The sequence below is a fragment of the Cololabis saira genome, chromosome 18 (genome assembly GCF_033807715.1).
Source record: "Cololabis saira isolate AMF1-May2022 chromosome 18, fColSai1.1, whole genome shotgun sequence".
In the NCBI taxonomy this organism is placed as follows: Eukaryota; Metazoa; Chordata; class Actinopteri; order Beloniformes; family Belonidae; genus Cololabis; species Cololabis saira.
The window spans coordinates 21,522,910-21,667,088 of NC_084604.1; the positions used below are offsets into that span (position 1 = coordinate 21,522,910).

Genomic DNA, 144,179 nt, shown 5'->3' on the forward strand with positions numbered 1-144,179 from the left:
GCATGTCCTGCTGCTGTTGTGCCCGTCATCATCAAAGTGCACAGCTGTGCGTGATACACGCAAATACAGTATAGAATAAAATGTATTTCTTTAATTACAGCATGCCGATCTTGTCTGTGACTGCACATGTTACTAACACATGATCACATGCTCCTTTTTTTCACCTCCTCCCTGCAGTGCCTTTCATAAAACGGTGATATGTTGACAGCATCTATTGGAAAAACCCCATAATATCTGTCGTGCAGCCTTATAAACACTTTCCACAACGTTGCAGGCTGAATGACTTAAAAGAAACGTACCAACAAAGTAAAAGTAAGGAGGATTATTGAAATTCATCCTTGTAGACCTTCCCAATTAATTGATTAATTGATTTCCTTGACAGAAAAAAGTATAAAATATCAACCTTAAATAATGTCTTTAAACTGGACAAAATCCTAAGGCTTTAATCCGAATATTTTTAAATATGCTTCTTTTTTTTTTTTTTTTTTCTTTCAGGCAAAGTCAATCCACGTGTTGCAGCTCTCTGCCTCACGAATGACTTATTTTTCCCAGGATTGAATAGACATTTGCGCTGCTTATGCATAGTTATATTGATTATTATATATATATATATATATATATATATTGAAATATCAGGTACACAGGTACAAATTAGTTTATGATTATCCTTTTGACTTAAACGACATCCATTCACCTCAGTTTGATTCATACACATTCAAGTCCAGTGTGAAGCAATCCAGTTTCCTCCAATTTTGCACCTTTAAGTGTAAGAATATTTCTTGAATGACAATTAAAACGATAAATTACATTATATCTGAACAAATGAAGATTTTTTTTTTTGTTTTTCAAAAATATTTTTTCATTTGTCTTTTGCTACAAATTTGATATCCATACATTCTGTTGATTCATATTCAAATTCAAAATGGTGATAATTAATAGTTAATGCACTTCTATCATGAGTTGGCTACGTTGTGCATGCAAAACAAAACCACTGCCAAAGTAAAGCCTCAGAGGCACAAACAATTTATACAATTTATGCAGAAATCCACACCAGGTGTACCAAATAAAATGTCCTATTAGTATGAGTGCAGTGCCTGCGTGCAGCCTTACTTTCTCTAACTTTATTGTTTCCATAACATAGTTCACACATACAAAAGGATAGAAAAAAAAGAACCCCGTCTTGCAGAAATTTGATTATTAGTCTACTTTTGCTTTCTACATCCAGCTATGAAACTTCAATTATCTTTCAACATCATTAATTGCTTCTTGAGGAAGCACATATTGATAGTCCATCATGTGCGGAACTGTTTAAGGCCGACTAAGCTGACAAGTCATTTCCATTGTAGTACCCTGACCTAATCACCATATCTTATTATCATTCACATGAAAACACTAATTACAAAGGCAGAGTAAACCTGATTTATGCTAATGGAAACGTGAATATGCCACGGATGCATTAATCTAGAGTATAGGACCCTGCTCTGGTGTTAAGTGTGATTAGCATGTGATTACCATAGCATGGGTTATATCTACTGGAAGCCCTGCCTCTAATGGGCTGGGGAAAATCTCTCCCCCTCGCTGGCAGGGAATGAGACTGTGACTCTTCACGGCATGAGGAAATAACATTAATAATACAAAATTGACAATTTTGATCGTGTCATTCTAAACAAAAATAAGTAATTATTACCGGGGTAGGTTTGAAACTTGTTTCCTTTTTAAAATGAGTGTAACAGCTGAAATTCTCTTTGTCAAGCCGACTTGTAGTGTTTGGACAATAAAATGAGTCTGAATAGCAAAGAAACATTTTAAAGTGGTAGTTTCTGTAGATTACAACTTTTAAAACAATCAAAAACTAAAATCATATGCAATCTGGCATAGTCACTTTGATTCTAACTATTAGTTTGTTGTTTGGTTGAAGATGTTTGGGCCATCAGTATTCTGATTGTGACATCAGATGTCATGAGCAGTGTTGGGAATAATGGTGTCATCTAACTAATTACTATTTCAAACGTGACTCACCAGAGTCACCTCAACCTGACTCATCTGACCTGACTCACTCAGAATGAGTCAGATCGGATAACAGCAATTAGATATCATGTCAGTGTGTAGTAAAGTGCCACATTTCACTGTCAGTAACGGTAACGCCGTTGTAATGTTTGAAATAGTAATTCATTAGATTACCCGTTACTGGGAAAAAATAACGGCATTAAAAACGCCGCTATTTTTTACGCAGTTATTCCCAACACGGGTCATGAGTCAACAGTGGATCTGAATGACACAGGTTGAATAAATCCAGTTTTATTGGATTCTGCCTGGTCAGTCCCAATATAACCCTTACCTGGAGCATAATCTAGTTTATTCCCTATTTTACTGTGAATGAGACCAAAATTCACAATTTGAGCCTGAAGAAGGTAATATCATTAGGACTAAGCACTCTCATTAGCACTCTCACTAAAACCAAAGAAGTCCACATTAGTCCAGCTCTGAAGTCTTTATGCTGGTTGCCTGTCCATCCAGACTTTAAAGTTCTGATGCTGGTCTATAAAGCTGTGAATGGTCTTGGACCAAAATACATCAGTGACCTCCTGACCCTGTATGAACCTTCCAGACCCCTCCAGTCATCTGGATCCTTTTTTCTTCATCAGTTCCCAGAGTCAGAACCAGGCATAGGGAAGCTGCGTTCAGCTTCTACGCTCCACATGTCTGGAACAAACTCCCAGAAAGCCTGAGATCAGCTGAAACACTCGGTGTATTTAAATCCAGGTTGAAGACACACCTGTCTCAGCCGCATTGGAATAAAGCTCCAAATCTGCACTGGTTCTTTTAAACTTTAGTTTCAAAACTGGATTATATTTCAACCACTGTTTTTTGTTCTTTTTTCTTTCTTTCTTTTTTGTTTACATTTTAAATCATGCTTTTTACTTTCTGCTATGTGATGATGTTTTAATGTCGCCGTAAAGCACTTTGAATCACCTTGTTGTTGAATTGTGTATAAATAAACTTGCCTTGCCAAAATATCTAGGGATCATGTGGGAAAACTTCCATGCAGTTTAACTTCTTTATGCAAATACAAGATGTTCCCCCTGCTGGCCAATCAGTAGAATGCATGTTGAAGGCACTTTTGTGTTGACTTTATTATTTAAAAGGTTACGTCTGTCCATTATGAAAAAGATTTTGCATAAATCTCAAACTTTCAGTATGGTAAGATAGTATAATGTGTTTTTTGTATATTTTGTGAACCAAACCTTTAAACAAAAAGGCTGAGGGACAACTGACAAGCCAAAGAATAAAACAAAACAAGAAATCTGGGCTATGTTTTTATTATTATTTGTCTCAGACAAGACTGTAGTTCATTTATCAAGGACTATTTTCACCTAACAATCCTGTTGGATTAAAAAGCATGCAGGATTAGCTGAGGCATATCACAGTTTGTGTTTACTCTTAATGCAGAAAAAAGAGACATTTGTTGGGGACAATTTGAAGCAATGGATTTCTGAACTGCTTATGACAACAGTCCCGGGTGTGATACGGAATAAATGTTCATTGTATTGCTTTAGAAAAATGAACATTTCTGGAGAGCGAGATACAGCAAAATCAGACAATCAATGAATTGATTGTCTGATTTTCTTTGAAGATCACTGAAATGAATAATCGGTCCCAACACCAGATACTGTATAAAACGCCAGCGAACAGCACTGCCAGCACATCACTGTATCACATGTGATCTACAAAGTCGTTTCCTTCAATCCTGCACTAAAACTAATTTCTTGTCATCCGTTAATCAGATACATAGATGTGTTTAACCCAGCACTTTGTTTTTTAGAGTAAAGGTGTCTCCCAGTAGTCTCAGCACCATCTGTTCCTGTGGCCAGCCTGCTCTGTGTGGCTTCCAACAGACAGGAAGATGGGTTTGTTTTGGGAGTCACGCAAGCACAAAGAAAGGGGGCCCATCCCTCTATCCCTGCTTTGATCCTTCTATTGAGGGGACCCACCCATAGCCTTCTCTCTGCACCCCCCCGACTTGTGCCTGCCTGGAGGTTTGGTTAGGCGGCTGAGGATGGGGGCTCCCTGAACCGGGTGCCCTGCACATGGCACTCCAGCAGAAGGAGCTTATTGACAGAGCAACAGATTGGCTTTGAGTGTACCTGATGGCTATCCCCCTCTTCTCTCTGCTGGTGCCTCCCTCCTTCTCTCTCTTTCAACCAACCAAAGACAATCCCCACGTCTCCATCTTTCTAATACAAATTGCCACTGTGTAGTGGATTTAAGAGAGTGGCAGAAGCCATTGTTGGATAATCTTTCCTTCAAAAAGGAAAGGTGATGTTGAGTGTGGCCCTTTTCTTAGAGAGGATTAGGCTTGGTTTTTCTCCGTTAGCCCCCTTTGGATGATGTGCTTGAGTTTAGCAGCTCTGCGGAGGCAGCATAACTCGGCATTAAACTAACTTGCTGGTTGAGTAAAATGCATGAGTTAGTGTGTGTGTGTGTGTGTGTGTGTGTGTGTGTGTGTGTGTGTGTGTGTGTGTGTGTGTGTGTGTGTGTGTGTGTGTGTGTGTGTGTGTGTGTGTGTGTGTGTGTGTGTGTGTGTGTGTGTGTGTGTGTGTGTGTGTGTGTGTGTGTGTGTGTGTGTGTGTGTGTGTGTGTGTGTGTGTGTATTAGAAGAGTTTGTCTGAGGGTGGATTCATCATTAGCCAAGCACAGGGTCATCTGGCTTTAATAGGTGTTCTCAGGTGTTGGTTCTGATTTCTACAGCACATCGTTGTTTGCTGTTGGGAATCAGATCCCGGACACCCTCCACTCCCCCTCCATCCTGCTTCAGTCCCTCTGCACCGCAGCTAATACCACGCTCATTACACGGCTATCGATCGGCCCTTTCTGCACACCAAAGGGCAAAGGAGTCCTCTCCCCTCTTTTGTCATCCTTTCCCCCCTCTGATACCTTTTAAATAATCTGCCCTCTTTCCTTGTGCTCTTTCCCCCACCAAACTGCTATTTCCTTTGTAGTAATTACAGTATGTGTCCGTCCAAGTAGATGGAAAAACCAGAAAGAGACACTTTCAGCATGAGATTCAGTTTGCGTCATATATGGTGCTAAAGAGCTTAGTGCAGCCATGTAAGGAACATGATCTAAGGAGACGACTCAAACACCGACTATACACCTCGTCCCTTCACCCTTTTCCTTTGCTGCCTAACTCCCCTTCTCCATCCATCTCCATGACTTCATGCTTCTTATTCTAATCTTTTTCTTTGTCTTGCAAGAGATTTTGTGTCTTGTAAAATAACACCCAATTTATTACACAGATCCCTGTAAAAGTCTGCAGCCTTGTGTGGGCTGAAGTATAAACAATGTGAGGTGCCTTTGAAGAAGGTCTTGAATTACCAGACTACACAACCTTCTCACTACAACAATCTAGTGTAATGTGCAGGGCAATGCACACGGCAACAACATATGCAAAGATGTCCAGCATTTGTCTTGACGTCTATTCCAACTTTCCAACTCTGTTCTTTTCCGTCTGTGATGGAGGGTGAATTCTGTTGAAAAACCATCATCACTGAAGCCAGGGATGCTGTAGTTATTAGTTTCAACTGCTTTTACAGGAACCTACGCCTCATTTACAAATTTCCTCAGAAAAATTGAGCCAAAATATGATCTTTATGCGTCTAGTTATATAGCATTGCATGTTACATGTTTTAGACATGTAACATGCAATGAATTGGTTGGACATTATGATGTCAAACTACATGAAAGAAAGAAAAAAAAAAAACTAACCCAATAAAAAAAAATGGATTTAAACTATTGTAATCTGTCAGATCTTTTAATATGTCTATACATAATATATATATACATATTCATGATTACAAAGCCTACATTTCTTATATAGATTTAAATAATTATCTTCCACTTATAAGTTGTCCCTCTTTATAGTTTTAGAGTTGCTGTGATGGAACAAATGGAGGTAAAATATTAAGAGTCCTCTGAGAACAGAACGGAGGAAAACTATCACGACAAATGTTATAAGTGTTTATAAACTTCTAATTGTAAATACAATAACTGCAGTCTTATAATATCTATATAACCTTTTTTATTTCTTTTGCTCGTCTTCTCAAATTTTATTGCAAGAACTAATTTGAAGCTTGGTGCAGCAGAGATGTGGTCTGATAACTCTTGGTAGATGACGCTGGATAACGCCTCCCCCAATGAACACGAGCCGTGTACATTACCCTACTCTGCTAAACTTAAGAAATCAACACTGGAAAACATGACTGATTCCAACAGGAACTCAACTTCTCAAGCTGGCGCACTGTTAACCCAATGAAATCCACCCTGACATCCAAGCATTACATTCTTCACATAAAACAGTCAAAACACTGCCAAATTAATGAAAACTCTTCACAGTTCAAATGACTGTCTCCTGATAGTGAAAAATGAAGTACTAGGATGCAAACCGGCATGCTGAAATAGCCCCAAATTCTTTGAATCACTGAGCTTAGATTTACCAGCGTCCATCCATCCAAGTTAAAGCTATCACCGACAGTGCTGATTCAGGTAATTTGAGAGAGACTAAGCTTGGCACTGCTCAGTGGAAACATAAAACTTGTCAACTTCTATCTAATTGATGGTGTTGTTCCAATTATCTGATGGTGTTACATACTGCAGAGACTGTAGCTCGTAGTGTGTCTTTGCTGAAGCCTGGCATGCATCCTGGCTGCTAATGTGTTATTTACTATTGGGATCAGCTGGAGTGTGGAAGACATACTGAGTGATAACTTTCCATCAGTCAGGTCTCTATTTCCACTTCCGACACACCGAACACAGTGAAAATCATTTAGATAACATTTATTAAATGTGAAGTCATCTCTATAGAAGCCTGGTTGCGAGCCATCTGAGGATTTCCCAGCAGCAGATCAGCTCTGGCATCTCACTTCTCAAAAGGAAACAAATAAAAAGACAGTATTACACAAAAAAAAAGAAGCCTGGCTGAAAGGGGTCAAAATAAATTTGTGTTAAACATATTTGCATCGGGACAATACTGTTGCTGCTAGCGTGGGCTTGCTCCAGGTACTTCTTCGCACAGTACAAAAATATATATATATAATAGTGGATTCTGAATAGTGTGAGTGTGGTTGTTTGACTGCATTTGGACGGCGACCCGTCCAGGGTGTATCCCCTGCCTTTGTGTGAAAAGACCCATGGAAAACACCCAGGTATGGATAATGGATGGATGAAAACATTACAATACAAAATACATTTGTTCATATTCAGTCGCAATCAAGTGTATCTAATAAATATATAATATACATATATACATACATATACACACAACACACAGTATACTGCATATATGACACTGACATTCTTTTCTGCTTCATCTGGTGCGAAATATGTTAAGCATATCAAAGAGTTCCTTGAAGACCAAGTACTTCCTTTTCTTTTGACAGAATGTATTTGCATATCTTCTGTTATTGTAACTCAGCAAGGGGTTGTCTTTGCCCTGACCTCACAACTCCCAAGCTGCATTGCTTGTTTAACCATAATTGCTTGCATACCATATTACAGTGTGCCTCTCGCCTTTGCATTTTAATCCTTTAGCCATCTTTTTGCATTTTTTCCTTTTCTTTTTTTCTTTTTTCAACCGCACCCACTTTTACAGTATGGCTTCATAATAAAAGAACTTCTCAGTGTGGCTACACAAAGGTGCTGCTATAGGTCTCTGGTTGTTACCCAGGTTAGATACCTATGACCTCTGCTACCTCTACGTCTTTGTTTCACGGCTGACAGAGGGGGTGCCAGAGCTCCTCCAGCTCGGGTGATTTATGACCAGCAGCTGCTCTTGAGGCCCATGACCCGCACAGCTGGGTGTCAGATGTGCTCTCCCTGTAAGCAGAAACTTATCTGGCAACCCAGCATCAGTCGCAGGCTTGACAGAGAGAGAGAGAGAGAGAGAGAGAGGGAGAGAGAGAGAGAGGGAGAGAGAGAGAGAGGGAGAGAGAGAGCGAGAGGAGGAGTAAAGTGGAGCTGGGACTGAGTGGGGCAGAAATAAACCAGCGAGACAGATTTTTTACATTTTATTTTAATCTAAGAATGAGAGTGAAAGCAATGAACATTTGTAAAATGGAAAAATAATGCTTGGGAAATAGAACTGAACTTCACACAATCGACTGTGGTAAAGCCTGGAAGCTGACCAAGTCCTGATGGGAGAAAAAAACCCCGATTTGAATGCACCGGCTAGGCTCTGCATTGATTTCTGCTGGTGTAGGGAAAGCAAAATGTTTGTATTATTTCATAAGCCAATTAGCTGCAAGGAGACTTCTCTCCCTGTGTGCCTATTGACCCACAGTCTGTGACTGCAGCTTTATTGTCTGGGGGGTGCTCTATAAAAGATCAATAAGAGGCGAGTGATTGGATTATGGGGTAATCAATGCATTGTGCTAATATATGACCAGAGTGATTATGGAGCTCTGGCTAATAGGAGGCCTTAGAGAGCTGTTATGGCATCACACTCCCGCTGGTGGTCAGATGAAGAGCGTTTGTCTAAAATGTATGTGTGGCTGAATTTCTGCATACAGTATCTGTGTACGTGTGCAGGTTTGTGTTTGTGTGCACATGTGTGGGGGGCGTGTGTGGGGGTAGATGATGGTTTGATTTTCTTGATTCTTCAAACAGCTGAAGAATAGTACTACCAGATGGCGCGTGATGGTTTCAGAAGAGAGGCGATCGTCAGATTCCCGCTGTAAACTAGTGACATGCTTCCTGGGTTCAATGTAGCAGCACACAGGGAGAAAAAAACCCTCAGTCCACAACCGCCGCTGCCCTGACTCTGCACTAACTATGTATCTTGTCAAATGGGCAGTTAAACTGATTTAGAAATGGATAACGAGTGCAGCATTTATGAGTAATGTTGATCAAACATGTCACGGCGTAATCATCCACTCATGGGCTTCTGAGAAAGAGCTGAACATACGTTACACTATATCAGCATTGAATGCTTCACCACACCTCTTTTTTTTTAACCCATATTCGGTTACATTGCATAAAATAATAATAAAAACAGTGTTATATACCAGAAGCTTTTGTCTGTTAAGCATCATCGTATACTGTAAGTTCAACAAGACCACAAACTGCTGCCAAACAAATGACAATCAGCTCCTTTATAGTCTGCTTTTAATCTTATAGTTTGTAAAACCAGCGTTTTTTACTCACGCTATAAAGAAATGATCAATTCTGAGGAAAGGGTTATTCCTCTTATTCTGCTCCACCCAGCTGCAACTGAAAACGGTAATGATTGTTTCAAGTTGAGCATTGACTTCAGGAGTCCACATTTCTCATGAGAGCTGGCAAATGGACAATCCCTTTAACTACTTCTAAAATGTGTGTCCCAGAGAGAAATATTAAGTTACAAGATATGAAGACTTTTAAGATATTTTTCCAATTCAATATTACAGAAGCACAAGACTACCCTGAGTAAATGTCTCATTTCATTCTAATTTACCTCAGTTCAAGGGGTCCTAAATATTAAATTAGATACTGAATGTCAGGGTTTTTTTTGTCTGCTTCCAGGCAACCAATGCTTGTCTCACCTCAAGGGGGCACGACTTTGCAAGACTATTTTTTATTTTCTTCCAATAATGGTCATTTGCTGCATACTTGGCAAATCAGGAAAGGATACTAGTGGCCCAGATGAGCAGATCAGGTGCTAGTGTTTTTTTTTTGGCATTCATTACTGATGAAGGAACTTCAGTGAGAGACACTTCAGCTTCAGCCGGTGAAGCCGGTCTCTGCTTCTCTGACCCCTGAGGTTGAAAACCCAGTTGTATTTTTATTCGCTGCGTTCCCAGCTTGCTTATCACTTTTCAGTTTATCTTGTTTATCATTGAAATTCTGACAGCGGACCTGAACTACTGCCAGAAGGCCTCCCTCTCCCCAAGATGGAGCGGTTTGTTCCTCTGCAAGCAGTTTCTAGCCATCCTCTTGCTCCAGTTGCTTTTCTGCATTCTCAATTCACTCAGCACTCTTTTCGGTACTGTTACTCCTTTGTTACTACTTCCGAAGGTGGACAATTCACACAGCACCGAGGGGCGAAATAAAGACGTCACAGTGGTTGAACAAACTGGCAGAGTGAAAGGGGCCATTTAACCGTTGTACCACAACCACAAGTGTCCTAAGTTGGTCTCCTCCAAACCTGCTCATATACTTTTTACATTTTTTTTTACATACCCCTCATTTAACACTTGAATCTAGTAGTGTCTTGTTACATCAACTGACATGGGGGGAGGGCGTGTCGAGTTGGCCCCGTGATAGCTGGCTCTGGTAATAATTGGCTTCTGAGGGTACACTTAATCATGGGTCAGGACTAATTTAAACAGAACTGATGCAGGGTGGAGGGGCTTTGGGTGGGATTTTTTGACGACAAGAGGATCCTCAGAGTCGTGCACGTCATAAATCAGCTTATTACAGAACCGTAGTCTGCAACTGGCTACAAAAATCACAGTTGGCGACTTTGCAAGAAAATGTGGCTCATTAACTGAAGAGCCTCAGAGAGAAGTTCTTTGTGGTCAACGACCGCAACAGCGAGAGTGGCGGGCGGAGACTGCTGGTCATATTTGTGCAACATGATTTGGGGATGTTGCTACCCCAGCATGGATCCAGCATGGATCTACTGGTGAAGCCAGGGAGACCAACCAATACGAGACCATACGGGCCTCGTATTCCACTGGATAACCCTCCCGACTCATGTTCCCTCCCCTCAACTCACCTCCAGGCACCGGGGAGGCAATAACAGCCTGGCGTTGACACTGCCCAACGCGCGTTAAACATGTGTTCATCACCCAGGGATAATAGCGGTGTCTAACCTGAAAACGCCTAATGAATAACTCCCACATGTTGACAATTTATTTATTTATTGGTTTGTTCTTTGTGTAAATACACCAAAAGACATACAAGATGATGTAACCCTTCCAGAGGTCGCAGCCCATAACCCAAACTATTATTACCCATCATTTAAGATAAGATATGCAAGTTGGGAGGTTAGGAATGACAACATTTAATTATTGTAATTATTTTTGTATGTCCATATCAACTAAAAAAATCTAAATACAAATATCACATACATCCACTGGTAAATATTCCAGTTTTGTTTAACATTCAATATTACATTTACGATTTATGACGTCCCGTTTTTTTGCATATCTCTTCTTCTTTTCACCAGGTTCATGTGCAAATCCCAGTCAGTTTGGAGAATAAAACACCAGACGGCTTAGTGTTAAATATTATCAAAGTCACCAGGAAATAAACGATGTAAATACTGTGTACCTAAATAAAAAGTCAAACAATCCTGTATGGAGCTTACACTTTTCTTCTCTTAATTACAGTACACGTTATTTTGCTTGGTTTCGCTACATGATGCTGCTGGGGCCCTTGGTCTTAGCCAGCTAATCATGTGGGATTATTGCTGTGAGGAGCAACTAACCTGTCTTGACCACAGTTCTCCCGGAGAGATAAACGGTCACTTTTGATATCTAAATGTGTTTAGCTTTGTTTTAACACAGAGATACTGTAGGTTCAGTCTTGAACATTTGTTGATTTGTTCAAATAACAACTGTATTTTGAAAAAGAATCTCAGACGTTACAGAGCAGTCTCTCCCCTTTTGTGATGACAGGATAGAGTCCGACCCCCGGTGATCCTGAAGATGAAGTGGGTATAGAAGATGGATGGATGTAATTGTTCTGCATATTTAAATCTTTTGTGTCCATGACTCTCAGTTGACTTCATCTCTTCAATGACTCCCAGAATATGCTGCCAAATGTGAAAGTTCAAAGGACAAAGGTAAAGATCAGCCAGCCGGTAAAGTTATGCTCTGTCTGCCCTTGTTGAAAGAAGCAATGTGACTGGCTGGCAAATCTTGTTATCTCCACACTGCTGGAAAGTAATGATGTAATGATAATGACAAAGCTTTTCAGAAGTGATTATCTGTGTTTATCAACACGTGCCAGACCATTTAATGTAATTAAGTGAGTGATGGTGACCAGTCTCCCGACTGCCATTCATAATTTCTCCGATTTGCTAAGCATTTAAAAGCTCAAGCCACAATGATATTAACATCTTCAGAGAATCACTTCCTCACACTGGCAGCGTGTAAGGCCTTTGTCATCCCGCTCCATCCACCATTTCTTGCACCTCGGGACAGAATAAAAAGTGGCAGAATGAGTGAGATGTGGTTAAACACCTTAAATCCTATTTAAGGTGTCTTTGTTTGATTTCTTCTTAGCTGCTTTTTCTCGTGTCCCTTGCTCAAATACGAGGCAGAGATCAGTTCCTGCAGATTGGGGAGCTTTAGTAAAGTTCCTGTTTGCTCAAGAGTTTAGGTGGCTTTTATGTGACAAATTGTGAAAGAGCTTTTAGAGGACATAATGAGAAGCAAAAAGGGGGGAAAAAGAGGAGGAATGAAAAGCGTTGAATATAAACTGTGAGGGAACGGCCAGATTTAAGGAAATTGAAGAAAACTACAAAACATTTACACATTTAGTGTATTTTCTATATTATATTTATTTAATTTTTAAATTAATTCTAACAATCGCATTAAATTAAACCCCAAGAAACACTTACGTTTATGTCTTTCGAGTGACATGCAGATCACAGCTTTTCAAACAGGAGATTTGATGCCTGTTCCTAGCTTGCTGTCAGGTTCCTGGCTGTTTAAGTGTCCGTTTAAAAGCTGCGCTGTCCCAGAGGGCTTGTCTTTTACCTGTCATCCCTGCCGAAAGCACTAATCACCTCACAGAGCTGAGGGAGCACACCATGCGCTTGTTAGCCCTCGTCCCAATCTTCCACCGCATCCCCTTTGACATCCATACAGGCACTTAATTCCCCCCTATTATGTTCTTATGTTTCTATAGCCTCCTAATGAGGCAAGAAAGAGGAGTATCAGGTTGTGTCCATTGATGCAACAGGCTTGGCGTGTGTTGAATGCGTGCAAATGCATGTGCCAGTGCTCTGAGCCATCTGCCCATCACAGGAACATGCCGTGTAATAACAGAATCATGACCGTGGAGATCAGGGCCCCGGCAGGGAGCCTTGTATTCATGGAGCTTTAAAGGCAGCCATCCAACACCGATCAGACACGCCCAACTCATGCCCCCCTCGCCGTCTCTTTATATGCACCCCAAATGCTCGTGTCCCCCGACTACATCTTCCTCGCCACGCAGGCCTCAGCCTCCATGTTGCCAGGGGTGACGTGGTCACCAGGGTCAGAGGTTCTTGTTGGAGGTGAGGTTCAGACAGTGGGCCCATCTGATAGGACCATCTGGACGAGTGACCTGACATAATTAGTTATTAATTCTTTTTAGGATGGTGGTTACACACAGCTAATGCTCTTACACTAATGCTCTCAGCAGCGGGATTATGGATGTTACCGGTGTTCCTCTGCGAGAGACAAATGATAAAGAATGAAAAGCAGTTTAGAAATGATTCACGTGACTCTTCCTGGATTTGCTTTAATCAGAAAAATCAGATAATCAGTGGGCTTCTTTTGAATTTTCAGGTTAAGGGTATTTGCTGTTTTGGAGTGACTCCTCCTGAAAAAAATGAAAAAATGGCAAGATTGAATTAGTTACATCAGCGAGTGATGTATCAAGTCAGGCTAGACTGAGATTTTTTAAACTGGTCCCTTAGCCCAGATAATTGTGTGCCAGTTGATTATAGATGATGGAAAGAAGCATTAAAAAAACTAACTTCAGCACTTGTTTCGAACAAGTGAAATGTTAGACATTTAAGGTCCTCTAACTGTTGTTGAAAAATGTTGAAACTATCCAAGTGAAGTGGAAACAGATGAGAAATTAAATTACATGGCCAATAAAATACTATCAACACAACACTGAAATAATCTCTTTTAATATGAAAGGAGAAGTTGGTGACATATGCAGATGATTCAAAGCATATATTCATAATGAGCATGTTTTTTGCAATCTAGTTGACTTGAAATGTGATCATTTCTCAATTATTTTACCTCCAAAACTAATCTGGTGTTCAGCCCTTTTGTGTAGAGTGTGTACCGAGGACTATACGGCAGTACAGTGTCAGCATCGGCCCCTCCTGCTGCTCTGCTCCACCGCTGCTGCTGCCTCTGCAGGGGAATCTCCTCATTGGCATGCAGGCTGTGACTTGGAGCTGTGGAGCACCAGCACCTTCTCTCTAGAGACTCACTCCTCGCTCCTTCCTCTCCTTATTTCTCCTTGTCCGTCTCCTGTGCTCTCCCTCTTGCCCTCCTCAAGCAGCTGTCACGATATCTACTCAATGCGAGTGCTAAAGGGATCACAGGAGTAGAGAAGGGACAGCTGATGTGACGCTTCAAGGACAGGAGATTTCAAAACAGACTGGCTAAAAGACCTCTTGTGAGATGTGTTTAATCAATTTTAAGATTTATAAATGATTTGCATTGTACATGTCGTGTAGTTGTCGATCCACCAGGGGAACAGCCTTGGCAGCTGTGCAGGGACTCATGTAATGAAGGTGTACTATCACAGAAAAAAAAATAAACAACAGTATCAGAATTTACTCTGGTGTCATCTTGGCAGACAGATGGGATGTTTACAGAAAGATGGACTTGGATCCAAACAAACATACAAACAAACAAGCCCAACTTATTGGCATGTGTTGAGCATTTCGCTAAAACGCTGGAACGGACAATGGCAGAACAGAGCAGAGAGAGCTGGAGAGAGGAGACATGGATCTTGTGTGGCTCTGTGGATTTGGCAGGAGTGAAAGCAGTGACAAGAGCGCTGATACCAGCCAGACTCAAGCTGTGGGCAAATCAAGCGTGAAATCGGGAACAAAGGGATTCACAGGATTGGAGGGCATTAGATTCACACTGTCTGAGCCATGGAGGTGTGTGTGTGTGTGTGTGTGTGTGTATGTGTGTTTATGTGTGTGTGTGTGTGTATGTTTGTGTGAAAGAGGCTCAGGATATTGTACTTGTAGTCTTTTTAATAGTGGTATAACTGAAGGATTAGTGAGTTTTGAATTAATGCAGCTTTGTGTAAGTGATTTAGCCTTTTTTAGAATTTTCATTAAAAATACCATTTTGAATGAAAGTCTTTTCATTCATTAATTTACACTACGTAATGTAAATTCTTCTGGAATTTTAACTTGAATGCATTAAAACCATTGTGAATGCTCCAAATGTATACAGTTCTATATCATGAAGGAGACTTAGATAAAATGAGTATATTCATCCTTTAATGAGGTCTTGTCATCATTATGTAACACCAAACACTACACTGAGAGATTCTTGTTTCCTCTTCTTGGACACATTTAGACGAGTTAACATTCAGTAAAGCTCTTTATGCACGTTGGCATCTCCTCACCCCACAACCACTCGAGGCAGATGGCTGAGCCTGGTTCATGAGCCTGCTTCTGCTGGAGGTTTCCTTCTTTTCCACCATCACCTCGTGCATGCTCTAGACGGGGGGTTTAATTGAAGAAAACATTCAGTGCAGTCTGTTGAGTTCCCCAGCAAGATCGTTTTTTTTGTGTATGTGTATGTAAATTGGACTCATCTGAATTTGAACAAGACGGAAGTGGAACGAATTGGATTTAACTGGAATAAACTGCGTTAACGTTGAATTGGGTTGCTGAACTGGACTAAATATTATTGGACTGCATTGAACTTGTTTACCTTCCATCTTAAGTACCTTGAGAGTATTTTAATTTATTTTATATATTTACTACAGAAAAGGGTGGTACACCTGAGTTCAAAATTAAAGAAGATAGATTTTTTGTAATTTATTCAACAAAATCAGCTATAGATTAGGATGCACACCCATTTCCCTGGAAGATATTTTATTTATTTAACAGAAAATAACTACTTTTCAGTGTTTTAGATCATTTCCAATCAGTCCCCCCCGTTTTTTCTTTTAATTAGCTCATTAAAAACTTTACCTCTCAGACAAATGTTCGCACCTTCTCAACCACTTTTAGGTCTCATAAAATATTTATCATTAAATCAAACTATGAGATTTCCCGCACCATGCTTCATTAAAGTGTGGTGACATATGTTTCCTCTTAAACGTATCTACTGTTTGTGTGGGCAATGAAATCTGTCTCTGATCTGTCTGTTCAAAGCATCCTATTCCAAAAGCTCTGATATTTGCCTGTGTGATCTTTTTTGTGGTGTTCCCTGTTTAAATATATTAAATCATTCTCTCAGTGAGTTATTTACATACCCCTTGTTGAAACATTTATTTGATGCTGAAATTGATAGGGGATCAATTTTATAAAAACAAACCCATACTGTAAAAGTATTGTTGCTTTACCCAAGTTGAAATAATTATTCATGTTACTTTTCCTTTTTTTTAATCTTTTTTTAAAGATTCAATTGGAAAATATGTAAAAAGCATTGATAATATTAGCGGCGGATCAATTAATTGTCCAGTGGAGGTTAAAACATTTACCTTTTTTATTGCTGGTCAGTGTAGTTGCTACCATAAAGAGACGCCTCATTTCCTCTCTGCTAAGCAGGGTAACTTCAGACTCCCAACTCAGCCGATCAGATCGACCAGATGACCTCAATATCCTGGTCCAGCCGATCAGAACATCTAAATGTCCTCTGGTGCGGTAAAAGTCTGTTGCAGAGGTGTCACTAAGACTCTTGCTTGAATGATTTTCCCAGGTCCTGTGGTATAATGCCCTCGGCTGACTCATTTGCTAGTGACTCGCCACCTGAATTGCCTTTTTTTTTTCCATGAAAGAAGTTTTGATGCAGAAACTTGCAACTGTGTTTCTCATATGTAAAAACTGCAAATCCCAGTCAGATTTATGGGGACAGGAATTAAACAATTAAGATGTCAGCTTAAACTCAAAGGGGTCGTAATGTACACACGAACAGAAAACATGTTGAAACATTTTCCTTTGTGCTGCTCTGAAGCTGCTTTATAAGCACGACTCTTCACGGAGTGCTGACTTGAATTATGGAAGCTCTTGTGGAGTAACACTTTAATTGTCGTATGAATATGCAATTGTGCCTCAAAACTGCGCCTGAAATCAATCAAGCAGACATTCAGTGGCTATTCTGAGTCTCACCACCTGCAACCTCATGTTCTGTGGTTATTTCTGAAGTTAAGATCCAGTTCTCCTTCACTGCACTTGTAAAACCCCAGGACTTCTGCTCATGCATGTCTGTTCTTTACTTCCACACAGAGTCAACCACACGACACAGCCAGCATCTTCACCTCCTCTAACCACTAATACCTCACGTAAACCAAGCTTTTTTTAATTAATTCTTTTAATGTCCAGAAGTTAAATTAACTGCTAATGCATTATTTTTACTACCCTGAGGTTCATTATGCACGGCTCTATAGAGTAACAGCGTGGTTAAAAGACCACATCTGTTCTTTCAGCAACAAGAAATGAGCATGTACTTGGTTGTGACTAACTTTATAGTGGTTCTGTCCCCAGATCCTTTGCATCCTTGTACAAATGAATCTGTTATTTCCCAGGCACATTGTTTCTCTGATTTTGTGAGGGTGAAGAATTAGGAAATACTCATAAGCACTGTTTGGATTATTTCATTTATTGCTCACCTCTCCACCGTTTAACAGAAATGATCCTGTTTTTCAGTGTAACTTCCATAGAGATTAGTCGTATACTGGCAAATTAAAACCCCTTGCTCATTAATAAATTACTTATTATCAATTACTAAATCTATTCAGTGTTACAACACAGAAGAGCTTTAATGTCACTGGAAGGAAGCCAAGTTAATTTACATCAGAAACTGTATTCTTAACTTGTAAAACGTGTTGATTTGTTATGTTTGTTGGATTGAAAGTTGAAGATTGTACAAAGAGGTTAAATCTAACTAACTCAATTTTCTACTTTTCTACTTCTAATTCACTGCAATAATGGAGCATACAACATTTTTCAATGGTAGGATCTCTGCATAATATATTCCTGTGTAATATATCATTAAACATGCTGGTGTGATACAGTTTTGCTTTACTTTATTTCTTCAAGTTCTAAATGCTGCATGGAGCAAATACTATTACTTCCGTAGATGATGTGATTCTTTTTTCCACGTTGACTTTTTACTGCTCAGTGCTCTGTGTTTCTTAGTTCTTGTGAGAAAAATGTAAATCTGGCACACAGGCCTTCTCTAACTCTTTGACACAATAATTGTCTGTTTCTTTTTTAGACTGAGGCAGAGAGGATTTTGGGCGCAGCGAGATGAGGTAGATTGGAAGGTGTAATCTGGACTGCAACGTCTGGGCACAAAGCCCAGTGTTTGGCCTAATTTGTAACCGACTCTACATGTGAAAGCCTTCAGGGCACATCAGGCAAAAGCCTCTGTGTTAGGAAAAAAAAAGAAAGAAAAAAAAAAGAAAAGGGTTTCTGATTATTGAAGTGTCTTAGCAATGAAAACACATTCACACCCACACACACACTGTTCAAAAACCTGGATGATGTCAACAGCAGACCATTATAGTAGTTTGGCCTCCTGGAATGACAGCAGCAGGAATATCTGGCACACCATCACAAAGTCACGTCAGCAGTGACTGATGGGAGCTCTGCATCCCGGCCAAGATGGTGTCCAGGTCCGTCTCAGCTCAGACAGACAGGCAGGCTCTCCAGCTACATGTGAATAACATGCATATATTAAAATACACCACGGGGAAAGTGCCACTGGGCAGAGGTCAGAGTGGCTTCATGTGCAAGATCAACTGCTGCAAACACAGAAAACGTGTTGCTGCAAGCACCTTGAAAACTCATTGTGGAGCTTTTTCTGCGGCCATGATTCGTTCTGGAGTTTTGAACGACCTTGTTGCAATAATTTCACCTTTTAATTCCCAGCCTTAATCTTCTAATATTCTACAATTTTCCTTTAGTGCCAGTGAAGCCCAGGAAAAAAGAAGAAAATAGATCCAAAACCAGATCAAACCTGCTCTAATGTGAAACAACGCTCCATCCTTGTCCTGAACTCTTAAACAGACCTCATTGGGTCGCATTTCTGCTGGTTTTCGCCGATGATCTTGATGGATATTGACCCTGTTGATCCATTTCCTCAATACATGGTCTTGATAAATACTTACTGCTCAGCTGATAATTACAGTTGGAAGTTAAAACTATTTCTTTGTGACCGCATTCACATCCTCACAAATTCTGTTTCAGCTTTATCGTGGGATAAGACTGGCAGGAGAACTATCCTTTTTAACCTTGCTTCGTTTTTCTTTTCCAGCTGAATTTTAGAAAACCTCAAGAGAAAATCACAGATGAAAGACAAAATACACAGCCATTAAACTTAAACGATACTATGCATCTGTATTTTTATGTACATTCTTTTCTAGATATCAGTTTTCTGAGGAAACAGCATTGTGTGAGTGTATTCATTTAAAGCAGCTTTAACAGTCAAATCAACACAGACAAAAGTTATTTGTTTGCAACTGTATTCAGATTTAGGAGACTTTTAGAACAAATTAATAAATAATAGTTTCACTTTCTTCTTCAAAAGTCCATTACGTAATGATATTTACATCATAAATTAAGCAGGAACCCAAAGGCATTCAATTTTTTTTTGTTTTTTGTTTTAGATATGCATTAATCAGTTAACCTTTAGGCCGGCACGCCGTGAGAACATTTGCATGTGGAAGAGAATTTAAAGTTTTTACAGCATGACCTATCTAAAAAGCCAGGTTAAGACTAAGTGAGCTACAAAACAGGAAAATTATACTATGATAGGTTACAAATATAATTTTAGCTGAGGGTTGATGCAAACATATGTGTATGTAGAGGCCAAATGAGTTAGTTTGGACTCTACTGAGGACCTTTTCAGTCTCGAGCATACGTTACTTTTTTACACATCAGAGGCAGTTTTTCAGTTTTTCCACTTTATTTTTTTTCCCAATCAAATATTGTAATAATGGTGCAATCCAAACACCAACAAAATAATTTAATGTCACCAGTAAGATTTTCTACTTTGACAGAAAAATGACATACAGAAAACATCCCACTGACAAATAAATACTAGGAAACATTGACATCTTACAATAGTGAAACACTTTTTCTCTCCAGCTTTCCAATGTTGCACTTTATGTTCTAAACATAATGTTCTGTGCAATGACGTTTGCAAGTAAAAGCGCAATGGAAAAACCCATTCCCTTACTGTATTTGGAAATCGCATCCAAGACAGATTAACTCACATGGCCAGTGGTGCATGAGAGGAGTGGGACAGAAACACTTGTTTAATGTTTAACCAGCATTCGGTGGGAAGGTAATCCAGTTCACAACCTTTAAAATAACACAATGTTTCCTATGTAATAGACCTACCCTCCTCCCAGTGTTCGGTGGGATTTCAAATGTTAGTTCCTAAACATTAGTTGCTCTGAATCACGGAAAAATCTTCCTCAGATGTCAAAGAAAAGAGAATGGGACAATGCAAAGACCAGAAATATACAAGTAGTGTTGAACGAATGACAAAGGGAACATCAGTCCGATGCAAGTGCCATGTATCCTTTTCTCAATGTCTTGCCTTTTGCATCAAGCACCTGGTCAACGATGCTCACACAGACCTCAAAACCAACTCCAACATCCACATTTAGACAGCCGGACCTATCTGTACCAGATATCGTCAGCTGCCGTTGGTTATGATCACTGACGTGGCCTTGTGTCCCTGTATCTGCTCAGCTTGCATTCTCATGTGAGATGCCATGTCATACTGCACTCCTCCACATGCCAGGCCAGAGTAAGTCCGCAAGTTCTCCGGGTCATACAAATGTTCCATGGAGTATCCTGCCAAGGCATACGCAGCCTGCCTATCTAGTGGCTGCCGCTCCTGGGCTTGATAGATTAGGGGGCTTCCCTGGGCCTGTGGAGGGTGGGGGGATAGATCTGTCTGCATGTAGTCTTTGGTGAGTGGGCGCCCTGACCTAGAGAGCCCGTCAGAGCTTGGGCTACTTAGACGAGATAAAGAAGCAGGGCTGGTTGTGTTTTCGTCATTGTCATGGGGGCCGAGAACTTTGACATCCTGGTGATGGAGGCGTTCAGAGGAGAGGTCAAGGCTTGAGGCCCCTGGGCCGCGGCACACCACGCTGGGCATGGTGAGTTGAGAGTGATGGGGTAGGGAGGAGGTGAAACACGGACTGTGAGTTTTGGTGAGGCCAGAGACATCCAGGATGGCCTTGTGTTGCTGTAGGCGACTCTCTTCCTCTTTGATCATTTGTTGCGTTGCACGGATTAGGGTCTCCATCTTGCTGGGCTCTCGAGGACTTGCTTGGAATTGATCACCATGGTAGCGCTCACCTGAATCGCTAGGGGAGCCACCTCCGTCAGGCGAACTCACCACACTGTCTTCATCCCAGTGTCCCCTTCCTGTGAAGATAAATGAATGGTGATGTGTCATAACAATGTAATAAATGAATTTCAGCCTGTTGAAAGATGCACATGTGGTTAATGTGTATAATTCTGTCGTCTGTGCATATGGAATCACAGTCTGATGTTTTGGCAGAAGCACAGTCAGGGTTGTTTTGCTGTTTGAAGATGTGAAATGGGAAATAACTTGGCCTTCAATTGCAGGCAATTTTTGAACAGATGGTAGTAATTGGCACACTGGCAAGGGATGGCGTAAACAACTTAGCATGTCCCATAATAACATTAGGAAAACAGCTACCAGAAGAAGCTAGGCCAGAGCTATTTTCAAAGACAGATGGTTGTGGTCTCAACCCTAACACTTTACCGTGTATGGCGCCATGGTAGGGTGTGATTTCATAGCCATCGCTGTTCTCCACTGAGAATTTTGGAAGTGACAGCACAGAGCGTGTTGTGTCCCACCACATCTCTCTTCCCGACTGAGGGGCTCCCAGGAAGTAGCGGCCACTCTGGCACCGAACACGGTCACAGGTGGTGGCGTGAGGATGAGTTTGGGCATGGGCAAGATCGTCTTCTAATAAACCCAGCCCATAGCATAGGGAGCCTGAGTCTGGATACAATCTATATGCACAAGATGCCTCTGCAGCCTCACTGGTATCCAACAGCTGAGGAGAGGCAGAGTCTGTCAGTGGGCTCCCTCCCCATTGGCTGTCTTGGTCCGATTCTGAACGCTCTGGATTGAAAGCCGAAAATTGCTGGAAAGACATAAAATAACGTTTTTTTTTAACAATTAAATCTGCAGGCAGAAAGCCCTATTCATGTCCTTAAATGTACAAAACATTGTCATACCTGTGGATACGGTGACACTCTAGCTTTGACCTTAGACTGAGTCAGACGTGACTTGGTGCTCTTCTTGTCTTCACTGTGACTGTCAGCATAGGGAAAGGCGGGCTTTGTGGGGCTCATTTGGTCCAAGGACAGCTGCATTCCCTTATATTCAGTCTCCCTTTTGATACAGATAACATACATGTCAGAGATCAAGAGGAGCATTTTGCTCTAAACATTTCTGCTTTAAGATCTTGGAGTAGGCTGAAATATAGTTTATAATTTACTTGCAATTAATTCTTCATAGCTTCCAAACAGCATGTTTCGGTAATCTGGTTTATAAACCAACATTTTAATTTCATAAGATCAAAATGTCATTATATGAAATGCTATTGGGGATATGCAAAAGTATGGACATCCCTTCTTAAAGTTCTGCAAATCATTAAATTAACATAAGGTGAACAAGGTTAAAACATAACATCATGCAAAAAAAAATGTGGCTTCATGAAATTGAACTCTCAAATAAAATTGTTCTGACACCTTAATTAGCTAATTAGGGCTGTGATTCTCAACACTGACTTATAGGATATTGAAGGTGATGTAAATTTCAGAGCCCAGAGTCTCAACAGTGGGGAGCTGAGCTCTCCTGAAAATATAGGTAATTCAGGCCTAAAAAGCACGAAAAATCGAAGAACATTCTGTTTGTAATGTAATGATACATAAACAACTTTTAATATGAACTGTTCTAAGAAAACTGCTTGCAGCAAACCAGCAAATGCCCTCATTTACTTGCTTAACTATTCAACTAAAATAAAGTGTGAAGGCCATTGTATTTATGACCCAAACACAAAACCAACGATATTGCCATTGGTCTTAAAATTACTTTTTTTTTGTGTGTGTAAATCATACAATTGGTGAACTTGAATCCGTGGAGCAGCTAAACCTTAAATGGCAGGTTAGCATTTTCGTTGGGCTGCACATGTCTTCAGCTCTGACACATAGGCTAAGCAGCATTTTCCTCACAAACCGGCCCTGTGTGATGTGGTGGCACAGACACCAGGCTTCTTTCTGGCTGAGGAACCAGGATGCATATTATACATTACTGTGGTGTCTAGAAAAGTAAAAATACATAATTCACAGCAGACTGGGTGTGTGTACACGTTAGCATGCCAATGTTAGCATAAAGACAAGCTCAATGAGCAGCTAGTGTCAAAGAAGACTTTTCTGTTTGAGAATTTATGCATTTTTAAGTTTCACTTTGGTTGAAACTATGTAAACTGTTGAATGCCCCTAGTCATGAACGTCCTCCTGCACTGGTGTTGTTGAGTTTGTAATCTTCCAACATTTAAGCCTGTACTTTCTCAAATAACAATCTCATGTCCTGTTTGACATAATCAGTTTATTCTACAGCAGATGGTTCAGCAAATATTGAATATAGAAAACTGCCCCAGCGGCTGTTTATGAATAATATAAAGATGATAAGCAGTAAGAACATGTAAGACAAATTCAAGAGATTGAGCCCTTAGCTTCTGAGAAAAATACACCCAGAGAAGAGTTCATATTTTCTTGTGCCATTCAGCCATACCACAATGTTGCTAGAAAGCAATGTGAATAAATATGCATTTAAAGACACAAACTATCTCTGCTGTAAATTTCCTCCTCAAGCATCTCATAAAAATGCAAATTTGCATATTGCAGATTTCTTCATACTTGTGTATGTGCATGTAGCTCATTCACCATTTAACCTTCTGTCCTGCTGTTGAACTTAAGCCAAGAGTTGCTGTCGAAGGAGTGAAAAGTCTCCTGTGTCAAGTGATCAGCAAACATGAGCCTATTCTTAACTTATCACATCAACAGTATGTAATAGCAGCCGGCTGGCATTTTAAACCTAGCGCCCCATCCCTGACCCTGTACGGCCAGATTGTTCAATATAACTCCTATTCTTTATGTACAACATAAGAGCTAAGGCTATGTTTAGATAGCCAGTGCACAATGTGAGTGTTATTTGCTCTTGCAGGTACAGTTGCGTTGGCTTGTTCCACATCCTATCTGAGTCTGGACTGATGTCTGAGCCAATAACATCGCGCCTTTGTGCAAACTCAGCTGTGTTCGCCAAATTCCATTTCAGGGTCAATGTCTGAGCACCTCATGTGTGAATTACGCTACCAGCTAACCTCCAAATATGATTCAATAATGGATGCATCTTCCCTTTAGAACATTGTCATGGAATGATGGAATTGCTATTTATTTACCTTCTTTTTTTTTGCACTTTAGCTGAGTGTGAAACCTTCAATACCTCTGCGTTGCACCTAATTATGCGGTGGGAAATTCACTGTCATTTTAATGTAGTTACTTTGCTTTCCCCTTACTGCATTGAGGGAATCAATACTTAGAGTGCAGCCATATGCATGCATGTGCACACAGACTCGCACAAACTCTGCGATCACACATATGTGCTCGCACGTCAGTGGATCAACCAAACCCAAAGAGGAAAATCCAACATGTGCTGCAGCTATGAGATGGCTATTGATTGCTAGTTCACCGTTTGATCGATTTTGCTTTCCTTGGACTGCAGGTCGATGGTGACAGTAGAGGTTTTTTTGATGGGGCTGAACCCTGATGTTTGTCTTGCTGTCTCAAAGGGCTTCAGTGTGTTTGTGCTCTCATAACACACAACTGTCTGAACCCTGCAGCTTCAGTACTTGATGGATTTATACAGATGGGCTACAGAAAGAAATGGATGATTCCTCTAAGAGACAAAGGCCAGACATTTTGCAGAGTGAGCTTCAAGACAGAATCACAACAGTTTATGATAAAATTACTTTACCATAATGCTGTTTCCTTACTAAACAGAATGTGTTTTCTTTTGGTTCTGTCTGGCCCCACCTTACCTCTTATTGTCATAACTTTAATCAGCTGATATCTGAACTCTGTTTCACAATCAAAACCGAGGACTGTAACATGTCATGAAATGTCCATGAACAAACATCTCCAAGAGCAGCTTATCTGCGATTTTTAGGAGAGAAATCTTGACAGAAACTCACGTGAGGACATAGTTGACACTGACGATACAGTGAGGTCTTGAAGATCGGCTGTTGTGGACAATGGTGGCATAACTCTGGACCCAGACCCAGCCACCATGCTTGGCTAGAAAACGGTAATACTTAGTAGTGACTTGGCCTTTTACCAGCACTGAACGAGATAAAAGAAACACATCACAGGAAAAGATATTTAACGACTGTTCTGGTCCGAGTGTGTGCGTGTGTGTGTGTGTGACATGTGTGGCTGTCAGCACATGGCTGTTATTGTCTAATGAGAGCGAAATCAGACTGCCTGTCGTAAACAAGCGGGCTTTTAACTTACAGAGGTGGTGCGCACAGCGGAGGTGGAAGATATCACAGCCGTGGACATGATGGTACAATGTTTTCTCTATGAGGTCCTGGGGCTCATAACCTGTCAGCTCAGCTACCCTGGAGAGAAATTAAGGAGTTAAAGATATGCTGAGAAATGTAGACGTATACCGTAGTGTGTCTGAGTCTGATTTTATTTTAGCACCAGCTGATTGTTAGACTTTTTATCTAAACCCTCCACACCATGCAAACAAATAGAAAACGAAATGCGAGTCTCAGATGCACAACAGTCCGCGCTAAATACCTAGAGTCCAGGAAGATGAGCTTCATGTCCAGACTGGCTCTGAACATGAACATGTTGCTGTGCAGTTTGATCTCGGTCACAGCGCTCGGGGGAAGAGAGTGACCCACAGCCACCAGTCCCACGTTCTGGAAACATCCCTCAAAAGGTGACATGTCCAGACTGTACTGACGGATCTTCAGGTAGCCACTACAGTGAATCACCTGTTGCAAATACAGATATGAGGGGAAAAAAATCAACATAGAATAGAATAGAATAGAATACTTTATTGTCAATATACCTGGGTACAGTGAGATTGAAAAATGAAAGTGAAAGTTGATTTCAAAATGGAAAATTTTTGAAACAGTGCTATGATGCAGGTCATCACATTTACGTGCTGCATATTAGAAGCATTTTTAATATAGGTGTAGATAACAATAATGTAAATAAGAGGTAGTCACTATGCATTACTGGAACATTGAAAAAAAGGCATGCTGTCATAATTAAAATAGATATTTAATAAAGTTTAATACATCATTTTTTTTGAAGAAAATCCTTGTTCATTATTTGACACAAGTCCCTACCTTGTATCCGCCACTGGTGAGTCCTGCATTTCTTTTCGCCAGCACGCATTTCATTCTCAAAAAGAAAGAACGCTCCATTTCGTACTCTGTAAGAATACAAAACAGTTCAATGTCGACCGTAAAAAGAATAATTTTCATAAGAAGCTGAAAAATACACAAGATCGTCTGCCACTCGATGGCGTCACTTCGAAAGCATTTCTTATTTCATAACGCAGTTTCACACATGCTTATTTAGAGAAATGCATTCGATGAAATTATAATAGTTCTCAGAAACAGTGACATCAAAACGCTGATTTTAAAAATGCCGGAGAGCAGAAATAAAACAGAATACTGCCTGCTGACACACATGCGCAGCTTTTAGGCCTATGCGACACTGACGTGTCATTCAATGTACGCGTTTACAAGATGATATGATGCTGTACCTTGAACAAAATGTGAGTGAAAAGGCTGATGTGGCGTCAGCACAGCTGTCATCTCATCGTGATCGGCGGGATGGATATATTCATAAATACTGTTCCCGGTCAACTCTACCTGTTGAGAATAGCTCAGGTAATCAACAGCATTACAGGAGCGGCTGCAGCGCTGCTGCAAACACGCTGCAGGCAGGGCCTCATCTGCGATGCCGTCTGAATAACAAACATGCAGAAAACAAAAGAAGACAAACGGACCTGAGACAGTCCCAAGTGGACCGACGCCGTCTCTGAAATGTACATTATCTTCCCATCTGGCGCCACGACAAAGATGAATCCGTCCAGCGTCTGCAAACAAACAGACGGCCGTCGGCTCTGCTGGTTATTTTTCACGCATATATATTACTTGAAAAATACGTATTGAGTTGTACATCAGTCACGTACCTGCAGGAGATGAGATCCCAGCTCCCGGCCAATATTGTCCAAAGATCTGGTTCGACTTGTGTGACCCCAAGCCTCACCAAGACCTGCGAACAGTTATTATGAATTATTATTATTATTATTATTATTATTATTATTATTATTATTATTATTATTATTATTATTATTATTATTATTATTATTATTATTATTATTATTATTATTATTATTTCACAGCCGAAACTAATGCATTGTGGCGGAAGTATCATACCTGTTTAAAGGAACAATTTACAATATATTTAGTCTCTGCGTTGCAGTCTCAGAGGCCACAATGTTCATGTTAAAATTAGTATATTAATATTGTCATCGAAATTGGTCTATTGTTCGATCCCTGTTGAATAAAATGTTAGTGCTGAGTGCCAATGGCGCAAAGCCAGTAAAGCCTGTGCTGCTCTGCTCATTAAAATTCATTCAGTTTGGTGAGAAATCTCATGGAGGTCGGGTAACATGGGTAGATTAAACGCCCGTATCCCCCGCTGGAAATGAAAATCGGTCTCCTCTGTCACAGCGGTGGCGTTACTCACAGGCTATGATAAAAGTCATCTATGGTCCACTTTCTCTCCAGCGACTGTTTAAAATTCAAATTAAAAATTGAATTTTGCGTTTACTTGCTCTAATTGCTCAGTTAACATTTTGTATATGTAAAAAAAATAGACATAGACATAATAATAATAATAATAATAATAATAATAATAATAATAATAATAATAATAATAATAATAATAATAATAATAATAATAATAATAATAATAATAATAATAATATATGAACAAAACACATGGGATACAAAAAAATCGTGTTCCTTTTGTAACATTTAATGAAGGGTTCTTTTGTCAGTATTTTTTCTGAAGAAGGGAGACTGTGAGATTGTGTGTGTGCGCTGCTAACACGGCTTCAGGTGACTGCACGCCTTGCAGGATCTTTCTCTAATTGCTGACTGGTGTTCTCAGTCACGCATTAGAATAAGCCTGCAGAGACCTGGATAAAAAAACGATGGCACATCACCTCATTTGGACACACTGAATTAAAAACAGCCACAATTCATTTGTAAAGACTTTTTGTAGATCACTGAGGAATCACTGGAATAAAATTGTTATGCGATGTTTCTTCATACCTTAAAAAGAAAGCTGTTTGAATGTATTATTTTAAATATTGGTTTAAAAAATGATTACGAATATTACATTCTATAAAATAATATATAACCCTTTTTTGGTAACAATGCAGATTTTGTAGCCTATATGGTTTAATTTTTTCTCCCATTCCTCCTAATGTTTGTTTACTAGTTTACAATGGTTTTTAATGTGATGTCTTTTCTACACTTTCCACTGCATTTTCTCAATGTACTGCAAGGTATTTAAGTAAATTAGATCCTTTAAAAAAGGAAAAATAAAAATAAACACGCTCTGGCGTTTGCAGCGGCTTGCTTTCGTTTCTCACCCTGAGGAAAAACAATCCTCATCTTCAGGTAACTTGTTGTCAGTCTTATAATGGACGCTTTGTCCAGCTGGGAGGTGATGGCCGACGGTAAAGGCAGCATTTTGGCCAGTTCGTAAAATTCGCTGTTCTCCTTTTCCCGTCTAGTCCTTGCGGCCGTTTTGGATTTCTCCTTCATTTCAGCTCTTTTTCACGGTGCGTTCACTTGCGTGTAAAGGTGGTCATTCAGACTAGTTGTTGGACCTGTTCCTCGTGGCTTTCCTCCGTATTCATTGCCATTTTGATCAAAGTAACAGACTTGGTGTTTACTCAAACGCGCCGAATCCAAAAAAAAAAGCGCAAATATTCCTGGAAGTCCTGATGGGTGACAACAACTCAGCTGGTTGTGCAATAAACTCCTCGGTTCAAGCGCTGGCCTTCATCCATGACCTGCAGACAAAGAAAAGTGACAGTTCTGTCACTTTTATTATTCTAGTTCATCATTACATCATTATTATTATTTTACAGATACAGCAGAGACTAGTAGCCTGAACACGTTGTCCTATTTGATATGAAGCAGGCCAACAGGTCTGGTGAAACTCCAAACAACTGTGATGAATTTCCACATCAGTCATTTCAAAATTAAAATGTCAAAACAAAATAGAAACTGTGAATAATAATAGTCGGCGTATCCCCGGCTCAAAATACAGCATTCATAAACGCAATGAAAAAAACAATCAAAACAAGTAAATTGCAACAGCAATGTCACAACATGTCCCTTCTTACATACGTTTTCATTAAAAACAAAAAAACGGAACAGGAAAGGCGTGTATTGAAAGAGAGAGATGGAAAAAATAATGGTTTTGGATGACGATTTTATAGCTTGAGCAGCTCGAAAAATTAAATAAGGCCCACACCATGCTCCTCCATCTTCAGCCATTTGTCTTCCTAACCTCCCTTTATGTTTCTTGCAGTGAGACCAAGCGACATTTCTATTATTTCAGCCAGCAGAGATAAAACACACCGTCACGTTGCTGATCACTGCAGAACCGTCGAGTAGCTATGACTTTTGACCCAACACTATTCACGAATCCCTGCAGTAGCTGCACGTTGAAATCAAAATAACAATACATAGCCTACATATAATAACCCGACATAAGACACATGCATGAAGATATCTGACATATTTCAACAAGGATGCAGTTGCAGAATTCCTACCCGAACGGACACGGTGTTTTTTTTTTTCCTATTTGGATCGATTCTGTGGCCTTAAACGTTGCCTACTGGGAATTTCACCTGTCCTGAACTGGGTTCAGCAGTCGTCCCAGTTAAAAATCGCTCTCAGCTCCTCCTGGATTTCCACCTGGAAAGGCGAACGGGCCGTGCGCTGCATACACCTCTCCAAATTATAAGGACGCGCAACGAGTGGCAATCGTGCCCAACAAACTGGCTCTCCTCAGCTATCTCAGCGTCCCTCGCTGAGCGGCTCAAGACCCGCCCACCACGCACCGCTCCCCCGCTCTGATTGGTTGGAAGAGTTTAAACTCGCGACGTGATTGGACGCCGGCCCTGGGCGTCAGTTCGGTCCAGCGAGGTATGCAGGGCACTTCGCTCTGAGCGAAATGAGCTTAAATGTGATCTTGTTGTGTTTTTGTCATTAGCGTGTAGATGATGGATCGAGCTGAAATAGATAAATAAATCCCTATGAAATAGCTCGTATAGCAGGGGAAGATTCGGCAGGGGGAGAGGCTAAATAAAACATTGAAACACCTCCGCTGGACATTCCTACATAGACACCACAAATAAACCAAAAAATGAGCATGTTTTTTTTTCACACATAAATGGAGCAATCACTTACACAAAAATGTTAATTCATTTGAAATACTGACAAACTGGAATTTTTCTCAGTTTAAGTTATTTGAAAAAAATAAATAAAAAACAACAAAAACAAAAACGACAACAAAAACAAGAAAAAAAAACGTTTTGGTTATCTTTAAAGGATAAGGCCTATTCCAGGGACTGGAGATCCGGACAAAAGGTATTTGTTTTAATTGTACAAATAAGCCTCAGCTTCAGGGGACTACAGAGCCCGAGGAAAATGTTATAGCAGATTAAAAGGAAAACACAACAAAGATGGAAAAAAAATATCTTTGTTTTGGAACATCAGCTGATTTTGTTGCTCCTGCGATTGTCATCTAACAGTCTTTTAATCTTTCGCTCTTGGCCTTTCCATGTCATTTAAATCATAGTTACATCGCTACTTAAGGGTTTACTTAATTATCTTGAGATGTTCACGTTGGAGTGAAACATGGATTCCCTGCATTAATTATTCCAAAATGATTTAACGACTGTGGTGGATTTATCATGTCTAAAAAAAATAAAATTTAAAATAAAAAAAAAACCTGCAGGTTCACATCTCCTTCAAGCTATAGTGTAGTAGGTTTTGTCCTTGTGCTTTATTTAAATTTGAATTGAAAATCAAGAGGCGGAATTATTTTCCACCTGAACACAAATGGACCACGAGAATTTTGATTCACCCTTTCATCAAATTCACAACTTTGTCAAGTTAACCCGTTTTGTCTCAAGTTATTTTAGAGTTATTTTTTTTTTCCTTCTTCTTTCTTTTCAGACAAGTGCCTCAGTTTGCCCTTGGCCCGGGGAGCAACGCCACGCTTCCAGAGCTGGAGCAGTGGTCTTCCGTCTGTCAGGACGCGTTTACACGAGGCTTCATTTCCATGGCGAGAATCAGATGAAACCGCCGTGGCGCATGTAGTTTTTTAATTAGCTGCCGGCGCTCAGATGGACGAAAGGGGTGAAGGGGGAGATGGGGGAGCTGGAGGAGAGAGGCGTGTGGAGGTGGAGGTAGGAGGTGGTTAGAGTAGCGGGCTCCATGTCGGGGGCGCGGACGCATGACGGTGAGCTCATTACGCAAATAATTAGCGCTTAAATTGATGCTGCATCCTGCCTTAATTGGAAACTCTTCAGCTGCCTGGGAATAAATATATCTATCTTCTTCCTTTTGTCCGTGGGCATGGGTGGGGCTTCACCACAGAGGGACTTGTGTCTACCTAGGCTTTTGTCAGAGTCAAAATCAGCCCTTAAAGGCTACACTTTTCTATCATTTCCTAATTTATGGCAGATAAAAAAACATTGAATTAGCCATCAGACACAGGCGGGAATGGTGCTGCTCTCAGGTTTTCCCTTCAAACTAAGCAACGTGTTTCTGTATTCCTCAGTTTTGACCCAAAATGCATCAAATCCTTACATTGGAACCATATACCTGCTCTATTTTTTTCACTTCCTCTTTTGCAGGGAAAAAAAATGAATTTAATTTTTTTTTTAATACTCTTGTCACATTTTGAGATCAAAATCTGCAAAACATTCTTGCAGACAATGTTTGAAAAGGATGCAGTCCCTTTAGATCAAGCTTGAAGCAGCATCCTTTCATTAATGGCCTCTGCAGTGACTAACAGCCTGTCCAGGATTCGGAAGTTCTCTCAGAGCATGAGATCTGAGCGGCTGGTGGAAGATTTACTCTGCCTGGACATCCTGCTAATGCGCCACCACAGGCCATCACGACGGGGGAGCTCGCTTTGCTGTCCCTTCAACCCCTGCTACACCACCACCCTCTCCCTCATTTTTCCATTTTTATTGTGTTTTTACAAATCATGCTTCTCCCTGGGAGGCCAGGTCTGAAAATGTCCCCCAGCATGAAAAAGAAAAAAAAAATCAAAAGAAGGTTCGGTGAAGGTTATTTAGATAAAAGTTTCAAGTAAAAGGCATCAATGAGAAGAAAGGAAGGAGTCAGAGTGTCAGTTGTGCTGATTGAAGAAGATGGTGCTTCAGCTCTTTTAATCAGCTGTTATAAGGACGTTGGTGATGTACAGTAGTAAGCCATGGAAATCTATCCTTTGGTGCTTCTGTTAACCTGAAACGGTTCCAGGGCCGGTCAATAGTCCAAGAAAATGCGCTCATGTGAAGCAACGACTCGTAGCTGAGACACAACTAGATTGGCCTCAGTTTTTATTCACTAAGATAGAATATCATTCAATAACCGTTGAATGTTCAGATCACCCAGAATGTATTTTTCTTTCCCTGATGGAAAAAGAATTTGCATAAACATAAAAGTTAAAGGGAAATACAAGTACGCCCAAATTAAGTCAGTGGTTGTAAGCTGAACACTCTTCTAAATATGGTCAGTTCTGGCTCAGAAAAAAATGAATCCAAACTCAAATACATAGCCTTTTAAAGTTCTCTTCAACTGTTATGAGGAGAGCTCGGGACTGCTTTCAGATCAGTTCTCGATGCACTTTGTGATAGGACAGCTCTGACTGAGGAGGTAAAGCAGTCATCTGCCCACCAGAACGTTGGTGGTTTGATTTCTGGTCCTGCAGTCCACATTTCAAAATGTCCTTGAAAAAGACTGGATTGCTTCTGATAGATTCATCTGTCTGTGATTGTGTGTCGGACAGAAAAAACGCACTCCAAAGCGTTTATGCAGTGCATTTGTGGCGTGCAGATTTCTTCAGAGCCAGAGAGTGCTGTGCGGATGGTTAAATGTGACCTGTAGTGTCAAAGTGATACTATAGTTGTCACAGGGTTAGAAATGCAGTCCCATTTCTTTTCTGCATGAATGTTGCCACGACGCAAGAGTAAACCTTTTTAACAATGAGACTCTTACAACCCCACAGACCCTGAATTTAGACGTGTTGATAGCAATATGGATATTTTTTTTGTTTTTGATCTTCAGCACATGATGTCTATTTCTTCCAAGTTAGATTTGGTACATTACTTGTTTTGACCATACAACACCTGTGCGACGGTCCATCCCAGATGCTTCGGAGGCCAGAGACGTCAACAACTCCACCTTTGGATAAGGTTAACGTCAGGCCTCCATTTTTGCACAGGTTGAAGTGGCATTTATGAAGGAAACGCCAAATTTTAGAGCTTGACAAAGAGGTTTCAGTAATCTGTTGTGCATGTGGTTATGTCAGCTATTGATGAAAGAGGGTTTCTGATGCAGCACCATATGAGAGATCAAAGATCACAGGTGTCCAGCTCTGGGATCGCACACTTCACTGTTTTACACACTAAATTCCTCCAGATTCTTTGAATTGTGTGATGATGTTAGGCACTGTAAAAGAGGAAATATGCAAATCCTTTTTTAGTTTTTCTTTGCGGAAACACTGATTATTACATTTCAAATATTATTCTATCATATTTGTTCATAAATGGGAGATATTTCCTCATCATATATGTATTCCACTTTTCATGGATACTGCTTTCATGATAAATCATTACAGATCAGCTTAAAATACATTTAATTAATTAAATTTAATTACCGTACATAAATTGCCCTTGTCCCAACTCGTTTTCATCATGTGCTTCAGGCCTAAAACGTACAAATGGATGCATAGGGACAATAACACTAAGTTCACGAGACAAAACATGAAATATCTTTATTTACGGAGTCTGCGATGGATTTTGTAAGACCTTGAGAAGAACATGGAGAGGAACAATGCTTGTGTTTCAACCTTATCCACAGTCTTTCTCCATCCCTGTCAATATAGTTATCACACCTAACAAAGCAGTCAGTTAGCAAAGTAAACACAACATGAATGAATATGAAGTCAAAAACTGAAAGTTTCCAAGAAAACATTAGTTTTGCACAGTCTAGTCTTGGTTCTCCTGACACAGGTTCACTGATATGTGTCTGAACCGCTCCATCTACCACCAAATGTGGATGTTTGCTGGTTCATACGATGGTCGAGGCCTTTACTTCAACCAACGTTACAAAAAAGAAACAAAAAAGACGATGAAATCACCAAAGTTGGAAAGTTGGTTCACAAATGAACCAATGTTGAAATGTTCAACCATCTTTAAATAAGTCTGAATTTAACTCATCTAAGTAATTGTTTTGTTGCCTAGGCATTGATAAGTGTGTTGGTCTCTCTGGTTGTGTATGTATATTAGTTCCACACAATTTAATATAAAACATGTTATGTCAATTTTGATTAAACACATTTCTAACGCTTCATCCACTGAATAAAATCAATTATTTGTTTTAATCAGAAACCAGAATTGGAATTGGAAGTCATATATTAACTCTGTACTGAAATACTGAAAAAGCAGGGGCTCTTAAGAGGAATTATGTTCTGTGGTCAGACGAGTCCATGTTTTTGGGCAAAAATGAAAGAATCAAAGTTTTAATCAGTGACCGGTGCAAAAGTTGGCATCCGTGGTGGTTCATGACATATATTTGAAGGTATGCAAGAGGACATATGTTGGAATTTTGAATGCATTTGCCGTCAGAAGGAAGGCAACAATTTTAATGAAGGTTAGTGGTTATTTCAGAAAGACAATCCCAGATATCATGCAACATGTTTTGGATCAGCAAAGCTTCACAGACCCAGTACGTGCTTGACGGGTCTGCCTGCAGTCCAGGTTTGTCTCCTGCAGCTGAAATCCTATATTCAACAGCTGCAATAAAATGTTGCTCTTGCAGATGTCATTTCACAAATAATTAAAGAGGAGAAACTTAATTATTTTCCAACTCATGCAAGTATATTTACATACCTAGTTTATTTTCCTATTATTACAAAAATTATTTTTTTTCTTATGTCTATGCTCCCTTTGCTCATGCTTCCCTCTTATAGCCATTAAGACATCATGGTGATCTTATATTTCCCATTACAGATACAGACAACTTGATTAATGTTATCAAATGAGACAACTGGATGAGACATAAAAGAGTAAACAATGCAATAATAAGATGTTTGAATGAAAAGAAAGAAAGGAAAAAAAAACATTTGTAATTTTGTTAGTAAAAGATTTCCCAGAGTAAGTGAAAGGCAATGAGACTCGGGCACCATGTTGAGTTACACTCTGTGCTCAGAGATTGAAACGGTTGGGCATATGTAAACAGGCTTCATGTTTGACCAAGGTGTGCCAGTTGTGTCGTTTGTAAGCTATTACTGACTCTTTGTGCTCTTTCCTACAAACACCGAAATGCTGTATAGTGCTCCTTGTTTCTGAATTTAAAGACAGTTGGTTGCAAATTTTATTCTTTTTTCCTTTTTCCCATCAACAGTGGCTTTTTTTGTTGTTGTTGAACAGAAACTCTTTCTCTCTGTGTTTCTTCTGCCAGGCCCTTCACTGAGCCCATCTGCTGTGTGTGAGTGTTAATTAACCACACTGCCATTTCCTCTGTACGAGCTGCGTTTTGAAGGTGCTTAGAGTACAAGAGTCAACCCTGCAAGTTCATCAAAATGCTAATTCAGCCCAAATTAAAGTTGTGATTAACATTGCACAGTTTCCTGTGCAGACACATTGATCTTTGCGTGAACTCTTGGTCTTCTCTGGGTGATGAGTGTCTGGGGAAAGTGGGAAGAAAAGTGGGAGGAAAACAGAAACAGCCCACTGATGTGCGTCTAAAGGTTGACAGCTTTCTTTGTGACATAAATTAGGAAAACAGCCCAATTTGTCCAAGAAGAGAAATGGTTTCCCACTATATTTCTCTCGACTGTTTGCATCCATCCTTATCTGCTTCAACGTCTGACAATATTAGAGTGACGCTGCTACAGAATTCTGTTTGGATTTATCCTGAACTTTTGTACTTCCCCAACACCGATGTCACCGGGGAACGAGGCTGTGCTAAGTTGTTTTTTTAAAGCATCTTCTTAAATAGTGGTATTTCTTTTTTTCTGTCTTTTTAAATCAGTGACTTTTTTATCTTTCCAAATGGACCCCAGAATCCAGGCTAGAACAAGTTCCGATGGAGTAATAAAATTATGACAGAAATAGAAAAAAAAAAATGATGAAAAGAAGCTTTAACATGAATTAGGCTTATTTGATAATTCTCTGTTGTTAAGGATTACTTCATTTGAATTTGATTATATTTGTCATTAAACAGAGCTGTCATCTCAACAAAAAGAGGCAAAAGTTGCATCTGTAAATAATGGTGCCAGCATATCATTTTATAATTTAATTTAGCCCATTTTACAATTAAACAATAATAGAAAATATCCTTGATGTTATGAAATACGTTACACAAACATGTATTTTGTGCTAGAGCTGTGCTTTTGTAAGGTTAATTAAATTTCATTTGCACAAAAATTCATATTTTATGTGTTTAAAGAGAAAGAAAAATAACATCTGTGCTGCTGAAGATGTTGTGCCTTTGTTACCTTTTAATCAGTAATAATATTTTAAATGTTTTTGTTTTTTAATTTGTCCAAAACTATTTAGATCCAACTGCTTCTGTTGTTATCCAGGTGATTGCAGTAATAATTCCAAAAATGTCTTTTGAAATGGTTAATTACAGTTTAATGTGATCCTGAACATGTTTCTGTCATTCAGTGTGCAAGCTGTAAAATGCTAAGCATAAAATAAATTTGCAGTGCTGAAAGACTGATTATAAGTGGGCTGGTTGTGTTAAATCAGTAAGCCACATGCTTGAAGAGGAAGTGCTATTTACATAAAATAAAATAATTTAAAAAAATACAGACAGAATGAAAGAAAGGCAGGTGGGAAAAAAGGCTTATGTTCCTCAGTTATTTAGTTACATCTTTTTTTAGGTACATATTTAGGATTCTCGGTCTCTGTGACACACAGACACACACACAGAGATGCAGAGAAAAAACTTCCCATGGTAATGAAAGCCCCTGGCGTTCATCACTCTGTCTTGAGCAGTGGTTATTGAGGCATTAAATATGTCTACACAGGACTCAGTGAAAGGCTGCCAGATCAGTGTTCTCCTCCGAGGGGGCTCTGTTTGCATACAGACAGGTTGGGGGATTGAGGAACGTGCATCGAATAGATCCTGGGAGTCGTAACTGGGTGCCCACCACTTTGCCGTTAGTGCCATTATGGGATGTCACTGTGGGAGAACTGCAGCTCTTCAGTGGGATTACTGAGATTCTTGCTGAAATTGAGCGGAATAGGAAATAGGGCCAACGGATTCTCTCCTGAGTGATGCGTGCACAGCGCTGCTGCACATGCAGACACACATTCTAACATTTGTGTTCAAACAAATGCAAATGTGCATTTACGCAAACATTTAACCACAAGTGGAAATCTAATGTTAATCCTTGCATAAAAGAAAAGAATGCAGTCAACTTATATCAACCTTGAAATTTCTCATGTTTCTTTTTTTTTGCTCTTAGTTTTCTATCCCAGCATGACAGAAAATGCAAAATAGCACTCTTGCATACCTCAGCATTCCCCACTGTTTATGTTGCATGTTTGCATATTATAAAATGCAGCGGCTTGTTGTTGTTTTTAAGCCTTGCTTGCTAACCAAATTTCCCATCTGACAAAAAAATAGGGATTTAAATTGTATTGAAATCAACTAAGCCACATTTACAAGCTAAAAGTACATGCTGGTTTTAATTCTGCACTATTGTTATGCTGAAATCTAGAGAGGAAATGAGAAAATCAGTTTTAAGAAAAGTTTTTAAGCAATCTTAAAAGTACTATAAATTCTGGTAAGAATATTTTTTTTAAAACTTTAAAGCCTCATTGGTGCATTCATAATGGTGTTCAATTTCGGTGTTGTTAAACTACACGCCTAAAGATGAGACAAGAAAAAGGCATTTACAGTTCAGTAGCCTCGTTTCTTATGTGTTTGGGGGCTAATGAGTTGAGGCCGCCCTCTCTTCTGAGATCCCTTCAACTGTGTCATAAAATAAAGATGCTGTTGGACCCTGGCGAGAGCGAACATTAACACCCATGGAGCTGGCCCACAGGTCAGCTAGGGGTCAGGAGCCTGTGCGGGAGGGAAGGGTGGAAAATGATTCTTCCACGCTGGCAAAGATCCACCATGGCATGGTACAGTGTAAAGCACTCGCACCTCTGGTTTGGTGTAGACTATCACTAAAGACGGATGGCCAAAATGTTGTTCTGATCTGCAAGAATGAATTCAGGGAAGAACAATCGCTTTGTGAATGACTGGAAATAGAACTTCATTTCAATAGATGTACATCCTTAAAAGTGTAATATATTTTTGTCCACTCATAATTCAAGTTAATCTATACAAATGTATTATTATTCAAATTCTGCTTATTCTAATACTCTCTTCTGGCTGAACATAAGACATGGATTGAGCTTTGATAAACGGCCAATGGCTGATTCTCAAAGGCTTCACTCCTCTTAATTCCAGTCAACAGGGGAAAGAAACCAAAAGCCTGCACCTACTGATTATTCAAAAATCAAAGATATGGTGAAATATTATTATATTCATTTGAGGTCCTTTATTTGACCAGCTGTTAAAAGTGAGTGATTCTGTTTCTTCTCCAGCTCCTTAAAAACATTTGGCTTCACGTTCAATCACAGGATTAGCTTTGGGTAAGATTGAAGCTAAAAAGCGAATCTGCAGCTGTGCTGCAAATATAATTAAGCATTGCTCGTACAACCGAGAAGAGTTCAACCCACTGACCACAGCTTAAGTTTCCTGTAACGCTTCTAGAAACCATTTGTTGACCTCAACGTCACTTGTCTCGCTCACACAGCCAGCTTGTTCTGCCTCTGTAGTGCTCTTATTCGGCCTTTTTGAGCTGTGTGGGGTGGGTAAAGGATGAGCAGCATAACATTTGATTCGGTCTCTGAGAGATAGTAACAGATAGAAAGGTGAAATGAGTGATGTGTGAATGGGAACAGAGTTTGTCAACCAGGAGCACGTCTCGCGATGAACCGTGTTGCTTTGTTTTCTATAGTTGAGAAGCACCATCTGCTTAAACTTGTCTCTCGTCTGCAGCAGCAGAAATGCTGCCAATGCCAGCAGAGACAGCCAGCAAATGTTGTGTGTGCTCCTGAAGAATCAAAAATGTAATTTATCCCAGCATTTATTTTCTGCTTTATGCAACACAGGTAGTGCCTGTCAGCATGCTTCATGTAGAGGCTGTGAATCAGAGACGAGAAAGATTTGGGACTTGCTGCTAGCCGTGGGCTTGAAGATGGTTAAGAGACCATTTTTGTGAAAGAAATGGGAGGCAATATTCTGCCTGTATGTGACCAGTGTGGAAAAGCAGCTGGAGAATGCAGGTGGAAAAAAGGATAGATCTCCTGCCCGTCTTTTTAATGCAAACTCTATGTTGAAGTGACTACTGATACACGTCATGTCAACGTTTCTCAGCAAAAAGAGAATGATAATTTCAAGAGCTAGTTTTGATTCTTGAATCAAACTAGACTTTTTCCTTGGGCCTACTGTGATTTCAAGTAAAAACAAAGTTGATGATCTCATAGACGGCTCGCCAGGGATGGGAACTTTGATCTCCAGAGTAAAATGTAATAGACAATACCAAAATAATACTACTACTACTACTACTACTACTACTACTACTACTAATAATAATAATAATAATAATAATAATAATAATAATAATAATAATAATAATAATAATAATAATACTACAATGGATTTAAACTTATGCAATCCTGAAGAATGTCTGTTCACCTAATTCTGCAGCTTCCCCAAGTGTGAACCTGCATCCTTCTTGAGACGGAGATTTGAATTGTTTTATTCTGGCTTCAAAGATAAAACAATCACAAGTCTGGGTGATAATGCAAAGCTTTTCTTTAATATTGCAAAGCATTTATTGTTCCTTTAAGTGACAACAGTCAGCGTTATTAAAATTTCGCTTCAGAGCAGCGTTTTCAAGTGTATTCAGGAAATGTTTGCAACACAATAGAGGCCCAGAAATGAGAAGAGGCAGAGCAGAGCAGCATATATCTTTGGTAACAGAGTCACCCTGGTATATTATTCAGCCTGGCATGCACTCTGACAGCAGGGAGCCACAGATGTCAGACATGGCTAACCAGCTACTGTGGAGACAAGACACGGACACCAGACCTGCCAAGACTGGCCAAACTTGATCTTGAGTTATATTCTATACCCACATGGCAGCATAAAGAAGGAGAGTAAATGACAACCATTCAGACTGAGGTCAGATCACACTTGGAAGTTTGTAAGGGAATAATTTTCGATGCATCCCATTTGATGATCGCTGTGCATCCTTTTAATACAAAATAAATCTAGGTTATGTTGACTTGTAATGAGGCTTATTTTCAAAGGGTAGTTATCCAGATCCTGCATCCAGAAGACGCCACAGTTGCAATCAAAGAAATAAGACAAAATGTGAGGATTTATTGTGGGATTTATTTGTTCTTTTAATGTTTGCACAATGTGCTTATAAAACCTCCCACTACAACAATTAGGGATCATAGATCACATTCTTGCCTTTGAGGGGGCCAGATAACAGCACAAGGCTTTGGGACATCTCATTCACATTGGGAACAGTCTGGAAGATGCTTTACAAGATGGATTTATATGTGTCCTGCGCCGTTTTCCAGTGATTGAATGTCTGTGTGCATGTGCTGAGCTGACTTTGTGTGGATCTGTCAGGGGACTCATAAGGCAGGTTTGAATTAGGCATGAGATAGAAGGAGGATGTGTGTGTGTTTGTCTTGGGGTACATGTGTGACTCGGAGTACTTTATGGTGAAAGAGCGTGTAAATAGTGACCAGAGACAGATGTGGTCTCATCCCTGAAAGGCCGAAGAAAAAAAATGATCGGGGCAGGACCCCTGGATCGGGGCAGAGTCAGACATTTCTCAAGGAAACACAAGAGAAAAAAGGGGGATAGAGCATGCAAATGGAAAAGATATCAAAACACAAACATCGAGACTCTTCTTCCTCTGTGATGTCTCTGCTGGTCGATCGTATCCAGGTGCACAAAGTGAAATAAAATCTGTGAAAAGTTCCAGCAATCTTTTTCATCTGTGCAGCTTACAGCTTTAGAAAAGAGGTTAGCTAGAGCTTCTAAACACCACTGAGACCGTAAAACCTGAGCTGGAGAGTTTTGAGAGACATAAAAGCAGTCCCTTTTAATGTAGTATTGATTTACAAACCACAATAGAAAACACCTTGTGGTCATGGCTCATTACTTCCTACCCCTAACGAATTGAGCTGGGTGCAGAACAGGAGGTGGAGCACATGAGACACTGGAAAGTTTTGGAGCCACATCCACAGGTTTTAGATGTCTTTGTGTCTAGACAGTTACATCACAAGGACTACAGAAAGAGATTGTGAAAATATTTAAATCCCACTTACGTGATTTTTAATTTTTGCTTAAATCACAGGTTGTATGATGTGATTAGCTGCCAATTTAAATATCTTTTAGCTCCTGATGAGTGTATTCACCAATGCCATCCAAGCATTTTACAAGTTCATATTGATTAACATAATTAGACAACAATTAGTCAGAATTATTCCCTCTGTTTTGACCTCACAACACAGTGTTGTGACAACTGGGACTGCAGCATTGAGGAATTATAATAATTAGCTTATTACAGACAGATAATGTTTTGGTGAATTTGCAGCAGCATTTTGGAGAGGCAGCACTGCTGGGATTTCTTTCCTTTATGGCTTGATTATGTGTGCAGACAACACTGCATTCGTAAAAACAGAAAACATCAGATTTTGTGAGGTATAGATCATGGTTGGGGTCAGCATTCAGACAATTACAAAGAAAGAACCAGAAAACTGATTTACAAAAACAAAAAATTACAGCCCTATTAAAGAGATCCAAAAGAGATTTGTGAATTATGCTAAAGGAAAAGCGTATTAGTTAAACAAAACAAGTGTTTTTGTCTCTCTGTACAAGTGAACACTTTTATTTCTTTTAAGTGACAACACTATAATTGAGCTGCAAAGCTATGAGTATAATTTAAATTGCCATCTGTGTAAGCAGTTAAAAAGCAGTGTAAGCAGTTAAAACATTATTTTTATATGATAACATCTGGGTATTGCCTTTTAATACTCCTAGTCATGCTCGCCCACACGATAGTTATGGTTCTTTAAGAGCTTGCCAATAAACACTTGTCTAGTTAATAGTGTGTAATAGAAAGTATTTACATATGAGGGCATAAAGTAACACATCACTGTACCGTATTTTTTGCATACAAGGCACCCTTAAAATTCTTAAATTTCCCCCCAAACTGGCAGTGCGCCCTATAATCACTTATGTATGAATTCTTGTTCTGCTTACTGACCTCGAACCAATTTTATGTGGTTCACTGCGCTCAAAAATCTGTCAAAATGTTTTAGTGCGACTTTGGTAGCGACGAAGCCGGTCTGCTTGATTGATTGTCGGACCATTTTCCAGCTGACACATTAAAGTCGGTCCTTGGTTGGATAGGGTTGCAACGTCAGACAACGTTAGATAACTAAATATGTAGTGCTAGGAAGCATCCATCATCCAACATATAGTCAGTGTTACCTTACTATAATTAGATGTCAAGCCAACTTTAGGTTTTTAGAATAAACCTAATTTTAAAATCTATAACTTTAGGTGTCCACTATCACTGGCAATGATGAACCAATCAGTGAACAGTACTACGCTTACCTCCTCCACTCTTTATTGGGAGATTTGTGGAAGATGAATTATTTAAAATGTAATGATGTGTATTTGAGTGAGAAAAATTAGTCTTTTTCTGTATTAGTTACAACTGAACAATATTCTGTCTTATTTTGAACGAGTTGAATAAAGTTCAACTTACCAGACTGTTTTGTTTCGCTTTATATATGTTTTATCATAACATAATAATAAAACCCGGTGCTCCTTATGTGTGAAAATAGACCCGTTCATTGATATTGCGCATAATGGTCTGAAAAATACGGTAAATCCTGTATTAGCTGTTGTTTGTGTTAACATAAACATTTAACACAAAACAAGCACTTATGCAAGTCCACCCCCTGTTTTCTTTTTGTTTTTTTTTTCATCTTTTGGACTAAGCATCTGTTTCATTTTATGCAAGGGGAAGCCTCTTCTCCTCCTCTTTGAAGGTAGTTTAAAAGTACAACAATATGCAGTTCCTCAAACGACCACTATAGTGCCTGGTTCCAAAAGTGGGTCAATTTTCAGTGCCCTTCACGTTTCACCTGTAGATTGAAAAAAAAAACAATGGACGAAGCATTTAGTCACGTGACCCATTGTTTTTTGTTTTTTTTTAAAGAGCGGTTCTGAAGCCGAAGGGATTCTCCTTCCCTCCATATGTCAATCAAAGTTAGCTTTGGCCATCAGCTCCTGTTCAGCAGATCCCTGCCAAAATATCTCCAGAGCTGCCGGCAGATGTTTACTGTGGAATATATGGTTTGACACGCTGACTGCAAAATAAAAAGTTTAATCACGCGTGTAGTTGACACTGGGTTAATACGGCTGGTTGCTCTGCTAAGCGCGGTAGCATGACAGTTACGGATGAGGAAGTGATAACAGCTAGCCATTAGCTGAACTACATTAGAAATAAATGTAATGCTTTATATAAATTCCCTTTGCGTGGTACAAAAAGAAACACCCCCCACAAACAATTGAGACAAAAGTGATTTTTTTGGTTTGTGTTTTTTTCACTTCTAAAGTTGGACATTTTAACATGAGAGTCAATGGAGATTGACTTAGTTTTGCAGCCAGCGTATTGTCTAGTCGAGGACCTGCATGAGACTCGACCTGGAGGTTAGATGGTTGGCGCTTGGCTTAACCATCCAGAAGTAAGGATACTTTGGTTTTGACGCTTTGATTTTGTAAAACCAAAATAATTTCTTGATCCACGGCTGCTGTACCTATGGATCCAGGAACGCAATCAGTTTAAATGACATAAAACCACAAATTTATACAAATTATCTATGCATTTATTCGTTCATTTTCTAAAGCTGGAGTTCCAGTGGGTCTTGACCAGAGCTCTGGTTGGAACTGCAGCCAAAAGCGAATACTGGAGTTGACGATCATCTACTAAGCTTCAGCCGGTCGTCATTTCAGGTGCTGTTCTGGTAGTGAAATGTGAACGAGGATGGACCTATAGATTTAATTAGAATAATTATGGTACGATAAGATAATCCTTTAATTGTCTAGGGCAGCATAGCAAGAGTAATTATAGGTCATTTTAATATAAAGTACTAAAATAAGATAACATTAGTTAACATCATAGGTTAGCATGAGCTAAGATGAACCTAATTAGCTAGCTTGTGGTAACTGAGGTCGGTGAGCTCTTTCCTTCTGCCCACTGATTAACTGTGGGGAGATGGGGAAGACCAAAGTTCTCAAACCTGGGCTTCAAACGCACTCCTTAGACACCGTCAGTTTTCCGAGAACACACTGAATCAATCAATAGTGAAAAAACAAAACTATAAAATTTAAATTGTGTGTAATTTGTGTAGTTTTTTTATAACAGTAAAAAAAAAATAAAAATACTCACTTGTTGCACCTGATACTGGCAACTGTAAAGTTACTTGTTACTTTTGAAGCTGCTACAATGAATAAATACATGATAAGTTATATCTCCACCCAGATTTGAAAAAGCGCAGATGTCTTTGTGTTGGGAGTTTAAAAAGACATAAGAAAAAAAGTAAAACAAAACAAAAAACATTGAGTAAATACTGACAAATACTGGGGCCTAGAATTAGTAATTACATTACAGTTAATTGTACTTAATTTGTTTCTTACCTTTAAGAGAACACTTTCAGATCCAAATAGCAAACTTCTTAAAAACAAAAAAAAAAAATCCTTGTATTCTGCCCCTTTCACCAGGCAGACTGAACATATGGCGGCACTACAGCAAATATGGCTCCAATTTACATTTTAATTCACCTTTTTGGGTAAACGCTTCCACATGAGAATTTAATCTCAGTGGAAAGTAATGATCCTAATTATCAGCAATGACTTTTGTTTGAGCACATGTACAATGTGGGCACATGTAAATATGCTATTTTCCTTGTCTTTATATATAGGCAACTAACATAACAATAGACGCAACAACAACAGCAGTCATAGCTATTTCCATATCCAATGCAAATCTGTGGGGTAACACCCCTTTCGTGTCTTGTTTTTCTCTGGTAAGACAGCATTTACATTTCATAAGCTGACTAACCTTTTGTTGATGCCTTTGCACGGACTTGTCACCCGGTTGATTAACCGGACCAGCCACTTCCATGCAGGTCAGTGGCTGAAATGCTCCCCCCAACTGCAAATGAATATTTACATGGCGGTTAACAGGTGGTGAGTAGTTTAATGTCGACAATTTCCCCATGGCACGTGTAGAAAAAGATGAGGTGTAAGAATTGTGTTTTTTGGAGCTCTTTGATTAATTTAATGGGACTTCCCATGTGATTGGAGTTAAGAGGAACACATGCAGTGCGTATGAAGACATAATGGTGTATTCTATGTAAGAGATTTGTTAAGAGAACACATTTGTTCCACTCCAGACGAATCCCCCTCTGTTCACTGGTAGGGGAAAAGAAATGGGGTTTCGTTGTCTGTCTGACAGCCATGCAAATGTTAAAGCGGTGGAATGTTCCAGAGCAGATGGACATGGCAGGCCCCTCCCTCTCACCCCTCAAAGAAGATGACATCACCACATATGGTTGTGGTGATTGATCTGTCGTTGGAGAGTGATAGCTGGCTGAGTGGAGGGAGAAGGGAACAGGAAATACATAGAGCCGTAGCAAAGTGCCGGTGAAATGTTTTCCATGGCAACACTCATACGGTCAAAAAGATGAATGTATTGTGTGTGTTGTCTGGACAAAGAAAAAGAAATCAACACCGACAGCCTTTAAATCTTGTTTTTTTTTTTCATCCATCAGTATATCCTCTTTATATTCCCACATATGTATTTTTTTCCTCAAAAGATGAATGATAGTAACATCAAGACATAGAGCCCAAGTATTTATGGGTGAAAGTGTTCGATCAAACATTAGAAACAGATAAACATATGGTTTCTACTCTGTTACACATTGTTTAAGAAAAAAGCTGAAAAACAGCTGAGTTATCTCCAAATACGTCCTGAAAATACAAAATGTTAATCAAGTCATGCATCTTTGATTCATTATGTTTAATATTTATGAAAACTGCCATGTACTTTGTAGTTTTTGACTGGTTTCAACATTTAGAACTCCTACCCGACTATCTTGTTGCTAAAAATAGTGCGACACTGCAACTCTGCAATGTTCATTTAAAAAAGATGAAGGTTCTTCATCATTGGGAGAGACAGAGAAAGATGATAATGTTGGGGAGGAAAAATGTAATAGGCTGATGTGCAGGTCCAGAGACAGAACAGAAGCTGGGAGCTTGTCTTGTCCTGCTGTGTGTCTGGCAGATTGCTATGGAGCCTGTCATTGCAAGCAGCAGGGTGTTGAGCCACTACATGGCGTTCGGCAGGGGAGCTGAATAAATCACTGGAACACACACATACACACACACCGCCCAGCTTACAGCTGACAAAGCTGATGCTGGCCTCAATCACACCTATGCTTGTGGTGCAGTGGTGTCAGCATTATTCTGTTAGCTGAAGAAGCACTGTTTATTCAACTGAAAGTCAATCAAATATGGCAATAAGCCACCTTAGATTAGACAGAGCTTTCAGTGAAACCTTTTTTTTTTTTTAAATGAAAATGTGAAATCAGAATATTAGACGGTTTCATTTAATGTACACACACACACACACCGGATTTTCTTTTGGGTCTGCAACGTGTTGTCGAGGTAGATTAAATCAGCTATGAGGATTAAAATTCCCTTCATGGTCACAAGCGTTTGTAAACTTAAAAAGAAATCATCTCTTTGCATGATAGTAAAAGTGGTGGCAAACATAATTTTTATGTCTTTGACAAGAGGCATGAGGAGCATTTTACAAGTGCATTAAAATTACTAACCTGTGAAACAGCTTTTTTCCACCTCATAAAAATAAACTGTCCACCAGATCAGGTGTTGCATACAGTATGTCCTTCAGGGAGAATGCGTTGCTGACATCAACACTATGTGATTCTTTCTCTTTAGTCACCACTGCCAAACAGTATTGATGCTAAAAATGTATGACGAACCAATAAGCATGCACAATGACAGACGTGTTATGATGGATTGGGCCGATTGCAGTGGGAATAAAAAGACCTTTGGCTGCTTCTTACAGTGGCCAACGACTTGCCAAACAAGTGACCAGAATCTTCTAAATGAGGTATGTCTGTACCCAAATTAAAGACAAAGAACATATTTTTAAAAGGACGTTTGAACCCTTCAACGAGCTCCATAATTAGGTTACAGATCTTAAATCATGCCTTCCCTGTGTCAAAGTAGCTGTAAGTTGATTTTGCTTCAGCTCCCAGCAGAAATTAAATACACCATTTGAAAAAGTAGTAAACATATTTTTGAGAATGTATACACTGACATTTGCAAAGAGCTATAGAAGTCATGGGAAAAAAGAACCACATTTAGATGAGATGCTCATTTTTTTTCTTCTTCTCAGCTGTGTGGTCCTCGAGCTCATGTGCCTCAGACATACTCAGAAGCCATTGGGACGTCGATGTCACCTAATTTTACCCCAGAATGCAATACGAAAATGCATGGAAATACTGCTTTTGGGTCAGAAAATAATACCCTGCGATCCAAGAAAGAGTGGTTTATTGGTTTGGATACAGAAATGGCTATAATGAGGAAGAAGACGGGCATGTATTTACATGAGACACCCACACGAGCCTGCCTCTACAATCAATCTTGCAATCTCTCAGGGTGCAAACTCAGCCAAGAATCGGTGCGTGTGGGATGGAAGTCATGGTAAACAGCATGAATCCTTGCCAGCTGTCTATTTAAAATCTTTGTTTATCCACAGAACTGTGAATCTTTCCTGCAGCGTCATACTAAACACAAATGTAATTCACGTGCTGGCATCATGGGAAATATGTTTGCCATCTTACTTAAAGTCCATATGGCCAGATTTCCATTTCATTTCAGTATCCACAGAGGTAAAAATGGATTGGTTATGTACATGTTTAGCCCTAAGTGGAAGCAGGAGAATACAAATACCATTAAAAAAATAAATAAATAAATAAAAAAAAAGAAAATGAGCAACTTAGAATAGCTACTTGCAATGTAAAAACTTTCCTGGCTCGTATGCCTTAGTAAGTACAGAGATTGTATCTTCCATGCTACAAAATTGATACACTTCCCTCCTCTCTGCATGATGACAGTGAGGTTTAAACTCTTACTATCTCTCCATGATTTCTGTATGACTGTGTATGTTTGACACCGTCTATTTGAAAGTTAATGAGCAGTAGGGGTCCAGGATGTTCATCGTCCACTCGCTGACATACCAGAGAGTATGAGACCCAACAAACTTTCAACTTTCTACTTTGCTCCGATACTCGGATGCTACTGTATGTTTAAAAGACATGATTGGGGTTTGAATAAATACACTTGCTTAGACGTATTGCAACAATAAGCTCAGGGTTACAGAGCCATGTCGACAAGTTGTGATCGCTACCATAGATTGTTACACCGCTAGGTTTTTAGGCATATGAACAAAGATTACTCATAATCTTGAGGGATTAGGGTGTCTATAGTTACTGGTCTAGTGGCTGGGATCCATATCTCCTGGACATTTCTACACTTATCACCTTCATAATGAAGCTGATAAGGATCTCATCTCATTTCTGGCTTCAATTTATAATCTGTATGAGTCCATATAGCGCTTTGCAGACATACAGTATGTTTTCAGCCTGAGAGTTGCGGCTGTGCACACTGTTCATACTTCATCGACGCAACAGAAAAAATAATTACCATACACAATGGAGGAAAAGAGACCAAAGATTCACAGTTTCTTCCCTGTCATTCAATGTCTGCCCATTATGCTTAGGATGGGAATTTTACCAAGGGCTTATTCATAGCACTCGGGACAGTAGAGAAATTAAACTAGAGGTACAAACAAGTTCTAACCAGTGATGTAATTCTTTGCAAATATTCTCTTGCAAGAAAAGAGAAAAAAGAGTGAGAGCAAAAAAAAGAATTACACAACTCATATATATCCACGGGATTTATTTGTATCATTCTTTCTTCCTGGGTTTTGCGTATGTTTCAATGATAAACTGTCAATATATCCAACAGATCCTAAATGTACAGTAGAGATGGAATTGTGTCTGCTTCTGTTTTTCAGTCTTTTCATTGGTTCATGCAGGGCAAAGCCATAATTGGAGCTTTAGCCTACAAAACTCTGCCTCCCAAAAGGCAGCTGATGGGGTGCTTTAATGATTTTTGTAAGGATTTTTCATTTTTTTCTATGCTGTCAGGTTTATATTTAAAAAAAATAATACAAACTTTTTTTATTTTCCATGCAGTATTTGAGGAGTCCTGTTGTGGAATTCTAGTTTTTTTTTTAATTATTATTATTTATTTATGTATATCATTATTTATATTATTTATTATTATTGTTATTTATTTAGGCAAAATACCAGAGACATGTTACAGCATCTCCTTTTTCAACCACGTCTTTGCAGCTCTGTTCTTAGCAGTGAGTTTAAAAGGCTGGAGCCGTCCATTTGACTTAACTTCACACTATCGTTCAAATAAAGGCAGTGCACGTTTTGAGCTGGTGGGCACCACAGATAGTCTACTCAAATTAACACTTTAATGTAAAGGAATGTTTTTTTTTATACCAATATTCACCAGAAATTCCTCATTATTTAGATTTCAACTATGTTCAAAGAAGTTTTCAACATTTCTCACGAGAAAGCTTTAAATTCATCCAAATGATGCATATTTATTCACCAAGAAATAGCCAGGGAGAAAACAACGAAAGCGAAGAATTATAGTATTTTCTGGTCACTTCAAATGACCTGTCTCAAATGCTGGATCTTAAATTGATTTTTTCAGATCAATTCCTAAACATCTGTGACATCCTGGTGCATTCATGTGCAACAACATGAGTGTCAAAGTGTCAGTTTGGGTGAGTTGTTTGTTGCCGTACTGTAAAAGAAGAATGTAAAAGAGTGGACTACAGTGGAATAGCAAAGCTGCTTTGCTTTGCTTTCCTGGGGTTTGATCTGATACTCTTTAGCTCAGTTTTCTAAATCTGCATTGATGTAATTCCTTGCTTTTTCCTCTGTTTTTCCCCTTTCTCCCCATGCTTCCTTCCTTCTGACCCAAAAGTCGGATGGTGGCAGCTCAGCCCAACAGAGTGAATGCATGTTTTTACATAATCTCAAAGCCTAAGTAACAGATCTGCTAGTTGATACGGAAAGCTGCATGCCAAACAGTTCCACCCAGATATATGACTTGGCAGCATCCACAGAGCTGGCAATCTCTTGCCTGTTGCCCGATACATCCAAATGCTCCCTTTCCCTTTCAAGGTTGGCCAAATAGCGTTGGCAAACTCATCTCCAGTTTGTTTTGGCCTGTAGGTGGCAAATGGTTTTCAAATGAACTTCACTCAAACATCCATTTAAAGGTATGAGTAATACCAGGATCAATGATGAAACGAAAGCAAAAGCTGAAATATAATCTTGGTTAGACACTGAGAGACAGCATATGTTGAGTTGCGTCCACGTGACCTGACAGGAATCATAAACTTTCAGGCATTAATATGTCTAACAACAATGATGTATATTTTGATAATACTTAGACCGTAACTATGTTATTTAATTAACTTGTAACTCTAATCACACAAGAGAGAAAGAAAAGTAGAAAAGCCAGTAACTAATACCTCTCACCAATCTTTATGACCAAATCAACAATGTGTCCACATTATCATCTAGTCGAAGTAAACTTAGTGACAGATGCAGTGAGACATCTAACACATACATTACTGAGTCGGGAAACAATGTCAAGCTTTGACATCATTATGTAGTGAGCTGTAGCGAAATGTTAAACATCCATGTTATCAGATGGTGAGATGGAAGATGTGGTGCTTTAGGGAAATGCATGCAATTATACAATCTTAGAAGGTTTATTGTGTAGCTGTAACATTTTGTGCCGTGGATGAACATATCTTACACAGCAATTACGCAATCTGATTGGAGATCTTGCTTACATTTCTTTTACAGCCGAGCTTTTGCCAGACAGACTCGAACAATGTCAACCTGAAAAGATAGTTTTTTTTAACTTTAAGAGACACGAAAGAGCTTACAGCAGTTAAAAATGCAACATATCCTGTGGTGTAAAAACAGTAGGCATCCAGAAGAAGTTTCAGACTTTTGAAAAATAACATTCAGTGAAAGCGAAGAGCATTCAGATGAAGCATCTTTTGCCAAGACCAGTGCTCTATAACTTAAATTTTATATCCACAAAGGAAGTTATGAGGTTAATTTGGTTTGTTAGAAGCAATTTGCTTTAAGTAATGGATTTGTGGAACATTTTAAGCAGGCATTGCTCAGTTTAGGCTGATTAACATTTAAATACCAATCAAGGATTTTTTTATTTTTTTATTTATATTTTTTAATTTGTTAAAAGAATGCAGTTTCAGAGTGGGGAAAGAGATCTGCATTCACAACAAAATTTTACTAGATCTTCCCCTTTGCATGCATGCCCTCTCCATGAAGTTTAACAAAATTCCACCAAATAGTTTTGTGTAGTCTTTGACAAGGAAACATAAAACATTGATACCAATGCTACAGGGTGGTTTTAATGAGTGAGTAAACTTAAAAACCAACCAACCAAGTGTTGATGAACTTGATATTCATCAGATTTAGCTTTGTGAAATTTAACATCCTTGCTAAATTTTTCCAACAACCAGAAACATGAAAAATATTTATATCTTTGGAAGACTTTAGTTTTTTATCGGGTGGGGGTTTTACCATTTATTTTCTCTCTAAGGCCTTTATGATCCATTTTTTGGAATTGTTAACCCCGCCCGTTTTCGTAATGAGCATAAGGTGTCATGTTAACATGATTGTTTTACTGTAAATTACTGCAAAACAGAAAACGTAGTTACTAAATTTTGTCATTCAATGACATTCATTAAAATTTTGTAAAAAGAAAAATTGAAATACGCAATTTAGAGCATGACTCATCTGTTCATGTGTGCTTCATTTTTTTTTTTATTTGAATTTTTTTTAACCTCAACAAATGTTAACCTTCGTGTCCTTATTCCAGATGGCACAATGCCAGACAAGAAAGGTGTTCGCTACAAACGCAGCTGTGTAAATTGTTAATTTTCAATCAGTAAACAAAAACCTGAGTTGTCGGCTGAAGCAAATATGATAATTGTTTGTGGATTATAGAGATCTGGCAGGCAACTCGACAGAGGCTGTGAGTAAACGCGAAGAAAGCTCAATTCAAACAAATGCAGTTACTCAGCCAGTCAAGCAGGATCCTCAGGAGAATATTCAGTCTGTAGGCACACCAGGGTCTCTGCTGGGAAGGTTGCTTCAATCATTAGAACACACGGACATCTAAAATTAACTGCATTTAGTTTAGATTCTCTCTGTCTATGTATATAAGAAATCTGAAAAAATAAAAATATAATTTATATATTATTAATTCATCTGCCCACTTACAAGATACTTAGAAAATAAAAGTGTCTACTAAATGTAATGTAATTTAGAGACGAGAGAAATTAGTCCATCAATATATGGAAGAAGTGACAGTTTTGAAAATGGTGTTGATTAGTTAATCTTCAGAATTTTGACTGATAAGTATAATATTGCACTTAAGGTATAAGGCAATTTACAAGAGAGACCTGTCTTATTGGATAGCATTTGGTAGAACTGCCTGTTTAACTTGCCTCAGATGTTTTGGGCAGTCCTCCAATTGCTTCTTACGATATCTTAGAGTTCTGGCCCAGTGCTCCTGACAAAACTGGTGGAACTGAGTCAGGCTTGAGTCAGGATCTTTTCATTGTTGCCCACACATTTTCCATAGAATTGACACCAGGGCTTTGTGATGACCACTCCAATATCCTCATGTTGTCATCCATAAGACACTTTGACTTGCAGATAAGACACTTACATGCAAACGCTTTAAGATGTCGCTTCAATGCATCCTTATAATCGCCTCTCCTCATGAGTCTGCCTACTTTGTGAAGTGAACTAGTCCCTCCTGCAGCAAAGCAGCCTTCAAAGTGATAATGCCTGCCGCACAGGGGGAGTGGTGTTCTGAGGCCTGCAGACCTTTTCCTCCAAAAACAGTAATGATCATTATGTCCAAACAGCTCATTTGTAGTCTCATCAGACCACAGGGCTCCAGTAGTTTAGATCTTTGTTGCCATGTGCAGTTGCAAACTGTAATCTGGCTCTGTTATGGAAATTTTGGAGCAGTGTCTTCCTCTCACTGCCTTACCTTTCAGCTCACGTTAGTAAAGAATTTGTTTTGCAGAGGATAATGATACTGTTCTCCCACATTCAGTCAGCATCTTTACAGGGTATTTTGTTTTTGTTCTAGGGTTCATTTTTCTCATTTCACACCAAAGTACATCCTTCTCCTGATGCCTCAGTTGAGGTCCTTGTGTTTGAAGATGCACCTTGAAATACATCCATAGATGCATCTTCGATTTATTCAAATATCAGCTTGCGTCAAAGCATCTTCATGTGGAAATCTCTGAGATGTTAAAGGCCACCTTGGTTGGTGTATTTTCTTTTGAATTTTCTTGTACTATGATACATTTTTGTTATGATACTAAACAGGTATTCTGTGCTTTAAAAAGTAACACCAAGAAAACCTGGCTGATTTTCAAGCAAAACAAATTGTATTTTTGTAAATATAGATTTACAAAAAATACCTTTCTTTTACCGTATGTCAGACAGAAGAAACAGTGAAGAGAAATGACCGTTGATAGGCCTATATTAGGTTTATAGCTGGGGGTGATGTTGCAATGGTGCTCCCACTCTGTTTTTTTAGCTACAGAATGTGGGCAAAGAAGTTGGTGGTGAATACATTTGTGAGACACTGGAAGAATTGTGCTCTAGTAATGTTTTCCTAAACATTTCAGTTAAGTATAAGCACCCAACAGTACTTTTTGGCTTACTTTGTGAACAAATCAGACTAACAGAGACTGGAAAATAGGTTGTAACTTCCCAATTACGTCAACCTTCTCAAAAATACTTTAAAATACACATTCATTCAAGAATACAATAGGAAATGTTTATTTTTTTAATATGTTGCTTATATCAAATTTATCTACTTCAAGAAAAATTGAAATATTTAGTGTCAGTTGCGAGACAACGTAATCTTTCCACCACTGAGATCACATATCCCTGCAAACCTTAAGATCAAAGCCTGCAAGTGAGTCCTCATGGTGTCCCTTTTCTACCACAAAAATAAAGTTTCAACAAAGAGTGTGTGAACTACCCTACTTGGGCAAAAATGGAAAGGAGATTTTAATGCCCGGAACGAGGTGAGTAGAGTTGCTCAACACTCTTGGCATTAATCGCTGCTGCAGTGTCTCTCTGTGTGAGGCAATGGTCTTCAAGAATGGGTGGTCCGTCTGGGGCTGAAATCGGACGTATGTGTAGGGGTGTGTGAGCTCCCTTTGTGTCAGGGGAGAGGGCTCTTTGTTCCCTTAACCAGGGAGGTGGGACTAACAGATTAAGCCTTTACAAGTGCAACCGACCACCATGAGGGCACGCCACAAGGGAGAATGTGTTTCTTAGCGTGTGTGTGTGTGTTTATGTGTGTCTGCATGTATGTACTGTATGCTTGTGCACATGCACTGCTTGCACTGCAGAGTTTGAGTGTAAACAGTAAAAAGACAGAAAAGCGTGAAGGAATTGATGCAGAGGCTGAGCAAAAAAAGTCAGAGTAGGCATTTGTAGCCATTTGCATGTGAATTAGCATGAGTTAGTGAGAATCTGATGCAGGTCAGCAGGTCAATAGTTCTCATCCATCTGTCCTTCTGATGGCATGCCTCCCAGGTCAGTTTGATTCCTCTGTGAGAGAGCTAATCTCACCCCATTGCTCAGTGAGCCTCTACAGCATCGTCTGATCTGCTCCTTCAAACCCCTCCGCTTGTAACACACAACAAAATGGGCTTGAGCTGAGGGGAGGAGGGAAGTCTCACGCACACAGCCACGCACACAGCCACGCACACGCCGTCTCACACACACACAAATGTTTTTAGATGCAAACACACACACAGAAACAGATGGACTATTGCCAGTCCAGCATTAACTTAAAACTATGAAATCTGTTGGTCAATGAAGATCGCTGAAAATATCGAATATATTGCACATCATTTAATAGAAGCTGTTTATTTCGAAATAATATATCTTATTTAAGCCTTTTTTTTAAGCATAATGACTGCCAACAGTCTTTGTAAGTTAAATTACTGTTATAAAGTTTTCATTGACAGTAAAATATGACTCATTCCGTCTGGCCTTGTGTCATTGGAGTCTATAAAGACGAGTCAGGTTATAACATATGCTAAAATTATTTATAAAACCTGTTGGATCCATATCTAGAGAAAGCAAAGCTTTGGGGAATAGGAGAAGCACACCATCTGTGAGGGAAACCTCCATAAATCCTGACCTCCTCCTCCCACTTCTTCTTTCATATTTTTTGCGTCTCTTCTTCAGTTTTCTTCCTTTCCAGTGTTCCTCCATCTGTCATGGCGGCTGTCTGAGCAAACAAACATGCGAGGGTCCATGGCGAGCCAGACGAAGCAATTGGAATTGTTTGCTTTGATTGCTCCCATGCGGACGAAAGTTTTCTTAAGAGGCACACAGAGGTCTGGAGATGAACGGAGAGACCACAAAATAAATATTTACCCTCCCGCCTCCAGCGCCGGGGCCCTTTTCTTTCTTCCTCACATGACAAACAAGAGGATAGACCCACTTTTGGTTCTGAAGAGAAAAAAAAAAGAGATAAAGAGAAGCTTGACTCTTAATTTCGGCGCTGTCATTGCTTTCCTGGATTAATAATTGACAGTTAATGCTAAACAGAATTGCACAAGCCTCCAGCCAGTCTGACATTCCAGATGTTGCTCACATAACTTCTTAAATCTGGGATCTATCATTAGGATCTGAAAGCTGGAACAACAGGGCTATCTAACCCTTCTCGCTCAGTGATTCCTCCTTGCTAGTCCTCCCATGTTCTTATAACCTCTACGCTCTCTGTCCAAACACAAATCAACAGATATTACGCTCCCTCCAATGTAGCCATTAAGCTCAGCCTCCACCTGAATTTAAAGTGTCTCCTCCATCACTCCACTGCCTGTAAATATGTACATGTTTGACTGGGGGGTCAGAGAAGAAGAGAAGAACCAAACAGAAATGTCTACATCCTGAAGGAAACAGCCCAGCAGGGAGGCTCTAGCAATCATGTGTCAGCACAGACGCATTCTTGATTGCACTCTGTCACACATCAGAGATGAACAATAAAGCGGAGAAGGTGAGTTTGGGTGCTCACAGGAAGAGCCTGATTTGAAAAGAGAGGCCTGTGATGGACAGATATGCAGGTGCTAATATCCTGTGGAAAGGAAATAGCTGCAAGCTTTACTGACCTCCACTGTGCACGGGGTTGTACTCGTGTTGGGTACAGAATGCTTAGTGCCTGCTTCTCCTGCAGCCCGACTGCTTGTATAGACTGGGAAATAAATGAACGGGTAAATACATAAAAAAAATAGACTTCCAGCAGGGTACTGGAAAAAAAAAAAGTTCTGCCGAGCGCATTTACAGAGTCCCCTCTAACAATAAATGTGCTGCAACACTCCTTTGTTTTTGTGCAGCAACGTGGAACACTTGAGTGTCAGCAAAGAACAAAATCACAGATGGAACTAGAGTGCCATCTGGTGGTAGAGACGTTTCTTTTTCACATCAGGAATGATCTGGAAGAAGATAGAAAAAGTCCATCCATCCATCCGTGTTCTATACCCGCTTTATCCTTCGCAGGGTCACGAAGGTCTGCAGGAGCCTGTCCCTGCTCAAAGGCAGGGGGACATCCTGGACCGGTCGCAGGCCAAAGATAGAAAACAGTATTTCGTAAAGCTTATACAATTTTCAACTTTCTGTCATTTGTGCCAAATAATACTTTAAAAATAAAAAAACAGACAACTGATCAAGCTTACCAGTAAACTTTCTTCCTAAACTGAATTGTAAGTTAATAATCACCTCTGAATTCTTTTCTAAGGTTCTACAATATGCTTTACAATGTATTTCTCATTCATTCTTTATTAGAGCAAATATATGCATTCTTTATACTGTATAAAGCATTTTAATGTACATAATCATACAGCAAAAAAGAACCAGGAACCTTCTTGCTGTGAGACAACAGAGCTAATCACAAAGCATCTGATAACTTCACAGAGTTAACTTTACTTTAAGTTGTTACTGCGTACTGGTGTAATTTGATTTCACACAAAGCTTCCGGATTTTGGCTTAATTTCTGATAAATAGTTTCATCCATCCATCCAGCCTTGCATTATCTATATCCCCTTATTACAAAGGGTCACTGGGGGTTTGCTGGAGCCTATCCCAGCTGTTGATGAGAGAAAAGCAGGGCTACACCCTGCAGGTCATCAGAGCAGCACAGGGCTAAGTAGTTCAAGTATTTATGGAATTCATTTGGGTAAAGCTAATCTATCAGAGCTAATTATACATTAGCATATTTGGTACCACTCCACTCCTCCACCCGCTAGGGGGGAGAGTCTCGGATAAGGCTTCACCTGTTCATATATATTTATTCCAGTATTCCATGCCCTATATCATTTTGTATGAATGATGACATAGCAGATGTGTTTCTTAAACTTAATTAAAAAGACGTGGAAATAAATGCCAAACACAGTAAAATTACGTATTTTTCTTTGAAATCCTGTTCTTACTTCAAAAAACATTAATAAAAGAAACAACTTGAATCACAGTCTTGAAGTTATCCCTCTTTTTTAGCACCATGGAGAAGAGAATGTTGTATGTTGATTGGCTGTCTGAGTTTTATTGTTCATAAGATTGATCTCATCAGTACTGTCATTGTTAGGTTGTGGTGCGGACTCCACCATCTACAGCAATATTGACAGCCTTGCAGAACTAATTATTACAGCTATTTTTGTGTTGTGCAAGGCCCTTGAGGGGTAAGGTATTTGGCTATGATAATATGATATGAAGAACAATGTGGAGTGGAGGTGGGATTTTAAGAGCGGTTTCCTAAAACAGGATGCTGTTTCCCATTAAAAGTCTTTTCTAAGAAATCTAGACTCCCAATTCAAGATTCTGAATTAGAATCTAGATTCTAATTAATCTATAATCTCTTGGGAATTACATTCAGAAAAGATAATAATAGAAGTTAGTGGCATTGACTGTAATTTAGAGTTGTGTTCTCTAATTTGCGTGACTGAAAAATCTAGATTATTCTTTACCAGGTTATTTTACTTAGTTTTCTGCAAGACAATTTTCAAAATATCATATGTATCTATTTTTATGTGAAAACATGTTAAGTATTGCATCTAAAGGGGATGTCAAGGTTGATATGGAATCCTTGAGTGCTCTTGGGCAGATGAGGGGATTGGTATTTCAAACACAAGAAGGGTCTCTTTCTCTCAGTCTTTGCATCATCCACCCCTGCTGTTTTGTCCCATGCTGACTCTTGTTAGCTGCAGAGAGGCTGCTGTAATTAATCCTGACCACTGATCAGCTTGGGGGATTTAAAAGAAAAAAACAAGAGAACTACCCTACTAGCATCATCAAAGGTCCTCAATGTGAAGGGGAAAAAAAGCACTAAAAAGCAGCTGGAAACTATTTCCACCACTAGGTGTCAGCTCAGATTTACTGTAAATTGCATATAGGCAAAGACAAGAATCAGAAATTCAGCGCTCTAGTGAATACAGGCATGATAAATATGCATAGAAAATGTGTGGTAATGTACTGGCAAGGATTATTCTTTTACCTATAATCATATTTGAAAGTATACACCTTTTCCCAATTGTATTTCATCTCTCTTGCCATCTGTGTCTAGTCATTTCAAATTACAAGTTAGGTCACTTTACAACATTGTCTTTTGTGAAACATTACCTCGTATTATTTTTCCTTTAGTTTGTTGAATCTAAACAGAAGACAGAAGTCATACAATATTTCAGTTGTTTTTTCCTTTGACGGATAGGCGAAAATAAAACCATTATCGAAGCTTCGCTATATATCAAAGCCGCACAGTTACATTAACTCGAACATGAAAATGACAAGAGGTAGTTTGTACCTAAAAGGGGTCATATAGCAATGAGTATTCATGCTGTTACCAGTGACCATTTTTCATTCACTAAAACATGTTAATACATGCAAACAACATCCGATAACAGCAAAGTCCATCAAGCTGCTGTTTTAAATTTTCTTAGATTAATGAAAGTAAAGAGGACTGTGTTATTTTTCACAATCAATATGTTATAGAACTGTTTCCAATGTATATGTTTTTAGTTGTTTTATTTTTTGTCATGCGGCATGTTATAAATGACCAGCTTCACTTTCATGAGTAATTGGGGGGAAAAAAGCCCCAATCCGTGCCATTTTTGCCGTGGTCAAGTACAGGATGTTCTGTAGTGGACATCCATCGTCTCCCTGGGAGTCAGTGCTCCAGTCTGACTGTTTTTAGGCAAAGTGGCCGCAAAGGAAAGGTTGTCAGCGGATATGGATGCTTCCAGAGCTCATTATGGAGCTGTCTGCAGCATGCCAGGCTCTAGGAGACAGAGCCGGAGACAGAAAGCAACATCATAAAGGAATTCCATCCATCATGTTCTTCCATGACATTAATATCTGTCACACACCTCTAAAAATGCAATACTGCACTCCTGGAATAAGACGTCTTTCTGTCACAGAGTTGCAACGCAAGCCAAGAGGAATACTAAAATATGTGTGTGTGTGTCTTCATAAGCATGTGTCCCTGTGCAATTTTATTTGAAGGAGAGAAGTGGGTGGAGAGTTACAGATGGAGTACCCCTTGTACCACGTCGCGATTATAAAACATTGACCGTGATACTGCTGGAAGTGTGCACGCTTTGTCCCCACCAGAATAATTTCAGTGGTACTTATTCACAAAGGCGACACTTTCAATGCAAGACACTTTCATCTGTTGGATCATATCTGACGTTTGGTGCACTACTCCACGATGTTTACTATGATATAATTTATCACGTGCAGTATCAGGCTGGGGGAGCAGCTTTAGAGTGAAAGCACTGCACTCAGCACATTGTCGATTTAAATGTCAGTCCTTGCTGCAGGACGTCCCAACCTCTCCATCCTCTCTCTTTCTCTATCTCAAAAAGATGAAGGAAAAATATCGCTTAAACCGTTTTGTGCATTTCTTTATCGCAGACGGACTCTGCTGAGGGTAGAAACTCGAATCGCATGAAAAAATGCTTTATGGAGTGACCTGTCCCATTAATTAGCAGAGCATTAATTACCCAGACATGACAAAGTTTGTGAGTTCTGCACTTTAGTCTGATGAAAGAGGCATCCAAATCAAATGCAAAAAGACATTTTAATTGATATTATTATGTAAGAGTAACCTTAAGGGTAAATAGATATCGCAGACATCACAAGAAAAGTTTATTTTCCCATTTCCTGCTGTATTGTAATAACGCTAAACTGTCCCAGGGGACCCAGTTCATATATTTAGAGCACTTTAGTTGCTTATTCAAACATCCAGCAGTTACGGAGCACAAGTATTATTCATTCGGAGCTGTGTTTCCACTCACTGGCTGAAGTCCATTATTCATCCACATTTATCTTTGTTTTCGGTCTCTACCAAAAGAAAAATATCCAAGTTTGTACATTAAACTTTTCCAGACTATATCTGTTTTCTTTTTATCTGAAAAAGGCAGTTTTATTTTGGGTATAAAATGTACAAAAACATCAGTTGAGTGACATCACTTGACGACCACATTCTCAATATTCCCCGTTTTAAACGTGGGCAAAGACCGAATGTGGTGATTCGCAGTTTTATTTGTATATTCAAAATGTGTTTCATTCCAGTTGAGACGGAGGCATGTTCATCACGGTTTGGCATTTCTTTTGGTTCAGGAACTAGGGAGACCAATTGTTGTAGTTTTAAAAGCAAAATATTTTCCTTTCTTGTTTCATATAAGTCTGCAGGAGTTCAGCAGTTCAGGGACTCTGTTCTTATTCACTTCATTTCATGATGGACGAAATACAAACACGAAGGTCAGTTTAACACCCAAAACATTTTGCTTCTGAAGTTGTTTTAAAACACGGACATGGTATTGCATTGTCTTGCTGAAATTATCAAGACCTTCCGTTAAAGAAATCATGTGAATGGCAGCATGCGCTCAGAAACCTGTGTACGTATTTCCGAATGTACACATTAATGATGGTCTCACACTTGAAAGCTTCATGCCAATAATACACTAATTCACCTGCAAGCATGTCCTGATTGCAAGCTTGACGACTCTTTCTTCTTCAACCCATCCCAGGTTTATTAACAGAAAATTCATTTTCTGATCCGTCAGTCTGCAGCATTAGTGTTGGGCACCACGAGAGCCTGAACAACACAGCTTTTCAACACTGGCAAGATTCAGTATTTAGATGAAGAAATCCCAAAACTCTTAATGAAACCATCCTTGGGAGTTAATTCAGTCAGACAATCTCTGCCATTCATTGTTAGACCTAAGAGTAGGCCTAAGCTGTAATTTTAGAAGCGGTTGGATGTCTCACTTCCCAAGCCCACTGTTACTCTTGAAGGAACATCCCACTTCCTCCCTGCCCTAAGTAAAGTTCTTCACCCTCTATATGTCTATGGAAGATTGACAAATTACACTAGAACAGAAAAAAAAAATCACATACTGTATGTTTTCTTCAACTTTGCACCAGGATAAAGGAGAGCTAGTAAAGCTTCCGTAGGCTCTGGGGCTACACAGGGAACATCAAAATAGTCAAGACTAAACTGATGGGTGTCTTTGCTAATATGTTCTCACCAGAAATACTGTAGATGATACAACCTTGCACACCTGTTTTAAAAACAAACTTGGCTGCAAAGTGACATATCAAAGGATTGCTACCTTGAACAACAGACACGGTTCCTATAAAGTGTCCACTGAGTGTAATGACATTGGTGACATGCACAATCTGGAGATCTGGCCCGAGGTAGCGTTTGTGAGGGGTTGTTATGAAGCACGCAAGTTTGTAGTTGCGGGTGTAAATGCTTCTCTTCCTACTGTGGCAATCAGGGTGTCAAAAAACAGACAAGAGCAAGAAGAAGTGGAAATACGTGGATATCAGAGTCCTCTTGTACAACTGTCATGGCCTGGCTTGGGCCAGAGCACAGTGGATAAAGCTCGCCGCTGTGTTGTCAGCCAGTTGTTGGAGTATTGTGATATTTGTTTACAAGAAACTTTCTTTACTTAGCAGGATCTCGAAGGACTCAATTCCATTAGTGACAACATCCATGTTGCTGGAGAGTCTACCACTGACCTCCATGTGAGTATTAAATGAGGTACAACACCGGGAAGTGTGGTGATCCTATGGAACAAGAGCCTGGACTCGATGGTAAATTTAATCAGACTTGGCGTGGACTGGTGTATCGCCATACACTTAACACAAAATGGTAAAGAACTCATTATTTTAAATGTGTATACCCCTTATGAATGCCACGATAATGAAAATGACTTTTTAATAGGCTTGCTTTTATCAATTTTTATGCAAAATACATTTTTTCTTGTATCGGTGTCCTTGATGTGCAAATACAACAGATACCAGTTCAGTCTGCCAATCACATGAATACTTTCTGTCAAGATAATAATTTAAGATTATCTAACAGAGATCTTCTGCCAAAAGATAGTTATACAGTACGTACAGTTGTGTTCAAAATAATAGCAGTCTGTCTAAAAAATTGAGAAAAGCCCAAAATCCTTATAATGGTTTTTATTTCCATGCATTGGGAACACTGCACATTATATTCTAAATCAAAACATGAAGAAAAAAGAAGAAATTCTTTACTCACTTTACAGAAAATGAAGAAAAATGAACATTGGGCTGTTCAAAAAAATAGCAGTGTCTGCATTTTACTTTACAAACTCAAATATTTACTGTATAAACTGGAAAATATCCCGGATTCAGCATTCCTATGAATCACTAAACTAATATTTAGTTGTATAGCCACTGTTTCTGAGAACCGCTTCACATCTGTGTTGCATGGAGTCAACCAACTTCTGGCATCTGTGAACAGGTATTCCAGCCCAGGATGATTTGACAACGTTCCATAATTCCTCTCAATTTCTTGGTTTTGCCTCAGAAACAGCATTTTTAATATCACCCCACAAGTTTTCTATCGGATTAAGGTCCGGGGATTGGGCTGGCCACTCCATGACTTTAATTTTGTTGGTCTGGAACCAAGAAGCTGCTCGCTGACTGGTGTGTTTGGGGTCGTTGTCTTGTTGAAACACCCATTTCAAGGGCATTTCCTCTTCAGCATAAGGCAACATGACCTCTTCAAGTATTTTGATGTATCCAAACTGATCCATGATCCCTGGTATGCGATAAATAGGCCCGACACCATAGTAAGAGAAACATCCCCATATCATGATGCTTGCACCACCATGCTTCACTGTCTTCAGAGTGTACTGTGGCTTGAATTCAGTGTTTGGGGGTCGTCTGACAAACTGTCGGCAGCCCTTAGACCCAAAGAGAACAATCTTACTCTCATCCGTCCACAAAATGTTTCTCCATTTCTCTTTCGGCCAGCCAATGTGTTCTTTGGCAAATTGTATCCTCTTCAGCACATGTCTTTTTTTTAACAGTGGGACTTTGCGGGGGCTTCTTGCTGATAGATTAGCTTCACACAGGCGTCTTCTAATTGTCACAGTACTCACAGGTAACTTCAGACTGTCTTTGATCATCCTGGAGCTGATCATTGGCTGAGTTTTCACCATTCTGGCTATTCTTCGATCCATTCGAATGGTAGTCTTCCGTTTTCTTCCACGTCTCTCTGGTTTTGCTTTCCATTTTAAAGCATTGGAGATCATTTTAGCCGAGCAGCCTATCATTTTCTGCACTTCTTTATACGTTTTCCCTTCATTAATCAACATTTTAATCAAAGTACGTTTTTCTTCTGAACAATGTCTGGAATTACCCATTTCTCTCAGGTTTTCAGAGAGAAATGCATGAGCAACATGTGCTGGCTTCATCCTTAAATAAGGGCCACCTGATTGACACCTGTTTTTTCACAGATTGAATGACTTCACTAATTGAACTCCACACTGCTATTTTTTTGAACACGCACCTTCAATTCATTATTCAATTACACAGACCGAGGACCCTACATATCATGAATGTTGGCTCTGTTGGTTTTCTATGACCCTACTACAGCAACTGGTAAATTATTTGCCATGCAGTAATATCATTTCTACCAAAAACAGGTTATTCATGTTGGACTGCTATTATTTTGAACACAACTGTACATAAGTGGTGCCCGGCATACTGCAGTACATCATGTTAGATCGCTACATGACGACCGTGGATGCTCACTCTTCTATTGAACACATGGAAGTTCTTTATGAATTTTCATCTACTGACCACATTCCCTTCGAGATGATTATTAAAAGTTAGATTGTATGCCTGTGGCTACAAAGTATATAAGTAACTCAAATAATGAGCACTTGGACTGGTCCACTCTCTCTGGGGATGATATTGCTTTTTGTTGTACTCAATGTGATCAATTGTTGGGAGATACTAATCTACCCAAGGATGCTGTTACCCGTAGGGATGTTAACTGCACTTATAATTTGCACAGCATATTTTATCCTCCCTCTATAATAATGTCATTGAAGCATTACTAGTAACAAGTAAACCTTAGAGTAGCGATAATAAGAAAAGAAAGAATTAGGCCTGGCTTCATGCTGAAGCTTGTGAAGCTACAAAATGCTGGACTAGAGTGAGAAAACCAAGGCAGGGGCCCATTTTTGAATAAAAGAAACTTGCAAATGCAAGATACAACTATGCTGCAGTACGCTTCGTTACTGAGAATGAAAAAAACCATGAGAGCTGTTTCTATGGCCAAACGCTTCTCAGTAATAAAACAAAAGAGTTTTGGAAAGAGGCGTAACATGAACAATTACAAGGCAGAGCTTTGGCAACTCTATTATAGTGAAATCTTTAACAGTGACCATAGTGAATCTTATTTAACCTTTATTTAACCTGGCAAGCAATTTAAGAACACATTTTTATTTGCAATTGCAGCCTGTACAATGTTCTGAATAATGTTGATTGTATTGATACAATTAAATCTAATAATAAAATAACTGGTAAGGATTGTATCTCCTCTGAACATCTCAAATTTTCCGGTATCAGGTTATTACCTCTTTTGGCTATTTGTTTCACCGCCTTTTTAATACATTATTTTTTCCCAGAGTCAAGCCTATGTTGTTTGGTTTAGCTCCTGTGATTAAGGAAAAAGTAAGAAAAATTGGTAGTTCAGATAATTATCTAGATAACTTTCTAGTACAATATTAACGGTCATAGAAAACAATGATCCTAGATAGGATTAATCATTGTATTTTTTCCTCCGATAACCAGTGTGGATTTAAACATAAACTTGGCACTGATATGTGCAAATACTGTATGCTTTAAAGGAAATCATAAATAATTAGAAAAGAAAAGGAAATAATATTTTCTTATGAGCTTTTTAGATGCTTTTAAGGCCTTTTATTGAGTAAACCATAAAGAATTACCTCAAAACCTGAATCAAGCATCGTGCCTCAGTTCATAGTTAGAATTCTGTCTTTTTGGTATTTACAGCAGACCATGGAGGTTGAAGAGGAAAATTGCATATCTGCACACTTTCCTTTGTGTAATGACATCATATGGGGGAATATTTGATCCACAGCACTCCCTAACTTTTATATGAATTATCTGTCAAAACAATCAAATGTGTGTTGATCTGGTTACATGGCAGTGCAGTGTTGAACCATCTCATGTACGCTAATGATCTGGTGGCTTTCAGTCCAAGCTCAGTAGGTCTCCAACAGCTCCTTCATGTGTGCTCTGCTCATGGTCATGTATGGTAAGTGTTGTTATGATCTATAGAACTAAGGAAGACCAATGCATACGTTTTCCTGGTTTTAACTTGACGAGTGAGGTTTTACATTTTTTCCAATAATGTTAAATGTCATAGACACTGGAGTACAGATAGCTCACGGACGATGAAGATACTTAAAGCGCCATTTGTTCTATGTGCAAGCAAACGTTTTATTACGTACATTTTGCTCATGAAGGGATCCTGTAAAGCTGACTTTGTTCAAAGCTTATTGTACTCCTTTGTATATTGCACATCTTTGGTCTTGTTACAAAAAAATCAAGCCTTCAGAGCCTGAAAGTGGCGTATAATGATGCCCTAAGGACACTTTTAAAAAGACCCCGATGGACGAGTGCGAGTGAAATGTTTGTGGGGGCGCGAGTCAGCTCTTTACAGTCTGTCCTGAGGGGTTTTATGTTTGAATTCATTGGCAGACTAAATGGCTCTAAAAATGAAATAATCTTGCTGTTGTCAAATGTTAAGTTTAGTGCTATATGCAATCAGTCTGAGCTGTGGAGACGCTGGTAAAACTGCCTTTGAAAATAATAAAAAAATAAAGTATGAGTGTTTGTTTTTATTTGTTGTGGCTTTTTATTTTTAATTTCATTTTTTTCTGGACCATGAGTCCGTAATGAGGTCCGTCTGCCTGTCTGTCATAATAAAGTGTTGAAAGTATTCACTGCGTGATTTTCCTAGCTGTATTGTTATTCTGTTGAACTCTATGTCCATGCAGTATTTAACAGAGTGGTGAGTTGCTGCCTACTTTTACCTCTGATCAGCTAAACCTCTCTGAAATGCTCGTTTTATATTCAGTCATGCTACTGATTTTTCTCAATAAAACTAATGACTTGTGATTTGTTCCAAAAAAAGAAATAAGAACGGACAGATTGTTACATTTTAATCTCTACAGTCACCAGTCCCACTGGCAGTAAAATGTGGCTCTTAAAGGCTATGCAAACCATGTCATTCTCTTTTTTGAAGTCCAGTCTTCCAAGAAAACTTGTAAATGTATAAGTGCCCACATGTACAAAGTGTGGTAACTTCAGAAAAACTGCTAGATGATAACATTTTACTTTGCAGTTCATGGAAAGCTGTAAACACATTGCAGTTGTGCCCTTTTGTGACAGTTTGTTTGAGATGTGGCAACACAGTGGCTTAGTGGTTAGCACTGTTGCCTAGCAGGAAGGTTTCTGATTCCCGGGCCTGGCGGTAGTGTGAGCATGCATTGTTGTCTGTCTATATATGTGGCCCTGTGTTAGACTGGCGACCTGTCCAGGGTGAACACCTGCCTCTCACTTGTAGTGAGCTGGGATAGTCTCCAGCAGACCCCGTGACCCTGTACAGGTATAGAAAATGGGTGTTTGTGATGGCCAACCCAGCAGCCACACAAGGGTGCTATGGTTTTTGTATTTTCATCCAGTCATCACTACTAATCTTGAAGTGAATTAATCTTAATGGGTCCACACATTTAGTTAGTCCATTGTCAACTTTGCTTTGTTGGGATTTTTGGGGGTTAATTTTCATTTCTTTGAGTTTACTAGTACATGATGTGGTGATCGGTGTAACCTGGCTGGCCATCAGCGAAACCCACCTGCTTCCCATCGAGGACTGAAAACCTTTGGACTGCACCATTTTCCTATCTGAAGACGGGGAGAATGGAAGTTCTACTTAAATGGCAAAGTCTAAGGGTTTCATTGCTTTTGTAGTTTTGCCTTTTTGTTCTCATAAAGAAGACTTATTATCTTAGAACATTGAATTGATCGGCTGATTGTTAACACCCCCGCCCCATGTCTTTTGTCAGTGGGCTTATCACCGACTAGGGGGAAGGTGGCTCAGTTGGTAGAGCGTTCACCCATGAACCTGAAGGTCAGTTGTTCAAGCCCTAGTTCCTTCTGTGTCCACCAAAGTGTCCTTGGACAACCGGTGTGTGAATGTCTACAATGTAAAGCGCTTTGGGGCTGTAGGAGTACAGCTGGAAAGCACTATATAAGTGTAAGCCATTTACCCACTATAAATGTGGGCCTTATTTATCATGTTATGTTGTTTCAATTTGGCATTTCGCTATTACCTTTTGTATGGGCCCAATTTATGATTTTGAGAATTCTTTTGGAGGTCTGTTCTTCATTTTTTCCAAAAATAAAGATGTTTATGATTAAACACATCCAGTGTCTCTAGTCTCTCCGCTTGGTACCTCACATTGTCATTTATTTAACAAAACCCATGGTGAGGCAGGAGGATATCTGAAAAAAAAATAGTAAAAGACTCAAAAAGCAGAAGGCTGGGAAGCAGACAAGGAACAACAAAGCGAGCAGTGCAAGACAGGACATGAAGAGTATGGTCAAAAGGCATCCCAAATGACAATGAGCCAGCAGGAGGAGAAGGAAAGGCCAGACAGTATTGGTCCTTTTTTGACCTGACATCATATTCTGATATGATCACAAGTGGACAGCTGTGAGCACATCTGTGTAAATCTGGCCTTATCACATCTCCACATGTATTTAAGCCAGGGATGGACAACTCCAGGCCTTGAGGGCCATTGTCCTGCATGTTTGAGATGTTTTCCTGTTTAATCACACTCATACAAGTGGCTGCCATTAATAGAGTAGAGCAGACTTTGATGACAAGTTGGTGACGACCTTTCATTTGAATCAGGAGGGTTAAAGCAGCAAAACAACTAACGGCAAGGCAAGTTTATTTGTATAGCACAATTCAACACAAGGTAATTCAAAGTGCTTACATCAACATTAAAAGCGGCAAGACACAATTAAACAGTAAATAATAAATAAAATGAAATAAAATGATAGGAAAAGAGGTAAAATAAAAAAAGCACAAGTTGTTAAAAATAAGGGCAGCAGAGTACAGCAGGTAAGTATTTAAGAGTACGCTTCAGTAAACAGTAATGATTTTAGGCCTGATATAAAGGAGCTGACAGTTGGAGCAGACCTCAGGTCTACAGGAAGTTTGTTCCACCGGTGAGGAGCAGAATAACTGAACGCTGCCTCACCTTGCTTGGTTCTGGTTCTTGGGAACCACAACAAACCAGATCCAGATGAACCTCAGGGGTCTGGGAGCTTCATAGGAACTAACAGATCAAGCATGTATTTTGGTCCAAGACCATTCAGGTCTTTGTAGACCAGCAGTAAGATTTTAAACTCTATCCTTTGACTCACTGGAAGCCAGTGTAGTGATTTCATGACCGGTGTAATATGGTCCAGTTTCCTGGTGTTTGTAAGGACTCTGGCGGCAGCGTTCTGGATCAGCTGCAGCTGCCTGATAGATTTCTTGTTAAGGCCTGTAAAGATGCCATTGCAATAATCCAACCTACTGAAAATGAATGCATGAATAAGTTTTTCCATGTCTTGTTTAGACAGAATCCCCTTAATTCTAGCAATGTTTTTTAGGTGGTAATAGGCAGATTTAGTGATAAACTTTAGATGGCTGTTGAAGTTCAGGTCTGAGTCAATAAATAATAAATTTCTGGCTTGATTTGTAGCTGTCAATGACATGGAGCCATAAAATATGCAGTAGAGTGGCCATCGAGGACAGAAGTTGGCCATCCCTGATATAAGGGGACACCTTGTGATCTGATCTTACTCCCCTATGCAATAAGCAAATAAGTAACTAAATGACTTCTGCTTGAAAAGAAAAAAATATTTGTTTTTACCTGTGGGAGGCAGCAATGCACTAAATCACACCTAGTCTTCAGGAAAAAGAAAGAATTATGCTGTAAATAATAAACAAAGTAAAGAAAAACAAGAACAAGAAGAAGAACTTATGGGGCATATGAAAACAAGACAGACGGTAACTGACAACATCACACGGTTGTTATGTTGTTTTGTTGTTATAGCTGCTGCTTTTTTCACACTTTTAATATGATACCATGCAAATTACTATATCCTTCTGTCTACACTGACAACACAAACTATGCAGGCAGTCGTGCAATGCGGCCCAGGATGCATTATGAATACACCATAAAAGAATGTGGCCATATGTGGCCCAGACCGGCTCCAAATGTGAATTTCCAGTTTTTGATCATTCAGGACAGTGTCACATAATGCAAAATATATGCATGTTAACATTTCAAAGGGCAGATTTAACCTCAACACAGTTATGGATGCCAGAAAATGTAGTCATTGAACAATGTTTGACACTTTTATTGTGAAAGAGCTTGAGTTTGTGCATTGGAAAAAAGTGGCTGGTTGTTGATGCAGGTAGTTTTTGGATATGGAGTTGTACAAAGAGCAACAAAATATACTTGATGAAATATGCAACACGCACTTGAAATATGCACTTGAATACAATTTATATATTTTTGCTCTTATTGTAATACTCCCCAGACTGAAATCACCAAATGAATAATGCAGCTGATGTTATGGGATTATTACAGACTTCAGATGACTTGTGTCAGGCATCAATTCTCCATTTTAGTGTTTCCTCTCTTCCCCACTCCTGGTGGATCATAACCACAATCAGCAGTCTTGACCTGAATAATCTTCCAGTAATGCTGTAAATGAAGTGGATGTGTGGAGAGATTTTCAATTGCTCACTGTTTAACACCAAAACCGATCTATTTTCCTTGCAGACAGATGACAAAGAAAGTGTAAAAGCAAATTATTAGTGGACTTGGTTCCAGCACATATGGTGCATACTGCAGAGTGCTGCATCCTTTCATTCAAATTTGTATCAATTAATGCCTCTGACTGTTATTTACAAATCCTTCTGAGACACTCCTGGAGAGTTAGAAGACTGTTCCCCGCAGCCCCTTTATGCAGTGCAGATGCACTGAAGACAACATGACATATGTACTTTGTTGTGACGGGGCTAGCTAATATTATGCCCAGTCTTCCTCAGACTGATACCGCAGCACAGTTGCTGACTGGCCCTGACAGGACTCTCCTTGGACCTTTCCTCTAGGCCATTTATCAGCAGGCAAGCGCCGCACAACAGAATACAAAATTTGCAGTTGACCGTAACAGTGTTGAACATGAACAAGCATTGTCACCGTAGGGGCTTTGAGTGAGAAATAATACAGAGGCAAGCTGAGTAAACATGATCCCTCACCGCAGTGAATCAGTTCATAGCAGTGCTTTGCCAACTGGAGCCTGTCGGGTATAAATAAAAAGACGGGCATAAATATTCTGCCTGGTTAATATTTTATCAGTTTTACCCGCCCTGCATTTACATGAATCACCACAATGTGATGAACCAGCATCCGTCTGAGCAGTGACCATATGGTCTTCACAGTTTGTGGGTTCAGCGTGTGCAACTTGTGTTCTTCGTGTCTCTTCCTTCAAGGCGATTAATCATAATTTCCGACACTTAAGTGAGGAGAAAAAAAAGTGGAAAAAAAGCTTTATCCTCCTGAGTGTTGAGTTGTTTGATGCTCTGCACAGGTGAAGATAAAAATGCGCAGTAAAAACATTGGATGCTCAAATCACAGCTGGTGTAAATGCATAGGTGATTGGTGATTTTTCTGCATGTGTATGGAGATACTATATGTGGTTCTAATTAGACCACTGACTCTCTCAGCGGGCCTCCTGTCACTGCGTGTGCCCAAACCTTCTCTTTAATTACTCACGGAGAAAAGAGAACGTCAAGTGAAAGAAGCAGTCTCCATGTGAGAGCTGTGCCGGGGGACAGCAGACTGCAGTACTAGTAGGAATCTTTCAGATATACAATCAAAATGTGTGCGTTTTAAATTACAGACTTTGAAAGTGTTTTTAGTTAACTATGTATTTTCATTTTGGGGGATTGTAGTTCTGGTTGGTCAGTCCAGACTGAAATATCAGTTGGACAGGCTGACATTCAAGCCCTTTAAAGTATTTTCTTTTTTGTGAAATACTAAATTAAATGCTCACATTAAATGCATATTATAATTGATGTTCAAAAATGAATACATTACAGAAAACATGTTTATCTAGGAGGAAAGCACAATAACAAGGCACCTAAACACAAAAGTATTATTTCCAACTCACAAGATAGTAATACAAAAATGACAGTAACAATATTGGCCTTTAAAAATATTCAGTGACTCTTCTTTCATTTTTGCGATGAGCCCCTATTTCAATCGCGTCTGTCAGTTTCTTGATCTATTCACGGTCAACATCCATTGAAGCTGCTAACACAGCATCTCAAAGGTTCTTCAAAAGAGATGCACTGCTTCCTTCACTTTAAATCCAGCAACTGAAGAGATGTGTCCCTGCACTATTTGAAGAAAATACATCCCAGAATCAGACAGCAGACTTGAGGGTCAATTTTGGTCAATTTTTAGCCTAAAACTGTCTTCGCCTAGGCACAGTCTTAAACGAGCCTGCCTGTGATGAGTGATTTTTTATTAGTTTATTCTCTTGAATTGTCTTATCTTTTGCAGTTTGCTTGTACCTTTCCATACCCACAGCTGTGTGTGTATTTTGCAGGCTGTTTGACTATTTAGAAGACACCTTACAGTATACCTTTCAGTATTATACAGACAATTTCATTAGGTTAAAAAAAGAAGCCCTCAACAAATTAATTAAAACAAATAGAAAGTATAACAATTCTGAAACAGCATCCAGTTGGATATAATGCGCTTGAGAAAGATTAACTGTTTTGCCAAGAGTACTGAGCCATAAACTCTTTCTTCTGTCAAAAAGGCTATAAAATTCAGACGAAAAGAAAAAAAAAAAAATCTAATCACACTTCTGTAAAACACATATATAAAAACTTTTTCTCCTCAGTGTTGACGTGATTCACTGTTGGTTGCGCTGACTAGAAAACGGTTGAGAACCGACGGGAGAGAGAAAATGAATTTTGATGCAGCTGTGGCACCTTGCAATTACCCGTAAACAACCTGGTTTGGTGGTATAGGTAACTCACTTCCGTCAAAGAAAAAAATAACAGACAAAGAAAGAGAATAAAAACAAACCTACCACAAAGTTGGTATGTTTTTCTTTTGTTTTTTTTAGAAATAAAAATCCCTGCATTCTCGTGCTTGCTGGTGGGTCGCATAACTCCACAGTTACCATGGTAACAGCCGTCCCTGTGGAGAAGGGTTCAGGCTCAATCCCGGCGGCCAGTGCTTGATTGAATGGTTGTCAGGGTGTTAGACGTATGATGACGTATGAGAGACCTTCTGTCACACACATACACACTACAGCACTGTTTAAAGCAATAAAAGCTTTGAGTTAATGGGTGATGTGCGCATGCTGAAACAAGTCCAGGCATCTGTGAGCACAGCTTGCATTAAGAGTGGGTCACCAGGGGGTCTACAAGGATTTTTTTTCTGGTCTGAGAAAAATATCAATGAGCTCTTGCAAGCCTTTCTCACTGCTCCTCCTGAAAACACACGCATGCATATTTCATATGGCAGGTATTGTCATGGATTAATGCGCCTATCAATAAAATAAAGCCCCGTAGTTTGAACATGTTTTATATGTTTACAGCAGTGTTGTGCACACTACACTACACAGGCACACTATTCCCCAAATTTGAGATGAATTTAATGTCATTTTTTTGCAACACTCTTAATTATATCCTTGTTTACTGCCAGCCGTATACTAAATAATACCAACAAATAGCAAAAACATTAGATCAACATTTTCAGTGACCTGAAAATGTGACTAGATATGGGTAGAAGCATTTAAAATGATCATTATCGGAATGCGCGTCTCATAAGTGCTGTGTCTTCTTTCCCTTTATGCAGAGTGAAGTTCATTTCTAGTGATAATTAAATCCTTAGCACATTTTCTTTTCCTTACCTCTAGTTTGCATAATTATCCTCAGGCCAGTTTCTCTTGCAAGAGATTTTAGCAGCCAGAAACAGAATAAAAAGATGGTCTCAAAGGATATAATGCGTATAGACTTCTCAGTTTCTGGCTATCATCAGAGCCATATCTGACCAGATAGGGGCTCATGGACATTCATTATGTTGCTTGAAATTTAATTAGGTGATTATGAGCAGTGGAGAAGATGCACGTAAATTGTCTCATTAAGTAAAAGAAGCAAAAGGTGACTTTAAAAGTAAGTTTTGTTGTCAGATGCAGACACGGAAATGATTCTGTTTTGTGCTAATGTTGGAAAATTGCAAAGAAAATGTGAATCCACAAGTTAGAGACCAATGGCAACAGAAAGTAAAATAAAACTAAACTAAACTAGTGAAACTAAAAGAAAACAGTTCACATCAAAAGCTATTAGTGTGCCTCTCTAAAATATATCAGCAGTGAGTGACTGGCAGCCGGAATAGAGCCTGCCAATAGCATGAGTAGTTTGGTTAATGTTTATGTCTCCCTTAACAGCCTTTTTCATTAGAGGTAAGTGTGGCGCATTGGAAGGTCATCGAAGTGTTTAAGACATACAGCAGTTAAACAATCCTTTATGCACTGAGAATGTGTAAACAACATCCCAGCTACAAATGACCTTACGACTGCTTTTAGCACTGAAGGAGCCGGGATTCTCAGTAATAAATATGTAAATACAAATGTTTGATGACTAAATTTGCGTGTGCTTTTAACTTCATACTAAAGGGAACTCGCTGGAGATTCAGACCTCTGCAGAGAATGAAATTGTGCAGCTATTTTTATACGCTACAATATATTAACTTACTTAAATGTGTCATACTGTCTCATATGGAAACCTCCCATAATAAGACTTTATATTGAAATATAAAAGGTGTCTGTCAGGATTACTGCATGTGCGGTGCAGGTGAAGGGAATATTGCATGTGGGACACAGAGTAAATGCTGTTATAATGAAACAGTAGAAGATATGATCAGATTTTTGTTAAATACAAACCTGCACCTCTTCTCAATTCATTGGTTTGTTTCTCTCTTTCTGCTTTCACATTAAAATATTCATACACAGCAGTGATGGTGAACACAGATGAGAATTTAGCAGCAAAAAGATGTATGAAGTTTCTTCAGTTCACCGTCGGCTCGTGTTGTTTTGTCACCGTTTATTCATCTTTATACATCTTCTTCAGGGATTATGCAAAGTCCATAACGTGCATAAAAAGGCCAGAAAACCTTTCAGTCAACTGACAGTTTGAATAATAAAGACTGGATTTTCCACTGCTCTCTGTTAGACACCAACTGTTTTATTGTTTTAGAGACACTAAAGTTTGCAATTGGAGAATTTCAGTCATTTCTGGGCAGTTATATTAAGGCAAGTGTCAAAATGTGACTGATGTTTAATAATAGGAATGCATAGACACACTGGATGGGAATTTATTACAAAAAAGAGCAAAATGGAGTAGATGTAAACTGAGAGTCCCCTTTGTCTAAAGTCATCAGACTGAAGATCTCAAGATGAATTTTTGTTGTTTAAATTATCTTTAACTTCCATCCTCTTTCCATTACTCATTATCACCATGTCACACTACCTCCAGTGTGACATTGTCCAGAGTTTAGTCAGCCGTGAGGCCTCACATTTACAAAATAGTTCAGACACTAACAAGATTTTAATCTGTATTATTGACAGCTTTTAATTTCAAGTGTATCATTCAGTACATCATTCAGAAACCTTCAGAAACATGTGCAAAGAAAGTGATTATGTGTATTTGGTACGCTGTCATGAACATCCAAGGTTGCCTACCAAAGAAAACATCAAAACAAACCAAATAAACAAAAAAGGACAAGTGCACATTTGAGCCCAAACCTGTACCCTGCTGTAATGTGCTGCAAAACCTTTACCAGCGAAGGCAGCCTTTTAATATTTCTGACGTACTTTCTGACAGCTTTTACTTTCTGCCAGTTCAAGCTCATTAAACTATGCACATAAGCTTTTACCAGTGAGATGTTTTTCATCCTGCAGAAATCTTTCCGTGGACTTTTACATCAAGTTTTGCAACCTGTCACTGAAATAGTCGATCCATATCCTTTCCTTTTTTTTAAGTTTTGATGCATATCAATGTGGTTTTGGTCCCCATTTGTTCATTGTCAAGTTGAAAGATTCAAAATAGTCACCTCAGTCCCAGCTAGATAACACATTTCACTATAAATTTCACTCCAAATTTCTTTTATAACCTTTAAATTTTATTATAGCCTTAAAATATGTATATAGTCCCGCCAGTGTTGCAGAGCCAGGAACTATCCATCCAGGCACAGAAGGCTAGATAAAGGAAAGCTTACATTACGTGTGTGTGTGAGCCCCTTGAACTCTATAATACAAGTTTGCGATGATCCCTGTTCCCACAGGAGCAATTTGATTGGAACTGCTCTGCTGTGCATCCCAATGCAGACTGGCACATCGCGATCTCTCTTCTTCTCCTCACTGGCTAAACTAGGACCAATGCACGCTCTCTTTTTTTTTCTTTTTTCTAAAAAGATGTATCTTTCTTGGTGGCAACATCACTACCAACAACAAAATGACAAGCTGGATGTCTTGACATCCGACATGTTTTGCTCTGTCCTCTGCCAGCATTGGCAGAGCATGTTGCACTCAGTGTGACAGGAGCATAACTCTAACCAACCTGGCACCGAGTGCTAAATCTGTGGGAAGAGGATGTGAAATAGCAAGTGGATGGCTGACATTGTAGACAGAAGACGCTGCTTTTTCTCAACTGAACAGTTCATGATGTCATTTGCTGTTGGCATCTACTGTAATGCATTGGAAACACCTCAGTTTATTCCAGAGAACAGACGGATGACTTAGATGGCTATTTTGTCTGACCTGTAAGGACTTTCTGCTAAAGCCAGGCTCTACTATGCACTCTTCACTAGATCAGCAGTTCACCTTTGTGGTACGATGCTTCAGACTTGACTCAACATGTACTCCAGGTCCAACATTTCAGTGTGTGCTCTCTCTCCTGGAAGGCTTGCTTAGATCCTTCTACTCCTCTGTTTTTCTCTCATGTCTGCTGATCCTTGCTAACACTTCATTGGTCTATTTTGTAGTGGAGGGCATTATCAATCTCTCTGCAGTCACATTTAAGCCACGTAAAAAAATTCCAATTCATAATAGTCCCGTCTTATGTCGAAAACATCTTCACGTCACCAAAAAAACGAAAAAATTGCCCAGTCAGTTGAGGAACTTTTGAATAATTGAGACTGTGGGTGGAGTTTTCAGTATCTGATGGTGCTGGGAAACTTGCCTTGTGTGTAGCCTGAAGGTCTCCAGTGATGTTTTTGGATAGACCTAGATATACCCATTCGGGAAGTGGCTGTGAAGCTTGTCCTTCCTGCTCGATCACTTTGCAGTCAGCCATCTACATACTCCACATGCTCTTTATCTTTTCTTTATATAAGCCTTTATGCAAGCTTGGCCGAGCCCCTGCCTGGCAGATCAGAGCTGTTTAACCACAACTCTTCCCGAACAACCTCCATCTGTCAGCTCACTCTTCAAACAACTCACAAACTCTACATTACAAAGCCACAATAAGGGCTTGTTAACTCTCACATAAGGGTAGCAAAGATGGAGACTCAAAAATGAGAATATCTCTGTGTACAAAGCTAAGTTACCAAGTAAAATATTTACGTTTGCATTAGTAACTAGAAAATCTCAGGAAATTTTGATATGGCCATGCCCTACTGCCCATTCGTCCCCTATCGCTGCTTTGTTTTGGGGCTGTAGTGGTTGTGTTCGGGGTGGTTCTATGTCAGTTTGAGGCGTTTACGGTTGTATTGTGTGGCCCCCTAGACACTTTTTAAGGGCACACGTGAAATTTCGTTTGACTAATACACCAGAGACCAAATGTTATGAAAATATAATGTTATTTTATTTCAGTGTAAATAAAAATCACTATCTCTTTTAAAATACGTTACCAGGAGGTCAATAAAAATGCAGTCACACTTCAATATTTTGGGGCAGGGATGAAGGGATTTTCGCGATTGATAGGGCTGAGGCCCACCAACAGGGGGGGCAAGCTATGGAGCCAGAACCCGAAGGATACCATGCGAACACACGTGTCACACTCACTGCAAACATAAGATAATATAAATAAAAAACACAACTAAAGAAAACTGAGCATACGTGGAATGCACACACACAGAAGTAGAACACCACCACCAAAAGGGTTGGCTGCCGTGGACGCTCAGCACCTGAAAAGCAAAGAAACAAAAAGGGGTTTAAGGAGGCGAACAAAACAAGGACACAAACATACAAAACCAATATAAACAGCTCAAAAGTAATGGGAGGGGACAAAAACAAAGATTGGCCAATGTGGTTGCTAACCACGCACAAAATACAAATAAGACAACAAGAGCAACCAATCCCAAGTTAACCCAAATTAACCCAAGAGAGGAATATCCCCCACACCACACTCCAAACACACACACACACACACACACACACACACACACACACACACACACACACACACACACACACACACACACACACACACACACACACACACACACACACACACACACACACACACACACATACTAGTCTTGCAACCAAGTCTATTAAAATGCTTTGATGCTTGGTGGTCTTTGCGCGCTCTTCACACGGGCGACAGCGTCAGTCCAACCAGGACACTGCTCGGTAATTTCAGGTTGACAAGAACAGCAGCGGGACCAAACCGGCAACCCCTAAAATACATACAACACACTTAATTAATGCTACAAATAATAACTGCCGAAAGTAAGATTCGTTAGAAAATCAGAATCAGAATCAGAATCAGAATACTTTATTGTCAGTGTGCCTGGGTACAGTGAGATTTGAAGCAGCATCACCTCTCCAGTGCAAGACAAATAGCAGTAGTGCAAACAATAAGAAATATAAAGCAATAAGAAATATAAGTAATATAAAAAATATAAAAAAAAGGTTATGGTGCATTTGAATCGTTTTTTTTTTACAGATGACAGTATATACATATGTAGGAATATTGCACAGAGTCCGGGAGAAGTATTGCACAGTTAAAAAAGACAGTAACGAGGATAATTCACAAGTTGTTCAGGGTGATTATGGCTTTGGGGAAAAAACTGTTTTGAGTCTGTTTGTTTTTGACCTGATGACTCTGTAGCGTCTTCCTGAAGGCAGCAGGTCAAACAGGTCGGAGCCGGGGTGGGAGCTGTCTTTGATGATGTTAGTGGCTCTGCTGAGGCAGCGGGAGGTGTAAATGTCCGTGAGGGGGGGGAGGGGGCAGCCGATGATCCTCTGCGCTGCTTTCACCACCCTCTGCAGCCTTCCTCTGTCCGCAGCAGTGCAGTTGCCGTACCAGACTGTAATGCAGTACGTCAGCAGGCTCTGGATGGATGAGAGGTAGAAGGTCAGCAGCAGGTTGGAGTCCAGCTTGTATCTCCTGAGGACTCTCAGGAAGTGCAGCCCCTGCTGAGCCTTTTTTGTGATGGCAGTGATGTTCTCAGACCAGGAGATGCTGTCAGAGATGAGGAGGCCAAGAAACCGGAAGGAGTGGACCCTTTCCACTCTCTGGCCGTTGATGTAGAGGGGGGCTGGGTCGGTGTTCTGTTTCCTGAAGTTGACGATGATCTCCTTGGTTTTCCCGGTGTTCAGAGTGAGGTTGTTCTCTGAGCACCAGGCTGTCAACTTCAGGACCTCCTCTCTGTAGGCTGCCTCGTCCCCCTTTGAGATGAGTCTGACCACCGTAGTGTCGTCAGCAAACTTCACTATCAGGTTGTTGTTGTGGGTCGGACTGCAGTCATTGGTGTAGAGCAGTGCTTCTCAATCCTGGTCCTCGTGGGCCCCTGTCCTGCATGTTTTAGATGTTTCCCTGCACCAACACACCTGATTCTAATTAAAGGTCCTCATTAGCTTGTCACCAAGGTCTGCACAGCTCTGTTGATGACACAGGTACTTTTATCACGGTGTGCTGAAGCAGGGAAACATGTAAAACATGCAGGACAGCGGCCCACGAGGACCAGGATTGAGAAACACTGGTGTAGAGGCTGTACAGGAGGGGGCTCAGCACACAGCCCTGTGGAGAGCCGGTGCTCAGCAGGCGGGTGGAGGACAGGTGGGGGCCGAGTCTCACATTCTGGGGACGGTTGGTGAGAAAGTTTTTTATCCAGGTCCACGTGAGAGGGGGCAAGCCGATGGTGGTCAGTTTTGAGATGAGAATGTCCGGGATTATAGTGTTGAATGCAGAGCTATAGTCCACGAAAAGCATCCGGACGTAGCTCTGCTGCTGCTCCAGAGCAGAGTGTAGAGCTACGGTGATGGCGTCCTCAGTGGATCTATTAGCTCGATAGGCGAACTGGAATGGGTCAAAGTCCGGGGGGAGGTGGTTCTTAATGTGGTGAAGAACTAGTCTCTCGAAGCACATACCAGATGATGCCAGGCGTCTTAATTAATCCAAGTGAGGCTCGCTGAATTCCCCAATTCGTCTGATTAACAGGCGCTCAGAGCGAGCCCCAAAAACTCACAGAATGTGCATCTGCGCCAGACTGGAAGGAAGCTGAACGCCGGACGTGCTGGAAAAAGCGATCAGGTGCAGGTCGGCAGTGAATTAAAAGTAGCAAACAAGGTGCCATCACAGCATGCTGAAACAAGCATAGACTACGTACCAGTTGCAATTAAGCATGGAATCTTGCCGCAAGATACGCTGCTGACACGAGCCGGCCAAAGCCCAGCGGCGGAAGCATGGCCACAGGTAAACGAGAGGAACGAGACAGGAAACCGACCAGAAACCGCAGTGTGCGGGGGCGAAGAGTCGCGCTTTTTTCCGGGTTCACAGTCACCTTCCCTTAAATAGGCCAGCAACGCACGCCATTGGTCGAGACTGCTCACTCACCAATGAGCACTTAATTCAGTGCGTCTCACCACAATCGCATTCATTCCTGTGCTCCCAATAGTTATTAATGGGGCGCGCTTTTTGGCGTCTAGCGTCCCCACGGTAACACTTTTGACTGAGAAAAGTAAAGCCCATCGAGGCACGATGGAGACGCATCTAACAATGTATGCCATGCCTAGGTGCGCATTGCGGTTCAGGCTACGTTAACGGATAGGTTTTTTTTTCACCATGGTAAAAAACCCCATCCGAATGAATGGGGCCATTTGGCATGGATTTTGACATAAAATTTCCTTAAATCACAGCTTCATGAAATTTTAATATGTTGAAGTCCACAGCGTGCCGAGTCTGGGAACATTTGTACGATGTCTCTCTAGGATAACCTGTTGCCTAGCAACAAGTGTCCAAAGTCAAACGGAAATAAAAAAAAAAAATGAAAGGTCAATATCGCAAAAACTGTAATAATTGGCATAAGGAGGTTGTATGGTCTATTAGTGCCAATCGGGCCGAATGTTTGAAAGTTTGAACGATGTCTCTACGATAAAGTTCGTCCGAGCAATAAGCGTCCGAATTTTCGCCTTTTTTTTTTGCTTTTTGGCATCTATCGTTGCCACGGTAACACTTTTGACTGAGAAAAGTAATGCTCATCGAGGCACGATGGAGATGCATCCAACGATGTATACCATGCATGGGTGCACGTTGCGGTTCGGGCCGCATTAATGGACGAAAAAAGAGTGCGGAATAAGAATAATAAAAGGGAAACCTTTTCTAGATACTATTCTATCGCCTTCATTTATCAGGTTTTCTCGGGCGTGTTTTATTTTTTGAGGATTTTTTTTCCCATATCAGAGCGGGTCATGCTGTACACCCACTGGTGCGCAGTGGGACTTTTGCGACTTTAGCTTGTTAGCAAAATGCTAGCAACATTGCCGTTTGGGCCATTCTGGACGATTGCAATATGGTCATGCCATTACTTGGCATGCCCATAATGAACTGATCTCTTTAATACAGTTCAGTCTAACCATTGCACTTTGTTAGGTTTTTGGTATATTATACCCTAGATATTTTCGTGACCTGGTTTCTGAGTGCTTGAGGTTTGTAGTATCTACTGCACAGTCCATACTAACCTATTAAAGGTCCATTATGTCAAGCGATTATTGAGTGGGGCAATACTTTTGTTTGGTCTGTAGCAAACTTGTCCAAACAGTTAATAGTAATGCTACACTTTAAAAGACAGTTTGCAAATAAACAAAATGTTCAACCATCCAGATTGCAACATTAATGTAGCCAATTCTGTATTACATTTTTACTCTGGAGGTAGAAGTGTGGCTGCATTTCTGGGTGTTATAGAGTCTGTTGTAGCCATAGATCTAAATGGGATGAAGAGGAGATGCTTTTGTATAGTCCTAAGTGTGCAGTAAAAGGGCTTCACGGGGAGAGCCTCCTCATCTGAACTCTTGATTCCAAAAACATTATGTTTTACAATCAGTTACATAGGGGGAAAACTGTCAGGCCAGCTACCTTCTGTTCTCTTGTTTAGTCACCCTCCAGAGGTTTCAGAGGCCTTTTCACCACCTGCTTCATCTGCTGTTAAGCAAATGCAGCCAGGTCAAAAAGTGAGAGCTGATGAGCTCTAAATTGTGTGTAGCCACAGCACTGTCTGGAAAGCTGTCCAGTTTGGTTAAAAGCCTGGTGTGCAGCTGTGGGTGATTAGCTGGGCCAGATCGAGCTCCCACTCATCAGTCCATGCAGTATGCAGAGTCATTGTATTCTGCTATAACCAAGTATCCTTACACCTCCTTGTTATAGAGTCTGGGGTTTATAGTGCTCTTGTAAGTTGAAATCTGACTACACAATCTAGTTTTACCTCTTCCATTAAAGTAAAATGACTATGGTTTAAGACTTATCCAATACAGCAAAAGCAAGCCCGTATTTCATGTTACTCAGCACAAACCAAGCTCTTTCAGTCTGTTCCCACCCCCTGCACCTCTCAGCAAGTCATTAATAACTAACTTGCATACTTTCAGCATTCGTCAGCTGCAGTGCATTACCTGCCCTGCCGATAAGTCCCACACTCAACATCTTGCTTCCAGCTTCACTTTACTATCAGAAATCTGCAATTTAGCAGATTTCTGTAAACACTCTGGAATCCTGTCCAACCAGGCCAGCCAGCCTCGATGCTGTCCTGCGACAACTTAACCCAAAACAAAATCCATTTCACTCTTAAAATAGCGCACAGAGCCTATATTATGAATTTACAACAACATTTTGGTATATTTGAATCTTCGTCTCTCAGCCTTAACACTTGAAGTACTCATAATATATCATAGGGTGGTTTTTGCACTGCTTTTGCACTGTTTCTGCTCCAATCTTTTCTGACTACTTTCAAAACATTTCATCAGAGTGCAGTTCCCTATGAGACCATAAACAATTTTCACACAGCTGAACTGTATGATAACATTATAGATTAAAAAAGAAATGTCAAGATATTTTCTAATTCAAAAGAAGAAAGAGAGAGAGCGAGAGCGAGAGAGAGAGAGAGAGAGAGAGAGAGAGAGAGAGAGAGAGAGAGAGAGAGAGAGAGAGAGAGAGAGAGAGAGAGAGAGAAAAACAGAAAATCTACAATTCAAATGCTTCGTGACAAGTGATCACTGCAGCAAAAGCAATGATCACTTTGTCCAGCATTTATTTTGTGCCTAATTTTGTTGCACTTTATGAAAGCCCATAATTCTTTCTTTTTTAGTAACTGGCAGATTTTATTTAAATAGTGTGGTCACATTTTGAATTGCACTGCAGGTGCACCAGCAATTCTACCTAGGATTTTATGTATTGTTGATGTTATCAACTGAATTAAACCAGTGGGTTAGGAGAAACAGAAAAACATAGTGCAAATGCATATGCATCTTTGATAGGGCACCTGAAACCTCATCTGTGTGAGCAGGACTGATGGTCAACAAAAAGTCTGCAGTCACTCCTTCCACCGGAGAGGGATGGAAAAACCAGTGATTTCCATGGAGACACAAGGAGCACGAGAGAGAAGAGGTGTGTGCGGATAAAGAAATGGAGGGAGGTGTGTGTATGTAGGGGTGGGATGATAAATGAGTCTACACCATTCTGTCATTCGTACTTTGGCATCCAGTCCAAAACACAATTTAGTGTAAAATATTAAGGTAGGCCCTTCAGATGACAAAGTTTAATGCTGATGTATGAATAGACAGAGAGCATCCTTTGCTGTTATTGAACAGCGAGGGCTAAGGTACGCTTCTGAAAGGACAATTAATTAGTGGCCCAAAACCACAGCAGAGGGTGGAAACTAAAATAGGACAAACATACTGTGGTGTTATATGTAACAGCAAAATGCGGCTCATTTAGAAGCTGTTATGATGGTTGGTAAGAAAAAAAAGCGAACCATGAGGTCTAAGGTAGGGAGGTGAGTTTGAGACTAGAAATGACTAACCGTACACTGTGCTACTTTTATGACACGCTTTGTTACAAACATTTCCAAAGGTAATGTGTTAACTGCATTTGGTGCCAATTCTGCAGTAAATTATATATTTATTTATTTACACATGAACACACACACATATAAATACATACATACATGCATACATGCATACATACATACATACATACATACATACATACATACATACATACATACATACATACATACATACATACATACATACATACATACATACATACATACATACATACATACATACATATATATATATATATATATATATATATATATATATATATATATATATATATATATATATATAATGTTATCAGATGGTCGTATTCTGCGTTTCATTGCTGATTGTATTAATATCAGAGTGAAAAATAGATTTTTTTTATATGAGAGCTTATTCAGTTATAGTTTTCAAAGGGTTGGATGGGTCTGGAGTCAGTTCTAAATGCTGTATGAACATCATCACTGAAAAGTTGTTTAGTTTAACCTCTCAAAAAGACAGGGGACAAATGATCCACCTTATGTAAGTAAAACGCCCAGACAGTTCCCAAAATAACGCTGTTTCTAGTTGTAAGAGAAAGTAATGGTGCTATCAGGAATTTGCACCTGAATCATCCTTTTATAATTGCAGAGATAGCGTGACAGCTGCTTTTAACTGCCAGGGTGAGAGAAATTTCTTTATGGATTATAGGATTCAGTGCAGCTGTGCAGTTTTGGCTGTCAGATGCTGTTATGTAAAGCTAATATGTATATATATATATATATATATATATATATATATATATATATATATATATATATATATATATATATATATATATATATATATATATATATATATATATATATATATATATATATATATATATATATATATATATATATATATATATATATAAATGATCTATCCACGTGATAGTTAGTTACAATGTTTTTATATAATTACAATCACACAAGATTTGCTTATAGCGAAAACGGCTGCTCAGAGACGCCCAGCGTTTGCGATTAGTCGTAGTCCAAATTTAGATGAGGTCCACATGCACTTGTATTTTGTTCTAGGGAAGAGGTACAAAACTCCCAGTCCAAAGATTGGTCATGCTATTTTTGTTAAACTGATTAACTCTAACATTATAGCTTGGTTTGGTGATCTTTGCAACATTCACATTAAGCCACTGGACTTGGTGGTCAGAATTAGAAACACAATTATTGCTTTGGAACAACAGTCACTAAGCAGCAATTAAAGCAAACAGAACAAGAGAATAGTCTAGAAATAACCCCAGACTCCACCCACTCATTATGCAAGTTATTTGCCCTCAAGACACAGATACGATGCTGGAAGGCATAGTCTCATATATATATATATATATATATATATATATATATATATATATATATATATATATATATATATATATATATATATATATATATATATATATATATATATATATATATATATATATATATATATATATATATATAGTATATACACACACACACACAGTAGTTTAGGAAATAATAATCTCACAGTTAATGTCAATGTCTGGCTCAAATGAAGTCCCTTGCAGATGAACAGGTTATTTAAGTTTAAATGGGGTTACAAAAATGAATACATAAATAAAATAATTGCCTACATTGTGTTGTACAGTCTTTAAATACAATACACTGTGACATTGTCACCTTAGGGAAATTTGTTTTGGACTCATGTTGGGAATACCTAAGCCCCAAGTTACAACAGCCAAGAAAAAAAAAAAAACACATTTTAAATGCTTCAAAATACAGCACACACCCCACAAGACAAAGATAAAAAAGCAATGCTCACTCAACATATTGCACATGCTGTACTCCCAAAAATCTACAGTAATACCTTAAACACCAGAAATATTGCCCATACCCCCTAGAGAGACCATGAAACCATAAATATTCCTTCAACATCACGCAGTGTTTATGCGTTTACTTGAACAATATTTTAAATGGTTTAGTTTGCATTAAGGGATTATGTAACCTCTCCACCGAAGTAAAAGTTTTTACTCTGGGTGGAGGACAAGTGATCTGTCAGCCAAACCCTTCCGAGCTAGCCTTAGGGATTAAAGGGTTTTTCGTTGCTTCGTTTTCCCCAACAAGCCTCACAATCCTGTGGACCAGACCGACCAGTTTGGTTTACTGCCAAGGAGTAAGATTCCCATACCAGGCTATCAGGCTATACCTGACCAAACTGTATAGCGCGGCCTGGTTGAATCGACACATGATCCTAGTCCACACTGTACACCCTGGATCTGCTGCAGATGAGCACACATACGGTCCACATGAACCCTTCAGCTGAGGGTGTTGTGCAAGTGCACCCCAGGTGCTTGTACATACATGAGTGTCATATGGAACTGTGATCTGGCACAGATTTGGGGTCAAAATAACTATCTTTAGTCTTTTAGTAATTTAAAATGTGATTATGGTTAGTGCACTGCTGGGCAGTTTTTCCTATTTCAAGGCGACAGCTAAATGACGCAACATTTTGTGTGCAGAAAACCAAGAATAGCAGTCTGCAACATTTAAAATGCAGTTCCCTGTGTAGCTGTATAAGCATTTCATTCTTATTTTGTTTCATATAAGCTGCATAAGCAAATCAGCATCAAGTAAAATATTGTTGCATTATGAATGTTTGGTGACACTCAAGTTTCAGTTTTGATGATTCAGTGCATTTTAAGGTAAAGCAGATGATGAAATAATAATAGTATGTATACTAAAATATATATAATATGAATATATTGTAAGCAAATTGTCCATCTCTTATCAAGTAAGGCATCAACACAGATGAAGCTCTGTGTTGGTAAGGTACCCGGGAAGAACAGATTTTAAGTTTGCATGTATCCCCTTACTCTGAATGCTGCTAAACATAAAAATAAATAAAGATGATGATTCGTCGTCTCTTCTCTGCTCCGCCCCAGATTGCCACTGGACATATGTTGGGAAAAATAAATCTTCTTCATTATTTTGTTTTGATGACCAAACTGGAACAGACTAAATGGAATCCTTCTCCATTTTTTGGCCGCATAAATGCATTTCTGGAAATGAAGAAAATAAATAACTAAGCAATAAGTCGATCTAATTATCAATGGGCTCAGCAACCGTGCTGATTTATGCCTTCAGAGCTGTACCCAATTAACCAGACTATTAAGTTGAAAAATAAATAAATAAAATAAACAGAAATTAAGTTGCATACTTATCCCTTGTCCGCTTGTTGATAGTCCAGCTGAGAGTGACTGAGCAGGGTCTGCAAAGATGGCTTTGGAGTCCCTTGTAGTGATTGAGCCCTGCTGAGAATGGGAGAAGAAATGAAAGTTGTGGCTTTTAGTTTTCTCCACCATCTCTTTCTTCATTCATTAATTTTTATTCAGCCTGATGGAATGCATATTAATGGTCCATTTTCATAGACACTGTCACTTGTGCATCACTGCTGCTCCTCCTAAATATGGTAGTGGGGGGAGCCATTATGTACTTTGTCCATCTTTATAGCGATTATGGAATCATTATCTTTGAATACGGGGAGAAAAAAAATCAATAGTAATGAAATTACTCATGATAAGCAAAGTCATTTTTTCTGGGGATTTGTTTTCAGCTGATTCACAATGAGTTCACTGCTGTGCAAGTAGCTTTTTAGTGCAAGAAATACAGACATACAGTTAAGCCTGTTCATGTGTGCACACTTCATGTATGCAAGCATGTGCAGGTTATAATTATTCATTTAAAATGCAGACTTAATTTTAATGTCAAAGGTAGTGGTGTTCAGAAACTACAGTGTGAATGTGTAACATGTATAGCCTTTATTTTAAAGTACTTGGACAATTAACTCAAAGGCATTTTCATGGATGGTTTGGTCATTTATCTCAGAAAGGAATTGGTTTCACATGTGCGCATATTAAAGCTGCTGTGAAACCACAACAAGCAGTTAAAGGAGCTCTCAGTTCAACTGAAAGTTTCATCCTCGCACTGAATAAATGAAATGAAATATAGCACTATGGGGCACTGACCAGGGTCCAAGAAGATTACAAGCCTTTCGTACATTATTTACATTTGTTAACCTCAATGAGCATGTTGAAATATAGTTCATAAATTTCTGCACTGACAAGTAGAGCTTGTCTGCCAGGAGATGCTGCGCCTGTGGAAAGATGTGTACAATCACCACCTGCATTTTCTTGAAGAATATCATCATCTTAAATGGGGATGATTTCATAGGAGCATGGAAATTATAGAAGTACTGCATTTAAAGCCACAATCCTATTCCTATTTCTCATCCTAACAAGGCATTCCTGTTTATATAAATCATAGCAAGTGGTTTTGGTGGGAATGATGTTTATTGCAGGCTGAAATCAAATACTTTGGTAATTGGGAAACATTCAGAAGTGTACTTTTCTTTTTTAAGACAATCCTACTCTATTGTCAAATTATGCTCAAATGTATTCACTACTACTGAGTGCCAAATTGCACAGTTTCTTAAATGAGCTCTTAAAACTGCCTACAAAGGTGAGTCAGTTTCCATTGACCCCATGTTGAAAAGTCCAAATTTAGAGAAGAAATAAAAATACTTAAATCGTTATTGGCTGCACGCTTTTGTAAGTGACAGTTGGGTTCCAGTCTAGTGTGTTAAACAGCTAGCTGTCATCAGTTTAGCACCATTGCACTTTCAGTGAGTTTTATTTGCCTATGAAGGAAACTAATGTTAACTTGCATTCATTCAAATAGAATTCATTCATGCATCCTTGTTTTAGATATTGCTACTGAAACGGGGAACGCTGGAGCTGAAATAAAGCCTGATGATGGCGATGCTGCCGCCCTGAGCTGCTCCAGCTGCAGCCGCAGCTCTCCCGGACTCCATCAACCCAGTTGCAGCAGCGACTGGAGCTTGGGCTCGGGCTCGGGCCAGCAGTCTTCATTTCCGCTCCTCGTTTCAGTTGTTGTTTAAGTTGCGACAACTGAAACAAGGATGGATGGACAGTTCCTATCAGAATGGAAGACGGGGAGTGTAGGTTAATCATAGGTTGGCATGACCTCAGCAAGTGAGATGGCCATGTTTTAACCAACTGCAAGGCTTATTTGTTCTACCCATTTGAACATGTTTTAACGAACTGGGAGCTGGGCGGAGTCAGCTGCCCACATGGTGACCACTATTAAACACAAAAACTATGTTCAGAAACATATGATTGATGGCACAGAAGGCTTCTCCACGTCCCTTCAACACCCAATCCCCACGGGAAACTGCATTCTTTAGCGGTCACTTTAAAGCAGTAAAACAGGCTTTAAAATGACAAATGAATGCTGGCCATGCAAACCTGATCTTCAACCATTGTTTTCTTCCAATCTTTTGAAAAGCAAGAATTTGAGAAAAACAACTCTGATAGAATAGATAGAGCTCTCTTTGCATATTTCTGGTGATTACTTGAAGAGATAGGTGGAGAGTCACTAATATAAAAAGGCAGAGGTCCACAGTAACTCATTGTCCTCTGAGCACATTCTGTGTGGGAGTGTCATTAAAAATATAATTATCTTTTCAACTTACTATTCTTTACCTCTTTAAAAGGTTACAGAAGAAAGGAAATCTTCCTGATCTGAAGTCATGATCAAACAGGTAAAACAATTTTTTTGATGTTTCATTTTTAAGTGTCAAACGGATATTCTTCGTGGGGTATTCTGTGATTAAAACTGTTTTTATTTGATTTTTTTTCTCCAATAGCTGAGTCTCATTGTAGCAATGCTGGTGTTTGGTAGGTTCCTCTCTGTACTTCCAAAAGTATTAAGTTTTGAAAACAAATTTGACTGATTTTTCTGATTTTGTTGTTTATAGATTCAATCAAACCAGCTAGTGGACAAGGTAAGACCCTTCTAAAGTGACAAGAGTCACACTCATGCTGTTATTACCTAAAATAAAACCTCTCTGAAAGTTTTAAGTTCTTTCATTTACCACGATGGAAGGGAAGTAAGTTAGAGGCTACTTTTGACATTTTTTGCAGTAAAGTTACTTCCAGAGAGGTTAAGATGTTTTATTCAGTCATCCTGACAGAGAATGTAATAATTATGAAGTCCGATTCAAGTGCAACTTTCCCTATTGCGGTGATACAACTACTACGTTAATAAAACATACACATCCAATGTGGCAAACCAGATTATCCCCTCATCTTCCACTAATTGTGTGCACCCATTTAAAACAGCCATCCTATTTCTCAGCAGTATACTGGACCAAGTGGTATAATAGAGACAGCCCCGGTGGAACAGGTGACTGGGAGATTCTGAATCATCTGAGGAAAGAAAACCCAGGAGAAATCTGTGAAAATCCACAGAACATTGAGGTTGTTGCCACTGGCACACTGACCTCAGCCCTCAGCACAGGGGAGATCTTCTCTCTGTAAGTGTTTCTGTTTGTTGTTTCTTTTACAGTTTCAGTACGGTAAACATAACACCCTTTTTTCTTACCACCATTTGGTGTCACTTTCAGCTACAGTCCAACTGAGGGATTTGTTTGCCGCAATAAGGACCAGAAGGGTGGCGGCCCCTGCAGGGACTACACAGTTCGCTTCGCATGCCCCAGTATGACTTAACCCCAACTTCACAATGAGTAGCAATGGAGACAGAAGATTCATATAATCAATATGTTTTTCTGACAATTTCTTTTCTTTTTCTTTGTGTATGAATTATAGTTACAGCGGTGTGAGTACTAGTGCAGATATTACTGATCTTAAAAATGGCTCAGAATGCAGTTTCTCTAATGTGTAACAGATAAACTGACCCACAGGGCTAAATGTAGTACCTTGAAAATAAATGCTCAAACACAGTTTGAAAGTTTCAAAATTGGTGCATGTTTATATGGCTGGAAATAATGAGGCACCTAAATATTTTAGCTGTTGCCTGGTTTAGAGTCCCCATAAACATTTGTTAGAAGATCACAGGGCATTGCCAGTGAACTGACTCGATGGTTTATGAAGCTGGTTCACTTTCCATCTTTGACATATCTGTCGACTGGCTTGTTCTGAGTGTTCAATTGTGGATGGCGTGTCTTTCTGTGTTTTTGGACATATCTAAAGTTTTGCAATGATGAATTCTTACTTTAGAAGTCACCTTAGCTCAAAAGGCTGTGTACGGGTGTGTGGATATATTATGGATGCAGAGCTAATGTAGAATACCCTCGATAAGACAAAAATGGAAGTAAATCTAATGTCCACTTTTAAAGCATTCTCAGTTTAGTCTTGATTTTTGCCTTTAAATGAGCACCCTGTACCAGTAATTTTACATATTGTACAAGTGGGTCTTGCTGCAACATCACAGCATTTTGCTGTCTACAACACCAGATCCCTGCAAGTAAAACTCCGACATGAAATCCAACCATCATTGTTGACACTTTCACTGACAAAATGTGTTTGGGAGTAAAAAAATATTTCATGTCTTTTGTCTCTTAATTTTCTTTCCTGTGATTATCAAATCTTGTTTGACCAATGTAGGAAAACAAGCAGCAGCAAATACATGATTTCCTTTCATCTTCCACTAATTGTGTCCACCCATTTAAAACAGCCATCTTATTTCTCTGCAGTATACTGGACCAAGTGGTATAATAGAGACAGCCCCGGTGGAACAGGTGACTGGGAGATTCTGAATCATCTGAGGAAAGAAAACCCAGGAGAAATCTGTGAAAATCCACAGAACATTGAGGTTGTTGCCACTGGCACACTGACCCCAGCCCTTAACACAGGGGAGATCTTCTTTCTGTAAGTGTTTATGTTTGTTGTTTCTTTTACAGTTTCAGTACGGTAAACATAACACCCTTTTTTCTTACCACCATTTGGTGTCACTTTCAGCTACAGTCCAACTGAGGGATTTGTTTGCCGCAATAAGGACCAGAAGTGTGGCGGCTCCTGCAGGGACTACACAGTTCGGTTTGCATGCCCCAGTATGACTTAACCCCAACTCCACAATGAGTAGCAATGGAGACAGAAGATTCATATAATCAATATGTTTTTTCTGACAATTTCTTTTTTTTTTCTTTGTGTATGAATTATAGCAACAGTGGTGTTTAAGGACATGGCTATTTGAGTACCAGTGCAGATATTGCTGATCTTAAAAATGGCTCAGAAAATTCCCAAGTCCTGTGGAGATGAGGAATGCAGTTTCTCTAATGTGTAACAGATAAACTGACCCACAGGGTTATAGTTTCTGTTGACTGGCTTGTTCTGAGTGTTAAATTGGGGATGGCGTGCTTTTCTTTGTTTTTGGCAAATCTAAAGTTTTGCAATCATGAATTCTTACTTTAGAAGTCACCATTAGCTCAAAAAGCAGCGTAAAGCTGTTTGGATATATTATGGATGCAGAGCTAATGTAGAAGTACCCTCGATAAGACAAAAATGGCAGTAAATCTAATGTTCACTTTTAAAGCATTCTCAGTTTAGTCTTGATTTCTGCCTTTAAATGAGCACCCTGTACCAGTAATTTTACATATTGTACAAGTGGGTCTTGCTGCAACATCACAGCAATTTGTTGTCTACAACACCAGATCCCTGCAAGTAAAGCTGCGATATAAAGTCCAACCATGATTGTTGACACTTTCACTGACAAAATGTGTTATGTGTTAATATTTCATGTCTTTAATTTTCTTTCCTGTGATTATGAAATCTTGTTTGACCAATGTGGGAAAATAAGCAGCAGCCAATAAATGATTTTAACCTAATTCTGTTTGGTCATTACATTTATTTATAGATGCCTAGGATTCCAAGAATACAGCTTTTTCAAGTGGTATTGTGTAACATACTTTTGAGGAGTTCTGAGAATGAGGGTAATGTTTTTTCACCATATGAAATAAATCTAAACTAACACGTTTCAAAGAGCTTTGTGAAAATTCTGAATGAGATACAATATAAGAATACCATTTCACATCAGATGGTTGCATGAACTAGGTGTACATAACATGGTCTTTTCATGAGATCGTGTTACAACACAGCCATGTGTGCTCGGATGATGATTTGAGCTTGTTTTGCAGCCACAGTCCCTGGGAGTCATTGAGTCAACGTGTATTTGTCTGTAAACAAATGCTCTCTGATGTTAAATTGTCAGCCCATATGTTTGACAGCAAAAGTTTGGTTTAAATTGCTAAATGCATCAAATATGAAGCAGAATATCTGGAGAACAGTAACAAGGTGCAGGAATGGTCAATCTTGACCTGATTTACATGTGTATGAGTTGCCCGCAGGTGAGGATGCGGCGGCTCAGGTTGAAGCTGAAGCTGCACAGGTGGAAGATATGGAGTATGACAGCGAATCGGACAAAGTGTCGATCGCTGATTCCCAAACATCTAGAGGTGACTTGTACACTCTGGAGGAAAGTAAGGTTTTTCTTGATGACTGCTGTTATCCGGGTCTGGATGGTACACCTGCAGACCTTTATAAACATTTGTTCGGGTTTACTGGGAGAGGACTTGTGGGAGGTGCTTCGGGAGTGCACCATAAAAGGTATCTTGCCATCATCCTGACGACATGCTGTTGAAATCTCCCATCATAAAAACTACCGAGTTTGGCCGAGAGGTTTCCACATTAGAGATCTGCTTAGCCAGCCTTTGTAGTTCTTGCCGGACGGGGGCTTGCGGAAGGATGTAAACTCCTGATGTTGGATGTCGGAAGATGTTGGAGGAGAACTCCCTCGGGGAGTAGTAAGGTTTACACTCAATAGAAAACTGATTCCAGGATGCCGCAACAGTGTTGGTGTAATATTATTGCATCCGTGCACCAGTTACTATTTAAGTAAAAACAAAAACCTCCCTTCGATTACATTTGCAATTGCGATTACAAATATGCTGAACATAATTTGTTTTCACCAAGTCAAATTCAATTCATGTGGATAGAGACCAAAGGATTGTTATGGCTTCCAAGAACTTTACCAAGAACTGAGATCAAGACTTGTCTTCCAAGAATCCAAGAGGGCAGAAAAACACATTACATGATACAAAAAACATCATAATTATCATACACAATCTAAAAAAGAAAGATCTTTTTTATGTTCCCCACTATTTAAAATTGATCCACAAACTTTCAGAGTTTTAAGATCAAGCAGTTTTAGTTCATTCTAGAGAAGATTCCATGTTGAGAATGCAGCATAATTGAATGCTGAATGCTGAATGCTGAACGGACAGTTGGAGAGCACCACAGGAATGTAAGGCATAGTTGTTTCTGGGTATTTGAAGATATGTACAGAAATAAAAGAGATCTAAGCCAAATATTGTTTTATAAATTGCAGTTTGCCAGTGTATAGTTTTTCTTTGCTTGTAAATGTGGTCATTTAGTTTTGACATAGAAGGTGCAGAGATGAGTTAGAGAACAACAGTTAGTAACACATCTCAAACCACAGGGATACAGGGTGTAGTGACATCCAACATTAGATTGGAACACCCTCATACTGTATTGTAATGCGATTCATTACTGGCTATGGTAATCTTACGCACTGTTGAAATGTGGCCCCAAAAAAGGATTTAATTGTTCGCAAGAAACTTAGTATGGACCACTTAGAGTCTCTGATTTATCTGATTTATATGTCACGCACTCTTTCAAGAAAGAAAGAAAATAAAAGTAGGTCTAACTGTTTGTGTAAAGGAAAGACTCAGTGTTGAGTCACTGCTTCTCCACATTTGTTGGTGCCTGTTGAGGTGGTTCAGGCATCTTGTTAAGATGTTTAAAAAGAAAAGAAAAGAAAGAAAAACAACCCCACATTGAAAGAAAATTGCTCAAGGAAACTCTGTTAGGGAACATCTAAATGCTTCCATCATTTGTTTTTGTGAAGAATGTTGGACATGCAAACCATAAACCCTCCGCCATTGTACTTAAAAAAGAAGAAAAAAACTAAACTAACTGGAAGGCATGAGTACAAAAAAAATATAATTATAATTTCAAATGCATATTTCTGGAAATCAGGACAGGTAGGTGGAGAGTCGCTAATACATATATATAGGCAGTGATTCAAGCAAGCTCATTTGTCTCCTAGCAGGGGCTGTAGGTGAGTCTCATTAATATAATACTCTGTAATCTTCCTTTTCATGTTTTTCATTTTTTGGTTCTTTAAACAGTAAGAGAAGACACTTGAGAAACCTCATCATGCTCAAACTGGTAATATGTGGTTTAACGGTTTCATTTTCAAATTTCTCCCCTCGGAAGAGCTGGAGGAAGTGGCTAGGGTGAGGGAAGTCTGGGCATCTCTGTTGAGGCTGGTGCCCCCGCGACCCGGTTCCGGATAAGCGGTGGAAAATGGATGGATGAATGGATGGATTTTCAAATTTCCAACAGAAAGATAAGAATTCTGAAATATCTTTTAAAACATCTGTGTGCAACATGTGATATATTCTGTGGTTAAAACCTTTTTAATTTTGTATTTTTTTTCAATAGCTGAGTCTCATCATTGCAGCAGTGTTGGTTTTTGGTAGGTTCAACTCAACAACTCCTCTACTGTATTTTCAATGTAGGAGCCTAAATGTAATTTCAGTTAATATTTGGATAATAATTTAAGTTCATACGTTAATTGATGATTTATGTTTATTCTGATAAAAAGGTTATTTACAGTATTTACAGATTAAAATGTTGACTATTTGTATTTACAATAGGAAAATAATAGTTTGATTTAGTGCACTTAAAATAACATTATGTGTGAGGATACGTTATGTAAGGATCTGTGTGGGTGGGGCTACCTGAGGAGGGATTCAGTCAGGGCAACATGAGTGGAGCTACTGTACATAGTTTTTTGACCTCTCACTCTCACTCTCACTCTCACTCTCACTCTGTCTAGTTCTGTTTTTTATTTTCTTATCTTGGATTATGTTTGTACCGTTGTTTATTTTTGAAGTAAACACTTGAACTTAATCAAGAGGATCCTGTGGAGGTTTTTGTCATTGATGTTCATGACAACAAGAGAATGAGTACAGAGCGTCAAGCTTAAGGCTTCATTAATCACCTGCATTCAATTTTGAAAACTTATCTTTCAGCACAAGCATAGGAAATCATTTTTTTCTAATAATGTTTCACAGATTCTTTCGAACCAACTAAAGGAGATGGTAAGACCTTTTTACATGATTTGAGACGAGTCACACAGAAGGTGAAGTTGCTGAGGAAGAACTGTGTTGTAACATTTTTCAAAGAGTTTAAGTTTCTCTTCCTCCCAATATGTTATGTAAGAAAGTTGGAGATTCTTGTCAGTCATTTACAGTCCAAGTGAAACTATTTACTGTTCTGTTTTTATACATAAAGATTAACATATTTGTGTTTACTTTTTGACACTAGGTCAAATCACAATATGCATCTGGTCTCACAGCAGCTGAAGCAGGAGATACAGTTCATAAGAGGGTACTTCATGAGTGAGTCATTTTAATGTATTTCATTCAGCGATAGATACCGTTTCATGGAATCGATTGATATTACTCACAACAAAGCACATTATAACCGAACATTGCTTTTTTATTTCCAGAGGTGATATAAATAGAGGATTCGTCTGCAAGAATGAAGACCAACCTGACAGAGTATGCAATGATTATAAAGTTCGCTTCAAATGCCAGTTTGTGGCAGTATAGGTACTACATTGATACAGAAGCAACGTAAAGTACATATGCAAATATCCTTTGATTCTTTTGTAAACCTATTAGGTCCGTCATACCACTTCTCTTTCTTTACTGACTGCAGTGATACTGGACTAAGTGGTTCAATTGAGACGATCCTGGTGGATCAGGTAGCTGTTGAGAAGCCTGAGGGAAGAAAACCCAGGAGAAATCTGCGACAACCCTCAGAACATCTATACTGCTACCACTGACACACTGACTACGTTTACATGCAGTCAAAATTCGGGTTATTGCTAATATTCCGGTTACTGAAACATTCAGAATATTCCGTTTACATGGTAATTAATCATTTGGGATATCTCCATCAAACCAGCGACGCGCGGAGAACATCATGACGCAATTTCCGCTTCTTCTCCTTTTATCCAAATCCAAAACAAATGCTGCTTCGCACAACTTTTCGCTCACCTTCTTGTAAATCTCGCTATCCCAGTACTTTCTATCGTCTACAAATGCCAAAATGTTCATATCCTGCTCACTCCAAAAGTGATCTGGTCTTGCGTTTCTCCATGTTTAGAAGTACGTCCTGGACTCAAAAGACTCAAACGCGAACAGAGCATGCGCAGAAAACTAATTCATGTTCCGTTTGATCGGGATATTCCGTTAGGCGTATATATGACCGAATATTAGGGTTATAAAAAGAGTAACCCAGGGGTCATATTCGGGTTTTTAAAAACCCGAATATGAGCAAATTCAGGTTATTCAAAGGGGTTATTGGTGTTTACATGGCCGTGCAAAACCAGGTTATTGCTAATATTCCGGTTTTAAAAGGGTTTAACTGCATGTAAACGCAGTCACTGACTCCATCCCTCAAGACAGGGGAGAACTTCCATTTTTAAGTGTTTGGAAAACAAATGTTTCTTTTATTTTATTTTTTCCCCATATGTACACAAAACATACTCACCAGTCATTTTTACTCATCAAATATTGTTCAAGGTAATTTTTCAGGTACAGTCGAAAGAGGGGATTTGTTCTCCGTAATAAGGACCAGGAATCAGGCATCTACAGGAACTACAAAGTTCGTTTTCAGTGTCCCTGTGGTTAATGCACCACACTGGTTCACACATTCCACACTGATGAGGGTGGGAAAGATTAAACTATCTACAACACCAGATCTCTGAAAGTGGAAGAGCTGAATGGAATCCAACCATCTTTGGTTTAACTGATTTTTATCTGACTAAATCTGCTCAAGTCATTTATTTTATGACATCAACCTTTTTTGACTATTGTGGAAAAACAAATGAAAGCGCAAATAAACTCTTAATTAAAAATCTAATTATATTTGATCATTAAGTGTATATCCACCTTAGTAAAAGAGAAGTGGGATTGTGTGAGGTACTTCTGCGTGGGCCCATCAGATCTAAAGAAACAATGTACCTGATTGAAATATAAGTGTGTTGTGCCTAAACTGCATAAGCTGTGTATCATTTAATGCCAGCAATCGTTGAACGGAAAGGTTTTAATGGAATATCAGTCAAAATGTCCCTAAAAAAATGTGAAAGATTGATAACATCATACAGAAAACATTTGGCGCCAATTTTGCTGCTTTATTGAATCATGGGTTGTACTTCATTTTTCACACACTGCTTCTGTATTTTAGTTTGGACCTAAATAAATAATGACACAATGAACCAATGCAATATGTCATGCGTCTTTGGTCATCTGAGGTTATGTTTATGTAATTTCAAGATAGAGCCAGAGTAGTTTTATCATTATTATTAGGGCCCGAGCACTGACAGTGCGAAGGCCCTATTGTATCTGTAGGAATTTTTTTTTTCTCGTTTTTATTTTTCCAACGAAATGAGGGCCTTTTTGCCCACCTAAACGTGCCCCAAATATCACCAAATTTTGCACGCAAGCCAGGCCTGGCGAAAAATTTGATATTTAATGGTTTGCATTAATGGGCGTGGCCTAATGGCTCAACAGCGCCCCCTAGAAAACTTTGTGCTTCAAGCCCCACAATACGGTTTGACGTACATGCATGAAAATCGGTATACACCTGTATCATGTTGCAACTTAAAGAAAAGTCTCTTGGCGCCATGGCCGAAACCGAACAGGAAGTCGGCCATTTTGAATTAATTGTGTAATTTTGGCGCAATTTATGCCATTTCTTCGTCCTTTTCTTCGCCTGAACCGTAACGTTCACCCAGGTGTGTTATACATCAAAATGTGCATCTCGATCCTGCGACGATGGGCATTACTTTTCTCAGTCAAAAGCATTACTGTGGAGACGATAGACGCCAAAAAGCGCGGCCCCCCTTCATCTGATTGGTCCATATTTGATAGTTCCTACTTTCTGCCATAACTTTTGAATGGTTTGACATAAAGACTCGTGGGTGGTGTCATCGGACTCGGTTTTGAGTCCTTGACCTTCATTGGCATGAATTAGCCCCGCCCCTTCTTCTGATTGGTCGATATTTGATAGATCCTATTTTCTGCCATAACTTTTGAATGGTTTGACATACAGAGTGGTGGGTGGTGTCATCGGACATGGTTTTGAGTCCTTGACCATAATTGGTGCAAATTAGCTCCGCCCCTTCTTCTGATTGGTCGATATTTGATAGTTCCTATTTTTTGCCATATTTTTTTAATGGTGTGACATAAAGAGTCATGGGTGGTGTCATCGGACTTAGTTTTGAGTCCTTGACCTTTATTGGTTAAAATTGCACGTGCGAGGGCCCGTTCATCGCTGCTTGCAGCTTTAATTACTATTATTATTATTACATACAAAGAACAAAAAAACATTGAACAATATGGAAATATTTTATTAAAAAAAAAAAACCTTCTGGGGTTGATGACATCCCATAAAGGTACATTTTAATTTTCTAAATACACTCAATGAAAACTGAAGGGCAAACATTTGGAATATGGTTGTTTTGTCCGTCCAAAGAATATTGTTTCCAGAGTCTAGTGGTATGTGCAGATGCAACTTTTAAAACATAAGCAGTGCAGTTGTCTTCGTCATAAAGAGAAGGGGCTTCTTTCTCAACACCCTTCAATGTAAACTAATGTTGTGAAATCAATTTCTCATATCATAGTCATGTGCTCTAAATTTTAGAGTCTAAAATGCCTCTGAGCATTGATCTGTCTGACCTTCAGGTGAATTTGCAGGTATAATCACTCCTAGGAGGATCAACAACTGTCTTTCTACTTGTAAATAATCATTTCTCATTCATGAATGACAGACTCTGGTTGGTGGCAAATGGCCTTATAAGAATGTGTTACTTGCTTTAGGTTTATATACACCACATTATTCTTGCACTAGACAGTTAATTTGTCTTTTGTCCATTTTTTTGGTCCTGCTCTCTGTTTTTCTATTATTTTTTTTTTGCAGCAAAGTGGCCACGTTTCATTATTCAATTTAAGATTTATCATCTATTCATGCAACTGTCTGATCCAAAATGTTGCAAATATAAACATACTAATAAGGCTGGTTCTAAGTACATGAAATGCATGAGGCTCGACATGTTTCCTACTGAAAATAAAATCACTCTTCTATGGCCTTGTCCTGAATAGAAGTTAGTCCGTCTCCCTGATTCTCCCTGATTCTCCAAACTGAGAGTGATGTGACTTTTGTCTCATGCAGATAAGACATGAAAGTACTTCACACAAACCCAGTTATTAAAAGAAAACAATATCCAAGATAAGGCGGCTATATGAACATGAAGACCAAAAGGAGTTTTATTTTTATAGTTTATTTGTTTATATGTCTGTGCTCCATATAGTCACTAAATTAAATATCTGAAGGGTTGAGGCAACGCTTACCAGATTGCTTGCTTTTGTTTTTTTGCAGAATTCTTGTATACGTTTCTGTTTTCATGTCTGTCATTCTTTAGAGGTCACCTTAAAGCTTGTTTAGCTTCATTTTCACACAGAAAAATGCTGGTGTGGCGGGCTCAAGTGTCAGGGGTTAGGGAGGTTCTCAAAGTTTCACAAAAGCCACGTTTCCTAAAGCAAAAGTCTTACTTTTTTTTTTTCCCAAACAAACTTTATTTGAACCTGGGACTGAGCTCAATATCTCTTTTGCAAGGGCAGACATCATTGTTAATCTTTGTTTATTAGCTCAGTTCATGGTGACTAGGTCATCAGTGATCGGAAATGTAACCAGTTCCAGTAGTGATCATGTGACCAAACCGGCGATGGAAGGACATCTGTATGTTTACATGTAGTAATAAATAAAGATGTTTTTTAGGAAAAAGAATGTATGACAATATTGTATGTTGTTGCTCAAAAATGTCTCTTTGCCAGTGTTTTTGGAAACATAAATGTTTAATGTATTTCTCTGCAAATGAGTATGGATTACCATCGCAGCAGCAGCAGTTACTGAGTTGTGGTGAGGCCTCCTTGGGGGCATGGTTGTCATGGAGGTCTGCAGATTTCTTATATGAGCTGCTAGGATATCATTTATGGAGAAGAATGCAGCTACTCAGTGGTCTTGAAAACATATTAAAACACAACCTAGATAACGTTTACATCTTTGAAGCACTTTAATGAAAAAGAAGGCAGGGATTACGTGTATTTGTGAGAGATTTATGATTTTATTAGGGCCCGAGCACCTTCAGTGCGAAGGCCCTATTGTATTTGCAGGAATTTTTCTTATTAGGGCCCGAGCACTTGCAGTGCGAAGGCCCTATTGTATCTGTAGGAATTCTTCTTCTTCTTCTTCTTCTTATTGTTCTGACAAAAGGAAGGCCTTTTTGCCCCCCTAAACGTGCCCAAAAAGTCACCAAATTTTGCATGCAAGTCAGGCCTGGCGAAAAATTTGATATTTAATGGTTTACATTAATGGGCGTGGCGAAATGGCTCAACAGCGCCCCCTTGAAAACTTTGTGCCTCAAGCCCCACAATGCGGTTTGTCGTACATGCACGAAAATCGGTACACACCTGTATCATGGCCCAACTTAAAGAAAAGTCTCTGGGCGTCAAGTCGAGAAACCGAACAGGAAGTCGGCCATTTTGAATTAATCGTGTCATTTTGGCGAAATTTATGCCTTCCTTCGGCAGTTAATACGGCCCGAACCGTAACGTGCACCCAGGTGTGTTATACATCAAAATGTGCGTCTCCATCCTCCGACACCACGCATTACTTTTCTCTTTCAAAAGTGTTACCGTGGCGACGCTAGACGCCGAAAAGCGCGCCCACCCTTCATCTGATTGGTTCAGACAGAAAAAACTTTGCGCCTCAAGCCCCATAATACGGTTTGACGTACATCAACGAAAATCGCTACACACCTGTATCATGTCGCAACTTAAAGAAAAGTCTCTTGGCGCCATGGCCGAAACCCAACAGGAAGTCGGCCATTTTGAACATTCTGAATTAATCGCATAATTCTGGAGCAATATATGCCATTCCTTCGAGAATTAATACGGCCCGAACCGTATCGTGAACCCAGATGTGTTATACATCAAAATGTGCGTCTCCATCCTGCGACTACACGCATTACTTTTCTCTTTCAAAAGTGTTACCGTGGCGACGCTAGACGCCAACAAGCGCACCCCCCCTTCATCTGATTGGTCCATATTTGATAGTTCCCCAAAAGGCACCAAATTTGGCATGCAAGCCAGGCCTGGCGATAAATTTGATATTTCATGGTTTGCATTAATGGGCGTGGCAAAATGGCTCAACAGCGCCCCCCAGAAAACTTTGTGCCTCAAGCCCCACAATACGGTTTGACGTACATGCACGAAAATCGCTACACACCTGTATCATGGCACAACTTAAAGAAAAGTCTCTTGGAGCCATGGCCGAAACCGAACAGGAAGTCCGCCATTTTGAAATCTGATTGGTCCATATTTGATAGTTCTCCAAAAGTCACCAAATTTTGCATGCAAGACAGACTTGGCGATAAATTTGATATTTCATGGTTTGCATTAATGGGCGTGGCCTAACGGCTCAACAGCGCCCCCTAGAATACTTTTCTCTGCCATAACTTATGGTTTGACATAGAGAGTCGTGGGTGGTGTCATGGGACTCTGTAATGAGTCCTTAAGCTTCGTTGGCCTTAATTAGCCCCGCCCCTTCTTCTGATTGGTTGTCCCGATTTTCTGCTATATCTTTGGAATGGTTTGACATAGAGAGTCGTGGCTGGTGTCATCAGATTCTTTACGGAGTCCTTGACCTTCATTGGCCTGAATTAGCCCCGCCCCTTCTTCTGATTGGTTGTCCCTTTTTTCTGCTATAACTTTTGAATGGTTTGACATAGGAAGTCGTGGGTGGTGTCATTTCTGATATGCTTATGGGGGCGGTGGCCGTGAGTGCGAGGGCCCGTTCATCGCTGCTTGCAGCTTTAATTATTATTATTTTTCTTCTGACAAAGTGATGGCCTTTTTGCCCCCCTTAACATGCCCAAAAAGTCACCAAATTTTGCACCCAAGTCAGGCCTGGCGAAAAATTTGATATTTCATGGTTTGCATTAATGGGCGTGGCAAAATGGCTCAACAGCGCCCCCTTGAAAACTTTGTGCCTCAAGCCCCACGATACGGTTTGACGTACATGCACGAAAATCAGTACACACCTGTATCATGTCACAACTTAAAGAAAAGTCTCTGGGCGTCATGTCGAGAAACCGAACAGGAAGTCGGCCATTTTGAATTAATCCTGTCACTTTGGCACAATTTATGCCATTCCTTCGGCAGTTAATTCAGCCCGAACCGTAACGTGCACCCAGGTGTGTTATACATCAAAATGTGTGTCTCCCTCCTGCGACCACACGCATTACTTTTCTCTTTCAAAAGCGTTACCTTGGCGACGCTAGACGCCAAAAAGCGCGGCCACCCTTCATCTGGTTGGTTCAGACAGAAAAAACTTTGCGCCTCAAGCCCCATAATACGGTTTGACGTACATGAACGAAAATTGGTACACACCTGTATCATGTCGCAACTAAAAGAAAAGCCTCTTGGCGCCATGGCCAAAACCCAACAGGAAGTCGGCCATTTTGAACATTCTGAATTAATTGCGTAATTTTGGGGCAATATATGCCATTCCTTCGAGAGTTAATTCAGCCCGAACCGTATCGTGAACCCAGGTGTGTTATACATCAAAATGTGCGTCTCCATCCTGCGACTACACGCATTACTTTTCTCTTTCAAAAGTGTTACCGTGGCGACGCTAGACGCCAACAAGCGCACCCCCCCTTCATCTGATTGGTCCATATTTGATAGTTCCCCAAAAGGCACCAAATTTGGCATGCAAGCCAGGCCTGGGGATAAATGTGATATTTCATGGTTTGCATTAATGGGCGTGGCCCAACGGCTCAACAGCGCCCCCCGGAAAACTTTGTGCCTCAAGCCCCACAATACGGTTTGACGTACATGCACGAAAATCGGTACACACCTGTATCATGGCACAACTTAAAGAAAAGTCTCTTGGAGCCATGGCCGAAACCGAACAGGATGTCGGCCATTTTGAATAAATTGTGTCATTTTGGCGAAATGTATGCCATTCCTTCGGTAGTTAATTCAGCCCGAACCGTAACATGCACCCAGGTGTGTTATACATCAAAATGTGCGTCTACATCCTGCGACACCATGCATTACTTTTCTCTTTCAAAAGTGTTACCGTGGCGACGCTAGACGCCAAAAGGCGCGCCCCCCCTTCATGTGATTGGTCCATATTTGATAGTTCTCCAAAAGTCACCAAATTTTGCATGCAAGCCAGACTTGGCGATAAATTTGATATTTCATGGTTTGCAGTAATGGGCGTGGCCTAACGGCTCAACAGCGCCCCCTAGAATACTTTTATCTGCCATAACTTTTGAATGGTTTGACATAGAGAGTCCTGGGTGGTGTCATCAGATTCTTTATGGAGTCCTTGACCTTCATTGGCCTGAATTAGCCCCGCCCCTTCTTCTGATTGGTTGTCCCTTTTTTCTGCTGTAACTTTTGAATGGTTTGACATAGGAAGTCGTGGGTGGTGTCATGGGACTTTGTACTGAGTTCTTAAGCTTCGTTGGCCTTAATTAGCCCCGCCCCTTCTTCTGATTGGTTGTCCCGATTTTCTACTATAACTTTTGAATGGTTTGACATAGAGAGTCGTGGGTGGTGTCATCAGATTCTTTATGGAGTCCTTGACCTTCATTGGCCTGAATTAGCCCCGCCCCTTCTTCTGATTGGTTGTCCCTTTTTTCTGCTATAACTTTTGAATGGTTTGACATAGGAAGTCGTGGGTGGTGTCTTTTCTGATTTGCTTATGGGGGGCGGTGGCCGTGAGTGCGAGGGCCCGTTCATCGCTGCTTGCAGCTTTAATTGATATTGTTGTGGTGGTTGCCATATGACTGTAATATGAAGAGAATGGCATTGATGATACTTTTACTCAACCTTAGAGACAGGGTGAGAAGTTGTGCTGTTGGGGAGAGTCTCGGAGTAGTCTTCACTCCTCCACATCAGTTCAGGCATCTGGTTAGGAAGGACCACTCCCTTGGAAGGTGTTCCAGTCCAAGAGGAGAACCTGGGGTAGACATGTTGGAGATATTATATTTCATTCTGGTGTGTCATTGACTCAGTATTCCTTCTGAGTAACTATAGAAGGTAGCTGGGAGAAGGAGATCTGAGCCACTTTGTTTAGGCGAATACCCCTTTAAAACAAAATGAGAAAAGTGGAAGGTAATGGATGAATGGGTGTTTATTAAAAAATGAAACAAAAAAATGAAAAAGAAATTCTCTTTTGTGAAAATTAAGAGCCTCCATAACTGGTTTGAGAAATGCATTCCCAACTCCCCTCTGCTCCTCTAATCTGAAATCTTTTGTGAGGGAAAAAGCAACTAAAAAGCTTCAAAGTTACCACTAATGAATGTTGAACATACAAATCCTATCTCTAACCATTGTTCAAATTCTTCTTATTCTTTTGGAATGCAATAATTTGCACAAAAAAACAAAAAGCAACTCATGTTTCTTGGAGCTGGGAGGAGAGGTGTCTGGAGAGTCAGTAATAAAAGAAGGCCAGATTCATACAGAAGTCATTCTTGCTCTCCAATGGGTGAGTCACTTAAAAACCAAAACCATCATTTTTTAAACTTCCTTTTCTTGTTGTTCATTTGCTTCTTCTTTAAACAGTTTTAGAAAAACTCTTGAGAAACCTTCTTCATCTGCATCGGTAATATAAAATTATGGTGTTTTATTTTCAAATTTACAGGAGTAATATCAGGATTGTGAAATACTAGGTGAAACATATATCAAAAACATAAATTATTTGACTTCTTTCTTTTTATTCTGAGAGTGTTGTCATTGTGGCATTGTTAGTTTTCTGTAGGTTCATCTGAGGATGTCCAATTACTATATTTAATTTTAAACGCTCATCTTCTTGCCCTCTTGTCTGGTGATCTGTTACAGATTCAGTTGAACCAGCAGATGAAAAAGGTAAGACCACATGGTCAAGAACTTTGTTGCAATGTTTTGGTAAAAATACACCTTTTCCAAGCGTTTAAAGTCTTTCACTACACACAAAGTTCCCATGTTATCGTATCCAAAAGATCCCAATTAGTGTATTTTATTCCAGATTGCTGGACAGACTGGTTTGACAGAGATGATCCTTATGGATCTGGAGAGTGGGACACTCTCGGAACTTCGCAATGAGCACCCAGGAGAGATCTGCCCCAAGCCTTCAGACATAGAATATGAAACTCTGTCTGGTCTCACTGCAGATGAAGCAGGAGATGTTTGAGGCAAGTATGGCACCAGCTGGCACCAGCTGGATCACGTGCAGTAAGTTTTGCTGCAATGTCAGAGTGAGGCACTGAACAATACTAGATACCTGATAGCGACAATTGAATTCATTCACACCTGTTAATTTCCTACTAAATCTGTCCAGTTGAAATGGGTTTATCATGATCTTTGTCTGAATCTTTATTTGTCTTTGATGAATGAACTCTATCTTGCTTCACTCAGGTGGAAACAAATCAATAGCAAATAAAATATTATTAACAACAAATCATTTTTGGTGATTTCATTCATATATCAATCTGATTCAAAGAAAATGTGTTTCTTGAAGAGGTTTTGAAGGTAGTAGCCTACTTTTTTTTAGCACTAGCCTAACTCCCGATGAGAATAAGGGCCTTAGGGAAGTGAATTTTCACCATCCGCAACACAGACATCCAAAGGAGGAAAAATGGAGTCCAGAAAAATAATTGTTTCAAGTAACTAACTGGTATCTATTGGACCACACACCCAAACAGTCTAGAGACAAAAATAAGGTCCACAAACTTGCAGGGTAATCCACAAAACATAACATGAAAGCCTAAAACTGTATATTTGTTCCGTTGTTAACCGTTTTCTTCTTAGACCCCAACCTTTGTCATGAAGGGAATCTGCCAAATGCAGTCTCCTTATAGATTTACATCCAGAGATATAAATGCTTGGTGTAGTTCAGCATAGTTCAGTGTCAGTAGTTTGGCCTTCTTCTGTTTCAGTAGGACTAAGGTATTTACATATTCTCTTCCATCATTAAAATTTAAACTGAAAACCCACCTTTTAAAACCTTTTCACTTTAACCCTGCTACCTAGCTGCTTAAGTAATGTTTTATTTTATCTAATTCTTTTTATTGCTTTTATTTAAGGGATAATGCCCGACGAGGTTCCCATTAACATAAATATATGGACGATGCGGGGGCGTTCGCGTCGGACGGTTTGCCTCCGCGAACTCCATATATTTATGTTAATGGGCACCCCGTCGGGCATTATTCCGCTTACACCAAGGTCACTTACCAAAAAACATAAATATTAAATTAGTTATTCTTAATGTGTTGTTGGGCGTCGCCCATATGCCCATGTGAACTCTGGACTTATAAATGTATGAAAATTTTGTGATTATGAAGACCAGTAAAGCCAGAGTTTGGCCCTTCTTCCTGAAGTCAGTTTTATGACCCCCTGCTGCCAACTTCTGGTCATCTCGACCTGGCTCGAGATAGTAAGTTTATGACCCCCTGCTGCTAACTTCTGGTTATCTCGGCCTGGCTCGAGATAGTCCATTTACGACCCCCGCTGCAATGGCCCAGATCAAAGCCGGACGCAGCGGAGCCCGAAAACCAGGCCTCAGAGGGGGGGTACTGCTTCTTGGAACAGACCCAAAAGCTACAAATACCAGCAACCCCCCTTTTCCTGAAACCCCGCTTTAATGTGCCTCCTAGAATGGCCGCTGTGCCATGAACTACAATCCCAGCAGGCCTTGCGGGATGGGGCGGCGCCTACAAGCGGCGCGCATCCAATCACAAACGAGGCACCGATGACGTCACCGCAGCGCGCGTAGGATCAAAACCCTGCAGCTGCCCCCTTCTTCTCTCTCTTCTGATCAACCTCTCTTCCCTGAGCAGCAGGACCTTTGGCTCCGGGCCAAGGTCCCATCTTCCTTTCTCCCCCCGGCTGGGGGGAGGTGTAAGGCCCCCATCGGAACAGGCCGCTCCGTTGGACCTGCAGCCCGTTGAAGCCGCGGTCCGCGGAGCCGCTCCCATCAACTCTCGGTCTCAACTTTTCATCCGGAGCTCCGACTCCTGCTTCACGTGTCCCCGGTCCCTGGGAGCTGGAAAGGGGGGGGAAGCCGCTTCGAAGCTCGGCCCCGGCCCAGGGTGAGACCCGTTCCTCTGTTCTAACCTCTCTCTCTGCTCTTGAGCTTCACCTGAAAGGACCTGTGGCCAGCCTGCCCCGCGCAGAACCGAGACGCATCCCGCCGCCCCGTCCCAGGGCCACGCGCTCACCAGCCCGACGGGCACCCGCACTCTGAAGAAGTGGACCGGCCCCGCGCGCACCCGAGACGACGTGATAGCCTCCGGACCGGGGGGGGAGCGCCGGCTGCTTCACGCTGTACCACCGTCCTCTCGTGATTCCAGAGTCAGGAGGAGGAGCGGGAGAGGCGGGAGACCTCTTGGATGGACTCCGACCAAAGACCTGGCAGGAACCCCTGATCGGCACCCGGAGACCCGAGGAGGCGTGAGGTTTTGAGACCTGGGTGTATGAGTTTAACTGGGAGTGTTACAGAGCTAAATCTGTGTTCAGAGCTGAGATTACATCAGCATCATTATCATGACTGTTGTCATTAATTTGTAGTCACTACATTCTGCTAGTCATTCACGCTTTAAAGCGCCGTTTCGCCAGTTGATCACGGTTTAAACACCCGGACGGTTTAAACACTGCAGCCACGTTTGAACTGTAGAGGTTCTGTATAATTTTTATTATTGCTTTGATTTCTTTTTTCCATTCCATGCATGGAACTTTCATTTCATTTTTATTGATTGTTGTTTTTCTTTATTAATGGTTTTATAATTACGTAGTGTGCCATCAGAATTATTTGGGGTGTTGCGTTTATCATCTTTTGACACCTGTATGTAAATAAATTCTGATTGACTTTTAATGAGTGGTTTCGGTTATTTCATACAAGATTTGGTCACAAACTGATTGTTTGAGAGAGTCAGAGTTCGAATTGCACTCCTTCAATTGTTATTCTGGAAGTGATAGTAAGATTTGCTGTTATGCAGGATAATCCTAATCATATGAGACTGATTTTCTGCTGTTTAGTTATCATTTTTCCCCGGATTAAGGCCCTGGGGTGGTGCCCCTACAAGAATTATTATCATTTTGATAATTCAATTTGATAAATAGTCGACTTTATTAATTATTAATAATTCTTTAATAGAATTATCATTAGCCTTCGATAACTGATCAGCTTAGCTACCTGAGTTGCACAACAGTGTTTTCAGTTGAAATCATTAGCTTTATAACAAGCGCAGTTGAGCGGCTGAGCGGACTATTTAATGTCTCGTCTGCAGCCATTGTAACCTGGTAAGTTACAAAGTTTTTTAACAAGCCACAACTCAGTTTCCTTGGTAACACCTGAGGGTTTGACTAATACCTGGAACAATCACTACCGTCCCATAAGGTCCTTATGCAATGGACACAGTGTTGACTTCTCCAGTAACTAGGACGGACCTTAGATACGACTTAGCAACGGGAGATATTCTAGTCCGCTCAGCTCCGCTCGGCTATGGTACAGTAACAAACAGTAAATATATTTGTTTCAAAGAATCAAAGTCCACAGATAGTTTCCTAAATCGTTTTATTAAGCTACATATATGATCAACCATCCCGTGTTACCTCCTTGTGCCATTTCTCCGGTTTCTTTTAATTTTCTTTTCTATCCTCTTCTGCATCCTAATCATCAAAATTTTTAAATTCACCAAATAAATTAAAAGAAAATACAAAATCACTCATGTCGCCGTCCCGCGGTAGCTGGCTCTTCTTCTCTGAATCTCTGTTGCCATGGTTACCACCTGGCAGTTGATCCAGCCCAATGATATTAAAGATATCAGGCAATTTGACCGAACTTTTTTTCTAGATGTAGATTATCACTTTTAATAATACACCTGCCAGCCAATCAGAATCGAGTATTCACACAGACCTTGGTATAATAATTTTTTACCTTTTAACTTCTGGTTTTTCTTCTGTATATCAACGTTTTCTGTTGTCAAATATGTGGCGATGTGTTTAACGGTTAAAATTTGAGAGTTTAGGTCATGCAACCATCCTCCCAAGCAAAGCATTAAATCTGCTAAGAACCGATGGAAAGGCAAAGACAAATGGTGCTGGAGAGACTTAAAGGAGCTTGAGGCAGGATTTATGATAAAAATTCATAAACGTTTTAAGTTTTCTAGTAATAATGTCAGATGAAGCGTTCCAAACCAAAATGAATGAGCCCTCTAGTGTATCTCTCCGTTGCCTTGAACAGACTGTGTGCTGCAAAATGTGCTGCAATTCGGGGGCCAAATTTCCCGCGCTGTCCTGCGGATGTGACGTCACATGACGCTGCATGCGCGTTCTCCCCGTTCTCCCGTGCCGGCTTCACTGTTGGCTGCAGTACCCCCGACGGCCGCCGTGGTGAAGGGTGGCGCTATAGAGTTTAATTTCTTAAAAGGAGCCTCACGCTCCTTTAAGCTGGGCATACACTGCGCGTTATTTTAAATCGTTTGAGACTGCCCCATCTCACACTGCACGACTAGATCGCGGTGTTCAAAAGTTCAGAGCCCACGATTTATGGTCTCACACTGTACGACCCGATGCTCGGATGCGACCCGTCTGCTCACACTACACGATCATAATCCTCCCGTCGGACCTCTGTGTCCTGGAAGTCGAGGCCGGTTTTGGGGCAGGGGTGGGCTGTGTCCACCCAAACGTGCGTCCTGCGTCCTGCCCACCCACTGAAAAGCTGACAACTGTTTGTTTGTATGTATGGCCTGTTTTACCTCACACGTGTGGGCGCGGACTACGTTTGTAGCCACAGCTGCCCTGGGGCAGACTGACGGAAATGTGGCTGCCATATTGCGCCAAACGGCCCCTCCGACCACCACCAAACATTCATTCGAGGCAAGGTGGGTAAGGTGTGTTGCCCAAGGACACTACGACAGCAACTGGGACGGAGCCGGATTCGAACCGCCAACCTTCCGATCATTGGATGACCTGCTCTACTGTAGCTCTACCTGAGCTACTGCCGCTTCATTTGCTAGTTCTTTTTGTCAGACAAACAAGTTAGATTTTTTTTTAAAGAACTAGCAAAGAAAATTATAATCCAGAGACAAAATTAACTTTATTGAATCATTTAAGCTTTAGTTTATTATTTATTTTGCAGGAAGGAGGAAACCTTTTTTACAAATTCAGGGCACTAGGCATGTAAAGAAAACATAAAAAAGATTGTTTTACTGAAAAAGTAAAAGCTTTAAGAGAACAAATGAATGACGCTAATTACAATAATTACACAAAACATTAACAGTATTTTGCTAAATAAATAGCAAATGGGTGTTTGAGAGAAAAGCCTTATGGCCTTAGGGCAGTAACTCAATTTTAAATAACTGATAAAGGAGACAAAGCTATTTTGGAAAATTTGTGTCGAAGTAAAGTTAAATCTGACTTTATCTGGCCATTCTTTAACAATTAAAGCATGTCTTGGCTAAGTTCCCCCGTATGGTACATATCTCCAAAGATGGTAAATGGCTTACACTTATATAGCGCTTTCCAGCTCTACTCCTACAGCCCCCAAGCGCTTTCCACTATAGACATTCACCCACACATTCACACACCGGTTGTCAGCGGATCTGCCACACAACAGTGCTGGCCTGACAACTGGGAGATTCAGTGTGTTGCCCAAGGACACTTTGGTGGACACAGGAGGAACTAGGGTTTGAACCACTGACCTTCACCTACCAACTGAGCCACCTTCCCCAGATCCAAGATCTATGAGAAAGTCTTGTGTTTGTATGATGTACTTGAGTTTGAACTTAAATGGGACAAAACAGTATTCAGTCATTCTGTAACCTCTAGATGGAAAATTTTCCAACATGAACTAAAGATGCCTCATCTCATAACATGAAATATTTTGTTTATTTTTGGGTGAATAGAAACGTGATCCAAACTGTGAGGCCTTCTGTTAACCAGTAGGTTCACATTCCAGCTCTCACTTACAGTCGTGAACTGTAGGTAGTGACTGGAACTATAATATTGTGGTTTGTTGAATGAGGTTATTTTTTCTGTGAGGTGGCCGGACTTTCCTTTGGAGATAGAGGTAGAAGTTTTGCCCCTTGGGAGGACTCGGAGTCGAGACGCATCTCCTCCAAATTGAGAGGACCTGTTGAGGTGATTCAGGCACCTGGAAAAACAAAACAAAAAAACAACCCATTGAAAAAATCTTTGCTGAAGGAGACTTAAGATAACATTTTTTTTTTTTTTTTTTTAACGCCTGGAATGAAACACTGCACAAAAAAAAGAACAAAATGTAATTGCACTTTTATGGAAATCAGGAGAAGTGGGTGGGGCGTTGCTATTATAAAAAGCCAGAGGTTCAAGCAAACTCATTGTTCTCCTGGCAGCTCCAGTTGGTGAGTCCCTTTGAAAACGTATTATTCTTTTAAACTTCCTTTTCACGATTTTAATTCCTTCCTTTTTTAAAAAGTTACAGAAGAAACTTGGGACACCTTCCTCATCTGCAGTCATGATCAAACTGGTAATACAAAGTTCTGGTGTTTTTTATTTTCAATTTCAGACAGAAATATCAGAATTCTGAAATATTTGTAGAAACATAGCTGTAAAGCATGGCATATGGCGTCCGTATTAATGCTGCCATCGGTGTAAACCGGAGTCAAGTTCTCTCGTCTGATTTATGTCTGACCTGGCAATAAAGCTTTTCTGATTCTGATTCTGATTCTGATTCTGATATTCTGTCATTAAATTCTATTTTTTTTCCATAGCTGAGTCTTGCTGTTGTAGCAGTGCTGGTTTTTGGTAGGTTCATTTCTGTAACTCAGTTTCAAAAACGTATCTTCTGACATACGCAAACATTGAAACACATTTTTCTGATGATTCTTACAGATTCAGTCGAATCAACTAAGAAATATGGTGAGACCCTTTTACTTTATATGACATTAGTCACGCAGAAGGTGCAGTTGGTGTGACAGAACTTTTTTTTTTTTTTTTAACATCATGCCACCCTCATGTACAAGCAGATCCCACTTTGTATTTCCTTTAGCGCAACGGCCTTTGCGGCCTCGAATGTGCTGGACTAACTGGTACGATCGAGACAATCCTAGCGGAACAGGTGACTGGGAGACCTTGACACGCCTGAGACAAGAAAACCCCAAAAAAATCTGCTCAAAGCCTCAGAGAATCCAAGCCGTTACCGCTGACACACTGACTCCAGCCCATGCAACTGGCGAGAGATTTCTTATGTAAGTGTTTGGAGAAAACTTTTTTTTTAATGATCTACTCTCTCCAGTCCTTGTGTTTCTTTTTTAAATATTGTTCAATTTCATTCTTCAGCTACAGTCCAAGGGGGGGACTTGTTTGTCGGAATCAGGACCAGCGATCTCGCTTCTGCAGGGACTACAAAGTTCGCTTTCTTTGCCCCTGTATTCGCCATTTCCCTATCCCTATCGACATGCTTGAGCATGTCCGAGAAATTAAAAAAGTATAATTTGAATATGTAACAGACAATTTATTTCTTTTTTCTTTTTTTTATCTGCCTTGTAAAACTAATTTAGACAAACAAAGCTGGAAATGAATGTTTATAATTTGGTCTGCACATGGTTTTAACTCATATATACAATTAGCATTTTTTAAATTTTAATATCTCATGGTGATGAGAAACACTTTTTCCCTAAAGTATAACTGCATAATGTTAAACATAGCAGTTCTGTAACATACAAAAATAGTTTAAAAGGCTACTAAACTTTTACAAAGTAGTACCTGTTAACCTTCCCTGAACATGTTATAACACTGGTTTTGATCTTTGATATTACTCTTCACAGGCTAGGTTTGAGTTTTGCCTTGTTTTGGTCTTGATTGTTTTTTCTTTTTGCGGTCTGGACAAATGAAGCTCTTTCATGTTGAGCAGCAAGTCGAGCTCCAGCGTCACAGTGAACCACTTTCTACAACCCCAGATCCCTGAAAGTGAGACAGCTGAAAAGAATCCAACCATCTTTGTGTTGTTTCCTCACTAAATGTGCTCTTGGGAGAGAGATTTATTGTGCTTTTGTGCCTTTTTCTGTTATTCCTCTTTTGTTGTTCTGAGATCATGAAATCGACTTTGTTTGACTAATTTGAGGAAACAAATAAACCTACAAATAAACTATTAACTACAACCAAATCCAGTTTGGTCAATGAGTTTATATCCACATAATAATTAATTTTTTTTTTCATTTTTTTTTAATGGTATTGTGTGTACACGGATGTCTATCAGTCCAGAAAAAATGGTCCATTTTACAAGACTTTATTGGCACGTGTTCATTGTGCTGTCAAAAAGGTATAGTGACAAATGAATCAACTGACTGGTAAATTAATAATGTTGTGCAAATAGTGTATATTTAATATGAATAACAGTCAAGAAAGGCAGTTTTCAAAAAATTAAGACTCTATTATTCACAAGTTGAAAATATTTAGACCTTTGTCAATACTATGCCAGCTGCTGAAGACATTGGTAAAGGGATGACGATCTGGGCTTGTTTTGGAGCCACAGTACATGGGGACCATTATCTGTTGAGCTGAGTTTGCATTCCTCTGTATGCCAAAGTTTTATGGAGTCAAGCGTGAGGCCATTTTTGTGACAGCTGAAGTTTGGCAGAAACTGCATCTCGCAACGAGCACGCAAGATCCCAAGTCAACTAACAAATCTACAACAGGATAGCTGAAATAGAACCAGAAAAGGATGCTGCAATGGTCCTAAACTTAACTGAAAGACAAGAGAGTTGTTCTTAAACTGCGCTTAACCGTCCTCTTGTTTTAGCTTTATGTTCATATCTCTCATGTTAACGTGTTGGTTTTGACCACAGTTTTAAATCAGCCAAAAATACAGTATACCCCTTATAGATAGACTTATCCAATTTGTTTCTCAAATCATGGTGATCTTGTTAGACTTCCTTATGCATGGAAAAATCTGTTTCAATATTGTTGTTGTGTCCCCTGACATTTCTTTTTCTAGCATAGCTCTTGTTTTCACTCTAAAAAATGCTAAACGGAATCTAAGGAGAATTTTATGAATTAATAAAATGTTTTTATATTATCTGACTGTTAGTGCCAAATAATAAAACACATCTCTTAAATAAATTTGTTTAATTTATATTTGACTTTAATATAATTAACTATACCAACATCTGAGGTGGGTTTTTTTCCACAACAGTGTTGTCACATGTGATATTGTGCCCTCCTGGTCCAGGAGTCATACTGAGGACCATATGCTTACCTTGATTGAGGAGCCCATTGCAAAAAATAAAAAAAAGTGTGATTAAATGCATAGCTCTTCTTTTTTTTATCACTAGCTGCATATTTGCCTGGCCTACTTGGCATGCATTCCTGGAAGGAGCCTTTTCCATGAAAAGGGACAACACGTTCATCTACTCTCACCTCTTGCCCTGGGTTGAACATCAGTTGATTATGATGTTGATGATGAATGGTCATCAACATTTGCAACTAAACATTTGCAGTAGCTGCCATACAAGCCGGGAGGTACTGAGCTCCAACAGATGTCACTCATTTCAGACTTGTAGGTTCCAGCAGGAGCGGGACATCAGACTCACATGCTTCTGTGTCCCCTGGTTGGTACTCTATATTGTCTTCCTCCTCAGTAACCTGCTTTTCCATCTCACTCTGCTGCACTAAATCCGCTGCCTCATCTTTAGAGAAAAATATGATCCAAAGCCTGACTTGTGTAACAGTTACCAAAGGTAAGCATATAGATGATATTTATTGAACCAGTATCAGTAAAGCCGGGAATACACTGTGCGATATTTTGAATCGTATGAGACTGCCCCATCTCACACTGCACGACTAGATCGCGGAGTTCAAAAGTTTAGAGCCCACGATTTATGTTCTCACACTGTACGAGCCGATGCTCGGATGCGACCCGTCTGCTGACACTATACGATCATAATCCTCCCGTCGGACCTCTGTGTACTGGAACTCGAGGCCGGTTCTGGGGCAGGGGTAGGCTGTTCCAGCCCAAACGTGCGTCCTGCCCACCCAATCAAAGGTTATGGGATCCTTTATTTTTTTTATAATTTTATTTTTTTATATATATATATTTAAAAAATCCCAAAATATCTGTACCGTTTCTGGTTGGGTGGTCACTGCGCATCATTTTTAGACATAACAATGAACACATACCGCAAAAGTTGTGTCTCGCGGAGGAACCCGACGTCCCAGCAAAATGAGAAGAGAAAAAAGAGTTGTTCCGAACAGTACAGCACAATGATAAAAACGAAATCACATTATGGGCGATTTTTATTATTTCACTTTAGTTCATAATTCATGTTCATTGTGGCATCATATAACACTGTTTTAGTCATTTTTGTGCACTTTTTGGCTCATTATATTGTATTTTTCTACATATTTGGGAAGACGAGGTTGCGCACATTGTATGACGTCAGGTTTGTTTACATCAGGGTCTGTTATTGGTCCAGCACGATCACGTGACGTGTCCGAAGCGCTCCTTGACACAGGCGCCGCTGGAAATAGTCCCGCTATTAAAATAACGATCTTGAAAATACTTCCCAAAAATCCGAGTTCAAACTTTTATCCTCTGCTTAACATAAATAGCTCTTTTTTTTTAAAGTGAAAAGAATTTACACGCAGGAGGTGGGAACGAGATGAAACGAAAAGGTGGGTGACCTGACGGCACAGCAGACAGCGCACACACTGAAGGCTGATTTATGGTTCCGCGTTACACCAACGCAGAGCCTACGGCGCAGGGTACGCGGCGACACGCACCGAACGTGGAAATGCGGTCTTTTTCTGCTATTAAAACATGTTGTAGTGTGAATTTGCAACACTTAAACTACAAATAATATTTTTGAGGTGACATCAGAGATTGCGCATGCTCTCTGTGAAAGGATGAGGTAAATCGGGTCGCAGCACGGCTTCAACTGTGCGATGCCTTCACGAGGAGCGACCAGGATTTCAAACATGCTTGAATTTCTTGCGACCTCACGATTTGTGATCGGGAGCTCGTCGTGAGGTGTTAATCTCTCGTCGTTACCCCACGTACACTGCACGAGGCACGAGCAACGATTGGGTCAAAATCGGGCCCGATCAAAAAAAAGTCGCACGACTGGAAAATCGGCTCAAAACGAGCCGATAATCGCACAGTGTATGCCCGGCTTAAGGTCTAGGAACGATTGAAGAGCCTGAAAACCTGTGTCAGCAGAATGACCACACACACACAACGGAATGGTTTGAATTCAATGTATTGTTCACAAAATAATAAAGATGAGTTTACAAACCCTGCCTACCTAAGCCGGCTTCCTAGTGTGCACAAATGCACAATAAATGGGCCCATAAAAATAAATAAAATAAAATAGAGGTTCCTTCAAAATAAAGAGTTCAATGTCCAATGCGTACTGCTCCTTTAGGGAAAGAAGCAATGGTCTTCTTGTGTATGAGTGTGTGTTCTTTGATGTCTGTGTTCGAACTACCCGGGTAGATTTTGAGTGTTAGTCTTATGTCTGTTAATGAAAAAGGAATCGACGATGCTGTGCTCTGCAGATGGATCCTGCGGCTGGCCACACCGCGTTGCTGGTTCCTCCACAGTCAATCTTCCATTTAAACTGGCTCGCCACTGAACATAAAGTTCAGATCCCGATCGACTCGGTCTGGGTAAAAAAAACAATCTATGCAAACAGCGAAGAATGCATGTTATAATATAATTTTCTCTCTATCGATCATTAACATTTCCTCTCTTAGTATATCAATCATGAAAGATACACACTGTCTAATCATTGCAAAATGAATAGAATTACATCACACAAGATATCCCAGTGTCAATTAGCTGCAAATCATGCACACCAAATCACATTCACTTCAACATGTAAATGAAATATAATATATTTAAACTCACTATTTATATTTTTAACACATTAAATCTATTTATTCTCTTTTAACAGCACTGTAATTGTAACATATATTTATTAAACATAGGCCCTTTAATATTCAGCCCTCTTTTAACTGTTAGGATGGATCAAACAGCCATTATGTATTCACTTAAAGGAGCTTGAGGCTCCTTTTAAGAAAGGAGACTCTCTAGCGCCACCCTTCACCACGACGGCCGTTGGGGGTACTGCAGCCAACAGTAAAGCCGGCACGGGAGAACGGGGAGAACGCGCATGCAGCGTCATGTGACGTCACATCCGCAGCCCAGCGCGGGAAATTCGGGACCGAATTGCAGCACATTTTGCAGCACAGCCTGTTCAAGGCAACGGAGAGATACGCTAGAGGGCTCATTCTTTTGGGTTTGGAACGCTTCATCTGACATTATTACTAGAAAACTTAAAATGTATACGGATTTTTTTCATAAATCTTGCCACAATCCGGCCTCAGCTCCTTTAAGCATATTTAAACCATTAAATTAAATTAACAATAAAGGTAATCAATCAATACTCCTTCAGTAACATAACTTTAACCTCAAACAATTAAATATAAGGCACCTTTAAGGGTGTAAAACACTGTTACTGCTCTGCTACAGTATCACAGCTCCAATTGGTTTTCATTCATGGATCAAGAGTAACACAGTCATAAGGAGTCCTGATAGCCAAGATGGCGCATTAGCATTAGCATTTCATACCGGAGCTAAGGCCTGCTAACAGAGGCTCTCCATTCCAGCTGAATCCTCACACAATATAACACCCTGGCGAACAAATAACTTGTTAACAGTGTGTACCAGGCGAATTATGGTGAACTTCTGGTGTGAGGAGTGTTTATTCATTACCGGGAGTTCTCAGTTGGTAAGCTGTGTGCTCTTGGCAATGACTCTGCCGAAAAGAGAGTGAACGCAGGCTGCGCGGTTTACTCATAGCGGACGCGCCACCCTCTGGTCGGCCATGGAACTGCACCGTTCCACAACATTAAAGGGAAAGTTCGGTTTTTTACAACCTGGACCTTATTTCTGGCATTGTTTATGGTCGTATACTCACCCAGGCCAGTTTGGTGTCATTTGGAGTCCTTCGGAAGATATTAGGAGTTTTTTTGCGAGCCGCTTCTCCATATAACGGTAGTGAACGGGGCACAGCGGGACACAGACGATGCAGCGTCTAAATAACACATGATTGCCGCGAAACTCGTTCATTTTTTTTATGAATCACTAGATCTGCTTCCAGGACCTGTTGTCTACATCCGGGGCTGTGTGTGTAACAAATAAATCAGTTTGTAAACAAGACCTCTCACCTGCTGACGTCATCTCTGTGCGCGCATCGCAGACACAGCTCTGTGTACAGCTGGAGTTCGCTACTGTTAGTTTACTGTTAGTTATTTGAAACATGTCTGAATATTTGTCAAATTCTGAGGTTGTGGACGACGACTTTGAATATGATGGACGTCCTTACCGTTTTGAGCCGGAGTATACGGCTGAAGAGCTCACTGAACGGAGGACAGAGTGCGCGCACAGAGATGACGTCATGCAGGTCAGAGGTCTTGTTTACAAACTGATTTTTTTTTTTTTTTTTTTTTTTTTTTTTTTTTTACCTTGTCTGCACACATATTATTGATTGAAACTGATTTATTTGTTATACACACAGCCCCGGATGTAGACAACAGGTCCTGGAAGCAGATCTAGTGATTCATAAAATAAATGAACGAGTTGCGCTGCAATCATGTGTTATTTAGACGCTGCATCGTCTGTGTCCCGCTGTGCCCCGTTCACTACCGTTATATGGAGAAGCGGCTCGCAAAAAACCCCCTAATATCTTCCGAAGGACTCCAAATGACACCAAACTTGCCTGGGTGAGTATACGACCATAAAAAATGCCAGAAATAAGGTCCAGGTTGTAAAAAACCGAACTTTCCCTTTAAGTTCTGAAACCCAGGTGGGTTACACTTAGCTTTAGTTTACTTTGCAGGACGGAGGCAACATTTTAAGAAATGTAGAATAGGCAAGATTGTTTTACTGAAAAATTAAACGCTTTAAAGGGGACCTATTATGGCATTTAATGTATATTTTAAACAGGCCTTGAATGTCTTAAAAACAAAAGCTTGTTTTTTCTACATAAATGAGAAATTCAGCCTCTGGGCCATGTCTTTATTCTTACCGCTTCTAACCTCCTTCTCTATGAGGGATTCTGAGGGGAGGGGAGGCTATGATGATGAGGCTCTGGGCTGATTGGCTGCCTGAATGACGTGTAGCAGGGGAGGGCACAAAGCCTCCCTCCAGGCTCCAGGCTCCGTACACTATTAAAGCGTGTCCCATGCGAGCGAGCGTCAGCGACAAAATCAATTCCATTGCTTTATTTTTTTTGTATTGGACTGTCCTAACTGGCCGTGAGTTTAACGGTTTCAGTGTGGACAGAGAGCGTCCGATGTCACGCAGCTCGACGCGATAGTCGGACGCTCGCATGCATTTATGACACGGTGTAAACGACTCCCTGGGATCTTAAAGCCTGATTTACGGTTCTGCGTTAAATCGACGCGTACCCTACGCCGAAGGCTCTACGTTGGTGTAACGCGGAACCATAAATCAGCCTTTAGTTACCTGAAGTGGGAACGGGTCACCTCGTCTTCACACTAGATAGATAGATAGATAGATTTATTATAGTACCCTTGGGTAAATTTGGTTCACAGTGAGTGCCTCATCATACAATATAAAACCATACACTCAACAACACAGGATAATATAAAGTGACAACAGCTTTGGCTAAAAGAACAAAGAACAAGAAGGACGGCCCCAAGATAAGAATCAAAATAAGTTAAAACATCAGTAGACTAAAAACACAAAATATTAAAACCAAGCAAAAGGATAAAAAATGTGCCTTTTCATAAAAACAAGATAAAGGAAACAATACAAAACATAAATACAAAGTTATGTTGCAGTTCCCTCACTTATTCATGGCACTGATGGCTGCTGGTACAAAGCTATTTCTGTAGCGTTTCGTTTTGCCAGCAGGTACCCTGAACCTCCGACCTGATGGGAGCAGCTGAAACTCACATTTAAGAGGGTGGGAGTTGTCTTTTAAAATGGAGCCAGCTATCCTCTGTAACTGCTTAGAAAACAGGGTTTCTGGCTGAAGCTGAGACTCTCCAATCAGCTTGCTCGACCATTTCACAATTTGGTTTAAGCAGTTTTTGTTTTTAAGGGACGCATTTCCAAACCATGAAGCAAGACAGAAAGATAAAACCGATTCTATAAAAGCACGATAAAACAAGATGAGCATGGTCCTGGAAATGTTAAAAGAAGACAGTTTTCTCAAACAAAACAGGCGCTGGCGTCCCTTTTTGTACACAGCTTGACAGTTTTCCTCAAAGTTCAGTTTGTTGTCGATGACAGTTCCCAGATATTTATATGTGCTGACACACTCCACTGCCTGACCCTGTAAAACTGTAGCCTCTTGGTTGGGAGCACTGTTTTTACGAAAGTCAATGATCATGTCTTTTGTTTTAGAAATGTTCATTTGAAGATAAGACTTACTGCACCAGTCAAGGAAATCATTGACAACTGGGCCGTGGCTCGTCTCATTGTTTTTCAGCAGGCTGACAATGACCGTATCGTCAGCATACTTTAAAATAGTTCTATCCTCTCTGCTGCTACGGCACATATCCGTATAGAGGATGAACAAGAGAGGAGAGAGCACACATCCTTGTGGGGAGCCAGTGGAGGAAGAAACCTGCTCTGAAACAGTTCCATTCACTCTCACTTTCTGTCTCCTGTCAGTTAAAAAGTTCAGAATCCAGCCCACAAGATTTTTGCTCATGTTAAAATGTTCTAAAAGCCTTGAAGCTAAAACATGGGGTTGAATTGTATTAAAAGCAGATGAAAAATCAATAAATAAAAGTCTTGCAAGTGTTCCTTTCCCCTCCAGATGTTTAAAAAGCAAATTTAATAAAGTGACTGTGGCATCTTCTACCCCTCTGTTGGGCCTATAAGCAAATTGCATGGGATCAAGGTCATGCTCAGTTGTCTTCAGAATTTCTGATCTTACAAGTTTTTCAAAAGATTTCATCACAATCGATGTCAGTGCGATTGGTCTGAAGTCATTAAGGGTTTTGGGAGAACTGATTTTTGGGGCAGGGATAACCACAGCATCCTTCCAGACTACTGGCACGTGCTGCATCTTTAGAGACTGATTAAAAATATACTGAAAAATAGAGCTCAGCTCTACTGCACAAGATTTTAGCAAGCGGCCACAGATGTTATCAGTAACAGTTATTTACTCCGATTCCTCATAATTTCATTTCTTATGTTACAAGATAAATGAATCATGTTAACTGTAAAGAAATCACAACACTGAATGTTCACAAATGGCAACTTTATTGTTAAAAAAAAAAAAAAAAAACATTTCTACACATTATATACACCACTTATATACACCATACACTGTTTATATACACCAAGGAAGGACCGTGCGTCTTCTGAAGGTGTCGTTGAACAACTTCAGGTGCATTGCTTGGAAGATCTGAAACCATAGACAGAAAAAGATTTATTACTAATAGAGCTCCGGTGTTACCTAACGGGTAACACCGGAGTAACACAGGATGTCCGGTGAGTGGCTCCACTCACCAGAGCTACGGTGTTACCCGTAGACAAGTATAAATATAAAACATAAAAAATTAACATCACTTACCGCTGATTCGGGTGCAGTTGCCGGGTCCGTACTGTTGGTGGTACTGATCCTTTTATGAGGGTAAGTGTCGATGCAAAACCTAATTTTTAATGTGCCTCGTTGTTGAAACAGCCACACCATACCCCGCTTCGAAACAATGGCGGAAGCTCCGGCCGGCGGAGTTAGTTGTGGGCGAGGTTTCACGCAGCCGAGGCCGACCTATGGAAATCGCTCCCGTCGTTACGTAAGGACGGGAGTAGAATCTGAACGGCTCGTAGAAGCCACATCACACTGGATGGCTCATCCGGGCAGCTGTACAGACACTGCAGAGTTTGGTTGCTTTCCTCCTTCTCTGAGTTGGCAGGCTGAGGGGAGACCACTTTATAAATGTTAAAGCAAGAAAAAACTTGTTTTTCATAATAGGCAAGGCAAGGCAAGGCAAATTTATTTATATAGCACAATTCAACACAAGGTAATTCAAAGTGCTTTACATTGACATTAAAAGCAGCAAGACATAATTAGACAGTAAATAACAAATAAGATTGAAAAAATTAAGAATAAGATGATAAGGTCCCCTTTAAGAGAACAAATGAATGATACTTGCTAATTACAACAATTACACAAAGCATTGACATTATTTTGCTGAATAAATAGCAAATGTGTGTTTGAGAGAAGAGCATGGCCTTACGGCAGTAGCCCAATTTTAAATAACTTATGAAGGAGGCAATGCTATACTTTTGGAAAATGCAGGTCGAATTAAAATAAAATCTGGCTTTACAAACTAAAAATACCCTTTTACCTCTTGTTTTGCCACAAAGGGAGCGCTGGTTCAGGTATTAGAGAGTTTTTACAACCTGAATTTGTCAGGAAATAATAACCAAACAGCAAAATCAGTCTCAAAGTAGCTGCTACGTGCCAGCTTGTTGCCAGGGGTGGCGTTACAGAATAACAGTGAAGGAATGAGTCCGAGCACAGACCTTTCAAACCAACAACCGTTACAAATATGTATAAATTAAAAACAGACATCTTCTTTTGTTCAAATTAATCCAAATTTATTTACACAAGTGTGAAAAGATAAAGAAACAACACTTTGGGATAAATTCCAATGCTTAAACTACATATACAACTAACTTAACATTAAACACAAACTTCCGATCATCTACATGTATGTGGAGGCCTGATGGCCGGGATACTAACTTGTCCGTATGTGGGTTAGTAAGGAGGGAAGGAAAACTGGTGTGATCCCTTACCACCGGTACCTTTATCCTTATCCTGCTGTTTCCCACTCAGGAGCAAAATCCAACACATTCGTTCTAAGCTTTTGACAGGGAAACAGCAGCACGAACCGCTTCGGTAATGAGGGAAAATGTTATATGGGTCCACTTACATGGGCCCGTAACAATATAACAATACAAACGTAACGATATAATAATAGAGACGTAACGACCGTTGGACCGTTTGAGAGACCGTCGGCACATTACACAGTAATAAGCAAACAAAACAACAGCAAACACACTCAACGCTATTCGCTTTAAACTAACTCTGCCCAAACACAAGCCTCTTACTTTGAGATGCCTTTGAGGTAGCCGGCGGCGTCCTGGTGGTTGTGGAACTCGTGGTTCTGGTTGCGATCCACAGGTTGCTGATTTTTACTCTCCCGCCGGTGGTCCAGCTGTTAGCGGCTCCCTCATCCTCTCTCTCGCCCTGTGTCTCTCAGAGATGAAGAATGCAGCATCGCTGTCAGCCGGGCTGTTCCCCTTTTCCTGGTCGTCATAGCCAGGTCACGTCGTCTCATTGCACACAGGTCCCCGTTCCGATCATCGAAGCGTCAGAACGTTTACAGGTCACTCCGTTGTAACGCGGGTGGACGAAGGGTGCGTTCACTGGTTCTTGGTAACCAGTGGGCTTTCAGGAGCGGAACTGGCAGGATAGCTTCTCGGATGATACTAGTCACGCTGGTCGCAGATGAGGTGTGGTCCTTACAAAATGTAAGGACCATGGACATTTCCCTTCGGGTGAAGAAAGTCAGAGAGAGTGAGATTTGGGAAACAGACTAGCGTTCCTTGGTGAACAGCTGGATGGTTACGCTCTGCAGGGGGTCCTGGTGAAGAGCAGCTCTTTCCCCTGCTCTCTTCGTCTGTGTGATGACAAGATTGTAGCATTTGTAGCTCACAGAGAGCTCCGTGGAAGAGCTTGGAAGCTTGGAAGAAAAGAGAACGAGGTTTGAGAAGCCACTGTTATTTAACAAACAGCTCTTCTCGTCAGCAGGGTGGCCTGCTGTAAATCCGAGTCACCAATGCACTGTCCGCGCATCATACACATACTACCCCTTTTATTGCCCTGAAGGGCAATAAACTGTCATTGGAGTCATTCCTTAATTTCCTTTGTTTTAAAACCATGTGGTTAACGTTAAGACAATGTGGTCTTAAAATCGAGGCTGTTCTTAGAGTTAGGCCTCAGAGCTGGGGCCTCATCTATAAAGCTTGCTTGCGCAGAAAAAGCACCTGAAAGTTGCGGAAGCCTCCATCTACGCAAAGCCTCGGATCTAAAAAGAAAAAACTAACCCGAAAAATCTGCTTATTTTTACGGCAACCCGGACCCTCCCGTAAGAATTTACTTAAGACACGGGGAACTGGCGACGCAGGGTTTGAGGTGGTGAAATGAAGCCAGATTCATGTCATACTCTTAATAATGTCATCACATATCACAACCTATATCAGACTTATAATAAAATAGCGCTGATCGTGTCCCTCTGTGTGTGAAGCCCAGCGTCAGTCAGGACTCTGGAACCTCCTTCATCCACCGCTTTAAGACAGAACAAATGAGGGGCTTCGTAGAGCGTTTAGGGGCTCCACGGAGCCCCTCATTTCTTCCCTAAAGGGACACAGATTTTTTTATATATATATAATGAGTTTTACGCGCGCGTGAAACCTTTAGGTGCGGGTGTAAGCCTAAATTAGGGTCCCGCGTTAAAACGACGCAGAGCCTACGGCGTAGGGTACGCGGTGATGCGCACCTACGCCGTAGGCTCTGCGTTGGTGAAGCGGAACCATAAATCAGCCCTGAGCAGCTCTGAGGGGAGACAGGAGAGGAGGAGGGGGAGCGGGGGGTGAAGCAGGGCTGCCGGGCCGTTCTCGTATCATCTTCGCACAGGGTGTGTCGATGATTTGCAATTAATGGCTGATCCTACCGTTAGTTTTTAAACTGTAAAAAGTAGGGGGGACAAAAACATGATTTTGAAAAGACGGGGGGACATGCCCCCCCCCTGTTGCGCCGGGGCACTCACGGCGTTCCGTGCAGCACCGGCGTGCTGCCACTCACTCGCTGTATTTTATACTATTTATTTTTCTACATTTACTGTGACCACAAAATAATGTCGTTTTCCTGTCCTCCACCTCATCCTCAACATCTCGATCTCAGATCTCAGTGAAATTCAGTGGCACGGTGTCTGGACACCCTCTCATTCATTCTGACCCAAACAGGCTGCAGGAAGCCACTGCGCATTGCTCAGTAGGCTCATCCATATGCATTTATGGTAAAAAGTGGGCGTGTAGAGGGCGGGATATGAGGCGGATTCAGCTGCGCAGCTTTCCAGCTGGACTGTGATTCATAAAGCGAACATTGCGTGCAAGATTGCGTGCACATGGTTTTATTGATCCGGATTTTTTTTTGCACCCGCCATTTTTCGGCTTTTGTGTGTACGTGCACTTTTAGTATGACTCCTACGCAGTCCATTTTAAATGAGGTCCCAGGGCCTTAAAGTTGAAATTAAGTCTTCCCATGTTCACATAGGACTGTGGCCCAACACAGCAAAAAAAAACAGGGTTTACGGCTGTGTATACCCCCGGTATTTCAGGTGCTAGCACGGGAATTTATGTAAGGTAAACCAGCCGAAAACTAAAAATTTCCCCGGTCCGGAAACACCCGTATTGTACTGGGACCTCCTGCTGTGTTTGGAGTAGCCAGCTCAGCAGGGTGCCATGCTGGCTATTGTCACACAAAGGTGTGACATTCCAGACTTGAGGGAGGTGGGGGGGGTGGGGTAACTTCACCCCCCCAAGCCTCAACCCCCCACCCCCCCCAACCCTCACCCCCCAACCTCCCCCAACCCCCACCCCCTCAACCCTCACCCCCCCAACCCTCACCCAAGCCCCACCCCCCCCAACCCTCACCCCCCAACCTCCCCCAAGCCCCACTCCCCCAACCCCCACTCCCCAACCCCCCCCCCCCCCCCCCCAAGCACAGCAACCTCTACTGGTGCAAAAGAAAATTGCACCCAAGAGGATTACTGCAAGCTACCTGCAGTTTACCAGGCTACAAATACATGCACATTTCAGAAATCAAATAAGCAACCACCTCAGTACAAGTAAATGTATTTATTGCAGAAAATTAAAACACAGTATTCCAAAAAGTTCAGTGTGTGTCCACATGAAAAAAACAAAAAAGGCACTTTTAAAAGCAAATCTCCCACACTCTGCTTGTCTTTCCTCTGCTGAAGCACCTGGCACAAAAGCAGAAAGCTCCTCGTCTCTTTGGGGTGGAGGTGAAACTATCCACACCGCCCGTCCATCTACGACGCCATCTTCTTCTTCTGACATCAGGTCAAGGGTTGCACGTGCCCACACAGCCATTTCAGCGGGAGTCTGTACACATCTAGCCCTGGAGGCCAGCAACTGCAAAATATAGAGTAGCAATTAAAATGTGTATAATTTTTTACCAATATTCAATTAACACTAAATTAAAAACATCTCAGTTCCATATACTGTAACTCACTAACCCAAATATTGCTGTAACTTACCCTTGTTTTCCGTTGTCTAGTCTTCATTGCATTGTTTAATTTCTTTTTCTGGGGAGCATTTTCTGGCTGATCGAGACGATGGCTCCTTTTCAAAGACTCAAAATAAGTCTTGCAAGCAGCTAAAGCACAAGCAAAAATACAATTAGAATTTAATTAGTTTCAATATCTATTCAAAGCAATTCTAAAAGAACAAGGATGGATGTGCCTTTCTTTTTACCTGTTATCACGTCGCTGTCTGTGTCAGGAAAAGCAATGCCGACCTGCTCCAACATGTATGTCGTAACTGCAAGGTTATGTGGAGAATTGATACTGTTGGGAAAGAGAGCAGCCATGTTAGTTGATTAAAAACAAACTCAAACCCCAAAGCAACCTTTTATTTATTTTTGTGTGGAGAAAATAGATCTAGATCACACGTGACTACACTGAGCACACGTGACACGTTACTAAGAATACTATAGAAATATTGATTTAATATAAATAACATGTCATAGCTATCTGTTTCTGGTTATTTTCATATAAAAGTACGTTTTTCAATGTTTATAATTATTCACAAGTATGCAGTGTCATAACTACATCTCTGACGTTGATAAAAAACCAAACTGTTTGAAAATCTGTTGAGAATTGAGCAAGTTAAGGTTGTTTAAGCAGTACATGCACCATTAAACACAATGTTAGAGTGAGCGAGCTCTCCTGTGGCAAGATGGCCGCCATGTGACGACGTCGCTCTGCATTGGCAGCAGCGCGGACGAGTCATCTAGCCTTTAATAAAGTCCATAGACATATATAAAGTTTATATATGTCTATGGACCGACCCATCACTACTAAATCAGTTTGGCTTTTCAACAATTTCTTTCCTAATGCCGTTTATTCATTTATTTTTTATTTTGCTGTGGTAAATTACAGTGATTACAAACAAAAAACATATATTTACCTTTGTTTTGGATCCAGCTTCATAGCGTTGTTTTCAGAATTGTGTAAACGTCTTACAGCCTCCTGTATAGATTAATAATACAAAGTTAGTGTGATTCTAAAAGTATTTAAGCATTATTGCCTCATGTGGACATGCAGTTAAATGTAAAAGGAATTGTGCACAGTCCTTATAGTCATAAGCAAACTTACTTACAGCAACACGTGTGTTCTTTGCTCTTTTAATCCGTTTTGCGGGTGTGGAATCGGAGCTGAAAGTTTCAACACGATCAGAGGTTCTTCACTTCCTCGTCCAGTAGTTCAAATCTGCCGTCGATGTCCTGTAGTCTGCGCTCTATCTTTTCAAATCTGCTGTCTACTTTTTCTTCAAATTTCGATATTTGTCGCGACAAAGAATTTAAAGCATTAACAACAACAGATACACCTGAACCGGGACTTTCTCGTGGGGAAGAAGACGGAGTTGACCGTCCTCGTCGCTCTGCTGCAGGTCTGGTCGGAGTAACATCTGCTTCAGGTTGATTTGGATAAAAGCACAAAGACCGTTTATGCGACATGTTTTACAACAACGCAGCAGTATCTCCTCAAAAGCAAAAAAAGTTCTACCGGGCGGGAGCAAAACAAACAGTAACTAACTAGGACAAACTTTAAAGACCCTCGCAACTCTCAACGCTGTGAGACAGGAACCAATCACATTGCTGAATCAATTCTTAGCCACGCCCCCGCAATAACATGCGCTGTGATTGGTCTGTCAGGACTGTAACAGTAAAAAGTGGGGTCAGTAAACTCCCGATTACAGCTCAGAAATGGCCGTATTTCACAGTAAACTTCTTTCACCAGTAAATTCCCAATAACAAAAAACAACATTTAGTTGAACAATGAACTAAACATAGCCTGCTCAAACTAAGCAGTCAGACTTTGTGTGGTGTCCCTGAACAGCAAATGTAGCTTTCTGGTAAAAATGTGATTGTGTTGCAAAAGTGTTTTTGTAGAAAGAACACTGAAGTAAATGAGGTCAAGTTTGTGATCTGTTCATGATGGTCTACACATTCCAGTGATAGGCCCTATCTCCATTTGCTATTCACGTGGGCCAATTGGGCATAAACAGGTTGGGGGAATTTGAATGGTAACTCACAGAAGTGTTGATGGCCGTTTGATGGCTCTCGATGGCTGCATTTTTTGAACAAAGGCCTAAAGGTCCCCTGCTGTTCCTCTACCCGTGGCAAAAAAGTGGGGTCAGTAAACTCCCGATTACAGCCCAGAAATGGCCGTATTTCACAGTAAACTTCTTTCACCAGTAAATTCCCAATAACATCCACATACACCCAGCAAACACAAACATTACCGGTTAAATGCTATGTCAGCATATTCCCATAAACTCATCTTTTCGTGCTGTGCAACACTCTGTTGTCTGAAGTTTTATCACAATTGCTCTCCAATATCATTGAAGGAAAGCTACTGTCTTTCTTGTAGCTAAAGCAGATGTCAAAACTGGCCCAAACTGGTTCTTGTTTCCTCAATTGTCTGCTGTTAAAAGCAGTAAAACTGAGTTTTGTGAAATCCCTTTATGATGAAGCCAAGCAAAATCAGTTTCAGGATGGGAAATATTAAGCTCATAGAATAATATGACTTATAAGGGTAATGTATAACTTAACAAAAAATGTGTGCAATAAATTCACTAAAGGTCTGGAGGCTGATGCACACCTAAAAAAGACTTGGTGAAACAGGTGCGTAGGAGTAGGTAGGAGTGAATCAAGGAAAAAAAGGGGGTCTCCCGCACACTGTAAAGTCAAATGCAAAAAACTTTAATAGGGTAAACAAAAAAGCAACGTTTCGGTCCACAGGACATTTCTCAAGCAGAGATTTTCTCTGCTTGAGAAAGAGCAACGTTTCGGTCCACAGGACATTTCTCAAGCAGAGATTTTCTCTGCTTGAGAAAGGTCCTGTGGACCGAAACGTTGCTTTTTTGTTTACCCTATTAAAGTTTTTTGCATTTGACTTTACAGTGTGCGGGAGACCCCCCTTTTTTTCCTTGATGCAATAAATTCACTTAAAAGAAAATAAACAGTTCCCTTGAATCACTTTTTACAGTGTAGGAGTTGAACCGGGAACCTTCTCGCTGCGAGACAACCCTAACCTGCACGTCCTGGTCACGCAGAACATTTTCTTCTTAATTGAGAACTACTTTATTACTCTTTTCTACATAGTTTACTGTATTTGGTCCTAAAAACGTTAACAGCCTCTGCCATTTAACCCAAGTTAAAAGAGGTGGCCCAGAATTAACATTGGGGCCTTTTTGTTTTCTCCATTTTACATAAATTGTGTAATAATCTTTCTCATCTCAAGTTCACTTTTATGCTGATGATACAAATATGTCCGGAGCCGCAAAAAATGAAAAGTCTTGTGTATGCCTTAGAATGAAGGCAAACACATGCTGTATGTATCTATGTTAGTTATAACTTGGGGAAGATTTTTTTTTCATTATGCACTTCGAGAAAAAAGTCGAAATGTCGAGAAAAAAGTCGAAATGTCGAGAAAAAAGTCAAAATTTCGAGAAAAAAGTCAAAATGTCACGATTAATGTTGAAGTACAATCTTGAGAAAAAAGTCAAAATGTCAAGAAAAAAGTCGAAATGTTGAGAAAAAGTCGAAATGTCAAGAAAAAAGTCAAAATGTCGAGAAAAAAGTCAAAATTTAGAGAAAAAAGTCGAAATGTTGAGAAAAAAGTCAAAATGTTGAGGAAATAGTCAAAATTTCATGAAAAAAGTCGAAATGTCGAGGAAAAAAGTCAAAATTTCGAGAAAAAAGTCGAAATGTCGAGATTAAAAAGGAAAGGAAAAAGGAAGAAAAAAAGACAAAAAAAAGAAGAAAAAAAGGAGAAAAAAAAAGAAAAAAAGGAAAAAAAAGGTCAAACATTTTTGAAAAAGCTCCAGGATTTCATCCGGGACCACCTAAAACTTCCGGAAGATATGGCGAACTCCATCACGTTTCACCGCGTCCATCGCCTAGGAGGAAGAAGATCGGAAGCCCAGAGACCCAGACCCATTGTTGCTAAATTCGAACACTATGAACACAAAGAGCAGGTGAGAAGACGGGGGCCACAGCTACGCGGATTGCCGTTCTCCGTGAACGACCAGTTCCCCCGGGAGATCCTGGACCGTCGCCGAGTCCTCTTCCCGGTCCGGAGGAGGCTCATGACGGAGGGAGCTCTTGCTGTCATCACCGTGGACAAGCTGTTCGTGAACGGACAATTGTACCGCGACCCCAACATCACCACCTGGCTCTTCTAAAAAGGATGAGTACAAATGTACTTTCTTCTCCTCTCTTTCTTTCTCACTAACTGGTGATTAGGTTAGATATAGCTACATAAAGACTTGGTGATTAGATTAGATATAGCTACATAAAACATTTTCGGTACATATTAATGTATTAATAATTTTTGCTCTGTTAGTCTCGGTAAGTTATAGGCTCGCACTGGTGATTGCCTTTCTCTTTCTTTTTTTTTCTTTTCTCTATTTTTTTAATTATGTTTAGAATTATCTCCCTCCCCCCCACCTAACTCCCTTTCCCCTTTTTTTTCTTTTTTCCCTCTATGTCCCACCCTGCTCCCCTTTCTGTTTCGGTTTGGTAAACTGGTACAAATACACATATCACACATTTAGAATAACACGGCACACACACATACAACAGCTTCTCATGCAACATTACCACTTACATATAATGTTACTTTCAATGATTGGATTATGGATAAATTAAAGTTTGTCACCTGGAATGTAAACGGAGCCGGGAACAGATTAAAGAGATTAAAACTTCTTAACCAGATACAAACTCTGCAGGCAGACATTGTCCTACTACAAGAAACACTTAGTTAAAGCTTCAGCAGATGCATTGGCCACGGCACATTTTCCGCATGTTTTCTCAGCCTGTTACAACTCCAGACAAAGAGGGGTAGCCATTCTTATTCATAAAATAATACATTTCACTGTAAAGGACACACACATTGACTCAGAGGGTAGATATTTAATTTTAGTCTTGCAAATTCAAAGCTTGAATTCATGTATTTCTAATGTATATGGTCCAAATGTTGATGACTCCTCGTTTTTTCCCTCTTTTTTCACCTCACTTTCTGCTCACCTAGACAACACAGTCATCATCGGAGGAGACCTCAACATGGTTCTGGACCCTGGAGTGGACAGGCTCAGTAATGCAGGCGGACACAGGAGTTGGCAGTCAGCAAGTTTTGTTAAGCAATACATGAATGAGCTGGGTCTTTGCGATACATGGCGCTCTTTACACCCAACCCTTAGGAACTACACTTCTTTCTCAGCTGTTCATCACTCATACTCTAGGTTAGATAATTTTTTAGTCAGTAGCACTCTGATGAGAGATATCTCAGAATCACAAATTCAAGCAATCATTATTAGCGATCACGCACCTGTTTTCTTTCACTCTGGGGAAGAGGGGGAGCGTATCATCCTCCAAAATTTGGAGATTTAATACATCATTGCTCAAAGACCCCGACTTTACTAATTTTTTTAAGAAAGAATGGGATATATTTTTACAAAATAACGACCAGCCGGAAATATCAGCGAGTGTCCTATGGGAAGCAGGAAAAGCAGTAATGCGAGGCAAAATAATTTCCTTTTCCTCAAATAAGAAAAGAAAAGACAACTTAAAAACAAAAGAATTAGAACGCTAGAGGAGGCCTTCCAGACCTCTGCAGACGAACGTATCCTTAACAGAATAAGGAAAACTAAAATAGAATTAAATTAAATAATTGACGCAAAAACGCAGTTTCTAGTACAAAGGCTTCGCCTGGAAAACTTGGCACATGCTAACAGAAAATATTTAGCCAATCAATTAAAAATAAACAAAGAAAAAACAACCACAACATCTATTAAGGACCAGTCAGGGGAAGTTACACATGATCCCTGTTTAATAAATTCAGTCATTAGAGACTTTTACTATAAATTATACTCGTCACAAATTGAACCATCTGATCAATCCATTAATGAGTTTCTTGGAGAAATTAACCTGCCGAAGTTACATCAGGAACAGGTTACGAATTTAGACTCACCGCTCTCAATAGGAGAACTTCATGAAGCTCTTCAACATATGCCCAATAATAAAGCTCCGGGCCCAGATGGTTTCCCAGCTGAATTTTATAAGGAATTCTGGAGCATATTAGCACCAACATTTTATAAAATGATTCTAAATGTTAGGGAGAATAAAAGCTTACCCTTAAATATGAACTCTGCTAATATTAGTCTTTAAATAAAACCGGACAAAGATCCCTTGCTCCCATCGAGCTACCGCCCAATTTCATTGATAAATGTAGACCTTAAAATAATTAGCAAGGCCCTTACTGAACGTCTGAAAAGAGTCACCCCTTCTATTATACATCCGGATCAAACAGGTTTTATTAAAGGTAGACATTCTTCTATTAATATTCGCAGATTATTAAATATTATAGACTATTCGAGTATCAATAAACAGGAAACTACTATTATATCCTTAGACGCGGAAAAAGCATTCGATAAGGTAAATTGTAAGTTTCTATTGGCAACTTTACATAAATTTGGATTTGGCGAATCTTTCATTGACTGGATAAAAATATTATACAGCTCTCCCAAGGCACGTGTAAGGACAAATGATCAAATCTCTACAAGTTTTACCTTGCAAAGAGGCACTAGACAGGGTTGCCCTCTCTCTCCCTCATTATTTGCAATATTTATTGAACCTTTAGCAGCAGCTATTAGACAAAATCAAAATATTAAAGGTATACAATGCAAAATATTAGAGCACAAAATAAGTGTTTATGCGGATGACGTACTCCTCTTCCTCCAGAACTCACGATCTTCACTATCACAGACAATTGCACTTATAGAGGGATTTTCATCTCTGTCTGACTATTCTATTAATTGGTCTAAATCCACTGTTTTGTGTGTTAACTGCAATTTTAGGAATATAACCAATACTCAATTACATTCAGGGAACATTAGATATTTAGGCATAAACATCTCCCCTAGGCTGTCAGAGTTAATAAAATTAAATTATGTTCAGTTTATAAAGAAAATAAATGATCTTTCCAGATGGAGCTCTCTCCCCATTTTCACTCATGGGTAGAATAGCCACCATTAAAATGATGGTTTTACCAAAAGTAAATTATTTTTTCTCAATGATACCATTCAAACCCCCTCTTTCCTGGTTTAATTCGTTGGACTCATATGTATCAAAATTTCTGTGGAAAAATAAAACACCAAGTATTAGTTTAAAGACATTGCAAAAATCCAAAGAATATGGAGGTTTAGAGTTACCTAATTTTCAGTATTACTTCATAGCCAATAAATTACAGTATATTGTAAAATGGTCAAAAGATCATCCTTTAGATAGTCAATGGCTGGACTCAGAGCAAGTGTTTTGCAACGAACTAGAAATCTCAGAGTTACCATTTATTAGTCAAAGTATCAAACATCACGAAAAAGCTCCAGGGAGCCACTAGGGCAGCGCTAAAGAGCCGCATGCGGCTCTGGAGCCGCGGGTTGCCGACCCCTGTTCTAGAGGGTCCAGCATGACTGAATATTGTTTTGTCCCATTTAATTTCAAACTCGAGTACATCACACAAACACAAGGCTTCCTTATGGATCTTTGGAGATACGTACTAGGGCTGGATATCACCAGTTACCTCACAATACTATCACAATATTTTGCCAATGATAATGATAATATTTTGATAAAGCGATTCTACAATAATCTATACATTGCAAGACATTTCATCCACAATTTATCACAATATCTATGTCACTGAAGAAATTCAGAATTTATTGACTGCACTGAATCCACTTCATAATGAATATTTTCTGTCCATGCAAATTAACGGAAGATTATAAAAAACAAAATGAATGCATAAAATACATATTTCAGTGCTCGTATTATGTAAACATAGATGCATATCAGTGATGCTTAACCAGAATCATATGAATCATATGAAAAATAAATATTTCAGTCAGTGCTTTATAATATAATATTGTAACTATATAAGCTAAAGTTACAATACATTTGCATATTTTTTGATATTGTTTATATAATATGAAATAACCACTAACAATATTATTTAAGCCCACATATACAATAAAGTCATGCTGGATTTACAACCTGTCTCAAACATGATTTATTATTTTTTGAAAAACAACCTAACCTCATTACAGCAACTCACATTATCATAGTTCCAGTAAATACCTACAGTTCTTGACTGTAAGTGAGAGTTGGAATGTGAATCTACTGGTTAACAGAATGGCTCACGCTTTGGACCACGTTTCTCTTCACTTATAAATAGGCTAAATGTTTCATGTTATGAATAGTCTGTTTTTGGGATGATCCAGTCCATCTTGCAGAAATAAGGTTCTCATCTCAGACAAAAGTGAGGTTTTGTTCTCTTCAAAAAATGCATTGATCAATCATCTCAACCTCTGGAGGAAAGTGACTGGATCTAGCCTCTTGCTACAAGTATTCAGACTATAAGTTTACTGTAGTTGCACTGGTTAAAGAAGTTAATTGCTTACATTTAGACGGGGCAGCACGGTGGCTTAGTGGTTAGCACTGTTGCCTCACAGCAAGAAGGTCCCCGGTTCGACTCTCAGGCCCAGCAGGACCTTTCTGTGTGGAGTTTGCATGTTCTCCCCCTGCTTGCGTGGGTTTCCTCCGGGTACTCCGGGTACTCCGGGTACTCCGGGTACTCCGGTTTCCTCCCACAGTCCAAAAACATGCATGCTAGGTAAATTGGTGTGAGTGTGTCTGGTTGTTTGTGGGGGACTGCGGGTGGAAACTAGCATTACTGCTAAAACCCGGTGTATTCACACTGCTTAATGTAGTGTGCATTTGTATAGCGCTTTCCAGCTGTGCACTTTACACTGTAGACGTTCACCCATACACACAACTGTTGTCGGAGGAGCTGCCATACAACGGTTCTGGCAACTGGTGTCCAGTGTCTTGCCCAGGACACTTTGGTGGAAACAGGAGGAAGTAGGGCTCAAACCACTGACCTTCAGGTTCATGGCCGAATGCTCTACCAACCGAGCCACCTACCCCATAAAGCTAAACAAGCCTTATATTTTAATGGTCGTCTCTAAATTGAAAGTTAAGTTATCAAGAACCTTAATGTCTCCGTTAGATTATGGTGATATATTCTGTATACAGGTTTGCCAGGGAAATTCATTTACTAAAGACTGTAAATCACTGTACTGTGGAATTTGCTACTGGCCAACACAGACACAATATTTTTTTAGGTAATGAGATAATGAGGTAAGTTCCCCTGTATGGTACGTATCTCCAGATCCACAAGCAAGTCTTGTGTTTGTGTGATGCACTCGAGTTTGAACTTAAATGGGACAAAACAGTATTCAATCATTCTGCACCCTCTAGATGGAACATTTTCCAACATGAACTAAAGATGCCTCATCTCATAACATGAAACATTTTGCTTATTTTTAGGTGAAGAGAAACGTGATCCAAAGCATGAGCCTTTCTGTTAACCAGTAGATTCACATTCCAACTCTCACTTACAGTCAAGAACTGTAGGTAGTGACTGGAACTGTGATAATGTGAGTTGCTGTAATGAGGTTAGGTTGTTTTTCAAAAAATAATAAATCATGTTTGAGACAGGTTGTAAATCCAGCACGACTTTATTGTATAAGTGGCCTTAAATAATATTGTTAGTGTTTATTTCATATTATGTAAACAATATCAGAAAAATATGCAAATGTGTTGTAACATTGTCTTGTATTGTTACAATATAATATTATAATGCACTGACTGAAATGTGTATTTTTCATAAGTAGTGAAATTTGTCAGTTTTCATAAAACTATTTGATTGTGGTTAAGCAACACTGATATGCGTCCATGTTTACATAATACGAGCACTGAAATATGTATTTTCTGCATTCATTCTGTTTTTTATAATCTTCCGTTAATTTGCATGGACAGAAAATATTTTTGTGAAGTGGATTCAGTGCAGTCAATAAATTCTGAATTCTTCTTTTGTTCTTCTGAGATCATGAAATTGACTTTGTTTGACTAATGTGAGGAAACAAATAAACCTACAAGTAAACTTTTAACTACAACCAAATTCAGTTTGGTCATTAAGTTTAGATCCACATAAATGACTATTTATTTTTTCCTTTTTTAAATTGTATTGTGTGTACACGGATGCCTCCTGGTCCAGAAAAAGTAGTCAATTTTACAAGACTTTATTGGCACGTGTTCATTGTGCTGTCAAAAAAGTATAGTGACAAATGAATCAACTGACTGGTAAATTAATAATGTTGTGTAAATAGTGTATATTTAATATGAATAACAGTGGAGAAAGGCAGTTTTCAAAAAATTAAGACTATTATTCACAAGTTGAAAATATTTAGACCTTTGTCAATACTATGTCAGCTGCTGAAGACATTGGTAAAGGGATGACGATCTGGGCTTGTTTTGGAGCCACAGTACATGGGGACCATTATCTGTTGAGCTGAGTTTGCATTCCTCTGTATGCCAAAGTTTTATGGAGTCAAGCGTGAGGCCATTTTTGTGACAGCTGAAGTTTGAAAGACAAGAGAGTTGTTCTTAAACTGCGCTTAACCTTCCTCTTGTTTTAGCTTTATGTTCATATCTCTAATGTTAACGTGTTGGTTTCGACCACAGTTTTAAATCAGCCAAAAATATACCCCTTATAGATGGACTTATCATCCAATTTGTTTCTCAAATCATGGCGATCTTGTTAGACTTCCTTATGCATGGAAGGATCTGTTTCAGTATTATTGGTGTGTCCCCTGACATTTCTTTTTCTAGCAGAGCTCTTGTTTTCACTCTAAAAAATGCTAAACATAATCTAAGGAGAATATTATGAATGAATAAAATGTTTTTATAGTATCTGACTGTTAGTGCCAAATAATAGAACACATCTCTTAAATAAATTTGTTTAATTTATATTTGACTTTAATATAATTAACTATACCAACATCTGAGGTGGGTTTTTTTCCACAACAGTTTTGTCACATGTGATATTGTGCCCTCCTGGTCCAGGAGTCATACTGAGGACCATATGCTTACCTTGATTGAGGAGCCCATTGCAAAAAAAAAAAAAAAAGTGTGATTAAATGCATAGCTCTTCTTTTTTTTATCACTAGCTGCATATTTGCCTGGCCTACTTGGTATGCATTCCTGGAAGGAGCCTTTTCCATGAAAAGGGACAACACGTTCATCTACTCTCACCTCTTGCCCTGGGTTGAACATCAGTGGATTATGATGTTGATGATGAATGGTCATCAACATTTGCAACTAGACATTTGCAGTAGCTGCCATACAAGCCCGGAGGTACTGAGCTCCAACAGATGTCACTCATTTCAGACTTTTAGGTTCCAGCAGGAGCGGGACATCAGACTCACATGCTTCTGTGTCCCCTGGTTGGTACTCTATATTGTCTTCCTCCTCAGTAACCTGCTTTTCCATCTCACTATGCTGCACTAAATCCGCTGCCTCATCTTTAGAGAAAAATATGATCAAAGCCTGACTTAGCTTTAGTTTATTTTGCAGGATGGCGGCAACATTTTAAGAAATGTAGAATAAGCAAAGATTGTTTTACTGAAAAAGTAAACGCTTTAAGAGAACAAATGAATGATACTTGCTAATTACAACAATAACACAAAGCATTGACATTATTTTGCTAAATAAATAGCAAATGTGTGTTTGACAGAAGAGCATGGCCTTGCGGCAGTAGCTCAATTTTAAATAACTTATGAAGGAGGCAATGCTATACTTTTGGAAAATGCAGGTTGAATTGAAGTAAAATCTGGCTTTACAAACTACAAATACCCTTTTACCTCTTGATATGCTACAAAGGGAGTATTGGTTCAGGCATTAGAGAGTTATTAATAGCTGTCTTAAGATAGTTATTAATAATTAATAAAGAAGTTGACTTATCAAAATGAATTATCAAAATAAATCAATTAAAACAGGGCACCACCTGAATTTATCAGGAAATAATAACCAAACAGCAAAATCAGTCTCAAAGTAGCTGTTATCCGTGACAGCTTGTTGCCAGGGGTGGCGTTACAGAATAGCAGTGAAGGAATGAGTCCGAGTACAGACCTTTCAAACCAACAACCGTTACAAATATGTATAAATTAAACACAGACATCTTCTTTTATTCAAATTAATCCGAATTTATTTACACAAGTGTGAAAAGATAAAGAAACAACACTTTGGGATAAATTCCAATGCTTAAACTACATATACAACTAACTAAACTTCTTTTATTCAAATTAATTCAAATTTATTTACACAAGTGTAAAAAAACGTGTGTAATAAATTCACTTAAAGGGGACCTATTATGAAAAACACGTTTTTTACTTGCTTTAACATATATAAAGTGGTCTCCCCTCAGCCTGCCAACTCAGAGAAGGAGGAAAGCAACCAAATTCGGCAGTGTCTGTACAGCCGCCCGGATGAGCCGTCCAATGTGATGTGGCTTCTATGAGCCGTTCAGATTCTGCTCCCTTTCGTTATGTAACCAAAATGCAATTTGCATTGGTTGGCCTCCGATGCGTGAAACCATGCCCACAACTAACTCTGGAAACCATGCCCACAACTAACTCTGGAAACCATGCCCACAACTCTGGAAACCATGCCCACAACTAACTCTGGAAACCATGCCCACAACTAACTCTGGCCGGAACAAAAACAACAACTCTGCCTGCCGGAGCTTCCGCCAGCCTACACCTTTTCGGCAAAAGCAATGTTTATTTTACTTTTTTCATTTTGTCTTGTAAAATAACTTGTACAAGGCTTAAGACTGAAATAAAGACTATTCTATTCTATTCTATTCTATTCTGTCATGCTGCACCCTCTAGACTCTAGAGGGAACATTTTCCAACATGAACTAAAGATGCCTCATCTCATAACATGAAACATTTTGCTTAATTTTAGGTGAAGAGAAACGTGGTCCAAAGCATGAGCCTTTCTGTTAACCAGTAGATTCACATTCCAACTCTCACTTACAGTCAAGAACTGTAGGTATTTACTGGAACTATGATAATGTGAGTTGCTGTAATGAGGTTAGGTTGTTTTTCAAAAAATAATAAATCATGTTTGAGACAGGTTGTAAATCCAGCATGACTTTATTGTATATGTGGGCTTAAATAATATTGTTAGTGGTTATTTCATATTATATAAACAATATCAAAAAATATGCAAATGTATTGTAACTTTAGCTTGTATAGTTACAATGTTATATAATAAAGCACTGACTGAAATATTTATTTTTCATATGCAGTGAAATTTGTCAGTTTTCATGAAACTATTTGATTCTGGTTAAGCATCACTGATACGCATCTATGTTTACATAATACGAGCACTGAAATATGTATTTTATGCATTCATTTAGTTTTTTATAATCTTCCGTTAATTTGCATGGACAGAAAATATTTTTTGTGAAGTGGATTCAGTGCAGTCAATAAATTCTGAATTTCTTCAGTGACATAGATATTGTGATATATTGTGGATGAAATGTCTTGCAATCTATAGATTATTGTAGAATCGCTTTATCAAGATATTATCATTATCATTGGCAAAATATTGCGATAGTATTGTGAGGTAACTGGTGATATCCAGCCCTAGTACGTATCTCCAAAGATCCATAAGGAAGCCTTGTGTTTGTGTGATGTACTCGAGTTTGAAATTAAATGGGACAAAACAATATTCAGTCATGCTGGACCCTCTAGATCAGGGGTCGGCAACCCGCGGCTCCAGAGCCGCATGCGGCTCTTTAGCGCCGCCCTAGTGGCTCCCTGGAGCTTTTTCAAAAAAAATTTTTTTTTTCCTTTTTTTCTTCTTTTTTTCCTTTTTTTCTTCTTTTTTTTGTCTTTTTTTCTTCCTTTTTCCTTTCCTGTTTAATCTCGACATTTCAACTTTATTCTCGAAATTTTTACTTTTTGTCGACATTTCGACTTTTTTCATGAAATTTTGACTATTTCCTCAACATTTTGACTTTTTTCTCAACATTTCGACTTTTTTCTCTAAATTTTGACTTTTTTCTCTAAATTTTGACTTTTTTCTTGACATTTCGACTTTTTCTCAACATTTCGACTTTTTTCTTGACATTTCGACTTTTTTCTCAAGATTGTACTTCAACATTAATCGTGAAATTTTGACTTTTTTCTCGAAATTTTGACTTTTTTCTCTCGACATTTTGACTTTTTTCTCGACATTTCGACTTTTTTCTCGAAGTGCATAATGAAAAAAAAATCTTCCCCCAGTTATAACTAACATAGATTTTTGCGGCTCCGGACATATTTGTTTTTTGTTTTTTTTGGTCCAATATGGCTCTTTCAACATTTTGGGTTGCCGACCCCTGCTCTAGATGGAACATTTTCCAACATGAACTAAAGATGCCTCATATCATAACATGAAACATTTAGCCTATTTATAAGAGAAAAGAGAAACGTGGTCCAAAGCGTGAGCCATTCTGTTAACCAGTAGATTCACATTCCAACTCTCACTTAGAGTCGTGAACTGTAGGTAGTGACTGGAACTATGATATTGTGTGTTGGTGAAATAAACTTATGTTCTCTGTGAGGTGGCCGGACTTTCCTTCGGAGAAAGAAGTTTTGCCCCTTGGGAGGGACTCGGAGTTGAGACAATGCTCCTCCAAAATGAGAGGACCTGTTGAGGTGATTCAAAAAAACCTACCCGAATGACAAAATATTTTCTGAAAGAAACTTAAGATAACATTTTAGAGCTTTAATGGGCAAATTTTGTGAAGAGGAAATACATTCCACGTTGTGAAAAAGAACCTCAATAGGTTTTAATACCAGTAATGGGTGTCAGACATAAAAATCGTATCTGTAATCTTTGTTTGTTTTTTTTAACCCCTGGAATGAATGACTGTACAAAAAAAAGAACAAAATGTTATGTAATTGCACCTTTATGCAAATCAGGAGAAGTAGGTGGGGCGTTGTGATTATAAAAAGCCAGATGTTCAAGCAAACTCATCGTTCTCCTGGCAGCTCCAGTTGGTGAGTCCCTTTGAAAACGTATTATTCTTTTAAACCTCCTTTTCACGATTTAAATTTCTTCCTTCTTAAACAGTTACAGAAGAAACGTGGGACACCTTCCTCATCTGCAGTCATGATCAAACTGGTAATACAAAGTTCTGGTGTTTTTTATTTTCAATTTCAGACAGAAATATCAGAATTCTGAAATATTTGTAGAAACATAGCTGTAAAGCATGGCATATTCTGTCATTAAATTCTATTTTTTTTCCATAGCTGAGTCTTGCTGTTGTAGCAGTGCTGGTTTTTGGTAGGTTCATTTCTGTAACTCAGTTTCAAAAACGTATCTTGTGACATACGCAAACATTGAAACACATTTTTCTGATGATTTTTACAGATTCAGTCGAATCAACTAAGAAATATGGTGAGACCCTTTTACTTTATATGACATTAGTCACGCAGAAGGTGCAGTTGGTGTGACAGAACTTTGCTGAAACGTGTCAGTAAATTAAGGCTTTTACACTTCCTGTGACAGGTATAAAACTAATATTCCTGTCAGTCTTTTACAATCCAAGTTAAACCATTCAGTGTTTAATTTTGTACATAAAGGTAAACTTGTTTTTTTTTTTAATGTCATTCCACACTCATATACAAGCAGATCCCACTTTGTATTTCCTTTAGTGCCACGCCCACGGCCTTTGCGGCCTCGAATGTGCTGGACTAACTGGTACGATCGAGACAATCCTAGCGGAACAGGTGACTGGGAGACCTTGACACGCCTGAGACATGAAAACCCCAAAAAAATCTGCTCAAAGCCTCAGAGAATCCAAGCCGTTACCACTGACACACTGACTCCAGCCCATGCAACTGGCGAGAGATTTCTTATGTAAGTGTTTGGAGAAAACTTTTTTTTAATGATGTACTCTATCCAGTCATTGTGTTTCTTTTTTAAATATTGTTCAATTTCATTCTTCAGCTACAGTCCAACGGGGGGACTTGTTTGCCGGAATCGGGACCAGCGATCTCGCTTCTGCAGGGACTACAAAGTTCGCTTTCTTTGCCCCTGTATTCGCCATTTCCCTATCCCTATCGACATGCTTGAGCATGTCCGAGAAATTAAAAAAGTATAATTTGAATATGTAACAGACAATTTATTTCTTTTTTCTTTTTTTTATCTGCCTTGTAAAACTAATTTA

General features: G+C 39.8%; 4 protein-coding genes across 5 annotated transcripts in view; 3 read left to right on the forward strand and 1 right to left on the reverse strand.

Annotated features, from left to right (window-relative positions):
- The first annotated feature begins 9,973 nt into the window (after positions 1 to 9,973).
- Positions 9,974 to 114,633, forward strand: LOC133418510 (cartilage intermediate layer protein 1-like). The gene is made up of 6 exons (XM_061707236.1): positions 9,974 to 9,977; positions 113,112 to 113,163; positions 113,408 to 113,441; positions 113,529 to 113,555; positions 113,686 to 113,884; positions 113,976 to 114,633. Exons 2-6 carry the CDS (start codon positions 113,152 to 113,154, stop codon positions 114,127 to 114,129), a joined length of 426 nt encoding a protein of 141 aa, XP_061563220.1. The 5' UTR covers positions 9,974 to 9,977; positions 113,112 to 113,151; the 3' UTR covers positions 114,130 to 114,633.
- Positions 19,923 to 30,120, reverse strand: LOC133464644 (single-minded homolog 1-like). Of its 2 annotated transcripts, none has more exons than XM_061746750.1 (12): positions 29,907 to 30,120; positions 28,713 to 29,138; positions 27,240 to 27,322; positions 27,054 to 27,143; positions 26,808 to 26,916; positions 26,386 to 26,471; positions 25,826 to 26,025; positions 25,535 to 25,641; positions 25,216 to 25,363; positions 22,196 to 22,352; positions 21,714 to 22,101; positions 19,923 to 21,349 (listed from the first exon to the last, which is right to left on the reverse strand). In XM_061746750.1, exons 2-12 carry the CDS (start codon positions 28,885 to 28,887, stop codon positions 20,610 to 20,612), a joined length of 2,283 nt encoding a protein of 760 aa, XP_061602734.1. In that variant the 5' UTR covers positions 28,888 to 29,138; positions 29,907 to 30,120; the 3' UTR covers positions 19,923 to 20,609. The 2 variants fall into 2 exon arrangements, with proteins under 2 accessions (XP_061602734.1, XP_061602733.1); XM_061746749.1 differs by having other exon boundaries at positions 29,985 to 30,097.
- si:dkey-205h13.2 (uncharacterized) lies at positions 89,573 to 106,848 on the forward strand. Its single transcript, XM_061707483.1, has 10 exons — positions 89,573 to 89,588; positions 90,408 to 90,434; positions 90,791 to 90,965; positions 91,056 to 91,147; positions 92,145 to 92,319; positions 92,410 to 92,501; positions 93,795 to 93,926; positions 100,249 to 100,301; positions 106,518 to 106,544; positions 106,684 to 106,848. Exons 1-10 carry the CDS (start codon positions 89,573 to 89,575, stop codon positions 106,846 to 106,848), a joined length of 954 nt encoding a protein of 317 aa, XP_061563467.1.
- A 28,377-nt stretch (positions 114,634 to 143,010) lies between the features above and the next one.
- The window catches only part of LOC133418509 (cartilage intermediate layer protein 2-like), a 1,696-nt gene continuing 527 nt past the window's right edge, over positions 143,011 to 144,179 (forward strand). Inside the window, exons 1-5 of the mRNA XM_061707233.1 lie at positions 143,011 to 143,131; positions 143,260 to 143,293; positions 143,381 to 143,407; positions 143,665 to 143,869; positions 143,960 to 144,179. The exon at positions 143,960 to 144,179 is cut by the window's right edge and continues 527 nt beyond it. Of these exons, the coding sequence (XP_061563217.1) occupies positions 143,120 to 143,131; positions 143,260 to 143,293; positions 143,381 to 143,407; positions 143,665 to 143,869; positions 143,960 to 144,113 (432 nt within the window). The 5' untranslated portion in view covers positions 143,011 to 143,119 and the 3' untranslated portion in view covers positions 144,114 to 144,179. The remainder of the gene's footprint in view (positions 143,132 to 143,259; positions 143,294 to 143,380; positions 143,408 to 143,664; positions 143,870 to 143,959) is intronic.

What these genes read in the sequence shown, in the direction of transcription:
- LOC133418510 (XM_061707236.1), top strand. An exon ending in TGTAGCAGTGCTGGTTTTTG is followed by an intron (nt 113,442 to 113,528) that starts GTAGGTTCATTT and finishes TGATTCTTACAG; the next exon opens with ATTCAGTCGAATCAACTAAG. An exon ending in CGAATCAACTAAGAAATATG is followed by an intron (nt 113,556 to 113,685) that starts GTGAGACCCTTT and finishes TATTTCCTTTAG; the next exon opens with CGCAACGGCCTTTGCGGCCT.
- LOC133464644 (XM_061746750.1), bottom strand. Translation starts at nt 28,887, where the DNA reads ATGAAGGAGAAATCCAAAACGGCCGCAAGGACTAGACGGGAAAAGGAG. An exon ending in CCGCTGTGCGCACCACCTCT is followed by an intron (nt 25,364 to 25,534) that starts GTAAGTTAAAAG and finishes TATCTCGTTCAG; the next exon opens with TGCTGGTAAAAGGCCAAGTC. An exon ending in CTACCATGGCGCCATACACG is followed by an intron (nt 21,350 to 21,713) that starts GTAAAGTGTTAG and finishes TTATCTTCACAG; the next exon opens with GAAGGGGACACTGGGATGAA.
- si:dkey-205h13.2 (XM_061707483.1), top strand. An exon ending in CTTGTACACTCTGGAGGAAA is followed by an intron (nt 93,927 to 100,248) that starts GTAAGGTTTTTC and finishes TCTAAATTTTAG; the next exon opens with AGTCTAAAATGCCTCTGAGC. An exon ending in TGAACCAGCAGATGAAAAAG is followed by an intron (nt 106,545 to 106,683) that starts GTAAGACCACAT and finishes ATTTTATTCCAG; the next exon opens with ATTGCTGGACAGACTGGTTT.